Genomic DNA, 144,179 nt, shown 5'->3' with positions numbered 1-144,179 from the left:
GCCATAGTATTTTTAAAAATGGCTGTACTATTCTATTTTTCCACTAGCAATATTTGAGCCTTCCAATTTTATGCATCTTGGCCAATACTTGTTAAAGTCTGTCTGCTCCTTATAAAAACCTTCAGCAAGGAAGGAACAGAAGTGTTCTTCTTCAAACTTATCAGCATCTATGAAAAGTCTGCCAGTGACATCACACTTAAACATGAAAAATTGAATTATTTCATCCTAGTATCAGAAACATGACAAGTATATCCTCTTCCATTACTTCTACTCATCATTTTACTAGAAATACTATCTAGTAGTGCAATCGATGAAGAAAAAGGAGTCAAGGCATACAAACTCTAAAGGAAGAAGTGAAAGTCTTTGATTAGATGACTTCATCGTTTTTACAGAAAATCAAATAAAATCTTTTAAAAAGTTAAAATAACCAAAAAGTGAGTTTGGCAAGTTAGCAGGATAAGTTCAAAATTCAAAAGTCAATTGCATTTCTATAAGCTACCAGTGAAGAATTCAGTACTAGAATTTCAAAAATTGATTTGCAATCACATCAACAATATAAAATACTCAAGGATAAATCTGACAAAAGATGTGCAAGAATTTTAGTCTGAAAACCACAAAACATTGCTGAAAACATTGACATAAATAATGCAAAAGATACACTGTTCTCATAATCAAAAGATTCCGTATTGTTAACATATAATTTTTCCCCAGACTAACATAGATTTAAGGCCATTTCAATAAAAATTACAGGGGATTTTTTTTCGTAGAAATTAAAGAATTGATTTAAAGATTTCAAAATTCATATTAAAACACACAGAATAGAATATAGAACAATCAAAACAACTTTGAAAAAAAGATTGATGTTGAGAAACTGACTATGTGATATTGAAGCCAATTTTAAAGCTGAAATAATCAAAATGTTGTGACATTGGCATATAGGGATCAATAGAATAAAAAAGAGAGACTACAGATAAGTCATCCATATATTTTCTGATGGTTATTTTTGTGTGTCAACTTGACTGGGTGAAGTGATACCAAGATATCTTGTAGAACATTACTTCCGGGTGTGTCTATTTTTGGTGTTTCCAGAAGAGATTAACATTTGAATCAGTGGACAGAATAAGGAAGATCCACCCCTACCATTATAGGATGCCCTGAATAGAAACAAAAGGGGGAGGAAATGTGAATCCACTCTCTCTTCTTTAATTGAGATGTCTACGTTCTCTTGTCCTTGGGCATCTTGTGCTCCTGTTTCTCACATCTTCAAACTTCGATTGAATTACGCAACTGGCTTTCCCAATGCTCCAGCTTGCAAAAGGCATATCGTGGAACTGTTTTCAGAATAGTTCCTTCCAGTGGGTTCTTGGTCTTGCTTACCTCAAGAATGAAGCCATGGACCCTCTCCGTGAGTGTTACAGATCTTTTTCTTTTTGTTTCTTTTCTTTTCTTTTTTTTTTTGAGACGGAGTCTCGCACTGTCACCTAGGCTGGAGTGCAGTCATGTGATCTTGGCTCACTGCAAGCTCCACCTCCCAGGTTCACACCATTTTCCTGCCTCAGCCTCCCAAGTAGCTGGGACTACAGGTGCCAGCCACCACACCCAGCTCATTTTTTGTATTTTTAGTAAAGACGGGGTTTTACCATGTTAGCCAGGATGGTCTTGATCTCCTGACCTAATGATCCACCCACCTCAGCCTCCCAAGGTGCTGGGATTATAAGCGTGAGCCACCGCACCCGGCCAGTGTTACAGTTCTTAAAGATGGCATGTTCGGAGTTTGTTCCTTCAGGTGTTCAGATGTGTCTGGAGTTTCTTCCTTCTGGTGGGTTCCTGGTCTCGCCTGACTTCAGGAGTGAAACCACAGACCTTTGCAGTGAGTGTTATAGTTCATAAAGGTAGTGTAGACCCAAAGAGTGAGCAGCAGAAAGATTTATTGTGAAGAAGGAAAGAACAAAGCCTCCATAATAGGGAAGGGGGCTCCAGCTGGTTGCCTCTGGCTGAATGGCCGATTTTTATTCCCTTATTTGGCCCCACTAACGTCCTGCTGATTGGTCCATTTTACAGAGTGCTGATTGGTGCGTTTTTACAGAGTGCTGATTGCTGCATTTACAAACCTTTAGCTAGACACAGAGTGCTGATTGGTGTGTTTACAATCCTTTAGCTAGACAGAAAAGTTCTCCAAGTCCCCACCTGACCCAGAAGCCCAGCCAGCTTCACCTCTCAGAACTACTAAGCCTCATGCATAATCACATTCACCAATTCCCATGACAAACCTACTATATATTACATATATCCTTTTGACACTGTTTCTCTGGAGAACCCTATCACATAAATGGAGGTGAGGAGGTTGCTTTTGTTGGGGGATAAGGAGACCTTTTTGACTAGCAAAGAACCCCAACAAACAAAAAATCTCATCAGAATTTAGGGGCTCGATGTCCCCAGTTTCATTGTCTTTCCATACACCTCCATCCCAACTTACATGATCTTATTGTTTCCCTTTCAATACCCTGGCTTTAATAGAAAGTGATCCTCTAACCACATTGTTAGAGGATGAGAGTTCAACTTGCATAGTTGTTCAGTCAATCACCATATGAGTTCATGTGCTTGATATTCAGCAATGTTAATACTGGGATTATAAGAGAGGGCTTTTCTTCAGGGCACAACTGAAATCTATGAAAGAAAAATAAACATTGGGGCCCCCAAATCACAAGCGAAAGGGAAAAAGTCAAGTTAGGAACCGCTTGGGGCAAACCTGCCTCTCATTCTATTCAAAGTCACCTCTCTGCTCACTAAGATAAATGCATATCTTATTACCTCCTTTGGAGAGGCTAATCAGAAATTCAAAAGAATGTAACCATTTGTCTTATCTACCTATGACTTGGAAGCCCCTCTCCACTTCTAGTTGTCCTGCCTTTCTGGAATGAACCAATGTTTATTTTACATATGTTGATTGATGTCTCATATTTCCCTAATATGTATAAAACCAAACTGTGCTCTGACCACCTTGGACACATGTCAGGACCTCCCGAGGCTGTGTCATGGGCACACATCCTCAACCTTGGCAAAATAAACATTTCTAAATTAACTGAGACCTGTCTCAGACATCCAGAATTCACATTTTGGTAACCATGGAGAGATTCTGAATAGAGGTGCTCCTGAACTTTGACAAATCTTCTATTGGTGCTTGGTACCAGCATAAGCTAACTTTATGGCCAAAAATAATAGAACAATTTGCTAAGGTCTGGGAACACACACTCCAGAGAATCCCTGAACTCCCAAAATTTCCTCAAGATCTAAAATTTATTTTGCTGTACAACTCCCCCCCTTTTTTTTTTTGGAGTGTTACTTGCTTCCCAAAAGGAAGGCAAGATTTCCTGCTTCCATGATGATGGAAGGCAAGGTAACTTCTTTATGGAACTTGAGCTCACTCCCAGCAAGGAAGACGAGTTTAAGTTTTCTCCTGCTTCTAGGATGGTAGAGAGCAGTCTTCAGTCTGAGACCCACCCCTAGGTAAGTAGCTGAGTTAGGGTTTTGTCTAGGCTAAAGTTTAACAACCAGCTGGTCCTAATTTATTCTTATCGTTAAAGCACTCAGTGATCATATTGTTGGAGTTTTATTTGTTGTTGCTGTTTCTGGCCTTTCTCCCACTAGATTTGACCAACATTACCTGACTTGATTAAATCTGTGTGACAATTCCAAATTTTGGGTAAGAAAGCCTCTCTAATTTGGTTAAAATTCCTCACAGCGGGAAAAGAGGAAAAACAACAAAAACAAAAAGGATGTGCTTGGTGTCTATACTTGCTTTCAGTCTTAAAAATCAAATGTTCTTTCATTTACTTTTCTTACACCCAATCACTTCTACCCCCTTGACCATCTGCAGCACCAAAAAATCTAGAAAAGGTTTCTACCGACTTGAACCCCTTTAAAGAATTCAGAACAAAGGCACCACTCACCCTTTTAGGGGTGCTGTGTTTTCTTTGTGGAATTTCAAGAGTCATGGGCAAATTCTTCATAGGTCTAAAGGTCTGTTTTCCTGTTTTGCATGACCTGGCTTCTTTGACTTTGGGGTACTAGAGATGACCTTGTACTGTGAGAGGACCTCTCTTTTGGAGAGGCTAATCAGAAAATCAGAAGAATGCAATCATTTGTCTCTTATCTATCTGTGACCTCGAAGCCTTCTTCCTGTTTCAAGTTGTCCTCCCTTTCTGGATCGAACCAATGTTCTTCTTACATCTATTGATTAATGTCTCATATTTCCCTAAAATGTATAAAGTCAAACTGGGCTCTGACCACCTTGGGCACATGTTGTCAGGACTCCTGAGGCTGTGTCATGGGCACGCATCCTCAACCTTGGCAAAATAAACATTCTAAATTAACTGAGACCTGTTGCAGATATTCAGGGTTCACAAAACTCTTACATGATTTATGTAGTACCTATTGAAAATTGACATCCCTTACCTCATTCTTTTCTCTCACCACTTGATCCTGTGCCATTAGGAACAATCAACCAATGTCATTATACTTCTTAGTTTTCCCAAAATGTATGAAAGTGCCATAAGTAGAGTTACTTAACATCTTGCCTCTTGAAAGAGATTGGTTAGGAGTACAGTGCAAATATTTTGTGTATCTCCATAAACAATTTATGCCAAGGGTTATCAGTGTTCTCTTTCCTAGTGGAATAGAATCTTGTAATGTCTTCAAATTTAATCAGATTAGAAAGCCAGTTGCAGAAACCCCAAAGTCAATTCTAAAAACTTACCTTTAAACTTATATTCCAGCTGGGCACAGGGGCTCACATCTGTAGTCCTGGCACTTTGGGAGGCTGAGTCAAGTGATACCTTGAGGAATTGAAGGCTAGCTTGGACAACATAGAGAAACCAAGTCTCTACAAAAAATACAGAAATTAGTCAGGCATGGTGGTGTGTGTCTATAGTCCCAGCTACTGGGGTGGTGTTGGGGGACGCTGAGGTGGGAAAATTATATGATCCTGGGAGGTCAATGCTGCAGTGAGCTGTGTTCATGCCACTGCACTTCAGTCGGGGCAACAGAGGAAGACCCTGTCTCATAAAACAAACAAATACATTTAAAAAAAATAAAGTTCTCTTCCTCTGGAACTACTTGGGATAGCAAAAATTTGTAGTCAGAATTCTCCAGAGAAGCAGATTCAGTAGAATATATATGGATATATAAATGAAGGTACAGAAGCAACTGAAAGGAGAAAGAATAGTCTTTTCAACATATACCACTAGAAAAATTAGACAGCCATATGCAAATAAAAAAGAAAGAAGACAAATTATCTCTATCAATTTCTTGCAATATATACAAATACTAATTCAAGTGAAGTAGACACCTCAGTGTAAAACCTTAAACTATAAAACTTCTAGAAGAAAGGAGAAAATTTTTTTACATTGGGGTAAACAATGATTTCTTAAGTAAAGTTCCAAAAAGCACAATCTATAAAAACAGAATTGATAAACTGGAGTTCACCAAAGTTAAGAACTTCTGTTCTCTGAAAGACATTTTCAAGGCAGTGTAAAGACAAACCACTGACTGAGAAAAAAATTTAGAAATTACATATCTGATGACATGGTTCGACTGTGTCCTCACCAAAATCTCATCTTGAATTATAGCTCCCATAATTCCCATGTGTTGTGGGAGGGATCCGGTGGGAGATAAAGAATCATGGGGGCGGTTTCCCACATACTGTTCTCATGGTAGTGAATAAGTTTTATAAGGGGAATGGTTTTATAAAGGGAAACCTCTTCCACTTGGCTCTCATTTTCTCTCTTTTCTGCTGCCATGTAAGATGTGCCTTTCGACTTCCACTATATTGTGAGGCCCCCCCGGCCACTTGGAACTGTGAGTCCATTAAACCTCTATTTCTGTATAAATTACCCAGTCTCAGGTATGTCCTCATCAGCAGCATGAAAATGGACTAATACATCTGATATGCACTTTTACCCAGGATACGCAAAGTATTATAAATCAATAATAAGAAATAATCAACTAACTTTAGAATGTCAGTGAAAGTGGAACAGAAAAAAAATGAACATTGTTACTAAAGAAGAAACATGGATGACAAATAGGCACATGAAATATGTTAGATCACATGTAGCACTGAAACTTTTAACAATTTGAAAGGCAAGAAAGTATATTCTTTTATAATTGAATACTCAGCAATGTTTTTAAGTAATTTTTGAAAAACTTTTATATTAATATATTCTCTATAATATTACATTATTCTTGATTATTATTTTATTCTTTGTATCCATTTTGGTAAATTGTATTTCCTTAAAAACTGAGAATATGTGCTGTTTTTCAAGTTTATGACTATAAAATTGTATAAATTATTCTTTTTAGTTTAAAAATATCTAATATTCGTTATTTATTGCAAGTCTTTTTATTTTATGCATGTGCCTTACAATCAATATATCCAAATAAGGCCAGATGTGGTGACTCACACCTGTAATCCCAGCTCTTTAGGAGACTGAGGTCAGAGGATTACTTGAGCCCAGGAGTTCAGGACCAGCCTGGACAACATGGCAAGACTGTGTCTCTATTTGAAAATATAGATATAGATATATAATAGTTTTACTTGATATGCTTTTAGTAATTTCTTAAAATAGCATTCTAAAATATATATCAAAATGATTGTTTATTTTATGGTAAATTCAATCATATTGTATTTTAATATGTGATCTATGTTGAAATAAAGACACATTTTTCTCAAAGAACATATCCCAATATTTTCTCATCTACAAATGAAGAAAAACAGAACTCACTTTTTAAAAAATGAAACATTATTAGTGTAGTATCTTCTTATAAACAGAGGTAACACTAATGACAATGATGTCAAAAAATCTCAGATTTTCTATTTGTACTCTTAGTCAAGAAACTTCATTTCTTTTTGGCAAACAGATTTTAATGTATGTAACTAAAGAAAATTTTAGGTTGTGATTGTCACAGTCATCAGTATATTGCAACACTCATCAAGATCTTATGTTAACATACTCCAGAATTTTTTTTTTGACTCAATATTCTGTATGAACAAAACACTCTCTTTCAAGTGAGTCATAACAGTTTTGGAAGGAAATCATCAATAAAATCAGAGCCTTACGAGCTACTTTTGAATAGTATGCCATTTCAGAGTTAATGAAATTCACTTACTATGCAGACAAAGGATAACAATTAGAATGCTAGGAAAAATGCCTCCTGTGAATTGCAATCAAGAAATCATCGTTTTCTACTTTCTTTTTTTTTTTATTGGTCTGCAAACTAAAAGAATCTTCTCATTAACAAGTGTTATCCATATATTACACTCATTGAAAGTTTATAGCATTTATAATTTCTAAAATGTATCTTGAATGATATTTTTTGTTTCCTCTTGGTTTAGCAACTGAATTCATTAATCATGAGGAAAAAATAGTGTGCTTGTATATTTTTTTCCTTAACAACTACCCATTGTATGTTTTAATCTCTATTTAAAAATACACTAATTGATAGAGAAAAGTGTCTTTGAGTCAACATGAATGTCGATCACAATAGTATCTGAAATTGCATAGGTTTGCCTTCTGTACCTATTTTATTAGAAAACTAGTTAACTTTTGCAACAATCTCGATGATTTTTATAAAAGGATCCCAACTCAAATGGAATAATACATTAAACTAGACTTCAAGAACTATAGTTTACTTACAAGATAATATTTACTAGAGAAAGATTGTAAAAAATTTTATCAAAGAGCATTTATTAGATTATTTAACTCTTTATATTGCTCAAATGTTTTGCCCAGTAGATCCAGGTGTCACAAACTTCCGGGAACTTAACTGTTGCCTATTTTCAATATGTAATATGAATAATGTACAAAACTTCCAACCGTTTGGTGAAGAAGTAGAGCTGGGCATTTTTAATTATTTTAAATTATCACATGCCATATTTCAGTATGTATAAAAATCACCAACTCTTTATTATTCTGTTTAAAGTTTACGTTAAATGCAGCAACTCTAAATATGGAAACTTTTTTGAGTGATTTTGGAGTACAAATCTACTGGTTGGGTGCAGCAGCTCATGCCTGTAATCTCAGCAGTTTGGGTGGCCAAAGTGTGTGGACAGCTTGATTTCAGGAGTTCATGACCAGCAGCCTGGAAAAAAAGTGAGACCCTGTCTCCACAAAAAAAAAAAAAAAAAAAAATTAGCTAGTGTGGCAGTGGCACTGCCTGTAGTCCCTGCTACTTGGGAGGTTGAGGTGGGAGGATTCTGTGAGCCCAAAAGCCTGAGGTTGCAGTGAGCCAACACTGGGCCACAGCACTCCAAGCTGGGCGACAGAACCAGACATTATCTCAAAATAAATAAATAAATAATAAGAAAAAAAGGAATTGGCTCTACTGACATTATCCCATTTTAAAATCAAGACATGTATCACAACTTAACACTATTATCAACTAATATTGAAAGGCTTTAAATAACATGTTTTTGAAGGGTGAATGAGTTTTGGTGAAAGAGCCTGAGTAATTTAATTGGAATCAACTGGTTCCATTAGTTAGAAAAAAATATAATTTATTATGACAACTTAATTTAAAATTACCTAGCTAAGCGTAATGTGAGATTCTCCACGGAAGACACATTTCAGTATTTAGTATAGCCATATAAAAATTATTTAGGCTAAAACTTGATAGCTACCTTTGAGGAATTTGTCAATTTACCATTCTGCAATTTAATAAGGTTATGTATTAATGAATATTAGCAATGTCAGGGTAAGAATCAACCTTATATAACTGACTTATAAAACTAATGTATATTTACCTTGTCGGTCTTTTTTCTAATTTCTCTCCCATTGCTAAAGACTGAATTGCTAAGCAATGTTGTAATGAAAATGAAAGCCTCAGAATTGAGATGAAAATATTTTTAGGTCCTTTTAAAACAGGTGATATTTCAGAGCTATCATATCTAGGAAGAAAAATATAACAATCTATAATGTAAAATTAGCCTAATCCCATGTGAACATTAACATTATTTTCTCATTTCTTTGACTAGGTCATTATTTTAAGGTTAATAATTTTTAAATTCCCAAGAATACCATAGAAATTGATTTTTTTCCCTTAAGACCCTCATTTGAAAGAAAACTATTTAAGTATGATACTTGTACTCCTGTCATATCCAATTTACTTTTAAAGTGAATTGGTTATTCAGTGTTTGTAATAGGTTCTATTTAATACAGTAATTCTATTATAAAAGTAAACTTCAGTAATGCCTTGTCTTCTCAATGCTTTGTAGTCATTTTGGAAGTTTTTCTCTCTAGTATGTAAATTTTTTTTAATAGAACAGTCCCTATTAGTTCTGTTTACCAATAACTAGCTTCAATTGAATTATTTGATTCTAAAATATCTTATGAAAATAAAATCCAGCTAAATGGGAAATGAAGAAAATTACATTATGTACAAAATCAATTGTATGGAGATATAATAGTAATTGGACCTGCATTTGTTACAACCCTCAGGTCAGAACAGAACAGCATCTGAGAATCACTCAACATAACACAGCTTTCAACATAATCGCAATCATTTTTATTTCAAGCTTTATTTAGACACACACAGAGTGCTTGAAGCCTCTTAAAACAGATAACATAATTTATTATGTGTGATTTCAGCAGGAAATCATTTTATAAAACAATGATAATATAATCTTTTCCTTAAAATTATCTTATTATATTTGTATTTATCCCATTAGATTTTAGCAGACTTATGCAGAAAAAAAAAATGTACAACCTAAACTTTATTGTATGTTTTACTGTGATATGCAAATTTATTTGTAAAAATTTAGGTATAGCTAGCAGTCTCTTTAACCTCTTCACTTAATTCCTTCATAATTCTACAAAATTTTACTTGATATATTTCAGATGTTTAATGAGAAGGCTCAGCAACACCATTTCACTTTACCAGCTGATATGGTTTGGGCGTGTCCCCACCCAAATCCCATCCTGAATGGTAGTTCCCATAATCCCCAAAAGTCATGGATGGGACCACGTGGGAGGTAATTGAATCATGCAGCAGTTACCTCCATGCTGTTCTCATGATAATGACTGAGTTCTCACGAGATCTTACGGTTTTATGAGGGTCTTTTCTCCCTCTTTTACTCAGCACTTCTCCTTGCTGCTGCAAAGAAGGATGTGTTTGCTTTCCCTTCCGCCATGATGAATGTTTCCTGAGGCCTCCCCAGGCATACTGGATTGTGAGTCAATTAAACCTCTTTCCTTTATAAATTCCACAGTCTCAGGTATGTCTTTATTAGCAAAGTGAGAAAGGACTAATACACCATCCTGTATGGCATTTGGCTTATAACTTAATGCTTCATTGTTGAATGACTGAATATCAGGCTGCAATTTTAACCATATTTTCCTAGTATTTTGTCTCCCTATGTATCTACCTTTTTTTTTAAATAAATGTTCAAATTAATACATGGATTTTATTTATATTATTAACTTAAAAATGCACAAGTATATTAAAAGAAACAGACAACTAAAAATTAAAAATATTAAAGAATGATCATTGTTAATATAAGGTATCCTACTACTGAGTATTGAAGAATTATAATTTTTAACATAAGGTATCCTACTATTGAATATGTGTAGAAACAAATATTGGCAGTAAATTCCACCTGACAGACTTAATTTTCTAGAATATTACATGTGATTATATCAACATTTCATGGAAGATCACTAAATAGCATAGTAAACTAAACTTGGAACTAAAGAATGTAAAACTGTGCTTTCTTGAATACACAAGCAAGACTTCAACAAGTAAGTAAGAGTGATTTAACCTATTTGTTTTAGACAGAATGTTTATGTCCTCCCCTCAATCTATTAAACTCCAAACCCCCAAAATGATGGTGATTGGAAATGGGGCCTTTGAGAGCTAATTAAGTTTAGATGAGGTAATGATGATGGGGCCCCCATGATGGGATTAGTTTCTTTATAAGAAAAGGAGTAGTGACCAGAGCTCTCCTTCTATGCCATATGAGGACACAGCATGAAGTCGGCCACATACATGCCAGAAAGGCCTCACTTGAACCCAACCATGCTGGCATCCTGACCTCAGACTTCCAGCCTCCAGAACTGTGGATATAAAATCTGTTTTTAAGTCAACCCCTCTATGGTATTTTGTTATAGCAGTCCAAGCTTGCCTCAGACAATCTCTAAGTTTATTTTTCTTTAAAGTGAATATGATGTCTATAATTCATACTTGACTTTCAGGGATTATGTTGAAATATCAAATTATCTCATTGTGGTTATGATTTGCATTTCTCTAATGATTAATGATGTTGAGCTTTTTTTTTTCCTTATGTCTGTTGGAAATTTGCATGTCTTCTTTTGAGAATGTCTATTTAGATATTTTGCCCATTTTAAAATCAGATTGTTTTGTTGCTATTGAGCTGTTTGAGTTTCTTATATATTCTGGAAATCAACCCATTGTCAGATGCTGAGTTTGCAACTACTTTCTCACATTCTTAAGTTGTGTCTTCATTTTATTGACTGTTTTCTTTGACATTTGGAAGCTTTTTAGCTTGATGTAATCCCATTTGTCTATTTTTGATTTTGTAGCCTGTGCTGTTAAGGCCTTATTTCAATAATCCTTACTTCATTTCAATTAGAATGGCTAATATTAAGAAAAAACAAAAGATTAAAAATGCTGATAAGAATCCAGAAAAATAGAGACCACTTATACATCATTGTTAGAAATGTACATTAGTACAGTCATTATGGAAAACAGTGTGAAATTTCTTCAAAACACTAAAAATAAAACTACCATATGATTCAGCAATCCCATTACTGGGTGTATAACCAAATAACTGAAATCAGTATGTTGAAGATACATCCGTACATCCATGCATATTGAAGTACAATTCAAAATAGCCATGATGTTAAATCAACTTACATGCCAATGTTATGATATATGAATAAGGAAAACGTGTCTTTTCAAGTAAGTATTTCAGCTATTTAATTATCTTACCTCTAGCAACTTTGCCTTCATCACTTCATTACTTCAACCAGATAAAACTACTTATTATTTATTTAAAAAATATGTTCTCTCAAAGAAATTGTACTGTCAGATTTTCCATATACATATGTGTAATTTGGGTCCCTTGAAGGTGGACTGGATGAGTGCTGATTCATCTACTCTTCATCTTTGCTTGGTTTACCAAAAGGGAAGTGTGAGTGATCATTAAAAGGTAAACATGTTTTTTGAAGGAGTTAAAGTTAACTACTCTCAAAATTGGAGCAAATAACTATAGAGAAAAAGTGAGACCAACTAAATTTGATTAATGCAGAAAGAGCCAGGAAAGGAATAAAATAAGAAAATAGTAGAAAAATATAGTAAAATAAAAATAAATAGAAGGCCACAGAGGTGTTTTAGATGTCCTCAATTTACTCCTTCAGATTTACTCTCTAACTGTCTCATCTTTCACCTTTTTTTTCTGGGCATGGAGAATATTGTCTGTATTCCCAGGGTATCTTTGGTAAACTAATGGAAACCATACCAGTTCATTAGAGACAGGTTAATTTTATTGATTGCAGAACGTTAGATGCAATAATTGTCCTCACTGAAATATGAGGATTTTCATTTCAATTTGCTATTCACAAGACCTTTTTCTAGCACCAACCTCTACTGATTTACTAAATGTCTTACACAATATCACAATATTCCATTATTTCTTTGAACACCATAATTTACTGTGTAAACAGTAAGAAATTGGCTAAAACCTAAGGATTTCATATCTTTCTAGACCATCTATTATAAAAAGAAATTTATCTTAAAGTAGGTCACATGCACTGTTGAAGGCTAATGTATGATGAAATTAGACAACATCTTGCAAATTTGAGGTGTTAATCTGTCCAGTTTTTTTGTTTTCTGTACCATAACCAAGAATATATAATTTTCTTCCATAGACATAATAGGTAGCTAATATATAAAATTTTTGTTCAATATTCAGTTAGGCTTCATTTACTTGGTGACAATCAATACTTTATATAAGTGACCAAAGGAATGAGAGAAAAACATTTATTAAAAGGCTCTGATATGGTTTGGCTGTGTCCTCACCCAAATCTCATCTCGAACTGTAGTTCTCATAATCTCCATGTGTCATGGGAGTGACCTGGTGAGAAATGATTGAATCATGGGGTCAGTTTCCCCCGTGTTGTTCTGGTGATACTGAGTGAATTCTCGTGAGATCTGAAGGTTTGATTAGCTTCTGGCATTTCCCCTGCTGGCACTCATTCTCTCTCCTGCTGCCCTGTGCAGAGGTGTCTTCTACCATGATTGTAAGTTTCCTGACATCTCCTCAGCTATGTGGAACTGTGAGTCAATTAAAATGCTTTTCTTTATAAATCACCCCGTCTTGGATATCTCTTCACAGCAGCATGAGAAACAGGCTCTTTTTTTGGGTGACATACAATTGAAAATTGAATATAATTCAGAAAATATTATTTATTATTATGTTTTGAGCAGATTTTTTTTTTTAATTTTCTTTCTTAGTAAAGCCCCACTCTTAAGAGACCTTGTTAAATTCCTCTCATGATTTGATTCCCTATGTTTTTAAAAAGAAAAAAAGACATAAATGGTAGTTACATGGACCTTGCTTCTCATACAGTAGAATCTCCTCTATCTGAAATCATCAAAATTATCACAGTGACAGAATCTAATTCTATTTCTTTCTTATTATAAACATTAGGTGTAGGCTTCTCTATTGTCTCAGAGCAATACACAGAACTGACTTCATCTTCTATATCCAAAACCATTACAAAAAAAGGATCAATTAGATATATTTTTTCTTATATGAGGCATAATAATATGCATGCATTAAAGGAACAAATGCTCTCATTAAATTACGCAGACTAAACCGTAACACTTGCCTCTATTCTTTTCCCTTGTTATAACTTAACCAAATTATAACATGGTAATGAAACAACATAAATCTTGAGGTATTTTGTTCAAAAGCATTATAAGTAAATAGACCTGATAAGTCTGATAATTTTTAAACAGGATTGTTCTTGAGTCACTTGTAGCAACTAATCTGAAAGTGAATGGGTAGAATTTGAGATTCGATTTTCCATAATAACTGAATGGCTTGTGGAAGGGTATGTTCTCTTCCTGTTGATTCTGGGTTCTGCTGAATTGAAGGTTTAGAGGCCACCACTGGATCACAAGCTGGGGTTTATCTGGGGTTCCTTGTGTAACTGAACAAACTAACAAAAATAATTCACTGTGTTACTGGGGTAATTGATCTTGACTGTTGAGGGAAAATAAGGTGACTGCTGGACAAAGGTGCAGTGGAAACCAGGAGTAGGTATAGAACCCCAGGGATTCTCTGTGTTGCCTCTAGTACTTGTCCATATGGTTTAAAATAATAAAATCCTTGTAAACCTCCATGTAGGCCTCAGAAAACCAAAGCAAAAACAAAACTCTCTGTTCCTTAATTATAAGATTTAAGTCACACTATTAGGCAACTCACTGATGGCAAAGAATGTGTAGAATGGGTGGTAGAGAAAGAAAAGTCATAAATGTCAATAAAATCCTTATGATTAGTTACAGAAATAAAAAATTGAGGTCTTCAACCATATTTTATTTTTTGTGCCATAAAAATTTACCTATTTTAAATAGCTTCTTTCTATTGATAATTTTATCCCCTTGCTATTATGTATAAAATGTGATAGTGGTAATCAAAATTATAGTATTTGTCAAGATTTAGAAAGGATGATTGTAGACAAAATAGCAGACTAGAGCCGAAATGGTCATTAGAGAGCCAGATATCTGAAACATGAAACTGAAATTATGACCTAGCTGATGATGGAGATGGTATTAAAGAATTTTGGAGATTTTAAAAAATAATTTGGGGCTTTTATGGGATATTCTACTTGGGAGGGAACATTGAAGAATTTGTCCACATTGGTTAGAACGTGGTGTGTGTGTGTGTGGGGGGGAGGTGAGTGTGTACATATTAAGAGGAATTGACATAGACTATAGAAAATTTGTGTAGTATTTTTAAAAATATTTTCAGGACATACAAATTTCAATCTGAGAAACTACCTTTTCCCAAAGTTTGAAGTACTAGTAAGATTATAATAAAGATGCTCTGCTTTACTCTCTCCAAGTGAGATATTCATGACTGAAGCTAAACTAATGATCTCATCTTTCTTAAGATCTCAAATGACATGATAGAATAAAGAAGTCCTTGTGGACTACATTGCCCCAAGTTGCCTTAATTCCTAAAATGTTTCTTGTTTGGCTTCTAAGGACTGATTTCTGTCCTCTCTAGTATTATCAAATACTGTTTACTTTCAACATATTTATTTTTTACTTAACTTGGTCAAATGTAGATTATAAATTTTGCAACCAAGTAAACCAAATTGATAATCATGGTGCAGAGGCCTTAAATCATTTCTATTTTACTCTATAGTTGGTATTAGGTTGGTGCAAAATTGTGGTTTTTGCCATTAAAAGTAATGGTGTAAGGCCAGGCATGGTGGCTCATGCCTGATAACCCTAGCACTTTGGGAGACCGAGGCAGGCAGATCACTTGATGTCAGAAGTTTGAGACCAGCCTGGCCAATATGGTGAAATCCCATCTCTACAAAAATACAAAAATCAGCCAGGCATGATAACGGGTGCCTGTAATCCCAGCTACTTGGGAGGCGGAGGAATGAGAATCGCTTGAACCCAAGAGGCAGAGGTTGCAGTGAGCTGAGATTGCACCACTGCACTCCAATCTGGGCAATAGAGTGAGACTCCATCTCAAAAAAAAAAAAAAGATGGTGTAAATCACAAGTACTTTAGCACCAATCTAATATTTTTCTTAGTAAGAATGTTAAGCTATATTCGACATCTTTTTTTAATCTTTGAAAAAACTTTACAGTCTTTCTCTTACATAGTAATTTATTTAATTTTATTAATATTCTGAAAAGATGTGCTTGGTATAATTGTTTTAGTGTGTTGTATATTAATGATAATATTTTAGTAGATATGCATTCATAATAGAATTCTGTACTGTTTTTAGTATGCTTGTTAATTTTTTAAGGTTTCAATAAATGTATTTCTAAATTTTATAGAACTATGTATCCCTATATTATCTTAAATGAATTAAATGACATTAGATTTAACTATTCCTAAAAATTTGATCAAATTTACCTTGTTACATAAAAGTCTGGGGCTTATTTTGGTGATACTTATTTTATTCACTTACTAACTTCTCAGATATTTATTCAATTTATGACTTCTTTCTGACTTCATTTCTTGTAATTGGTGTTTTTCTAATTGAACTTTAAATGGAACTTTAGAATCTCTACATTAGAGTTAGCAAATTGTCATCCTAAGCCTCATGTAGATTTTTTATTGTTTCAAAACCTCACCCCTTTTGACATGAAAACCAAAACAACAGCACTGACAAAATTTTAACATGTTATATTTTCATAAAGGTTTTGTTTGTTTGTTTGAGAAGGTCTCACTCTGTCACCCCAGCTGGAGTGCAGTGTCAGGATCAAAGCTCACTGCAGCTTGTAATTCCTGGGCTCAAGGGATTCTCCCGCCTCAACCTCCCAACATGCTGAAAGTACAAGCATGAACCACATTCCCAGAGTATTTAAATAGAGTTATCAAACGTTTGTTAAAAATTCGTATTGCAAATTTTAGTGTATCTCAACAGGACCTGAAATCAATCATACACTTGTCAGTATTTATTGACTGCCCCTGAGCTTCAGCCCTGTTATCATTGGTAAAATACAACAGTGCATAAGTAAGACAGAATTTTCTAATATCTTTCTTTCTTTCTTTTTTGAGACAGAGTTTCACTCTTGTTACCCAGGCTGGAGTGCAATGGTGCGATCTTGGCTCATTGAAACCTTTGCCTACTGGGTTCAAGCAATTCTCCTGCCTCAGCCTCCCGAATAGCTGGGATAGGCACCCACCACCATGCCTGGCTAATTTTTTGTATTTTTAGTAGAGATAGGGTTTCACCATGTTGGCCAAGCTGGTCTCAAACTCTTGACCCCAAGTGATCCGCCTGCCTTAGCCTCCCAAAGTGCTGGGATTGCAGGCACTGTGCCTGTCCAGAATTTTCTAATTTCAAAAGATTATATTTGTTAAAGAAAAATAAAAACAGAGGCTACAGTTAAGATAAACCCCAATACCAGCTACATATTGCCACGTACTCAAAACATGTCATCCTGATTTCCTTGAAATGCTGTCTCTAATCATAATAAGACACAAAATATGAGTGTTACATTTCTGCCAGCATGATTTAGTCAAATTAAACCAATCAACTATAGACAAATCAGCTTAAACAGCTCTGCTTGCCTTCAAAAGAATGTTAATATATAACAGCCAATCATGAAAAAGGTCAAAATATTTCCTTCTTTATGCTTTACTAACTGTGCTGTTACTGCTGTGAGTGGATCTTCTTACCATCTTCAGTTTGAGGTCTCCCAGTTAACAAAGCGGTCTTTCTTTGGACAATAAACTTTTAAATTGTTCCTGACTTGATCTTAATTTCATTTTTGACATCTGCATGGATATGGGCAACATATAAGTGAATAAGCAACATATGTAGTATAAAATGAAAACTATGAGATGAAGCAGAGAAATAAATAGAGAGTGTTATGTGATGGCATTGATTAGTATAATCGGAGACGGCCTCATTGAGATGATAACAGTTGAGCAAAACTGGAAAAAGGCAAGTAAACCATGCATCTAGTTTTCTGGGGGAATAAGGTTTCCAGCAGAAGGAACTATATTTGCAGGAGACAGTTGCAGTGTTTGTGAAGTGTAACTAGGCTGATATGCTTGAAGGTAAGGGAGTAAGGAAATGATTAGATGAAGAGTAGAGCAAAGATGAGAGCAAAGAAGGGTGCTCACAGGAGTTGGGGGCTGGGCCATCTTAGATCTTCAGGTTTTATGCTGAGCAATGTGAGAGACCATTTGAGCATGTTGAGCAGAGGGTAACATCTCCTGATATATATTTTAAAGTTATCACCGGAATGCTATGTAAAGATATTTTTAAGCTTATTTCTATTCAATTCAATATTTTATTTCTATTTAATTCAAAGTTAATTGAAAATGTCAAATATATTCTTTAGAACACAAGGTTAAAGGGACAAGTTTGAGGGTGAAGAAGGCAGGTGTGTTAATACATTTGTAAAAATTATGTTTAAATAGTTAGATTTTGCCCTTACCAAGTGTCTATTTCAGTGAGGACAAACCTCTGCCCTTTCCTTAATGGAAGACGTTCAATACAATCAACCTGCCACCAGGCCATATTGAAGGCTCAGTGTTGGTCTCTGCTGCTGACAAATTGGGCACTCACCAGTGACTGTAACCAGGTCAGCCTTGGTGAGTGGAAGTTCATGTTGCTGAGCCAATGTATAATCTCCATCCCTGCCACCATGGCCACTTTGTTCATGGGCACACTGGGCGATGACAGGGGTGGCTGAGGAAAGAGGCTGAGTGCTGTCCACAGAACGGGTCATCCTATCCACTTGGTTATTAAAATCTTCCTCTCCTGAGGTCACCCGTTGGTGAGCACTCATATGGGATACAAATATCTTCATGGTTTTTGACCACTCAGAGAGGTCCATCCACATAACTCTTCCCCAAATTTCTTTGTCACCAATTTTCCAATTTTCTTCTAAGCTAATAAGTTAACCTAGACATAGGCAAAAGAAACCTGTTCAGAGAAGAGAGAGGACACCAATTACTCAGCAAAAGAAGTGTGATAAGTTTCATGTTCATTACAAGTCCTATTTTACCCATTTTAGTTTGGTCGGTGTATTAGGATTCCCTAGGGAGAACTAACAGGATATAAATAAGCATATAAAGTGGAGTTTATTAAGTATTATTTATTAAGTATTATTAAGTTTATTAAGTATTATTAAGTATTAACTTACACGATCACAAGTTTCCACAATAGGCTGTCTGCAAGCTTGAGGAGAAAGGAGAGCCAGTCCAATTCTCAAAACTGAAGAACTTGAAGTCCTATGTTCGAGGGCAGGAAGCATCCAACACAGGAGAAAGATGTGGGCTGGGAGGCTAGACCAGTCTCTCCTTTTCACGTTTTTCTGTCTGCTTTAGATTCACTGGCAGCTGATTAGATTGTGCCCACCAGATTAAGGATGGGTCTACCTTGCCCAGCCCACTGATTCAAATGTTAATCTCTTTTGACAACATCTTCACAGACATACCCAGGATCAATACTTTGCATTCTTCAATCCAATCAAGTTGATACTCAGTATTAACCATCACAAGTCCACCCCTTGTCAACTTGAACCCATACACATCTTCTGAGATCATACATAATCTTCAAATAAAGACAATAATAAGGTCATAATTAGACCTAACATAATACAACTATCCTTCATACAACCAGAAGTGCACCAATCCCCAACTCAAATACTATTACATAAAGTTAACAATACCTAAATGTTGATGTAAAGTAAATAAATCTTATGTCACATGATAAAAGACAAATGAAATAAAATGAGGATATGTTTTGAGTACAAGTGTGTACATGCAGAAACATGTTTCTAAAAAAAGGAGGAGAAAATACTCATGACAGTTACAGTCCTTGTTTCTGCAGCTGGTCACATGGTCATAGCTGGTATTGATGATTACCATTTTCTACTACACATTCTGCATTCCCTTCGCCTTCAGTAAGCACCTCGGCAGGTCATGTTGCTTTTTTTTTTTTTTTCTTTTTCCTGTTGGAGTGATCAAAACCTTCATGCCTGAGGGGTGTGTAACTTTTGTAGTCCCACCTGGATTGGGCTGTTGTAGTTTCCCACTGACCTTAATCACAGGGCATGGTAATACTAAGAGACATGCTAATGGGTCTCCTGTATTCTATGAATACTCTTCCTTACCTCCGTTATGGAGTAGTAGACTGATTTCATCTTGATAGTTCAGGTCAATCACCCCAACCAACACTAACTCCCTTCTTAGCCTTTTGACTTAAAGGTAGGAGGAGCTCAAAGTGTCTGGGTGGTAATCTTAATTTCCAGTTTAATGGAATTGTTGTTGTACCTCCTGGTGGCAATGTTCTTCCCTCTGGAATTAAGACCTCTAGGCCAGCAGAATGTAATGTGGTGGGAACAGACAGCAAAACTATTGCTAGTGAATTACTAGAGGTGATGGTGAGTGGTGCCACTTCCACTTCCACTTCCACCACTTGATTCCTGGATGCATGAATCATGGCTATGGGGGAAACAGTACCATATGTTAGATGCTGATTCAGAGCATACATGGCCTTCTGGGTGAATTTTGCCCAAGCCCTGAAAAGTATTGTCATCTAATTGACATTGTAATTGTGACTTCAAAAGACCATTCCACCGTTCTATCAATCTAGCTACTTCAAGATGATGGGGAACATGGTAAGATCAGTGAATTTCATGACCATGAGCCCACTGCCACACTTCTTTAGCCATAAAGTGAGTGCCTTAGTCAGAGGCAATGCTGTATGGAATATCATGATGGTGGATACAGTAGTTCATGAATCCACAGATGGTACTCTTGACAGAAGCGTTGCATGCAGGATAGGCAAACCCATATCCAGAGTAAGTGACTATTCCAGTAAGGTCAAATCTCTGCCCTTTCAATGATAGAAGAGGTCCAGTATAATCAACAAGGTAGCTGGCTGATCACCCTGAGGAATGGTGCCATATTGAGGGCTCAGTGTTGGTCTCTGCTGCTGGCAAATTGGGCACTCACCAGTGGCTATAACCAGGTCAGGCTTGGTGAGTGGAAGGCCATGTTGCTGAGCCCATGTGTAATCTCCATTTCTGCCACTGTGGCCACTTTGTTGATGGGCACATTGGTCAATGACAGGGGTGGCTGGAGAAAAAGACTGAGTGGTGTCCACAGAACAGGTCATTCTATCCACTTGATTATTAAAATCCTCCAATCCTGAGGTCACCTGTTGGTGAGCACTCACATGGGATACAAATATCTTCACGGTTTTTGACCAGAGAGGTTCATCTACATACCTCCTCCCCAAATTTCTTTGTCACCAATTTTCCAATCACGCTTCTTCCAAGTCCCTGACCATCCAAATGAACCATCAGTTTCAGCTCTTGAATCAGTATATAATCGCACATCTGGCCATTTCTCCTTTCACGCACTTTGCATGAAAAGAGAACCTTTCTGCAAAGTGCATGAAAGGAGAACCATCTATGAACCAAGCCCTAGTCTTCTCTTCCTCTATCAACTGGTCATAGGGAACTCCCAATGAGGCCATTGGTGCAGGCTGGAGAAGAGAAGGGCAGAGTGGCAGTAGTGAAGACCATGGGTATTTGAGGAACTTCCTCAAGTAACTTACTTGTGCCTTCCAGAACTTCTGAAGCCTGATCACACACATACGACTTCCATTTGATAATGGAATGCTGCTGTGCACGAACCACTTTATGGCTAGATGGGTCAGAAAGCACCCAGTTCATGATAGGTAGTTCAGGTCACATAGTGATTTGATGATCCATAGTTAAACATTCAGTTTCGACCAAAGCCCCGTAACAGACCAAGAGCTGTCTTTCAAAATAAAAGTATTTATCTGCAGAAGATGGCAGGGTCTTGCTCCAAAATCCTAGAGGCGTTCACTGTGATTCACCTATGGGGGCCTGCCCAAGGCTCCAAACAGCATCCCTATCTGCCACTGACACCTCAAGCACCATTGGATCTGCTGGGTCTTATGGCCCAACTGGCAGAGCAGCTTGCATAGCAGCCTGAACCTGTTTCAGAGCCTTCTCCTGTTCTGGACCCCATTCAAAAACGGCAGACTTTTGGGTCACTCAAATGGGCTGGAGTAACACACCCAAGTGAGGAATGTGTTGCCTCCAAAATCCAAATAGGCCCACTAGGTGTTGTGCCTCTTTCTTGGTTGTAGGAGTGGCCAAATGCAACAACTTCTCTTTCACCTTAGAAGGAATATCTTGACAAGCCCCACACCACTGGACTCCTAGAAATCTTACTGAGGTAACACTTCCCTGAATTTTAGTTGGATTTATTTTCCATCCTCTGGCACCAAATGTCTCACCAATAAGTCCACTGTGTTTGCTACTTCTTGCTCACTGGATCGAATCAGCATGTGGTCATCAATGTAATGGACCAGTGTGATATCTTGTGGAAGCAAAAAGCAATTGAGGTCTCTCCCAATAAGATTATGACACAAAGCTAGAGAGTTGATATACCCCAAGGTAGGATAGTAAAGGTATACTGCTGGTCCTTCCCGGTGAAAGCAAATTGCTTCTGGTGGGCCTTATGGACAGGAATGGAGAAAAAAGCATTTGACAAGTCAATGGCTACACACCACGTACCAAAAGATCTGTTAATTAGCTCAAGCAATGAAACCACATCTGCTCCAGCAGCTACAATTGGAATCATCACTTGGTTAAGCTTACAATAATCCACTGTCATTCTCCAAGATCCATCTGTCTTCTGCACAGGCCAAATGGGAGAGCTGAACAGGGATGTGGTGGGAATCACCACCCCTGTGTCTTTCAAGTCCTTGACAGTGGTACTAATCTCCGCAATTTCTCCAGAGATGTAATACTGTTTTTAGTTTACTATTTTTCTATGTAGAGGCAGCTCTAATGGCTTCCATTTGGCCTTTTCCACCATAATACCCATCACCCAACCAGTCAGGGAACCAATGTGGTGATTCTGCCAGCTGCTAAGTATGTCTATGCTAATTATGCATTCTGACACTGGGGAAATGACCACAGGATAAGTCCAGGGACCCACTGAACCCACTTTAAGTTTGATCTGAGCTAAAACTCTATTAATTACTTGACCTCCATAAGCCCCTACTTAAACTGGAGGACCACAAAGGTGTTTTGGGTAACCTGGAATGAATGTCAGCTAAGAGCCGGTGTCCAGTAGTCCATGAAATGTCAGATCATTTTCCTTTCCTCGGTGCACAGTAACCCTGGTAAAAGGCCAGAGGTCTCTTTGGGGAATGATTAGCGGAAGTTTCACTGCATAAATTGTCAGTAATTTAGTGAAGTCCTTTCTCAAGAGGGTCTGGTCTCCTCTTTATTCAAGGGGTTCTGGATCTATAAACTGCCTCAAGTCTGGAAATTGATTGAGGGACTGTGATTCTCTGTTTTTATAATTCAAATTAGCCTTTTGTCTATTCAACCTAGAAATTTTCTCCTTATATAAATTAAGTAGGAATGCAGTAGGCTTCTTATCAATTTTACTTCTAGGAACACTGTGATTAATTAGCCAATGCCAGAGCTCTGCATAAGTCAGACTATTCTGATTGCTGCTTTGTCTCTGCTGCCCATTATGGTAGCTATGTCCACCTTGTCTTTGATGGTTGAGTGTCACCACTTGGCCCCTGCCACCTCAGGATCCAATCATTCCCATTGTATTTTAATTTTGTAGTTGAGTGACTGCAGTTCCCACTGTTAGATCTGACATACAGAGAAGAGAAATTACAGGGCTATTCAGAGATGCAGGTGCCACTATCACAAATCTGTTTTGTAAGGCATTGATCAAGGGGAATATCTTCTGGATCCTTCCAGCTGGGATGAGTAGATCTAAAGTGACTTATCCACTCCATCATCCCAATCTCCCTAAGCCTTTGGATCCCTTCCTCTACATTAAACCAAGGGAAAGCAGGCATTCTTAGCTCACTCACAGTGGGCCATCTTCTAATCCATATTTCAGCTAATCAAGCAAATAAACTATTAGAACCTTTTTTAACTCCTTGATCTGCAATATTAAATGAAGAGTCCCTACTTAGTGGGCCCAAATCAATAAATTCAGCCTCATCCAACTCTATGTTCCTTTCACCATTATCCCATACCCTTAATATCCATTCCCATGGCTCTTCTCTAGATTTCTATTTATATAAGTTAGAGAACTGGGTCACACTCTCAACCTCACCTCTAAGGGGCCTACTGGGACTTTAGTATAGTTATAAGTCTAGAACCTAACAGAGGTGTTGGGGGTGGCTCTGGAGATTTAACATTATTTTGCCTGGCAGTTGCCTCAGGGTTAGGGGGGCATCACTGTTGCCTCAAACCGTGCCATGTTTATCTTCTTAGACAAAGGTGGAAAAGGCTGATGGAAGCATGGGTCAGGGAGGGGATGTTGCCACTACTGGGGATCGGAAAGCTGTTCCTTCTGGCAAAAAAAGTTCATCAGAGTTTATAAACTCAGTGTCCGCAGCTTCATCAGGGTCCTTCCACACATCCCCATTCCAAGTTTCAGGGTCCCATTCTCTTCCAATCAATGCCCTCACTTTAACAGTAGACACCTGGCAAGGCCGTGCATGCACCATTCATCAAGGTCAGCCACTCACATGGTAAGAGCTTGTGTCTGATTTTCTACAATTTCAGTTCTTTCTCTACAGGAGATAAGACTCACTCAGGGCAATCTTAGCAGATTTGAGGCTCAGTATCTGCTTCTGAAGCCTGGAGACAGAACCCTGAATTCATCATTTTCTTTAATCATTTTGAGGGAGGAAGATTGCTTGGACTCAGGAGGTTGAAGCCACAGTGAGCGGAGATTGAGCCACTGCACTCCAGCCTGGGTGACAGAGTAAGGCTTTGCCTCAAGAAATGAACAAAGTGAGACTCTGTCTCAAAAAAAAAAAAAAAAGTCTCCAAAGAATGCCCACTTTTTTTTTTTTTAATTATCACCATAAGAACACTTAACATGAGATATAACCTCTTAAAATTTTGAATGTACAGTACAGTATTTTAAACTATGGGTACAATATGGTCAGTAGATCTCTATAAGATTCATCTTGCATTACTGAAACTTTGTTCCCATTGAACAGTAACTCCGCATCTCTCCTCTCCCTAGTCTTTGGCAACAACCATTCTACTCTGAGTTTGACTATTGCACCAACCTGATATTTTAGATATCTCACGTAAGTGGAATCACTAGTATTTATGTGTCTTTCTGGGATTGGCTTATTTCAATGAACATGGTGTCCTCCAGGCTCACCCATGTTTTTGTATGTGGCAGATTTATTTTAAAGGCTGAATAATATTCCACTGTATATTTATTCCACATTTTATTTTATAACTCCTATCCCCAGTTTTGCTTACTATGGTTTCAGTTAAAAGTCAACCATAGTACAAAGATATTAAATTTAAACATTACAGAAAAAAATTCATGTTTTAAATTGTGCACCATTCTGAGTAGCATAATGAAATCTCAGCCGTAGGACTTAGTTCTGCTCAGGATGTGAAGTGTTCCTTTGTCTGGTATATCCCTGTTGTCTACATTACCTACCCATTAGTAACTTAATAGCTGTCTCAGTTATCACATCAACTGTCTCAGTATTTCAATGCTTGTGTTTGAGTAACACTTATTTTACTTAACAATGGCCCCAAGACACGAGTAGTGCCTTTAGCATATTTTTATAAATGTTCTATTTTGTTAGTTATTGCTGTTAATATCTTACTGTGCCTAATTGATACACTGCACTTTATCATTGGTATATATAAGAAAAAAAAAACATAGTACTTATGGGCTTTGCCACTGTCTGCAGCTTTAGGCATCCACTGAGGGTCTTGAAACATATTCCCTGTGGTTAAAGAGGGGATACTATGCTTTTAAGGCATGACTGCCTTGGTAAATTTGAAACCCAAATTCCATCTCCCATAGGCAGTGAGACTGCCAGTCTCTGGTCTTTTTTCCTTTCTACTTGGCTTCTGAGCTTTATGCCTCCTCAATTACCAATTTCCCAAAAGAAAAAAAGTAAAAAACAGCTTTTGGGTTTCTTTATTTCATTAATCTTTTTGAGGTGTTGTTATTTTTTAATTGATATATAATAGTTCTACATTTCAGGAGGTGCATGTGATATTTTGATATATGTATATAATGTGCAATGATCAAATCAAGATAATTAGGATATCCATTTTCTCAAATATTTATCTTTTCTTTGTGTTGGGAGCATTGCAATTCTTCTTTTCACTCTATTTTGAAATATATAAGAAATTATTGTTAGCTACAGTCTTCCTACCGCATTATCAAATACTAGAACTTATTTCTTTTTTCTAACAATTTTTGTACCTGTTAGCCAACCTGTCTTCATTCCCTCTTTCTGTTTACCCTTCCCAGCCTCTGGTAACCAACATTCTACACTCTAACCTCACAAAATACATGTTTTTATCTCCCACATGTGAGGGAAAACATGTACTGTTTTTCTTTTCATGCCTGGGTTATTTCACTTAATCACATCCAATTTCACCCATGTTGCTGAAAATGACAGGATTTCATTCTTTTTGTGGCTACATGATATTCCATTGTATATTTGTATCACATTTTCTTTATCCATTAACCCACCAATAGACATACATTAGTTACGTATCTTGGCTATTGTGAATAGTGCTGCAATAAACATAGGATTACAGATATCTCTTTGATATACTGATTTCCTTTTCTTTTTTTTTGGATATATACCAGCAGTTGAATTGTTGGATCATATTGCAGTTCTATTTTTAGTTTTCCTGAGGAATCTTTATACTGAGTTGTATAGTGCCTTACTACTTTACATTTCTACCAACAATGTTTGAATATTTTCTTTTCTCTGCATCCTTGCATTTGTTATGTTTTTGTATATTTGATAATAGCCATTTTAACTGTGGTGGTGATATCTCATTGTAGGTTTAATTTGCTTTTGCCTGATAATTAGTGATGTTGTGCTTTTAAAAATATAGCTGTTGACCATTTGTAAGTCTTCTTCTGGCATATGTCAATTTAGATATTTTGCCCATTTTTTAATTGGATTATTTGTGTGTGTGTGTGTTTGCTACTGAGATATTTAAGTTTCTTATATATTCTTATCATTAATGCCTTATCAGATAGACATTTTGCAAATATTTTCTCCCATTCTGTATGTTCTCTCTTTCTCCCATTCTGTAGGTTGTCTATTTGTTATTTTTAAAAAATTTTTTGCTGTGCGGAAGCTTTTGGGCTTGATGTAATCACATTTGTCTATTTTTGCTTTTGTTGTCTGTGCATGTAAAAAAGAGCTAATACCAGTTATACTCCAATTATTTTCATAATTTGAAAAGAAGGAAGCTCTAAAAGTTATTTTACTCCATAGTAAAACAAAACTACATGTCAATATTACTGATGAAGTTTAATGCAAAAATCTTCAACAAATACTAGCAAACCAAATACAAGACCATATTAAAACCACTGTTCACTGTGATCAAGTGGAATTCATCTCAGAGATGCAAGAATGGTGAAATATACACAAATCAATAAACCTGATACATCATACATCACCTCAAATGAATGAAGAGCAAAAACCATATGATTATTTCAATCGATGCTAAAAAAGCATTTGACAAAATTCACCATTTACTCATGATAAAATCTCTCACTGAACTGGCTATCAAAGGAACATGCTACAACATGATAAAGACCATATATGTCAAACAGCTAATATCATACTGAACAGGGAATAAGTGAAAGCCATTCCACTAAGATCTAGAACAAGACAAGGATGCCATTTTCACCACTCTTACTGTACATAGTTCTTTAGGTCCTAGCCAGAGCAATTAGGTAGGAGAAGGAAATAAACAGCATTCAAATTGGAAGATAAAGTCAAATTATCCTTATTTGCAGACAACATAATCTTATATTGAAAAAACCTAGAGACCCCACCACAAAACTGTTAGAACTGATAAACAGATTCAGCAAAGTTGCAAGTCATAAAATCAACATACAAAAATTAAGTGATATTTCTATATGCTAACAGCATTCAATCTAAAAAAAAATGAAGATAGCATTTCCATTCACAATAGCTAGAAAAAGGAAATAGCTAAATATAATTTTAAAGTAAGAAGTAAAATTCATGTTCAAGGAAAACTATAAAACATTGATAAAAGAAATTAAAGAGAACACAAAATGGATAGGTATCTCATGTTCATGCATTGAAATATTAATATCTTAATGTCCATATTACCCAAATCAATATCCAGATTCAATGTAATCCCAATCAAAATATCAAATGATACTGATAAAACAATTCTAAAGCTTGTATAACACTATTAAAAAACCTAAATACCTAAAGTCATCCTAAGCAAAAAACAACAATAAAACACTGCTTCAGGCATCTTATTACCTGATTCAAATTATGCAACAAAGCTATTCTAATCAAAATTACATAGTATTGGCACAAAAACAGGCACAGATTTTAGAACAGGCAGGTAGCCAGACATAAGCAGGAGGGGGGACCCCTAAGAAAAGGGAGGTCTGGAAAATCTCACACAAAGGGGCCACCCAAACAGGCATGCTAGATATAAGCAGAGAGTTGATGAGATATCTAGGTAGAAAGGACATCCATTAAGATGCCCAGTAATCATTCACTCTACAGTTTACCTGTGAAAACATAGCTAGGTAAATACTGATAAGAGGGAAAACAAGAAAGTGTTCAAAAAAAGAAAAAGAAAGAAAGAGAAAAGAAAGAAAGAAAGAGAGAGAGAAAGAAAGAAAGGAAGGAAGGAAGGAAGGAAGGAAGGAAGGAAGGAAGGAAGGAAGGAAGGAAGGAAGAAGGAAAGAAAGAAGGAAGGAAAGAAAGAAAGAGAAAAAAATCTGGCACTAAAGTACAAATTAGGATAGAGAAAAAAGTTCCAAAGAGATAAATAGGCATAGTAAGTACATATTTAACTGCTATATGACCTTCCTTGTTGGCAGTAATGAGCAATGAAGCCACTATGTAGGATTTTTATCCAACACTGTGCCCACACATGTTCACCAACAAAATAGTAACAGAGGGTCCCAGAAGTGTGGGGGAGGACACTAGACAGGTGAAGGAAAACTAAACAAAGGAAAAAGCTAAACAGAGATATGAGACAGAGATGGAAATTTGAAGAAGTCCAACATGATAAAAACTCCCAGCGCCAGACCCTCAGTATGGTTTTCTGGCTGGATCAGCCCACTCCTCCCTTGAGGTGCACCTATTTTTCCTACAATAAGCTCTTTACACTATATTCCTTTTCAATAAAATTATTTGCTGTCTCTATACTGTCTCCTTGGTTGAAATCTTTCATCCAAAGTTAGATAAGAACTGGGACATCTGCTTTCCCTGGTAACACATAGACCAATGGAATAGGATAGAGAAATAAGGGGAGCCAAGGTCACCTGCTGGCCATCAAGCAGACCATCCAGAGGCAAAACTCCTTATCTGGACTTCAGAAGTGATCTGACTTCCCTGTTATCTAAAGCTGGCATCTGGTACTAAGCTTCTTTCCCCAAAATGTATAAGTAACCAGAATTTCTGCACATCTCCAGAATGCATACTTGTCAAAACTCATTGTGCAACCCTTGCTGTCACCAAGGCACCAAAATGTCTACTAATGTAATCATTTATCATTACCTATGTGACTTATATGGTCCAAGTTACCCTTAAGCTCCCACTTTCAGACCCATAAATACACCTAAGAAAAATCCACTGTAGTGTGCCCAGTCCCCTCTTGCTGAAGCACACTGCTGCATTCTGCTGCAGTGTTCTTTCTATCTAATAAAACTTTCTTTCTCAAACCTCACTGTTGTTGGAAAATTATTTTACCACCTGCAAGCCAACCACTCCCCACCATCATGGCTATGACGTCTTTCCCAGCAAAAACTAAGGAATAAATGTATGCATTTACAGCCAACTTACTTTTGACAAAGTACTGAGAACATACATTGGGAAAAGACAGTATCTTTAATAAATGGTGCTGAGAAAACTGGATATCTATACACAGAAGAATAAAACTAGCTATTTATTTTTTACCATAGGCAAAAAATCAAGTCAAAAGGGATTAAAACTTAACGTAAAACCTCACACTGATAGCAGCAGGAGACAGACAAATTCCTGGGCCGACAGGGATGGGTCCTTAGCAAAACCCAACCTTCAAGCCAAGCACAATACAAAGCCTGAAAACTGAGCTACCAGTTCCAGATAGAGTCCACAACCAGAGTGAGGACTTCCCCCATCTTACCCACTCTCTCTCTCTCTCAATTAGTTCCTTCTGAATGATGCCTTTTAACCAATCAAATGGTGCTTTTCCCAAGGCCATCAATGGACCACTCAGCACACATTCTCCCATTCTAAACCCATAAAAACCCCACACTCAGCCTCAGAGATGACAACCCACTTTTGGGTCCCCTCTCTGTGCTGAGAGTTTTCTTTCTGCCACTCAATAATATTCTACTCTGCCTTACTCACTCTTCAGAGTCTGTGTACCTTAGTCCTTTTGGTTGTGGAACAAGAACCCAGAATTCACCAAACTGGGAGCAAAAGAGTTGTAACACTTCTGCTCACTAAGCTGCAGGTGGTGGGAGTAAAAGAGCTCTAACCCTTCCTCCCACTGGACAAACAACAGGAGTGAAGAAGTCACTGGGTGTCACGCCCTTCTACTTGCTGAGCTATGGGGTGAAGAAGTGAAGCAACTGGGTGCCACTCTCTCCTGCTTTCTGAACTATGGGAGTGAAAAAGCTGCAACAACACTATGTAGCTACTGGAAGAAAATGTTGGAAAAACACTCCAGGAAGTTGGTCTGGGCAAAGATTTTTTTGGGGTAAGACTTTAAAAGCACAGGCAACAAAAGCAAAAATAGGCAAATATGTTGACCTTTTCTCCAGGATCCTTTTATTTTTTTCTAAGGTAAATTGCCTTTGGTTTCTTTTAACCTAATTGGGCATACAACTTCACTCAGGTTTCATCTCAGATGCTACTTGTTAAGGAATAACTTATCAAGTTATAAAGCAATAATATTTATTTCCTACTGCTACATATCATTTTTAATTTAATTCGTAGAATTTATCATGAACTGAAGTCATTTTTAAATTTTATTTATTTTCTTACATGTTTGTTTTTTTCTCCCATGAAAAAATAAACTCCTTGAAAGCAGAACTTTTGGCTTTCTTGATCTCCATCATATTCTCATTGCATGAATACAGCTGGCATTGAATAAGTTGTTTTGTATGTTTTTAAAAATGCATTTTAAAAGGCTACGCTTAATATTCAATTAAGAATTTCAAAAACTAATATGCATGGTCTCTAGAACATTGATATTAATTCTAATGCTTAGTCTAGAATTGAGACTATGGATTAAGTAATGTACATTCATGTTGGTGATTAATGGATAATGTACTTGAAAGACAAAATTATTTTTTAACTAACCTTCAAGTAAATAAATATCTATAAAATCTATTCACTTATTTAAAATTTGTTTCAATTCAACATGCAAGTCAGTAGGAAAAATTTATCCAACTAAACTTAGTTTTATGGGAAAAAAATATATAAAAACAAACAAAAAACTCATCATTTTAATTTAAATGGTCCCCAACATTCTTATATCATTAAATAAATCATTCTTTAATGTATTTTGTTTATTATCTTAAGAAAGGTATGTTTTCAAACCCCTGAAATTAATTTTGAATTACTTAGCTTTTAAAAAAATCTTTATACTTTCCATGAAGTGTGGACATCATAAAAATCTGTTTATAAACTTAAGTAGAATTTTTAAAAAACTTCACTATCATAATCCTTCTCTGTGAATATTTTTTTTAAATGTGTTAATCACCTCTACAACTACTAAGAAAAAAAGGCTTTGTTTAGACACCAAAATATCAAAGTGTGTAGATTTAAACAAAAACCAAACCTTTGACAGAAGACAATAAAATAACTAAAAACGTGCCTCTTGCTTTTGGAATATTTTTTATGCATCAGTAAAAATCTTTTCAGCCAAGTAATAGAATAAAACATAATTAGAAAATGGCAATCAAAAATGGCAGTCAATTACTCTGGGAAGTATTTCTGTTTATCACCATTAAAATGTTGCTAAGCCTAAAGACAAATAGTATGTGAGTGTGCATTTGTCAGATAAGAATTCTGAATAATTAGTGCTCTTAAGATTAGCATAAATAGCCTAAGGAAATGTTAGTACATAAAATAAGTCAAGAGAAAAGGATAAAAGGAAAAAGAAAGTAAAATAATGCCATTAGGCTATTATATATTAGCTAAGAATAATTTTCTATTTTTTCATTTATTTAAAAACGCAAACATATATTTTTTTTTCTTCCACTCTGGCACAACCTGTCCTGATTTTACTCACATAATAAGTTAACACATTTTAATGGGGTTACATTCATTTATATCATATTTTCTGAACCATTTTGGATTACTTTTCAAACAAAAGTAACCAAACCTTTTTAAATATTTTTAATTATCTACATAGAGCTGCTAATACCATTAGCAGAGTAGATTTAAATGAAATCAGAAAGCAGTAACTTACTGGCCAATCTGACATGGAAGTGAGAGGTAGTGCCCGCTGGGCTTCCTGGGTCAAGTAGGGGCTCAGAAAGCTGTGAAACTCACTCATTTCCTGCATCAGGACTTCCTTCAGTCCTGGATGAATAGTATTGAAGATATATGCTTAAAATATTCCTAATACCAGGATTTGTGCATGTGTTTTCTTCCCCAAGAAATCTATAAACAGCAAAAATTTTGCTATAAGTTTCCCTGTATCCTCTCTCCCTCTCTTCCTTACCTCTCCCCCAAAACTAAAGTAAAAGAAATGTTAACTGCCATTTTTCTGTGACCAGTGGACCTTATCTATACTCCCAATTCCAATTCCTTGTAAACATACTTTGTAAAGTCCTGTGAGATCCTATCTCCTTTGCCATGCCACTGTAAGGTCATAAAGTACAGAAAATCTAAGTTGCAATTCCGGTTTTCCTCAAAATCTAAGATACGACACAAAATAATTTACTGCCTTTGTTTCTTGCTCTGGTAACATCTTCCTGCCTCATGTATTTCCCGCCTTAAAGAGTTTAAAAGGCAATCACCCCCAATCATCAGTGGCTACCCGTTTGGGACCCCTTCCATGCTGTGGAAGCTTTGTGCTTCAGCTCTGCTCAATAAAGCCTACAGCTTTTTCTCTCTCTTGGTCCATGTCTCTATCACTCGCCATGGTCAGCTGCCGCACCAATTCTTTGGCATGGCTAGGCAAGAACCTTAGGTATTACAGAAGCACAACTATGAATCTTTTCTATTTGCTCTGATTTTTTTTTTCTTTGCACCTCTTTCTTTTTTAAAGAAATATTTTCTACTGTTTATTTTTCAATTCAGAGTACTTTGTCATTTTTCTGATCAATACCTACCTCCTTCACCCACTGGCATAGGGATGTCTCCTTCGTTTTTCCTCTTTTGACGTTTTCTATTTTCTTAATTTAAACTTTTATTCTGCCCCAGCCTTTGAAATTTTACTACTTTTTAATAAATGTTATTTAGTCATAGTTTTGAAAATCATCTTACTTATTTTTTCCCATCCAAGTGCTACAGAGCTTTAACCCTATGCACTCAGGATTCCTAGCTGCAATTAGCAAACTATCCTTTGCCTAACTTTAGCCGAAAATACATTTAAAACATGATTGTAGTTAACTAAATTTTCAGGATAAATTACTGCAAGCTGACAAGCTAAAAATACTGTCTGCCCAAACCAAGAAAGGAATTTCTCCAGCCAAAATGCCTTTGTTACCACCACTCAGAGCTAATGCTGCAGCATGAAGAGTCCACAAGCTCTGGTGACTCTTGGGACCCTACCAAATTGTGCCCCTAAAGAGAAATAGTACTTCAAGAAAGGATTCTCTGAACAGCTGCTTTTTAGTGTTGTTTCCTCATGATTTAAGTATCATTTGGTTGAGGTTGATTGAAGTTCGCTTTGCCTTAGCGCTGAGGTAATATGAGATCTGTGTTTTAATGTGGAGAAATGGAACCTATAATAAAGAAAATTTACATCTGCACGAAGTATTTTTAAATTATTGGGCAACGAAAAGTGCGTCTGATAGTCACTAAACGTCCATCCAGAAAAGTTTTGTTTGTTTTTTACACAGCTTGTCAATTCTATTCCTATAGAGGCTGTTTTAGCAGAATAATATAAAATGTGTTTTTGACGTTGTTATAGTGGCTATCTCTCTTATTACCTACTTATATTAAAAAGCAAAAGTAGACTTCAACTTGTGTCAAATAAAAACAAATGAAAACTAGATAAGGAGAAATTTTAATTACAAAGACAACTGCAAAAGGGAGAATGTTCTAATCTCAGAAATCTCCAAGAATCTCATAATTAAACAGAAAAAGCTTTCCTTTTATAGGGTAGGGAGGAGTAAGTAAATGTTTAGCAGCTTTTCCTTTAAGGGAAAGTTGGACAAGCAAGAGGAAATGACTAGTGAAGTCCAACAGAAAAAGTGGCTCACTGTGGTCATCCAATTTTCAGGGTAACCCGATAAGTGGCATGTTCCCCATTTAAGGGCTTGCTCAGGCTTGGAGTCAGCAGACTGTTAGGAAGGAAAGAAGCCTGGATGGCCTTTGGTAGATACAGAGGAAAGGATAAAAAATATGTAATTGTGAACATATGGTCAGTGTTCCTCTAGCTCAAGATAAATGAAGTCTGTTCTTTAGGATGGAATAAAAGTCAGCTTTTGGAAGGTCATAAAGATCAGGCATTTAGTGAGAAATAAAATAAAATAAAATAAAAATAATTAAAGATTGATGGAGGAAGTGAAACCAGGATTTGAGATTTAGAGGGCCAGTTGAAAAACATCTTTATATGGTGGGATAAGGGCAGCAGTAGCAATTTGATGCATTTGCCAGGTTTCAGTTGAATTGTTTTGGTTATGGCTTATACACCAGAGAGGTTTCAAGGAATATATGACTGCCACTTGCTTCTAACCACTACAAAAGTAGTTCTTTAGGAAGCAAGAATCTTTTCCAGTGCCAGACATGACATTGTACAGAACCTATCAATAGAGTTTCTATAGTTCTCCGGTGATGATTGGTGGTTTTGGTAAGACTGTTCATGCTCCTGGTTATTTTCTGTAGCAGAGATGACACATGCAGAAGTTTCAGCAAAATTCCTGAATGGACCACATAGCAACAGCTGCTGGCATGATGATGTTCTTATGTGACAGGTTGTAGCAGTAGTGCTCACTTTTTTTGGCTTATTCCACCCAATATACTTTTAGTCTCTTGTTCTCAGGGCTCCTGAGAACTGGGCAAGAAAGAAAGATAACTGCATCCTGCTGGGGCTGAGATTATGAGACTAAACTTTTGACTATTACATATTTCCATAGACATTTTCAGTAGTCTACACCCAGAAAAATTTAAATCAGAGCTAAATGAGTATTTAAGGTTAAAACAAAGGAAGTCCGGTTAAACACTTGTTAAGCTATAATAAGAGTAGCGAGGCAATAGAACTCAGCCCATAGCAGGGAGAGCTGCCACAAGTTGAATATGTTTTATTGGAAGCTATTAGGGCTTCATGGAAATGACTGTCCCACAAATGTTTGTGTTTGAGTATATATAAGCCCTTTTTTTTTTTTTTTTTTTGAGACGGAGTCTCGCTCTGTCGCCCAGGCTGGAGTGCAGTGGCCGGATCTCAGCTCACGGCAAGCTCTGCCTCCCGCATTTACGTCATTCTCCTGCCTCAGCCTCCCGAGTAGCTGGGACTACAGGCGCCCGCCACCTTGCCTGGCTAGTTTTTTTTGTATTTTTTAGTAGAGATGGGGTTTCACCATGTTAGCCAGGATGGTCTCGATCTCCTGACCTCGTGATCCACCCGTCTCAGCCTCCCAAAGTGCTGGGATTACAGGCTTGAAGCCCTTTTTGAAAAGTATAGCAATTGAGAAGGATTCTTTTAGAGTTTACAAAGAAAAGTCAAAAAGTCGCCAAAAGGAAATTCTTATCTCTGACACAGTTATATAGAAATTTGGGGAAACTAGAGGCTTCCAAAAGAAAGAGAAAACAGAAAAAATCAAAAGATGTGTCATGATATTGTGCTATCTGTTGGGTGAAGAAACTACATAGAATCTGGATTTCTTATAAGTATGAAGTAATTAGTAAAGAGGAAACAACTTGAGTTAGGAAGGAATATAATAAAAAGCCCAGTTCATCTTTCAGTTTTTGGTCTGGCATGTAAGGAGATCGGAAATTATTCTGTCAACACAGCATGAAAAAGCTCAACACACCTAAAATGGACACTGCTTTCGGATGCATCAGAAAATTGAGGTCACAGACCAAACTGCTGCCTGCCACAAGTTGGAAACACAGACAGATGCAGAGAATCACAACTTACTAGAGCAGAATCCATAAACAGAAATCTTACTGAAAATGGATACCAACCTACCCTGTAATTAGCTAATTTCAGGAGGCTGAGTTTTGACAATTTGACAATTAACAATTCATGGGTTTGTCCTTTTTGATTAGGATTACTTTGGCTATTCAGGTGCTTTTTTGGTTCCATATGAATTTTTAATTTTCTATTTCTGTGAAAAAAGACATTGGTAGTTTGATAGGAATAGTATTGAAGCTATATATTGCTTTGGGCAGTATGGCCATTTTAATGACATTGATCCTTTCTATCCATGAGCATGGAATGTTTTTTCCATTTGATTTTGTCATCCATGATTTCTTTCAGCAGTGTTTTTTACCTTTCCTTACAGACATGTTTTACCTTCTTGGTTAAATGTATTCCTAGATTTTTTGTATGTGTGTGTGTACCTCTGGTAAATGGGATTATGTTCTTGATTTTGATCTCAGCTTAAACATTATTGGTATATAGAAATGCTTCTGATTTTTGCACATTGACTTTGTATCCTGAAACATTATTGAAGTCATTTGTCACTTCTAGGAACCTTTTCACAGAGTCTTTAGGGTATCTCAGTAATAAAATCAGTGAAGAGACTTTTTCTTTTCCAATTTGGATGCCTTTTATTACTTTCTCTTGCCTAATTGCTCCAGTTAGGACTTCCAATACTATGTTGAATAGGAGTGGTGAGAGTGGACATTCTAATGAACAAAGCTGGAGTCATCACATTACCCGACATCAAGTTATACTACAAGGTTAGAGTAATCAAAACAGCATGGTACTTGTACAAAAAACAGACACATAGACAAACTGAACAGAATAGAGAACCCAGAAATAAAGCCACATGCCTACCACCATCTGGTCTTTGACAAAATCAACAAAAACAAGCAAGGGGGAAATGACCCCCTATTTTATAAGTGGTTGTGAGATAACTGGCTAGCCACCTAGTTTCCTTCTTCTGCACCTGCAGAAGAAGGAAACTAGACTCCTACTTTTCACCATACTCAAAAATTAACCAAGATAGGTTAAAGACTTAAATGTAAGATCTAAAACTATAAAAATCCGAGAAGAAAACCCAGGAAACAACATTCTGAGTATGGGTCTTGTGAAAGAATTTATGACTAAGTCCTCAAAGGCAATTGCAACAAAAGCAAAAATTGACAAGTGGGATCTAATTAAATTAAAGAGCATCTGCACAGCAAAAGAAACTATGAACAGAGTAAACAGACAGCTTACAGAATGGAATAGATTATTCACAAACTATGAATCCAACAAAGGCCTAATATCCAGAGACTATAAGGAGCTTAATTCTACAAGCAAGAAACAAATAACCCCATTAAAAAGTGTGAGCAACGTACACGAACAGATACTTTTCAAAAGAAAACATACACATGACCAACAAATGTATTAAAAAATGTTCAACATCACTGAACGTTAGAGAAATGTGAATCAAAACTACAATGAGATATCATCTCACACCAGTCAGAACGGCTATTACTAAAAAATAGAAAAATAAAATATGTTGGCAAGATTGTAGAGAGAAGGGAATGCTTATACACTATTTGTGAGAATATAAATTACTTAAACCACTATTTAAAGCAGTTGGAGAATCTCAAAGAACTTAAAATAGAACTACCATTTGATCCATTAAATCAATTGCTGAATATAGACCCAAAGGAATATAATTTGTTCTAACAAAAAGAGACATACACTTATATGTTCATTGCAGCACTATTCACAATAGCAAAGGCAAGGAATCAACCTAGATGCTCATCATTGGTGAGTTGTATAAAGAAAATTGGTTCATATACACCAGGAGACACTACACAGTCATAAAAGAATAAAATCCTGTCCTTTGAAGCAACATCAATGCAGCTGGAGGCCTTTATCCTGAGCAAGCCACCACAGAAACAGAAAACCAAATATTGCATATTGTTACTTCTAACTGTGAGCTAAGTTTTAAGTACACTAAAAATGGAAACAACAGACACTGGGGACTACTAGGGGGCAAGAGAGAGAGAGGAGGTGAAGGTTGAAAAACTACCTATTGAGAAGGCAAGCCATGAGGGACTGTGCTATCCGGCCCAGATATTATGCTTTTCCCATGGTTTTTGCAATCCACAGACCACGAGATTCCCTCGTGTACTGATACGATCAGGGCCCTGGGTATCAAGCACAAAACTGGGCAGCTCTTTGGGCAGACACTGAGCTAGCTGCAGGAGTTTTTGTTTTTGTTTTTGTTTTATATATATGTGTGTGTGTGTGTGTGTGTGTGTGTGTGTATGTGTGTGTGTGTATTTACCCCAGTGGCACATGGAACCCCAGTGAAACAGAATCGTTCATTCCGCCAGAAAGGGGGCTGAAGCTAGGGAATCAAGTGGTATCACTCAGCAGGTCCCACTACAATGGAGCCCAGCAAGCAAAGAATCACTGGCTTGAAATTCTCGCTGCCAGCACAACAGCCTGAAGTCAACCTGGGCTGATTGAGCTTGGTGTGGGGAGGGACATCTGCTATTACTGAGGCTTGAATAGGAGGCTTTTCCCTGACAGTGCGAAGGAGGCCGGGAAGCTTGGACTGGGCAGTACTCACCACAGTGCGGCAAAGTGGCTGTGGCCAGACTGCCTCTCTAAATTCCTCCTCGCTGTGAAGGGCATCTCTGAAAGAAAGCCAGCAGCTGCAGTCAAGGGTTTATAGATAAAAACCCCCATCTCCCTAGATCAGGGCACCTGGGGGAAAGGGTGGCTGTGGACACAGTTCAGTGGACTTAAATGTTCCTGCCTGCTGACTCTGAAGAGAGCAGCAGATCCTGACAAGGAAGATTCTCCCAGAACAGCACTCAAGCTCTGTTAAGGGGCAGACTGCCAACCGAATCTAGCAGCACATCAAAAGAGTATCCTCCATGATCAAGTCAGCTTCATCCCTAGGATGCAAGGCTGGCTCAACATAGGCAAATCAATAAACGTAATCCATCCTATAAACAGAACCAAAGATGAAAACCACATGATTATCTCAATAGATGCAGAAAAGGCCTTCGAGAAAATTCAACACCCCTTCATGCTAAAATCTCTCACTAATTGAGGTATTGATGGAACATATCTGAAAATAATAAGAGCTATTTATGACAAACCCATAGCCAATAGCATACTGAATGGGCAAAAGCTAGAAGTATTCCCTTTGAAAACCAGGACAAGACAAGGATGCCTTCTGTCACCACTCTTATTCAAATAGTATTGGAAGTTCTAACCAGGGCAATCAGGCAAGAGAAATAAATAAAGCATATTCAAATAGAAAGAGAGGAAGTCAAATTGTCCCTGTTTGCAGATGGCCTTATTGTATATTTAGAAAACCCCATCATCTAAGCCCAAAAATCTCTTAAGCTGATAAGCAACTTTCACAAATTCTCAGGATACAAAATCAATGTGCAAAAATGACAAGCATTCATATACACCAAAAACAGAGAAGCAGAGAGCCAAATCGTGAGTGAACTCACATTCACAAATGCTACAAAGAGAAAAAAATACCTAGGAATACAACCTACAAGGGACATGAAGGACCTCTTCAAAGATAACTACAAACCACTGCTCAAGGAAATAAGAGAGACACAAACAAGTTAAAAAAAAATTCCATGCTCATGGATAGGAAGAATTAATATCATGAAAATGGCCATACTGTCCAAATGAATTTATAGATTCAATTTTATTACCATCACACTACCACTGACTTTCTTCACAGAACTAGAAAGTCAAATTTAGCTACTTTAAATTTCATATGCAACCAAAAAAGAACCCATATAGCAAAGACAATCCTAAGCAAAAAGAGCAAAGCTGGAGGCATCACACTACCTGGCTTCAACCTATACTACAAGGTTATGGTAACCAAAACAGCATGGTACTGATACCAAAACAGATATATAGACCAATGGAGCAAAACAGAGGGCTCAGAAATAACACTATACATCTACAACCATCTAATCTTCAAGAAACCTGACAAAAACAAGTAATGGGGAAAGGATTCCCTATCTAATAAATGGTTCTGGGAAAACCGGCTAGCCATATGCAGAAAACAGAAACTGGACTCCTTCCTTACACCTTATACAGGAATTAATACTCAAGATGGATTAAAGACTTAAATATAAAATTATAAAAAACCCTCGAAGAAAACCTAGGCAATACCATTCAGGACACAGGCATGGGCAAAGACTTCATGATTAAGACACCAAAATCATTGGCAACGAAAGGCAAAATTGACAAATGGGATCTAATTAAACTAAACACCTCCTGAGCAATATAAAGTATCATCAGAGTGAACAGGCAACCTACAGAATGGTAGAAAATTTTTGCAATCTATCCATCTGGCAAAGGGCTAATATCCAGAATCTACAAGGAACTAAAACAAATTTATAAGAACAAAACAAACAACTGCATCAAAAAGTGGGCAAAGGATATGAACAGACATTTCTCAAAAGAAGACATTCATGTGGCCAACAAACATATGCAAAAAGGCTCATCATCACTGATCATTAGAGAAAAGAAAATCAAAACCACAATGAGTTACCATCTCATGCTAGTTTGAATGGCAGTTATTAAAAAGTTGGGAAACAACAGATGCTGAAGAGGCTATGGAGAAGTTGGAACACTTTTATACTATTGGTGGGAGTGTAAACTAGTTCAACCATTGTGGAAGACAGTGTGGAAATTCCTCAAGGATCTAGAACCATAAATACCATTTGACCCAGAAATCCTACTATTAGGTATATACCCAAAGGATTATAAATCATTCTACAATAAAGACATATGCACACATATGTTTATTGCAGCACTATTTACAATAGCAAAGACTTGGAACCAACTCAAATGCCCATCAATGACAGACCAGCTAAAGAAAATGTAGCACATATACACCACAGAATACTATGCAGCCATAAAAAAGAATGAGTTCATGTCCTTTGCTGGGACATCAATGAAGCTGGAAACCATTATTCTCAGCAAACTCATACAGGAACAGAAAACCTAACATCGCATGTTCTCATGCATACCACATGTTCTCATGCATAAGTGGGAGTTGAACAATGAGAACACATGGACACAGGGAGGGAATATCACACACTGGGGCCTGCTGGGAGGTGGGGGTCTAGGGGAGGGACAGCATTAAGAGAAATACCTAATGCATGTGGGGCTTAAAACCTAGATGATGGGTTGATAGGTGCAGCAAACGACCATGGCACATGTACACCTATGTACCTGCATGTTCTGCTCATGTATCACAGAACTTAAAGAAAATTTAAGAAAAATAAGTAAATAAATAAATAATGAAAACTACCTGTTGGGTACTACCTGAGTTACAGGATCATTCATACCCCAAACCTCAGTTTCATGCAATATGCCCATGTAACAAACTTGCATAGATACCCTCTGAGTGAAAATAAAAAAGGAAATAAAAGAAATAAAATGAAATAAAAAAGGAAAACTCCTGGGATAACAGACGTAAGGGACATTCAAATTATGATAGGTTTTACCTGTAAGAACTTTATCAGTTTCTCACAATGAAGACTGGAGAAAATCCCCTTGTGCTTGTAGTAGGAAGAGGGTAAAATACCCATTTTAAAGTATTCCTAGAACATTCTGTTCTACTTGTATCCCTCAAGAAAATCTATTTCATCAGATTCTAACCTACTAGAATTTTACCAGAGTCCAACCTGTCCTGGGCTCTCCAACACATCCCGCACTAGCCTTTTATATAGGAGAAGGGGAGTACTCAACTGGAGTCTACTCTAGCCTTCTTGCCTCAATTAATGGTGTAGAAGGACTTTAAGAAGTACTTATGACATTCACAGTCCAAGGGCAGTAGCTCCCTAAGACCTAATCTTAAGATTATGGAACACCTGGCCAGGCACGGTGGCTCACATCTGTAATCCCACCCAGCACTTTGGGAGGCCGAGGCGGACGGATCACGAGGTCAAGAGATCTAGACCATCCTGGCTAACACGGTGAGACCCTGTCTCTACTAAAAATACAAAAAAAAAAAAAAAAAAAATTAGCCGGGTGTGGTGATGCTCACCTGTAATCCCAGCTACTCAGAGGCTGAGGCAGAAAGGCCTGAACTCGGGAGGCGGAGCTTGCAGCAAGCCGAGAACGCGCCACTGCACTCCAGCCTGGGCGACAGAGTGAGACTCTGTCTCAAAAAAATAAAAAGATTATGGAACACCTCGCTTTCTTTCCAACTTACCACCATATTAATTCACCTATTATATAAATAATAACAGGGAAATATGACAGAAAAACCTGCAAATCTCAGACTTTACTTAATAAGTTTACAGTACACCAGAGACAACAAGGGGAACAAAACCAAGGTCACTAGAGAAGATGTTAGCCTCTGAAACCTACAGCTACAGGAAATGGCAAGCACAGCCTAACCTCCACCCAGATAAACACCAATCTTCACTTTACCTCAGCTCCTTGTAACCGGTAAAACATGTCCAGCTTTCAACCAAAAATTACAAGTCACACTAAAAGACAAAAACACAAAATTTGAACACCTAGTGATCAAGCCTCAGAACAAGACTTAGATGTGGCAGAGATTTTGGAATTATCAGCCTAGAGCTTTAAACAACTATAAGCTAAAAGCTCTAATGAAAAAAGTGGTCAACATGTAAGAATAAATGGGCAACGGTAGCAAGAAAACAGAAAATCTAAGAAAGAAACAAAAAAAGTTCGAAATGTAAAATCCTGTAACAAAAAGTGAAGGATTTACTTAATGGTCTCATCAACTGACTGAACACAGCTGCTTAGGAAAGAATCAGTGAGCTTGACTAAATGTCAATAAGAACTTTAAAAATGGAAATGCAAATAAAAAAGAATAGAAAAAACGAGAAGCTGCAACAAGGGAAGTTATGAGTAGCAAAAATTACGCAGGAGGAAATAGAGAAAAAGAATGCAGCAAAGCAGAATAATAAGTATGATTAGGATAGGAAGTAGGTTGGGAATCCTGGAGAGATTTATTGCAACATTTTGGGTAGAAGCTGACTGCTTCATGTCATTTACTAAGACTAAATTTCTTGGTAAACCTGTTTACCTGATAGTGCAATCTGCTTCTGGGAACTCTCGACAGAGGTTCAGTTGAAGGTGTCTAATTTGGGGTAGCCATTTATTTAGAGTCGCTTTTGGACCTTTTCAATTTAATTCAGGGTTTGGTTCTTAGAGTCTGGCAGCAGTAATAGTGGTAAGGCAGATGAGGTAAGGGCCTTTTTAGAGAGTTTTAACATTAGTTTCCCAGTGATGTCACTTCCAGATAACCCAAGTCTCTAACACTGTGTGATTAAACAGTCTTGATCTGTTGATGATAAGTGCAGGTATAATTAATAAGTCTTGCAATATTTTAAGATGTCTGAATGGATAGGTTAGAATCTTTGAGAGCACAAACAAAATAGGGAATTTTCCTGGGATGGCCAGTTATCTTTTCATATGGGAACAGTTGGTGTTACTCCACACAGGACTGGAGGGCAAACAGGGCTGGGGGTTTATCAAGATCAAAAGGACCTTAATGCTTCCCAAAGCTTGGTTCAATATTAGAGAGGCTTCTCTCTGCCTCTAGGTCTCTGACCTCCTTCTCTTACTGAATTAAGACAGCCTTACCACAATGGTCTTTCCTCCTGCTGCTCCTGTGAGATACAAAGACATTTTCTAGCTCACTTCCCAAGAATGCCTATCTTAAAGACTTGGGAGCCATGCTTTTGAAATATAATAATCAAGAAAGATAGAGCCTCTATCACCAGGGCTCTGTAGTAGAAGTCTAACTTAATAGATTCCTAGCTTCAAAAACTACCACCACCTCCTCCCTCTCTCTCCCCTTCTAGTAGTCCTCAGAGACTGTTGTCACCCTCTGTATGTCCACGTGTACTCAACGTTTAGCTCACACTTAGAAGTGAGAATATGCAATATTTGCTTTTTTTGTTCCTACATTAGCTTGCTTAGGATAAAGGCTTCCAGCTGTACCCATGCTGCTTCAAAAGACAGGATTTTGCTCTTTTTTATGGCTGTGTAGTATTCCATGGTATATACATGGAATGACATGTAGATACCAGGAAGTTTACTTTTCTTCTGGATAAGGCCAATTAGCATTTTGGGAAGACAAAATGTCCAAGTTGCCAGGAGGTTTGAACACTTGGCTACAGAGGATTATGTGTTGTTGCAAAACAATACTTTGTTTTTATTTATTCAACGTGACAATTAAAAAGAATTAAAGTAAATATAAGAGGTAATATGATTGTAAAAATCCTTAGTGCTTTTAAAAATGAGAAGACTTGGTTCTCTTAAATAATCAAAGATATGATAAAGTTAACATAAAGTACACAAAATTATTCTAATGGCAGAAAAACTTTTACTTTAAAGCAGATCACTCAGAAGATAAAGAAAAATCATTCATAATCTCTTACCAAAAGCAGACCAATAATCTAAGAAACTTATCATTTTAACAGAGAGAAACCAACCATATTCTATTTGTTATCAATATGCTGTTAATACTAAGATTTTTTAAAAAAAACTTTTAAAATCTTAAGGCCAGGCGCGGTGGCTCACGCCTGTAATCCCAGCACTTTGGGAGGCCGAGGCGTGTGGATCACGAGGTCAGGAGATCGAGACCATCCTGGCTAACACGGTGAAACCCCGTCTCTACTAAAAATGCAAAAAATTAGCCGGGCGAGGTGGCGGGCGCCTGTAGTTCCAGCTACTTGGGAGGCTGAGGCAGGAGAATGGGGTGAACCCTGGAGGCGGAGCTTGCAGTGAGCCGAGATCGCACCACTGCACTCCAGTGTGGGCCACAGAGCGAGACTCCGTCTCAAAAAAAAGTAAAATAAAATAAAAAATCTTAAAAAGTCTGAATCTTACCCCCAACTCACCTGTTTTTACCCCCAACTCACCTGTTTTGACCACAAGAAATAAAATTCCATTAACCTTCTACAGGTTTTCGTATCCATTCAAATGTTATACTTCATTTTTCCCCGTTTTCTTTCTGAATCAAGCAGTTCTTTAGTTTAGGAAAGAATTACTATTTTTTACTTAATAAAAACATACTTGGCATACTTTGCATCCAAAGATTCTTTCCTTTGACGTTATACAAATTCTATGAAAGGCATCTGGTTGGGCTATGTATTGTTACCTTTAATTGCACTAACATGAAATGGCAGATGTATTAAATATCTTGAAATAATTATATATCATCTGTTAGCACCTAGTGGAGTTGGGAGAGAAATTTTGCAACAGACTATTTTGGCCATTTAACTTTATTTGAAATTTCATGTGTGAATTTGTCATTTTTTTGTTATACCAGACTGGTAAATAAAGCTGATATTTTCTTTTTTAATAATTACTTAAGAAAAAAACTATTCCCATGTTAATTTTGTATCAGTGACTTACTATCTTAATAAGACAAAACTGTTTAAAATTAAGTATTTTTCAATGACGTTTTCATTTAAAAATTCAAACATTAATTATGACAGTATTTTATTTACCATATTTTTTACTTGGAGTCTATTGCCATAATTTGTGGCAGGACAGAAGCTTTCAGGCATTGCTTAATTATTGACACAGAACCCCTCATAGAAATTCATAAGAAATTTTATCAATTTTTGTTGTTCGCATATTTAATAAGATATTCAAATATAAGTAATTTCTGAAAAAATAAAATTAGTGTTACATAAAGATTGAATTTAAAGGAAAATATATTTTATCATGAATTGCAAACATAATTAGATAATAGAAATATAAAAGTTAGCATATGGCCTATTAAATATATTAAAAGATTCTTTCTGTGATCGTTTTGATTATATATTCTAACATAGGAAATATCCCAAAACATATTTAAGATTTAAACCAATATCCTCTTAAAATAAAATAGTTTTCACTCTTTCTAGCCATAGTTGCTCATCTGGGAAAAGGCATAAAAACTCATTAATCTTTTATGACATTCATTCCACTCTGAGCACTTCTATAAAAATTTAACTTTTATCTTTATGGGATTCTAATGTTTCAAGAAGATTTTCCTAAGTATCACAAAAAGTTTTTTTTGCTTTGTTTGACTTTTATAAGTTTTAAGACTACATGAACTATGTTAAAATGAAAGACATGGGGTATGCTTTCTAGCCAGCATAATTCTAGTTAAATAAAAATGAGTACTATTCATATATATATATGCATATATACACACATTCCATTTTGATATAGCAATCTGGAAGATATTGCTCTCATGTTCGACTTTATTATTATAACACACACCACCCTATTAAATTTTAAACTTTCATTCTCTTTGAGTTCACTAAACCACATGCATATTCTGATAACCTCAGATTCATTTGTTTATCTCTGTGAGTCAAGTGGTGTTTTGCTTGTTTTTTGGCTCACATCCTTATCCCAGGCTAAATTCATTTGAGAGCCACAGATGAATGATTAAAAAATAAACACTGAGCACATTTAGCAACTTACTTCAGTATTAAAAATTATAGATAGGTAAAAAAGAAATTTGAAAGTGTAATTAGAGTTGTTGTAAATGATGTAACAACATAATTTTTGTTTGTTTTAAACTCTGCTTTACCTTCACAAAAGTTATTATAGTAAAATTATAACTGAAGCATTATCTTTCTATGTTTTATCTGTAATTCCTCTGGTAAAGAATACCTTTCGTTCATTATCTGGGGCTATTTTGTCACCATCTTGTAGAATTCTTAGAAACACAAGATAAAGACGAAATACCTCCCCACCACTTCCCAGTATTAAGGAGTTGGTGTAAAATCTACTTCCAATATTGGAAGGTGAGATTTTCAATTTTTCTTTCTTCTTTTGTAGTATCATTGCAGATTCATGGATTTTTGTACTTTGATTTATTTCAAATGCTTGCTTTTTTTCAATATAAAATTTCCCCTAATTTGACCTTTGAGAGACATTTAAGCTTGCTTCTTTTACTATCTTGACAAGTGCACATTAGTTTTCGTTACTGGCACAAGATACACATGTATTCTTCTACATATTTTCTGCCTCAAATATAGATTCAGTAATCTCTCCAAGGAGCTTGGAACACATTAAATTTACATCACATTGGGCATGTAGTTAAAATTCTATATTATAAAACTACTTAAAATTATTCTTTCTTAATTATAGCTATATAGCCAGTTTAATGTAGAGTTAGTGTCATTTATTTCAGTTCACTTTAAATTTTAATTATTACTTGTTTAGTTAATTTTATATTTGAATATAAAAACAACTTACAGGGTTTAGATGAAAATTCATGTAAATGCTTATACTACAAGCAGATTTTTTTTGTAAGTCTTGTCTCCTACTTCATTTCTAAAACATACTCCCCAAAATATCTGATTTTAATGGCTTCTCCTTTACTCTTCAAGTGATTTTTTTAGATGAATGTTTAGATAGATACATGATAGATAGATAGATAGATAGATAGATAGATAGATAGATAGAAACTGACACTTATTTTAACTTGGTGTGTGCATATATATAGTTGAATTGTATTCACCAAAAATATATGTCTTAAGTCCTAACATCTGGTATCTGTGAATGTGACCTTATGTAGACATAAGATCTTTAATTTAAAGATCTCAAGATAAGAGCATAGCGCATTTTGGATAGGCCTTGATTCCTATGACTGTTGTCATTTTATGAGACAGGAGAGGGAGATTTGAGACACAGGAACACAGAGAAGAAGGCTTTCTGAAGACACATGTGAAGAGAGAGACAGACACTGGAGTTATACTGCCACAAGCCAAGAAATGCCACAGGCTTCCAGAAGTGAAAGAAACAAGAAATTATTCTTACTTAGGGCTTTTGAAGGGAGACTAGCCCAGCCAACAAATGAATTTTAAACATCTGGCCTCCAGAATATGAAAACAAATAAATTTCTGTTTTAAGCCACTTTTTTACAGACATGTTACAGCAGCCCTAAGAAACTAAATACACACACACACACACACAAACACACACACACACTTTCTTAAAGCAAAGCTATAGAAAATATTTTCTATTTTACTGTACTAACAGTAAACTATTGATTTCATTTTATTTTCAAAATATAGAGTTATCTTTAATTCTGTATCTTTTAAATAGCTGCAGAGTAATGCACTTTGATGATATGCCATATTTTAATATTGGTGTTTTGTTTTTCTATAGGCTGACAACAATGGCACATTGTCAAACATATAGAAATCTGTAGATATTATAAGTGAAATATTACCTAAATGTAGTAATAATTTGGATTTATATAATTATGCATGAGATTAAATATGATAATAGCTACTTCCATTTATCTCTGAACTAATATGTTCATATATTTTGTTCAATTTTTATTGAGTTATTGGTCTTTTATGCTTTGATTCCTACAGGTATTATTTTTAGTGATATTAGTCAAAAACATTTACTAATGTTTCCTTTGCATTTTGAGTCTGATTGGAGTGCTATGTTGCCATATTAGTACTTTTAGCCTTTATGTGGAAAAGTTATCAATACTTTATTGATGTTGAAATTCATTTAAAAATAATCTCTTTCTTTACTTTGTAATTTTTTTCCTTTGTAAGTTCTTTTAAAATTTTTAACTAATATTCAGTTGAAGATTACTTAGTGGAATTTTTTTTAAAGACAGTATCCTGTTTTTCAATATTATTTTAAAATTCCACTTTGTTGCCTGATACTTGTAGATGCTTTTTATTAATATATAGAAAGTTTCTCTATATACTGGACTATTTTTTGATCCATTAGTGTGTATGTACACAAATGGACACAATGTGCTCATATATGTGTGTCCATGTAGGCACACACATACATATTCATAAGCTAATGCCTCACTGTTTCACATAATGATCTACTTTGGTGGATTTTCTGCTGTCAAATTTACACTAGGAACAATCTCTTATAATTTTGCTAATATGTTTATTAGAATCTTTTTGATGTTCCTCTTTTTAGTTTAGAGTTGTTAAATGAGAGCAACTCTGAGTGAACTTTGGAAGGCCAAAGTTAAATGTGCTTATTCTTGAACAGATGTGGTGGCCAGATATAGCAGCTTCACAGACCTCTCTGTGTTGGTAACAATAAGATATGGCAGTTTCCAGAGTATCTTTGACGTTCTCTGTGTGGTGACAGTTGCCACATGTGGATTCTAGTATTCACCCTTTGACCTCTGGCTTCTCTATCGGCTCCAGCGATTTAAGCTGAATTTGTCAGATCTTCTTTCCTCCGTATTCATTTATTCGGTTACGGTGACATTTCAATCAGTTTTACTTTATGCATTAGATACCTTTATTTCTATTATACATGTGGTGTATTGTAATATAGTGTAATTCAAATACTTTCTAGTATACTTTAGTATCTCATGAGGCTGACCCCCACTCTATTGTTAATTTTGTTTTTTGTTTTGGCTACTCATAGCTATCATTTGTATATAAATTATTTAGCTAACTTGGATAGTTTTAGAAAGAAATAATTTGAGATTTTGTTCAGATTTAATTTAATGTATAAATTGATCTTAGAAAAAGAGACATATCTATGTTGTTGCATCTGGTATGAATTTCCCATCATTCAAATGTACTTTGGTGTGTCTCATAAGTGTTTTAAAGTTTTAGGTGTGTAGACTTTGCACTTTCTACTTCATTTTATTGCTAAGACTTTCACATTTTGTTATGTGCCTTATTTTACATCTTACAACATCATGTATATACATGCATATAATTCATTTCTGTATGTAGATTTTATATCCTATTATCTTAATGAACCTTCTTATGGTATGTAATATTTTGCTTACTGATTTTGCCTCTTTTTCCTGAATGTTCTGTTTTGTCATATGTGAATAGAGATAGTTCTGCCTCCTTTTCTAAGACTTATAACTCTAATAGCTGATCTTATATAAATGCATTGACTACTGCTTCAATATAGTACTTAATATAAAGAATCACAATTTATGTGCTTTCTTTTCTTAAATATAGCAGAGAAAAATATATGACTCCATTGTTGAGATTTTGTTTTGCGGAATGTTAGAAAAATAATAATTTAATTCTAATTAACTGAGACATTTACTTAGAAAATGATTGGGATCTTTTAAAATGCTTTTTTCAGGGTTTGTTAGTAGGTATATCCATTTCTCCTTGGCTCTATTAATATAGTAAATATGATTTCCAATACTGAACCATGCTTACATTATTGGAATTGGTCTCACTTGAGCAGCGGATATAGTCTACCAGTTATGAAGATACATATTTCAGCTACCATAGATATGAATTGAACTACACATATGTGAGCCAAGTGTTTATTTAATTTTTTCTTATTGATTTGATTTTGAATTTTAAAATTATTTTTCCTAAAATATTTACTTTTTTTTTTTTTTTGAGACGGAGTCTCACTCTGTCGCGGGGGCTGGAGTGCAGTGGCCGGATCTCAGCTCACTACAAGCTCCGCCTCCCGGGTTCACGCCATTCTCCTGCCTCAGCCTCCCGAGTAGCTGGGACTACAGGCGCCCGCCACCTTGCCCGGCTAGTTTTTTTGTATTTTTTAGTAGAGACGGGGTTTCACAGTGTTAGCCAGGATGGTCTCGATCTCTTGACCTCGTGATCCACCCGTCTCGGCCTCCCAAAGTGCTGGGATTACAGGCTGGAGCCACCGCGCCCGGCCAAAATATTTACTTTTACTTGTCATTGTCTTCTTAATGTTCATGTATGTCCACTACTTGTCATTTGTGGCTAGAGTTAGACACAGGGCTCCACTTCCATAGGCCTGAACAATGTGTGGTCCATGTAGATACCTGAAAAACGATAATTATCTCAATAATAGGTCATTATATTCAACTACTTGATATCCTTTTTACTCACAGTGATAAACAGCAGGTGATAGCAACGTTTATTTTCAAAGCAGACCTCTATTCTATTGTTATGGTCAGCTGGCGAGCTCAGCTCATTACAACTTATCTCACACAATTTAATTTCTCCAAGCATGGATCTATTCCGTTCTTCATGAGTGGAACCAATTCTAGAGGATGATGGTGTAGGCAAGGGAAAAGTCCCTTTCCTCCAACCTCCTAGGTTCTTTGGCTGATCTACAAATTAAATTGACTTAAGACATATTAACAAGAGAAAACCCACAATTTAATTACCTAAGTACCCCTGACAGTCCCACAGAATATGAAACTCAAAGAACAACCAGATGATTGAAGCTTATGTACAAGTTATAGGGTCAAGAAGGAGAGGAAATGTACAAGGAATAACATTTATCTTGTTATACAGATAAAAAGTCTATCAGGTAATAAAAGTTGTCTGGAACAGCCTTTTTTCTCATACAGATATAGTTACTTACATAGATTTTCTTTACACAAGTTAATTCTCTTTATGAAAGGACAGTTTTCAGAGCTACTCCTGTGTCTGTAGTTTCTCAATATAACATGCTGTAAATAAGCTTCAAATGTATATTTTGGGGTGCCATGTCTGGTCTCCCGCAGTCGTCCTTTGGTGTGAGCTCAATAATGGCAGTTTGCATCCAAGTTTCCTATACACTCTTCCTAACAATAATACAGAGAGATATGGAGAAAAATAAAAACATACATAGATGTCAGAAAAAACAAAGAGTCACAATGTATTTCATTCCACGTATTATTTATTTCATCTCGGCAAAAGGTGATGGATGAACAGAGAAAGAAGAGGATCCATAGCATTGAGAAGAAGCTGTAAGACTTCACCTACAGTCCATTCTTACAAAGATAAGACTCCAGCCACAGTGGAAACAGCTCAACGTATAAACAAGGCTTGAAGGATCAGATCAATAAGAAAGTGAAAGGAAAGGGGATTTGGAAAACATGCAAGGAAACAATTTGAAACTAAGTACTATGGCAAAAAGAAGGTTGCTGGAGGCCAGGAGTTTGTGATCAGCCTGAGCAAAATAGTAAGATCTTGTCTTTATAAAAAATAAAAATTAAAAAACTGTAGTTTATTTTTCTTTAAACATTTGAAGACACTTTTGGAGACAGTCTAAGAGGAAAGGCTAAGTAGTGTGGAGTTGGTCATTTCCTTGTGAATGGGATTATAATTCAACTCAAAATCTGAGCATAAATTTTGATTTGGTTTGTAGTTTGGGATAAAGATTATTTATTCAGAATAGTTTATATAAAAATTCCTTTAGAGTGGCATAGATTTAGAAATGTAGGTTAGTGTATATAAATAAATTTTACAGGCAAGTAATTTGAAAGCTACCTGGTATTATTACCAAGATTACCTGAACTAAATCAAGTCAAGATCATTTTGGACAATTGTTAAAAAAAAGAAAAAACAAAAAGAAAAGCAATAGTTATTTTTAAATCAGCTATTTTTTTTCAATGTCAAGAGCCATAAGCAGATGTATTAATTAATCCCTGAGTATTTCTTATCTTGCTTTCCTCTTCAGGGAAATCTTGAATTAATTTAGTACCCTGTGAATTCAGCTTACATTCTCATTTTCCTAAAGGTGAAGAAATTCTTAATTTGAAATGATCCAATTTATCAGTCTTTCCTTCGTATTAGTGACTTGACATCCCATTTATGAAAACTTTTTCTACTTTACAGTCATGCAGATAATCTCTATAATCATCTATATCTTTTTATATTTTTATTTAATATTGTGTAAGATGGGATGTTTCACATTTTATTCCAAGTAAGAAAGCATTTTTTTTGAAAAAAAATTAAAAATTTTCCTCATTGTTTAGTGTTTACATCATTTTTACAAATATAGAAGCAGCATATGTACAAGTCTATTATTCACTATTCTGTTACAATAGTGTATTTCTTCATTTCTGATCAATAATATAATGCCTTAATTAATGTGACTGCTATCCAGTAGAGAAAGCCCTCTGTCAGTTATGTGAATATATGCAAATAAAATTCTGCAATATGTTAAAAGTAATTTTGGTTTTGAATTAATTTAGTAGTATGTAAAACAATATTAAAATGCAACTTTAATCCTCATTTCTTAAAGGTGAAAAAATTCAGAACCATATTTTGTGTATTTGACAGAATCAAGATGGTCTAAAAAATTGAAAATCAGCCAATCATTCAGTGCCTCTATAGTTGCAGTTGTCTTCAGATGGATTAAAAAATGTTATATTAAGATTCTAACATTATATATTCGCTCCCATATTTTGATGCAGAGATTTGTTTCTGCCTAGTTCTTTTCCTTTCAGGATCCTAACAGTTAACCAGTTATTTGATCACTTCCTAAGAGTCAATATGTATTCTCAGCTTGATCCTCCATACAAAAAATCTGATGAAAGTGTGAAGCACTTGAAGTTTTATCATCTACTGGAATAATTTTTGCTTTCCACTGTCCTTCAAGTCCATCCTGAATGTCACTGTACTGAAAGCACTATCCTTTTTTTTTTACTTTCACACACAACTCATATTATTCACAGAAAAGGGGAAATATTCATACAATTTTATTAATATTAGCACTAAAAGTATTTATAGAATTTAAAATCTATTCATAATGAAAATATCTTCTCTTCGTATAAGGAGTAAGGAAAGGATCCAGTTTCAGCTTTCTACTTATGGCTAGCCGATTTTCCCAGCACCATTTATTAAATAGGGAATCCTTTCCCCATTTCTTGTTTCTCTCAGGTTTGTCAAAGATCAGATGGCTGTAGATGTGTGGTATTATTTCCGAGGACTCTGTTCTGTTCCATTGGTCTATATCTCTGTTTTGCTACCAGTACCATGCTGTTTTGGTTACTGTAGCCTTGTAGTATAGTTTGAAGTCAGGTAGCGTGATGCTTCCAGCTTTGTCCTTTTGACTTAGGATTGTCTTGGCAATGCGGGCTCTTTTTTGGCTCCACATGAACTTTAAAGCAGTTTTTTCCAATTCTGTGAAGAAACTCATTGGTATGGATTAGAGACTTAAATGTTAGACCTAATACCATAAAAACCCTAGGAGAAAGCCTAGATAATACCATTCAGGACATAGGCATGGGCAAGGACTTCATGTCTAAAACACCAAAAGCAATGGCAGCAAAAGCCAAAATTGACAAATGGGATCTAATTAAACTAAGGAGCTTCTGCACAGCAAAAGAAACTACCATGAGAGTGAACAGGCAACCTACAGAATGGGAGAAAATTTTTGCAATCTACTCATCCGACAAAGGGCTAATATCCAGAATCTACAAAGAACTCAAACAAATATACAAGAAAAAAACAAACAACCCCATCAAAAACTGCGCAAAGGATATGAACAGACATTTCTCAAAAGAAGACATTCATACAGCCAACAGACACATGAAAAAATGCTCATCATCACTCACCATCAGAGAAATGCAAATCAAAACCACAATGAGATACCATCTCACACCAGTTAGAATGACAATCATTAAAAAGTCAGGAAACAACAGGTGTTGGAGAGGATGTGGAGAAATAGGAACACTTTTACACTGTTGGTGGGATTGTAAACTAGTTCAACCATTATAGAAAACAGTATGACAATTCCTGAAGGATCTAGAACTAGATGTACCATATGACCCAGCCATCCCACTATTGGGTATATACCCAAAGGATTATAAATCATGCTGCTATAAAGACACATGCACACGTATGTTTATTGTGGCACTATTCACAATAGCAAAGACTTGGAATCAACCCAAATGTCCATCTGTGACAGACTGGATTAAGAACATGTGGCACATATACACCATGGAATACTATGCAGCCATAAAGAAGGATGAGTTTGCGTCCTTTGTAGGGACATGGATGCAGCTGGAAACCATCATTCTTAGCAAACTATCACAAGAACAGAAAACCAAACACCGCATGTTCTCACTCATAGGTGGGAACTGAACAATGAGACCACTTGAACTTGGGAAGGGGAACATCACACACCGGGGCCTATCATGGGGAGGGGGGAGGGGGGAGGGATTGCATTGGGAGTTATACCTGATATAAATGATGAATTGATGGGTGCTGACAAGTTGATGGGTGCAGCACACCAACATGGCACAAGTATACATATGTAACAAACCTGCACGTTATGCACATGTACCCTAGAACTTAAAGTATAATAAATAAAAATAAATAAATAAATAAATAAAAAGAAAATATCTTCTCAAATCTTATAAACAATCTCTACAGGAATTCTCCAGCACACATGACACAAAATGAAGTGTTAAAATTTTTTCTGAGATAATAAATTTGACCAAAATTAAAAAAACCTTTTGTTAAACATTTTGCTAAACTTATTCAAAATGCTTTGGCCCAAAATTGTTTGGATTTTAGTTTTTTGTTTTTGTTTTAATGCAGTGGCACAATTATAGCTCACTATAGCCTCAAATTCCTGTGCTCAAGTGATCCTCCCACATCAGCCTCTCAAGTAGCTATAACTAGAGGCATGCCACTGTGCCTGTTTAATTTTTTTTCTTTTTTACAGAGATAGGATTGCACTATGTCACTATGTTTCCCAGGCTGGTCCCAACCCCCTGGCCTCAAGCACTCCTCCTGTCTCAGCCTCCCAATGCACTAAGATTACAGGTGTGACCCACTGGCCTATTTTCATTCCCAGCCTCACCTTGCTCACCCCTTTGCCTCTTTTCCCCATGATTAACTCACAAATATACTTCTTGCATTTGAATCTTTTAGGGAGAGGCTGATCAGATAATGAAGACTGAGCAGGAGAGGAAAGCTGAGAAAGAGGTAGAGGGTTGCCAGATTCAGAAAACTGGTAACTGCAGGGGATCACAGGATTGGTATGTCATTAGGACGGCATGTACCAAGGCCCATTCACCACAAACAGTGACGAGAACATAATTTCCTGTTGGGACCAGTTCCCAGAATGTTGTACCAACACGATCCCATACTTCCACATTTAAGGTTCCTTTTTCAGGAAACCAAGGACAATGTTCTTCCACTGCCCTGAATGGAGTGGCCGTATTTTCCATGGACACTCGAACTCCCTCCTGTTTTAACAGGAGTTTAATATAGCAGAGATAATCATAATGTTTAGGCTCTGCATGACCTATAGTTAACCTGGACAATTCACAGACAACTCACCAGTTGTCAGGGAGCCAAACAAGCGTTTCTGTGAACAGGACCGATGAACGTTTCTCTGCAGTTACCAAAAGGAATTGGGTTCCCACATGCACTTAGGGAAAAAAAAGCCACATTGGGTGCCAGATATTGGGGGAACCAGCCCCCAATATTTCAAAGTAGGTTCTTTTCTATTTTCCCTAAGTGTCGACCAGTCTGAGAAATAAAGAGAAAGAGTCCAAAGAGAGACATTTTACAGCTGGGCCTCCAGGGGTGACATCACATATCAGTAGTACTGTGATGGCCACCTGAGCCACAAAACCAGCACAATTTTATTAAGGACTTCAAAAGGAGAGGGGGTGTACAAACACAGAGTAGGTCTCTAAGATCACATGCTTCTGAGGCCAGTAAAGGTCACAAGGCAAAGGGCAAAGCAAAGATCACAAGGCAAAGGGCGAAATCAAAAACTCCTGATAAGGGTCTATGTTCAGCTGTGCATGTATTGTCTTAATAAACATCTTAGACACAGAAAACAGGGTTCAAGAGCAGAGAACTGGTCTGACCTCAAATTCATCAGGGTTGGTTTTTCTTCCCCACCCTAATAAGCCTGAGGGTACTGAAGGAGACTAGGGTGTATTTCAGTCCTTATCTCAAACGCATAAGACAAACACTCCCAGAGCGGTTGTTTATAGACCTCCCCTGAGGAAAGCATTCCTTTCTCAGGGACTTAATTATTAATATTCCTTACTAGGAGAAGAATTCAGTGATATCTTCCCTACTTGCACGTACATTTATAAGCTTTCTGCAAGAAGAAAAATATGGCTCTATTCTGTCCGACCCCCCACAGTCAGTCAGACCTATGGTTGTCTTCCCTTGTTTCCTGAAAATCACTATTATTCTGTTCTTTTCCAAGGTGCACTGATTTCATATTGTTCAAACACACATGTTTTACAATCAGTATGTGCAATAGTGATCCTGAGGTGACCTACATTCTCAGTTTATGAAGATAACAAGATTAAAGTAAAACAGGCATAAGAAATTATAAGATTATTATTTGGGAACTGATAAATGTCCATGAAATCTTCAAATTTATGTTCAGAGATTGCAGTAAAGACAGGCATAAGAAATTATAAAAGTATTAACTTTTGGAACTGATAAGTGTCCATGAAATCTTCACAATTTATGTTCCTCTGCCGCGGCTCCAAACGGTCCCTCCATTCAGGGTTCCTGACTTCCTGCAACATTATAGCTTTGAATTCTTGTGCTCAAGTGATCCTCCCACATCAGCCTCTCAAGAGGAATGCCACTGTGCCTGTTTAATTTTTTTTTCTTTTTTACACAGATGGGATTAAACTATGTTTCACAGGCTGGTCCCAAACTCCTGGCCTCAAGCACTCCTCCTGCCTCAGCCTCCCAACGCACTAAGATTACAGGTGTGAGCACCACGCCTGGCCTATTTTCATTCCCAGCCTCACCTTGCTCACTCGTTTGCCTCTTTTCCCCATGATCAACTTACAAATATACTTTTTGCATTTGAATCTTTTATTGACAAAACTTAACAGGCTTATTCTAAACTGTAAATGGCAATTTCAGAGGCCACATATAAACAAGACTCTCTGGAAGTATAATAACAAGGTATTTGGAAACATATGTTTGATTTTATTATACCCTGTTGGATCATTGTCTTTGAAAAAATATTTGGGAAGTTTTTAGGTTTGGGACAAAAGTATATTTCTTAGAGGGCATTTGTGTTTCAATTTGCCAGAAATCTGGTGTACTGCTAATCTGGATGAGCTCAAAAAAGATTTCCTGAATCACACAGATTGTATGGATCCAGGCTCCAAATCCGTGTGAGACAAATGCCTTAATCTCAGAGGCAGCTATTTCTTTTTATCTCCAGTTTCCCCTTAGTGAAAATTAATCTTTCTCTGCTCTTCTCTTTGGAAGGGTGTGGGGTGGACTTTTTCAGGTTCAGTTTTAGCCTGAGTTAACATTGTGGTGGTCTTCCTGATAGATTTTTATGCTATAAAAGATTCTCAAAGTTGACATAACAGATATTCCCCATCCCAGGTGATCAACAAAACTAAAGCCTGACGTTTATAATACTGACAAATTTCATAGCTGCATAAAAAGCTGATTTAGTGTTCCTGTACATCACTGATTTCTGTTTCTATTTCTCTTTAATTGTACCCTGATTTGTATCTTCAACCTTATATAGATGTGCTTTAAATTTTTAAAAATATTTTACAGCATTTAGAACTATTTGCCAAATTTTTCTGAATAATTTAGCCACTAACAGAAATAAAATGGTGTACAATTTCTTTATTCTTTAAGATTTTTTCATCATCCTTTCATTCTCTCCTCTCTGATGCAGAAGGCTGCACCTTACAAATTACATTTTCCAGATGTCTTTTCCCAGAGGCTTCCTCTTGCATTTGTATAATAGTAGAGACTAGCAGTATAGAGTAGGAGAAAGGAGAAGCGAAAGTATTTATCTTCCTCTTCTCTATTTTGAGTAGCATTTTAAACAAGTTATTACATTTCCTCCATGATTCCAGCCTCTGCTGGACACCCTAGTTCTCTATCTCTGAACATATTACAAAACTTTTTCCGATCCTTTTGTTCTAGGAGTACCAGTGGCTTTTTGATCTTGCAGATCTCAGAGTTAACTCACCATCCTGTTTTCCTTTAGCTTTCCAACACCTCTGTCATTAGTTTTCCATATTAAATTTCTCTATTTTACTACCATGCATGCTAGCTTCCAAGACTGTCTTACTCACCTGGACTTTATGCATTTCCAAAATTTCCAGGTGGTAGGTTTTTCTAATCATGTTGCAATAAGCTCTGAAAGTCATTCAGGTTTCAGAGTTACCAAAATCTTCCCAATATAATTCTTCAAACTTTCACTTAACAAAGCAACAAGAAGAGACTAAAATAAATCAGTGAAAGAAAGAAAGAAAGAAAGAAAGAAAGAAAAGAAAGAGAGAGAGAAAGAAAGAAAGAAAAAGAAAGAAAGAAAGAAAGAAAGAAATGCGACCAGTGAATGGGCTTAAGATAGTTGCACATCTAAGTAGCAGTGTCCATTTCTGTTGCTTTGCAGCAAACTCTCGAAACTATATCAAAGCAGGAATTGTTAGCTCTTGTGTCAGTGTTTGAGTTATTTTCTGGCTTATAACTGAAACTTTTAATAAAGCGTTCTACAGAAAATATGAATCTCCACATTTTTGAAGCCCAGAATCCCAGTGTTCACTGAAAATTAAAATATTACTGTCATTTATCAAATAATGATTCCTTGACTTCTACTAAATTGTATTGTTTACTTTATGAATCTGATCTAGATGTGATGTTATTTTCATTTTATTACTTTATATATCCTCTTGTTTTTAGCTTTGTTTATAATTTTCAAGGATACATTTGAGCAAATCAACATTGATAGTTTTAGGGAAAAATAATTGTTAAATCAAGTGTAGCCTAAAGCTGCCTCCTTACATATTTTAAGGTTGGCCCAAAGGTTTCTCTTTACGTAGTGAACTATAACCTAAATAGAAGTGTACACAGATTGCAATCCACTCTTTTGCCAAACACCAAGGTTTAGCCAATCAAAGGTGGCCAATAGTTCAAGCCACCTTCAAAAAATGCAAATGTCAAGCTGTAACCAATCTGGCTGTTTCTGTATCTCGCTTCCATTTTCTGTGTGTCACTTTCCTTTTTCTGTAACAAATCTTCTTCCACCACATAGCTCCGCTGGAGTCTCTGAGCCTATGCTGGCTCAGGATGCTGACCGATTCACGAATCCTTCTTGGCTCAGTTAAACTCTTTGGAAATTAATTTGACTATCAGTTTTCCTTTTAACATGATAATGTAAACTATGAAACAAGTTGATTATGAAAGAAGGCCTGGTATAAAAGAAGGATAAACCCTTAATGAAAAAGAATCTGTTATGTATTGTTGATTTAATATTGTTAAAATTTTCAGAAGTATTTTATAATGATCAGTAAGCCATTTTGATTTGTGGTTTCACAGTTTATGGTTACAGTGACCTTGTTAATGTATTATTTTCTCAGGTAACTTATTTCTTAAAATTTTTTTTAACTTTTGTAAGAATGTAATAATAGCACATGCAGAAGTGCACTGACACCCAAAATAAACTTCAAGACTTGAACAATTAATCTAATAATTTAGGCTTCATTGTCTTATTTATAAGAAAGTGTGATAATCTGGAAGATACAAATGGGATACCAAAAACTTGTGTTACTGATAAAAATATAATATATATTATTATAAAATAAAAGTATATAAATATATTTATATAATGTAAATAATATATATTATTCTCTTTAAAATCAATATATAACCACGATTTTTTACTGGACCAAACTGTTGGATAAATGAATTATCAAACAGTATCTATCTTCCTCATTCACTTTCATTCAGTAGTGTGAAGGTCCTGGGGATTTTAAAGAGTGTGAAGGCCTCTAAAAATGTTAATCTCTTCTTTGGTTTTAGGGGGAGCCCACTTATGATCTAGTTCACTGATCACTTTAAGAAGAGTAGGTTTAACCTTTCCATGACACACTTGAGGGAAGAAAGTTTTGTTTGTAGAATTAGAAGGCATTTACGTGTTTTCTGTTAATAAAAGCAGTTTCTACCATGGAATGAGTATAGCCAAACTTTCTTCTCTAATTTCAATATGTTTTTTGTTTTTGTTTTTGTTTTATATTTTTAAAAATATACCAGCATTATTTAAAAAATGTTTCTTTTTATCCTTAAAATTTGGGGGCACATTTTTATGTACTCTTTGTAATTATAATATAGATTAGACATCTTACTCTTTTTTCTGTTTAAAGAATTTTGATGACTTATGAAACTTTTTTTTTTTTTTTTTTGAGATGGAGTCTGGCTCTGTTGCCCAGGCTGGAGTGCACTGGCCGGATCTCAGCTCACTGCAAGCTCCACCTCCCAGGTTTACGCCATTCTCCTGCCTCAGCCTCCGAAGTAGCTGGGACTACAGGTGCCCACCGCCTCGTCCAGCTAGTTTTTTGTGTTTTTTAGTAGAGACGGGGTTTCGCTGTGTTAGCCAGGATGGTCTCGATCTCCTGACCTCGTGATCCGCCCGTCTTGTCCTCCCAAAGTGCTGGGATTAAAGGCTTGAGCCACCGCACCCGGCTGACTTATGAAACTTTTGAGTTAACTCTTGCTTTTATCTTATATTTATCGTAGTTTCATTTTTAATTTCACTGATTTAAGATCTCATCTATATTATTACATACTTTAGGTTTATTCAGTCTTTCTAATTTTTAAGCTAAAGGTTTATTTTAGGTAAGAATAGGAAAATTAATATTTAGAATATGGGAGGTTTATTTTCTTATGTATGTAGTATTCTAAATTTAATTTTAATTTTACCAAAATCTTATACAACATAGAGGTAAGATAAACTCAACTCTAGCTTCCTCATAGCTATCTTGTCTCAGCTATAGTATGGGCAAAGAAACACTTGTGAAAGTTACACCCCACCAACATGGCACATGTATACATATGTAACAAACCTGCACATTGTGCACATGTACCCTAGAACTTAAAGTATAATAAAAAATTAAAAATTAAAAATTAAAAAAAAAGAAAGTTACACCCCAGGCACATGAGACCACTAAAAGCCTGAGATTTAATCATAAGAAAATAGAACGCTGCTCACTCCCACACCTATCCTATCAATAGGGCTCTAGTACTGTAACAGAGGACTGCAGCTGAAAGTGTTGCAAGGGGCAATGTTTACTTAAAAAAGTATTACTAAACAAATAGGAACACAAAAGTCAATAAAAACGAGAATATCAGAGCTGAAACCTCTGTACCTATAGCCACGGAAAAATTAAACACAGCCTAACTCCTAGTAGATTAACATAAAATCTGACATTAAAAATGCATTACTTCAGTTTCTATTATATAACAGTGTCTGGTGGTCAACAGAAAATTGTAAGTTTTGGAAAAAGCAATGAAAACATAGTTCAAAGATACAAAACAAACATCAGAAACAGACTGAGATGTGATACAGATTTTGGAATTATTAGACAAAGAATTTAAAGTCATAGAACGAATCAGTTAAAGACCCTAATGGAAAAAAGTAGATAACATAATAAGAACAGATGGTTAATGAAAAAGAGACATTGAAACTCAAAGAAGCAAAATAAATTGGTAGAAATTTTTCAAACAACTGCAACAAAAGTTTTTTAAAAGTCTTTGATGAACTCTTCAGTAAGCTAGATATGGCCAAAGAAAGTATAATAAATTAAAAATATGCCAATAGAATCTTCTCAAACTAAAATCAAAATAGAAAAAAGAATTTAAAACACACAACAGAATCCTGAAGAAATTTGGGTCAGTTTCCAAAGATGAAACACACAATTAATCACAATTAATTGAAATACCAGAAGGAGGAGAGAGAAAGAGAGAGAGAGACAGAGAGAGAGAAAGAGAGAGAGAGATAGAGAGAGAACAAGAGGCAGAAAAATTATTTGAAGTAAATATGGCCTAATATTTGTCATTATTAGTGACAGACCAACAACTATAGATCCAGGAAATTTAGTGGACACCAAGCATGATATGTACCAAAACATCTAAAATAATCCAGAAAGGAAAACAGAAGTATAAAAGAAAAGTAATGATCATTGCATCTGATTTCTCATCAGAAACCATGTAAGCAAGAAGAAAGTGGAATCACATAATTGTGTTAAAGAAACAGAAAAAACCCCACCAATATAAATTTCTACAACTCATTACATTATTTATCAATAGTGAAAGAAAATTAAAGACTTCCTCAGACAAACAAAAACCAAAGGAATTTTTATTGTGTCCTGACATGACAGAGGGAGAGTTCTGGAGTCTCTTCCTTTTCTTTCTTTCTTTTTTTTTGTATTAACGTTTATTTTAAGTTCAAGGGTATAAGTGCAGGTTTGTTACATAAATAAAACTTGTGTCATGGGAGTTGTTTGTACAGATTATTTTATCCCCCAGGCTTTAAGTCTAGTGCCCATTAGTTATTTTTTCCTGATCCTCTCCCTCCTCCCACCCTCTGCCTCCCAAAAGGCCCGAGTGTGTGTTGTTCCCCTCTATGTGTTTATGTGTTCTCATCATTTAGCTCCCACTTATAAGTGAGAACATGCAGTATTTGGTTCTCTGTTACTGTGTTAGTTTGCTAAGGATAACAGCCTCAAGCTCCATCCATGTCCCTGCAAAAGACATGGTCTTGTTTTTATATGACTGCATAGTATTCCATGATATGTATTTATGTACCACATTTTCTTTATCCAGTCCATCATTGATAGACATTAAGGTTGATTCCATGTATTTGCTCTTGTAAATAATGCTGCAATGAACATAAATGTGCATTTGTCTTTATAATAGAATGATTTATATTCCTAAGGGTATATACTCAGTAATGGGATTGTTGGGTCAAATGGTATCTGTCTTTTGAGGAATCACCCTACACCGTCTTCCACAATGGCTGAACTGATTTACACTCCAAACAACAGTGTATAACCATTTCTTTTTCTCCACAACCTCACCAGTGTTTGATTTTTTAATAGGGCCATCTAATTGGTGTTAGATGGTATCTCACTGTGGTTTTGATTTGCATTACGCTAATGAAAAGCGAAGTTGAGTTTTTTTTCCATATGATTGTTGGCCATATGTATGTCTTCTTTGAAAGATGTATGTTCATGTCCACTTCTTATAAAGATATCACCAGCTTTATCATATTAGAAGCCTTTCTTTATGACTTCATTTAACCTTTAATAACTCCTTACAGATGTGATCTCTAAATAGAGACACATTTGGGGTCAACACTTAAAATATGAATTTTAGGTATCACAACAATCAGTTCATAACAAACGTGAATTCAATAATGTAAAAAGTAGTATTATATGTCATGTTCGGTTGTGATATTTTTCAGATATTCAAGGTTGCTTCACCATTTGAAAAGCAATTGTTCTACTCTATCATATCAATAGGACATAGAAAAATAATTATAAGAATATATCAAGTGATACAAAAACATTGACAAAAATCAAATATTCAAGATAAAAATATAACTTCAAGAGGGAATAATAGCAATGAAAATTAAAGCAGAAATCAATTAAATGGAAACATAAAATCAACAGAGATAATCAATTAAACTAAAGTTGGTTCTTTGAAAGATTAACAAAATTGATAAGCCTCTAGCCAGGTTAACCAAGAAAAAAAGGAAAGACACAAGTTAATAAAAGAATAGTAAAGGAATATTATGAGCAACTCTATGTCCCTAACTTGGATAAAATGGACACATTTCTTAAAAGACACAATATTTCAAAACACACACAAGAAGAAATAAACAACCTGAATAGGCCTATACCTAATAAAGAAATTGAGTCAAAAATTGGCTATTGGCAAATGCGCTCCTATGTATTTACACAATTGCTTTGAAAGCATACATCCACAGAAAAACTTACACCTGATAGTTTATATCAGCTTTATTCCTAAACCACTAAAATTGGAAGCAATTGAGTGTCCTCTAGTAGGTGAATAGATAAACAAAGTGCAGTACATCGATGCAATCGGTATTATTTAGTGATAAAGCAGAAATGAGATGTTCAGTGATGAACATGTAGAAATCCTTATAATTTTGCAAGCCAAAATCAAGATGTCTGTAGTCCTGTGCTCTCACCAGATTCTCTAGAGAGACAATTCATTCCTTTCCTCTTCCTCCTACTGAGGGCTGTCCACATTTCTTAGTATGTGGCCACATCACTCCAATTCAAGGTCAACATCTTCAAATTTCTGTACCCGCCATGTTCACATCACCTCTTCGGTGTGTTATCACATCGCACTCTGCCTACCTCCAATAAGGATACATGTGATTGCATTTAACAACCCCATGGTAACTGTGAATAACTGTGAATATATACATATAATGCATATATATGTATATACATCATATATATCATATATATGATTTAGTCCTATATGGGTGATATATATACACATATATATGTATATATGTCTATATTTATCATATCATCTTGATTTTGACTTGCAATTTATCAATTTAACATGAGTTTATCAGTTTATCAGATTGTTCTTAGAGAATCTAATTCTATTACAAATACAGGAATAAACCTTACTGAAAAGGGTGGTAGGAAAATGTGCTGACCTAATTTCCTTTGGAAATGAGTAGGATTTGTAAAATTAAATAATATAGGAACTAACACATAATCTTTATCATACAAATGTACTATCTTAATGTAAGATGCTTGTAACAGTGGAAACTGGGTGCAGGTTATATGGAAACTCTGTAATATATCTTTAATTTTTATGTAAATCTCAAACTGTTTTAAACCTAATGTTTTTAAAAAGCTGTCAACTGCAATCAGTTAACTGCAGAATACACCATGTTTTAAAATGTACCTGACATATGTGTAACAAAAATTTAGCATATTCTTGCCCATAAAACAACTTTCAACACATTTCAAATAACTCAACTCATATTTGCCCCTGAAACATTATTTTGGAACTATATGAAATAAAGAAAATTAGAAAGTCTCCAAAGGTTTCAAAATTAAGAAATGAATGCAAAAAACTCATTGACCAAAAATGACATCACAACAGAGGTAACAAAATATCTTGAGTTAAAGATTAATAATAATTCAACATATAAAATATGGAATCAGCTAACATATTGTTTAAAAGGAAATTTATAGCTTTCAGAAGAAAGTAAAATCAATTACCTTAGTTTTTAAATCAAGAAGCCAAAAAGAAAAGCAAATGTAACCTAAAATATTTTTTGTGGAGAAAAATATTGTCATATATGCAAAAAGGAAAAATATAGAAAAATCTACATATTTACATACTATTAGAATATTTGAATGCATAATCCAAAATCTCACGACCAGATAAAATAAGACCCAGAGGGCTTCATTGGTATGTTATTTCCAACTCTTGAAGAAAATAAAATTCCTATATTATGAGCATGTCTTTCAAAAAATAGAAAATAGATGCTCTCAACTCTTTTAATAACACTACAATATTCGTATCAAAACCTATCTTGATGGTACTAGAGAGGCTAATTTTTTTCTAGGGCAAAATGCAAAGAATCCTAAATAAAATTTTGAGAAACCGTGGGATTATTTTATGAATTTAAGGTTGATATAACATTGAAAAAAGAATGCATTTAATTATGATACAAAATAAAGGAGAGAAAACTTTTAATAATATGCAACACCTGTCCCTAAAAAGAATTCTCTGCCATCTGATGCATTCAACTTCAGGCAATAATCCTATGTGTTTATTAAAGGATTTGTGTGGCAAGCAAATAGCCTCACAGTCTCTCATCATTTTTTTTTTGTTGTTGTTATTAACCAATTTTTATACTCTTGAATAAAAGTTTCTTTAGCTGCTTTTCAATCCTGGGGCTATTATTTCCAGAATTTCCAAAAGGCCATGCTTTTGTTTGCGTGTTTGTTTGTTTATTGTTTTTGTCAGTATCCCTGGGATCACTAGGAGTGGTTACCAGTATCACTGGCAGTGGGTCAGTGGAGCTCTTCCCCCTAAGGTCAGAATTCAATCTTTTAGTAATTCTTGCATGGGCTTCTAAGATGCCGCTTTGGGATCATAGAAGGAGGGGATTTTACAATTATAACTACAAATGTGATTAATAAAGTTAAAATATACGAAATCATAAACATCATGAAAAAAATAAATGTTAATCTTACTGATAACCAGGAAGAGATAGGAAGAGAAAGTCATATAGAGAAAGTCATCACAGTGGCATGGAGCTGTACATTCGACTTCATAAAAACTAAACAATGACTGGGCACAGTGACTCATGCCTGTAATCCCGACACTTTGGAAGGCTGAGGTGGGCAGATCACCTAAGGTCAGGAGTTCGAGACCAGCCTGGCCAACATGGTGAAACCTCATCTCTACTAAAGATACAAAAATTAGTCAGGCATAGTGATGGTTGCCTGTAATCTTAGCTGCTCGGGAGACTGCAGAAGGAGAATTGCTTGAATTTGGGAGGCGGAGCTTGCAGTGAGCCGAGACCGCATCACTGCTCTCCAGCCTGGGCAACAGAGTGAGACTCTGTCTCAAAACAAACAAACAAACAAAAACTGAACAATGATCTTCTCCGAAAATAATGAAATTAAAAGACCATTGGGTAAATATATCAGGACAAATATGTCAGACCAAGCACTGACTGCCTTAGGAGGGTAAATGGTGCTAAATTTTTTGAAAGACTATCTTTAATTTGCCACTTAAAAGGTGTATAAACTGCTTGATCAGAATATTTAAATAAGAAACACAAACACAAAAGACTAAAAATTATATGAAGACATTCTTAACTTTCATGTAATTTATGGCTACACAGGGAAGGTGACGTCTCTAGTCCTTTACATATATTGTGTCTGACATAGGCTATATTAACATTTATCCCATGTTTTGCATTTATCACAGTTATTTATGTTGGGACCAACCAGAGACCAATGCCTTTCTGAGGAATAACTGAATGAGACCTCTTCAATGACAAGGCAAATGGCCATGTAGGGATACAAATAAAAAGTATGGCGAAAGAAAAGAAAGAGTATGATGACAAGAAATATAACAGTAAGGACTGCTCTCTTTGTGGATACAGGCATGTTTTCACAAGTTTCATAAAGTGCAAACAAAGCAGCCCAAATGCAGCTGAAAGTTATGGCAGACCCTAGGGATTCCAAAGCCGATCACAATTTTAATCCTGACGTGATAGGAGTTACAATTAATCACCTAGTGAGCAGCAGGAAAAGGTAGAAATTCATATTTTAAAACCTACTTTATTGCTATCTGTAATGAGGGAAAGATCACAATTGTGTGACGAGAAGAAGGAGGTCTTGTGAGTTTTTGCTTAAGAGCTTGAATTACATCCAAATGCCAATTAATTCTGTTGAAAAATTTAATTGTATGAAAACTTTGAGAATGGTGTTACGTGCAAGACAATTTTTTATAATATGTTAAAAAATTAAATGTCTTAGTCATTATTGAAATTACAGTTGGCTCCTTGAGTGCCCATTGTGTGTCAAGCTTTGCATATGCAAATATTACAGAAAATATTATTTGGTCTACACAATTTTTCTATGAATCAAGTAATTTTATTATTGACATATAACAAAAGAGGTAATGAGAGATTAAATAATTTGTATAATATTCCACAGATACTTGTTAATAAATAAATCAAGTATAGTGATACATTTTTTGATTTTGCATTCTTAAACAATGAAGGAATACATTTGTTTTTCAAAAAAAATTAAGATGATATAATTGCTTTATCACATGATATATGTGACATTTCAAATTAGTTTGGGATAAAGATAGAACATACACCCGAGGAAAATAGCTGGACTTTTAGGGGACAAAAGAAACGATAAAAACCTAGAACCTTTTTTCCAACTTATATCAAAATAAAATCCTGATGAATCTAGGTTAAGGTAGCCACTAAGAGTCTTAAAACTTTTTTAAAAGCATTTGATCGCCCCACTGCAGTCCAGCCTGGGTGACAGGGCAAGTCTCTGTCTCAAAAAAAGGCATAAATAGTTTCACTTATATTCTTGATGTGGGTCAAATATTTCTAATTATAGCACAATATTCAAATACCATTAAAGTGGGATATTTAACAAAATTAAAATATCTATATATCTAATAAATATAAAGGAAACTCAAATAAAAACAAAAAAGTATATGCCTATAGAAGAATAACAAATGAAGGGATCACAGTGCAAAAATACTGTGTATAGTATATGAACGAATAACTATAAAAAGGCACATATATGGTAATTAAATACATGAAGATTGCTTCAACATTACTCATACATAAAAATACTACAATAAAAATAAATTTTAAAAAATGTTTATTTTTATATGAGTTAGGTGATAAACAAGATTTGAAAATATTCAATGACATGTGTAAAGGTACCCTTACATGTGATAGCACTGTATGAATAAGTAGTTGTAATCTATTTGGTATGAACTTAATAATAACTTCCAAAGTAAAAATAACAAATCTTTGTTATTTTGTTATTTTATGAACAACTTTATATAGTCTTTATATTGATTGGAAGTGTACTAAAAATCTGTAAAAATTTATTGCAGCATTTTTTGCATGTTAAAAATAACAAACAGCCTGAGTAATTTTTAAGAAGAAATGAAATTAATACAGTATGTTTCATAAATAAAACTGTATTGAAAAACACAGGTAGATCTGCCTGTAGGATGTGAAAAATTTGTGGTTTCAAATACTAAGCTACAAGAAACGTGGAGTAAAGAGGGTAGAACCCTAACAGTTGGTATTTTCTAGAAGATTACAGAAGAAACGTAAATACACACACACACACACACATACACACACACACACAATCTTTCTCTCTCTGTTTCTTTCTTTGTCATAGTCTTGAGATGTCAGACAAGAGTGGCAAGAAAGAGACAATTGCATTTATTTTTAAACCTTGGTCATATTTACATTTTAGTCATTATATACCCCTGTTAAATACTTAGATATAGAAAAATGTATTACCACCAAACGGTATGTAAACAGCTTTCTTATAGAAGTTCTAAAGATATTTTTTAAGTCTTTTTATCTATCTCATCTACCATCTACCTCACCTATTTCTTTTACTTTCCTACCTATCTGTTTGAATGAAGAAATGACAATTTTAAAAATAAGTTACAAATTATAAACTAAAAATTTACATCTTATGATTTATTAAAAAAATTATTTGGGCCTGGCGTGGTGGCTCACGCCAGTAATCCCAACATTTAGGGAGGCCGAGGCGGGAGGATCATGAGATCAGGAGATTGAGACCATCCTGGCTAACACAGTGAAACCCCGTCTCTACTAAAAATACAAAAAAAAAATTAGCCGAGTCTGGTGGCAAGTACCTGTAGTCCCAGCTACTCAGGAGGTTGAGGCAGGAGAATCACTTGAACCTGGGAGGCAGAGGTTGCAGTGAGCTGAGATCGCACCACTGCACTCCAGCCTGGGTGACAGGGTGAGACTTTGTCTCAAAAAAAAAAAAGAAAAAAAAATTTACTTGTTTTCTATTTTTATAATGTAGCTATTTTAAATAATTTTTCAAAACATTTAAATATATATTACATGTTGAAGTAAAATTTTTTTGTAATCACCAATTTCATTAATTTTAATAGGTTTCATTAACGCCCAAATTTAAGTTGATAAATAAACTATCAAATTCACAGCAATCTCCAGGCTAACATGTTGAATTTATTAAAATTTAATGAATACTAGAACTGAACATCTAAATCAGCATTATGTCTGTGTACAATATAACAAAAACATTGAGAACCATTGCTTTCTTCACCTGGTTTCAGTATACTTAAAAAAATCGCTGCTTAACTACTCTTTGTTTTGTTATCACTGTACAAAACAGTGTTTGTTTTGTACAGTAGTGTTGCTTAACTACTCTTTGTTTTGTTATCACTGTACAAGTAGTTGTTTGTATCTTTTCATAATGAGAATGGCAAAATAAATTTACAAAGTGTTATTTCACATTAAATAATGTGTTTAAATCTGTTAATTAAAAAGTTAATTAAATCCCTGAGTACCGCATTCGCTATATGCAAGGCCATTCATAAAGCTTTTTCTCTGTCATATGTTAAAAAAAAGGTTTGATTTCCCAGTAAGATTTGCATTTTTAAGTATTTGATATGATAAATATCAGAAAGAATTGGAAGTTGCTTTAAAAATATCTGGTAATGGTAACATTGCTAAGTTTCTATAAATTTAACTTAAAATTCATAGAAAAAATAAAAACCACATTTTTGGTTGTATAACTTTTATTTTTGTAATGCATTACTTAAATTTGTAAAAACTTGAACAAAATTATTTGAAATTGAATTTAATATTTCATATTAAATATTATTAATATAAAATAATGCCTATACTTTGATAAAGAAGGCTTGTAAAGTATAATAAACACTTCATTTATACATATTATATTTACAGACAGAGTTTTATATCATGCTAGATGATATGATTTATTGCAAATTTGTAATACTCTCTTGTAACTCTGGGACTGAAATTGTTAAATAAATGTTTAAATAAAAACATGCTCATTATCGCTGTTCACTGTCATTTAACCATCTCTTACTGTGTTTGAAACCAGTGATAGCACACATTCGTAGCATAGATCCACTAGTTCTTTTTGTCACCAGGGAAGATTTAGCAATATTAATGCACTTTAACAGTATAATTTTTTTCTATCAGCCTTTGGATGATGCTAAAGAAATATAGAATTGATAAGGGCATGATGTAAGAGTTGAATAAGCATCTTCCTGCATACTTGCTTCTTGGATTCTAGAGGAATCAGCTTTTATAATTATTCAAGTTATCTAATTTTTAAATTTTTCTCTTTCACATTTGTTTAAAGACTGCTAAGTTTTTGACACACACAACCATTACCAGTCAATAGACACTAAGAATCTTTGCTCCTAAAATTGCTTACTATGTGTGGCAATTGCCTCCCAACTTACTACAGGTGACCGTTTTACCACATTGCCAGTGCATAAAATTAGAAATTTGCTTCTAGCTGAAGGATTTCATTGTTTTCTTCTACCATCCTCTGATGGTGGGGCCACTACATCACATTTTAAGTATTTCTTACAAAAACATATCATTAAAGATACCACATAATGCTTTTTTTAAAATAATAATAATAATGTTGCCCAGACCAGTCTCAAACTAAAACTCCTAGAATCATGTGATTCTCCTGCCTCACTACAACACATTTTAAGTATATCTTACAAAAACATATCATTGAAGATACCATATAGTGCTTTAAAATAATAATAATAATAATGTTGCCTGAACCAGTCTTGAACTCGAACTCCTTGAATCAGGTGATTCTCCTGCCTTGCCCAGCTTACATTATGCATTTTTAAGAACGAAATAGAGAATTTGGGGGCATGCTTTCAGTAAATTACCACAGCTACCATTTGTTTTTTGTGTCTCTCTCACGTGCCACACATTTCAGCAGACTCTTTATGACCAACTAATTTCAAGGTGATGTGGAAGTGTAGAAGAACAAATGTACGTTCTATGAACAGTGTATATCTCTTAAGTCTTGAACCTTCGTTTAAAATACACATGAAGGGAATAAAAGTAGTAAATACAAGGAAGCCATGAGAGATAATTTATTTGGAGATAATTGCTGGAGTGCTATAAAGTAGTGAAGTTTGACTAGCACTGCACCTGTGTGTCAAGAACTATGATTTTAAGCAAGAAATCCACAGTGCATGATAGGTGTCCCTTGTTTTGGAGGAACAGAGCAATGGAATTTGATGCCAGAAAAAGTGAATGTTGAGAAGATTTTGTGACTGATAGGACTTTGTGAAATTGAGACAAATAAGCCTTCATGAAGAGTAAAATATGCCTTCATTAAAGGAGGGGGTAAAGGATACAGAAGAATTTCAAATGCACGACAGGTATCCGCTTTGTACTCAGTTTAAGTTATATTTTTCTAAGAAAATGTCCATTTATCCAAATTTTAGAATTTGTTTATGTTTCTTTGTAATGTCTCTTATAGATCACTTTACTCAGCATTCATTCTCCTTTTCATTCCTAGCGTTTGATAATTATCTATAAGAAAAAAATCCAAATGGCAATTAAAACATATGCATTGTGTGATTATATCATTAAGATGACTTGGGACATAGTTATATATATATATAATATTTTTCAAAATGTCAATTGTATGTCCCAAGATTTAATGAACTGAATTAATTCAATGTATCTGTTTCTCCCAATTCTATCTGCATAGTAATATTTTAGTAAATGCTGAATTATTAAATGCAGTTCTTATGGCTCATGAGGATCCACTTCATTTTCAGATTAATTAAAACATAATTTTAAATCAATTTTAATGTATATACTTGTGTATAATACTGGAAAAATAATTGGACTAGAGCTATTTCATTGCAGATTTTAATTGCTTTAAAAATCTATTTTTTGATTAATTTTTATTGAGACTGTTCAATAATGTGCATATAGCATTACTTTTGTTCGGTGCATTGTTATTTAGCTTGACTATCAATTGTTAGTTTCACATAACTACATTTCAACCTTAATCATTTATTTTAATAAATTACAAGTTTTCAGGTCTTCAAATTTCTGAATGTATCTTCTTGTTGGGCCATTTAATGGTAGAAAAGTGTTTTCACTCATCACATGTCATTTTACTTATAACCAGGTTCTTAAGACTGTGGCAGCACACCAGGCAGCATTAACAAAGCATGTCTTAGAGCATTGTATTTGTTTTCACAGACTGAAATCAATTCACCTTGAAAGTACTGCTCATATAGGATGAATAACTCTGAAGATAAGAAGATCTATCCTACTAGCAATGAAAAAATAGCCTTAGAGAGTTATAAATTTAAAAGAAAATATGTTTGTTGGAATTCTGTGCCTCTATACATCTTAAACTGGTTTGGCTATTTGTATGTTACATAGAGAGTAAGACTTTTTTAGTGCCAGTGAGACAATCTGGCACTGCCAGAGAGTAGTGCATGAGAAGAGAAGATAAATCTCCCAGGTCCACCAGTATACATACACTGAAGGAAATAACATAGGAAATTGTATACATAGGGATTACAATGCAAAGAAAAGAGTTTTACACTAGAAAAAAAAATAATGTGCACCTAAGATTTGATAAAAATAATCCTTTCTAGAAGGGAATAAGTGTTCATGAGGTTTTCAGAGCAGTTAAAAATACTTTTTATTCCTTTTAATAGTCTGAATAAAACCATTAAGAATATAACAACATATTTAATAAGCACAGTCTTACAGGTTTTAGCTGGAATGTTACTGTTTAGACATGTATACATTGATCTTTCCTCTAAACTATTGTAATAATTTTCTTGATTCCATTACTAACATTGAAGATTTCCTAAAGGCAATACAATATTTTCTATAGATGATTTTAAAATACATTGAATGAACTTAATATTCAAAGTGGAATTCTAACCTCAGCTTCATTATTAATGAAATAAGCTTAATAATAACACCTTAGGAGTATATTGTATTAGTCTGTTTTTCACACTGCTGTAAAGAACTGCTCAAGACTAGGTAATTTATAAAGAAAATAGGTTTAATTGACTTACAGTGTCTCATGGCTGGAGAGTCCTCAGGAAACTTACAATCATGGCAGAAGGCACCTCTTCACAGGGCAGCAGGAGAGAGAATGAGTGCCAACAGGGGAAAATGCAGACATTTGTAAAACCATCAGATCTCATAAGAACTCACTCACTATCATATGAACAGCATGGGGGAAACTGGTCCCAGGATCCAGTCACCTCCCACCAGTTCCCTCTCTTGACACGTAGAGGTTATGGGGATTACAGTTCAGGATGAGATTTGGGTGGAGACAAAGATCCAAATTGTATCATACATCAAATTCGAGATGAGAATTAAATTTCACAAAAAATGACACTTCATTATGTTCCCAGGAACTAGCCATAGAGCCATCTCAGCTACTACGTTTCTAACCAAGTCAAATGCAGTTCCCATTTCCCACTCCCTCACGCAGAGGGAGCACCACAGCTGTGTAAGCCAAATTCCTACTTTCAGAAGTGAGGTGAAAATTATAATATATGCTAATTTACATGAACATGAAAACATCTTGAAGAATTTGTCATAGTATATCTTCTAAAATCATAATAAATGATTCAAAACACATTCTTAAGTATATGTTTTAAATACTTCTGATAGATACTGTTGAGCTACTGTCTTAATTTATACAATCTTAGCGATACACTAGAATACATAACCTTATAATTATTTTTCACATTATTTTATTATGAATATTCTCAAAAGCCAAAGTGGAAATATTTTACAGTGAACATTTAGTAACAACCCAAAACCTATTACTATTGTATTACTGTACTCATTTTACCACATATGTATCTATTTTTTTCTTTCACATATCCATCAATGTAACCTAGTTTTTTGCATTTAAAAGTAAATTACATATATATTTTCACTAAATACTTCATTCTGCATATAACTCACTACAACTCAAGTTTTTGTTTCCATTCCATTATCTGCATGCAATTAAATGTGCTGTACTTTGACTAATGCATACACTTGTGTGCCAAGAAGAGTCCAGGGTCTGAGATTTTATCCTAATTGCAAAAGCACAGGGTTATTGGATGCTGGTAGTAAATGTGAAAGTTATTGTTCAGAGAAAAAGAATCACTCATCACTCACAGCAATAGCAATAGCCAGAGTAACATCGTGCTGATTCCTTAAGCCAAAATTTTCAAATGGAGTAAGCCAAAATTTCCAAATGGAAGGAGGTTAACTGATGCTTAGCACAAACAGTGGGTTGCATTACAGGAGAGAATCTCTGCTATGGACAGTATGTTTCTGTCCCCTCAAAATTTATATATTAAAAATCTAACCCCCAATATGATTGTAGTAAGAGATGAGGCCTTTGGGATGTAATTTGGTCACAAAAGTAGAGCTCTCATGAGTGGGAGTAGTGCCTTTATTAAATAAAGACTAAAGAGAACTTACTTTCTCTCTCTTTGCTCTCCATCACGTGAGGGTATAACAAAAAGACAGTTATCTGCAAACCAGAAAGTGGGCCCTCACTGGACACTGGATCTACTGGCACCTTAATCTTATACTTCCAAGTCTCTGGAGCCTGGAGCAATAAATATTTGTAGTTTAAGCCACACAGTATATGTCATATTTGTTATAGCAGCCCAAATTTACTATGACAAACCCTTGAACTTAGGAAACCTCAAAAGTTTAAAGGATTTACTAGTAAATTGTTCCCAACCTTTGCCACAGATGGACATATTATCTTTATTATGCTAGAGAGCAAACAAATCAGCTCTCTTCCCTAGAGAGAGGTAGTATCTTTATTGTTCAGAGCTGTTTTCTATACAAATATTATTTAAAAGAAGGTATGGAATAAAAACATCCATGCCTTTGCTTAGAAAACATGCATAAATAGACCTGAGAATAGTTTCTTGTTATACTTAACCCTTGTTTCTGTATGGAGTTGACTTCTAATAATTTTTTCTATTTATATATCACTCATTAACCGTTATGATTAATCTGAGCAACATATTATTAGTTAAAAACCTTTTTGTTTGTGTTTTGCACCATTTAATAACATCTACTATCAACAGGTTTAAATTAACAGAATGGGCCTAAATTCCAGTTAGCCATGCCTCTTGAAGTCCAAGAGGAGAGGACAAAAATTCCATAAACAATCAAAATAAGACTTAGAAGGCTAAGTGGTTTCTCCTTAAGTTTCTGTATGTAATTTTCCACTTCGCCCAATTCAATAATCCAGGTACAGCATTATATGATAGCAATTACACAGACTTCAACTTGGCCCCCAGAATAAGTGTAGGGCACTTCCATTATAAATAACTACTATGGTCTGTGAGTTAAGGTTGATCTTAGTGCTTTCCAGGCTGAGGTGGTTTTCTTTAAACACATTCATATCAATTATGGTGACCCCTTAAGTATAAGTAACTCTGTTTGGGAGAGAAATACAAGTAAAATTGTAAATTCCAAGAAAGAGGTACAATTCTAAGGACGTGTGATATGGTTTAGTGTCCCCACCCAAATCACATGTCAAGTTGTAATCCTCAGTGTCGGAGGAAGAGCCTAGAGGGATGTGATTGGCTCACGGGGCAAGATTTCCCCCTTGCTGTTCTCATGATAGTGAATGAGTTATCATGAGATCTGGTTGTTTAAAATGTGTAGCACTTCCCCCTCCACTCTCTCTCTCTCCTGATCCACCATGTAAAGATATGTCTGCTTCTCCTTCACATTGCACCATGCTTGTAAGTTTCCTGAGGCCTCCCCACCTATGCCTCCTCCACAGCCTGCAGAACTGTACATCAGTTAAACCTCTTTTCTTTATAAATCACCCACTTTCAGGTAGTTCTTTACAGCAGTGCAAGAACGAACTAATATAGAAATTTGGTACTTGCAGTTGGGCATTTCTATAAAGATAACAAAATGTGGAAGTAGCTTTGGAACTGGGTAACAGGCAGAGGTTGGAACAGTTTGGAAGGATAAGAAGAGGACAGGAACATGTGAGAAAACTTAGAGATTCCTAGAAACATGTTAAGCTGTTGTGACCAGAATGCTGATAGTGATATGGACAAGGAAGTCCAGGCTGAGGTGGTCTGGTCTGAGATGGAGATGAGAAACCTATTGGGAACTGGAATAAGGGTCACTTTTTCTATGCTTTAGCAAAGAGACTGGCATCACTGCGCCCCTGCCCTCGAGATCTGTGGAACTTTGTACTTGATAGAGGTGATTTAGGGTATCTGGTTAAATAAATTTCTAAGCAGCAAAGTGATCAAGAAGTGGTCTGGCTGCTTCTAACAACATATGCTTAAATTTGTGAGCAAAGAGATGATCTGAAACTGAAAGTTATATTTAAAAGGGAAGCAGAGAGTGAAAATTTTGAAAATTTGCAAACTGGCCATGTGGTAGTAAAGAAATATCCCTGTTTAGGGGAGGAATTCAAGCCAGCTGCATAAATATGAAAAAATAAATAGGAGTTCAATGTCAACAGCCAAGACAATATAAACAATGCCTAGAAGGCACTTTAGAGACCATCCCGGGAGCCCCTCCCATTACAGGCCCTGAGGAGTAGGAAGGAAAAATGGTTTCCTGGGCCTGACCCAGGGTCATGCTGCCCTGTCCAACCTCAGGACACTGGTCTCTACATCTGAACTGCTGCAGCTCCACCTATGACTAAAAGAGCTGCAGACACATCTCAGGCTGTTGCTCCAGAAGGTGCAAGCCACAAGCCTTGGAAGCTTCCATATGGTGTTAAGCCTGAAGGTGTGCAAAGAATAAGAATTGAGGATTGAGATCCTCCTTCTATATTTCAGAAGATGTATGGAAACACCTAGATGTCCAGGAAGAAGTCTGCTGCAGGGGTGGAGCCCTCATGGAGACACTCAACTAGGGTAGTGTAGAGGGGAAATATGGGGCTGGAATCCCCCGACAGAGTCTCCACTGGGGCACTGCCTAGTGCAGCTGTGAGAAGAGGGCCACAGTCCTTCAGACCCCAGAATGGTAGCTCCATCAACAGCTTGCATTATGCACCTGAAAAAGTCACAGGCACTCAATGACAGCCTGTGAAAGCAGCTGAAGGGGCTGTGCCATGCAGAGCCACAAGAGCAGAGCCACCCAAGGCCTTTGCACCCCACACCTTGCATTAGCGTGGCCTGGATGTAAGACAGGGATTCAAAGGATATTATTTTGGAGGTGTAAGATATAATGACTGCCCTGCCAGGTTTTGGACTTGCACGAGGCCTATAGCCTCTTTGTTCTGGCCATTTTCTCCCTTTTGGAATGAGAAAATTTACTCAATGCCTGTACCACCATTCCACATTTGGAAGTAACTAGTTTTTTTATTTTCAGTGCTCATAGGTTGAAGAAACATGCCTTGTCTCAGATGAGACTTTGGACTTGCACTTATGAATTAATACTGGAATAAGTTAAAACTTCGAGGGACTGTTAGGAAGGCATGATTGTGTTTTGAAATGTGAGAAGGACATGACATTTGGGAGGGGTGAGAGGTGGAATAATATGGTTTGGCTCTGTGTCCCCACTAAAATCTGATTTTGACTTGTAATCCTCAATGTTGGAGGAGGAGCCTAGGGGGAGGTAATTGTATCATGGGGGCAAATGGCAAGTGTCCCCCTTGCTGTTTTCATGATAGTGAGTGAAATCTTACAACATCTGATTGTTTAAAAGTGTGTAGCACTACCCCATTTACTCCCTGTCTATTGCTCTGCCATGTGAAAATGTGCCTTCTTCCCCTTCACCTTCCACCATGATTACACGTTTCCTGAGGCTTTCCCAGCCATGCTTCCTGTACAGCTTATGAAACTGTGCATCAATTAAACCTCTTTTCTTCATAAATTACCCAGTCTCAGGTAATTCTTTATAGCAATGTGAGAACAGACTAATACAATGTGCCTAATGTCTTTGGAAAGAAACTGTCTGCAATTTTTGGACTCTGAAGTAGGACCTACAGCCAGTAATACCAGCTGATTTGTTGGCCTTATGGTTCATAGCCTAGTTCAAATAATTAACTGTAGTTCTTCCTTCCTGGAGTTGTTGCTTGAGGGCAGTCAATCCAGTGTGTCCTGGTTGTAAACCACATTATGTTCCTCTGCCTCAAGTAGAGATTGAAAATAAGATTGGGAAAGGCATTGAGAGGTGTTGACTCGTGTGCATGGGAGGTGCAGTTGCTGGAACCATTCTCTGTTGCTTCGGATAGCTTCTTGGTAATGTTCATGAAAATACACAAATAGTAATTGAGTTTCTCTATAATTTGAAGTGTCCCAGCACACTCAACTTTCTGTTCAAAGTGGCTGAGTTTGGAATATAGAGAGAACCAAGTTTTAGAGAATTTATACCTTACAAATAATCTGCTTTTTTAAAGTAATTTTTCTGTTTTTAATCTTATTCATTTGTGAATAATAAAAACTTTCCATACAAGCGAGCTGTCAAATATGAAATTTACACATATTTTTTTCAAGTGTGTGCATCTTAGTCTTTTGTTTTTTTAAAGAATGTGTTTCAGAAAATTTTTTAACTTTTTGAAGTAAATTTTACCAAGTCTTTCTTTAATGATTCATTGATTTTTGAGTATTATTTAACGTATATTTACATAATTATGTGATAAATATTTTTCCATATAGTTTCTTCTGAAAGTTTGAAGTTTTAGCTTTTATGTTTATTTCTATGATATATTTCGAGTTAATTTTTTTCTGTCATGTGTAAGGTAAGATATAAGATTCTTTTATCCCATATGATGTACAAATATTTCATTATCATTTATTGAAAAAATTGTCATTTCTCAATTGAATTACATTGACCACCCTGTGGAAAATTGACCAGATGACGGTGCATTTATTTCTGGGCGATTTTATCCTTTTTAGAGTGAACTTCTCCTCTCTTTGTTCACTTCATTAAATAGTACACATTAAGAGTTCTACATCCCTGTAGTCCCCCTTTTCATAATTTCAATAAATGGAACCTTATAATTTATTAACTTTCAAACTGGCTTATTGACTTGAATAAAGTAATTATATTTATCCATGCTGTATGAATTAGTTGCTTGTTCTTTTCATATCAGCAAATATTAGTCCATTGCATGGGTGTAAAACAGTTTGTTTAATTCATTCACTTGTTTAAAAACATCTTGGTCGCTTTCAGGTTTTGACACCTATGAATTAAGCTGCTATAAATATTTAAAAGCAAGTTTTTAATAAGGACATATGTTTTCAGTTCACTTGAACAAATGCCAGGAAGTGGAATTGCTAGATCTGTGTTTCACTTCATGAGAAATTGCCAAATTTTCCTCCAAAGGGCCTTTATCATTTTTCAATTCCAAAGCAAGAAATGAGACTCCGTGTTACTCTGAATTTTCACCAAAGGGTATTTTTTTTTTTTTTATGAATTCTTACTCTGTCACCCAGACTGGCGTGCAGTGGCATGATCTCGGCTCACTGCAACCTCCGCCGCCTGGGTTCAAGTGATTCTCTTGCCTCAGCCTCCTGAGTAGCTGGAATTACAGGCTCCTGCCACTATGTCCACCTAATTTTTGTATTCTCAGTAGAGACGGGGTTTCACTATAATGACCAGGTTGGTCTCAAACTCCTGACCTCAGGTGATTCACCCGCCTCGGGCTTCCAAAGTGCTGGGATTACAGGTATGAGCCACTGTGCCCGGCCCTGGATTTAGACTTCTGATAGGTGTATAGGGGTGTTGCACTATGATTTCACAATAATGATGATGAATATTGAGGATATTTTAATGTGTGTATTTGTAATTTGTAAACTCTTTGTTACAGTGGCAGTTCCTTTAGTATGTCCTCATCGGGTTGTTGGTTCTTATTATTGAATGTAAAGTGTTATTTTAGTATTCTGTATACAAGTTATTAATCAGATATACAAGTTGCAAATATTTTGTTCTAGTCTGTGACTTGTCTTTTCACTTTCCTAACAATATTATTCACAAAATAAAGTTTTTAATTTAATCAAGTTTAATTTATAATATTTTCTTTTCTCAACATATGCTTATGGTTTTAGGTCTAAATATTTAGTGGTAAACTAAGATTCACATTATTTTATACTATACTTTATTCTATAAATTTTTTAATCTTGAATTTTATATTTGAATTACATTTTAATACAAATCATGTTACACAATTATACTTCTTATATACGGTATGTGGTATATAAAGGTTCAGTTATTTTTCCACATGTGGATATCCTATTTTAAAAAAAGATTAACCTTTTTCCATTGAATTGCCTTCGCATCTTTGTCAAAAGTAATTTATTTACTAATGGGTTCTGTATTTTGTTTCATTGATTTAAATGGTATGCTTAGCTTGTTCATGTTTATAATGATCATAAATATGAGTAGATTATAATCTTCCATATCACTGTTTTCTATTCCTATTTGTTTTGTTTGATCACATTTGTCTTTTCTGCCTTCTCTTATTTTAATTGATTTTGTTTAAGATAATACTGCTCTCATCTATTTAATTATGATAGGTACATTTTTAAAAGTTTTTAAAACTTGATGTTACAATAGTGTTTATAAAGCCATCAAAGTTAATATTTGTTTGTTTCATGTGTATTGTAAGGTCCTTATGACAGATTAGTCCCTATTCTTTCTTCTAATCTCTAATGTTATATTTATTTTTACATACACTATAAATACCCAAAACATGGTTATTACTATTGCTTCCAACATCATTTTCTTTTAAAGAATGTAAAGTAAGAGTATTCCCTTAATTTAGTCAATATCTGATTTTGTCCATTTCTTTCCTTTCCAGATTCTGACCTGTAAAATGTTTATTCTGCCTTGAGAAGGTTTTAGTATTTGCAGAGCATATATCCTAACAATTTCATCAATTTTTTGCATGGGAAAGTCTTCATTTTTCTTTTACTTATGAAGGATATTTTCACTGAATATGGAGTTTGAAGTTGGCATAGTTTAGTTTCTTCTTTTAGTACTTTAAAGATATCGCTTCACTGTGTTCTTGCTTATGTTGTTTTTTTGATGAGAATATGGCTGTAATTCTAATCCTTGTTCCTTTTCTCCTATAGGTAACAAGTTTTTTTGTTTGGCTTTGTTGTATTGTATTTTTTCTATATGGACTTTAAGATTTTCTTTCAGCCTGTGATCTCAGTAGTTTAGATAGGATATGCCTAGGGGTGTGTTTGTGTGTGTGTGTGTGTGTGTGCATGCATGTGTATGTTGGAGGGGATAGCCTTTATCCTACATTGTGTTTTCTGAGCTTTTTGGATTTAGTGGTTTGTTCTCCACCATGCCTATATTTGAAGTTATCTCTATTATTTCCTCACATATGTCTCTTGCACATTATCCTTGTATTCCCTTTGTAAAATTTCAGTTACATATATGCTGTAATTTTTTATATTTTCACACATATTTTGGATGTTCTGTTTTGTTTTGTTTTGTTTTGTTTTTTGAGACGGAGTCTCGCTGTGTTGCCCAGGCTGGAGTGCAGTGGCCGGATCTCAGCTCACTGCAAGCTCCACCTCCCGGGTTTACGCCATTCTCCTGCCTCAGCCTCCCGAGTAGCTGGGACTACAGGCGCCCACCACCTCGCCCGGCTAGTTTTTTGTATTTTTTTTTTTTTAGTAGAAACGGGGTTTCACCATGTTAGCCAGGATGGTCTCGATCTGCTGACCTCGTGATCCACCCGTCTTGGCCTCCCAGAGTGCTGGGATTACAGGCTTAGCCACCGCGCCCAGCCAGCCACCGCGCCCGGCCTATATTTTAACATAGTTTATTTTTCATTCTTTTTTTCTTTGTCTTTTAGATTGGGTAAATTCTATTGATTTGTCAACAAGTTCACACACTTTTCCCTGACTGTGGCAAGTCTACTAATGAACCCATAGACACATTTTTCATTTACATTACTTTGATTTTTATTTTAAAATTCCAGTAAATTGTTTCTTAAAGTTTCCATCTCTGTTGATAGGGGGAATAACATGAGATGTTTCATTCTTGGATTTTAGTGTAAGAACTTTTGTTATTTTGTTACTTTTGATATGTTTAAATTTTATTGTCGCTATGGTTACTAGAGTTAAGTTTATTGCTAGGGTGAGCACCAAAGGATACACATTTATTTAGTGAAGCACTGTTTTAGTCTCACTTTGGGGTCTATGTCTTTCCTTACTGTTCCTTCCCAATGAGAATCAGTCCCTTGCAGCACTCTTTGCTGTATTCTCCGCTACTTCTACTTAAAGCTTTTTAGTATCATTAAAAGGAGTTGGTAAGGAGTTTGGTTCTCTGATGTTATTAGCTTTGTACTGTGGCCTGTATTGCAATCTGAGTTTCAACAGTGTGCCTTTCAAAAAAATTTCTTCTCCTATTTCAGTGTTGCATCACCTTTCCCCTCCTCCTGATTTTCTCCTTGCTGCTGGGGTTTATTCACCAGAGTCCTCAGTCTCAGGTTTTTGCATCCTTCTTCCTGGCACAGTAAGGCTTTGTTACTTAGAACAGGGATCCTCAACCCAGGACCCAGGCCACAGACTGGTACTAGTCCATAGCCTGTTAGGGACTAGGCCATATAACAGGGGGTGAGCAGTGGGCGAGCAAGCAAAACTTCATCTGTATTATAGCTGCTCCCCATCGCTGGCATTACCACCTGAGCTCCACCTTTCACATCAGCAGCGTGCTTATGGACTGTAGTTTGCATTGATGGGTTGTTTTCTTTTAATGATTTTGAAATTATACTTTATTTCCAGGATCTATTAATTTAATATACTTTAGCTTATTTTTATAGTTAACAATACCATAACTGAACCAATTATTTTGTCTTAATGTACTTTTAAAAGGGGATTTAGTTTTTGGATAATCATTCACCCACCCTGATACTTTATCTTGTATACAAAACAATTAATAGTATATTTATATCTTTAATACTACTTTAAAGAAGAGGACTTTGTCTTCTAGATATTTTTGGGAAGCTTCATTTATTCTATTTATCTCATCTGAAATTTGTGGTTCTAATATCTAAGAGGACATCCTTATATTTAACTTCAGATTTATTCACTGTTTAATTGTTTCAACTATGTTGGTATTTCACTCAATAACTATGTATATTTTCACTATATATTATTGTCAAATTTATGCAATTATATTTGTACATGTTTATATTTATAATTTGAGACTCTATGTTAGCATATGTTTTGATTGTGTTTAACATGAATAAAAATGTGACTCAATATAAACTTTTTATCTTAATATAAACAGCTTTTTAATCTGGAAGCTATAAATTATGTTGTGGTGCTTTCACTTTTTAGTGAGTTTAATGACAAAAATGATTTTTGTATTTTCACAAAGCATTTGGTTTTTGGCATCAATTTAGTGTGATTTCTAACTCATAATTTAAAAAGTCTCATTTACAATATGTTTATACTAATTTTCTTTGATATTTGTGTCTTGATTATTTTGAGATTTTCTTTCATTTTATCACTGAATTTTGACCAAATTCTACCCATTCTCCATTCTACCTTAATTTAATTCATAATTAATTGAAATAAATATTACTTTTTATTTATAATGTTATATATTTTTTTAAATTGATCTCTCAATTCATCAAGTATCTCCTAATTTTCACTTATCTGAAAGTAGCAGTGTGGCTAAATTTCCAGCCACTAAATAATAATCATTTACCATAATACAGTTTGCAATAAAATTTTTCTCATATTCATATAAACCATAAACTGCCATGTCCTCAAAGTCTTAGATGCTACTGACAGTCTGTTCAGGTGAATGTAGGCTTTCACTAATGATTCCCTGAATGTTCTTCCAGCTCGTACTCACCCCTTCATTCTAAAGCCATGCCCACATTTTAGACTATCTATTTAATAGTAAAAAAAATGTATATTTGTTATCTACTGATGTATTACAAATACCTAAAAACAACCCTAGGACTTTAAGAATAAATATTTATTACCTCACAACTTTTGTTGCTCAGGAATGCAGAACTCATTTAATTACACATCTCTTACTCAAGGACTACCAAAAAGTAAAAGTTATGTTACCAGTTGGGGCTGCAATTTTATCTGAAGGCTTGATTGTAGAAGGATAAATATCCAAGTTTTTTCACATAGTTGTTGGTGAACATTTGTTCTTTGCCAAGTGCTCCTCTTCTTAGTGCAACCTAACAACATAGTGGCTGGTATCATACATACAAGGTGAGTGATACAAGACATACTGGGAGAGCAAGCACAATCAAGACAGAATGCAGCCTTTTGTAATCTACTCTTGGTAGTAACATTCCAATAATCCTGTCATGTTCTATTCATTAGAAGAAAGTCAAGAAATTTAGCTTGTACTCAAAAGGACAAGATTACACAAAGTTGTGAATACCAGTAGCCAGAAATTATTGGAGGAGCATTTTAGAAGCTACCTGCCACAGACGGAAATTTCTAATGGTATAGACACTTTCTCTACACCCTGCAACACTCACTGAAACAGCATTCTTCCAGCTGTTATTTATGTAAAACAAGTTTATTCTTTTTCAGTTATAAACGTATGAATATGCTACTAATTGTATCTCAATCCCAAGTTATAGAAATTTATCTTAGCTTTTTCAATATGTGAAGTTTAAAATTGCAGAATTGTTTAGTTTACCATTTTCATTGCTATTTTATGGAGAAGGAAGTAGGTAAATTATCAACAGTTTCCTATTGTTTTGGAGTATTTAAACTAAACAATTTCTACCATTATGGGTTCAGTCACGTGATTATACTATTTAGTTCTATAGTTAAACATATTTTCATGAAGTTGTGAGGAAATTTATCTAATTCATCATAATATTCAAAAATCTATTGTTGATTTCTTAACAGCTTCACTTGGTGTGATGTCATCTTTTAATTTAATGAACAGTCTGACATTTTTTGCTATCAGACTTCTTGGGAAATACATAAATAACATCTCTTGGTTCAACTATTTTGATACCTTTTAAATATATTGCCTGAGCTTGACAGGGTCATTGATTATTGCTATTTGGGTGTGATTCTCCTGTACACATTCTACAATTTATCAAGAATGTTGATGAGAATACCATGTGAGATGATGCCAAAAGGTCTTAGTCAAATACAGATTTATTAGAGATTTTTTCTTTCTCATTATCTGAGAAGTCTGTCATCCTGTCATCCTGCATGAGCAATGCTTTCAAGTTGAATGAATTTGAGATAGAAAGAACAAGTATGCTGCCACTTACCATTCTTTATAAAAGCTTGACTAATACTTAACGCTGAATGTAGTGGAAGAATTGCTGACATGAACTATTTTCATCTTGTGAAGCCTAATTCTTATTCTACTTTTTTTATTTGTCTTTAGTGCAGATTGAGAATAAAATCTTCACTGAAGGGGTATAAAATTTACGGTTCCCTAAGCAAAAGCTGGTGGCTATAAATTTTTTTCTCATTACTCTTTCTGTTCCAATATCCTGGTCACTTACATCTGTGAATGCATTATACCTTCAGTATGGCACATATTGGTTTTCTTGTTTGACAGCTGTAGCTGACAGATGAGGACATTCTAGAGATCATTTAAGGGCTGATGCCCTTAGGTGAGGCTGAGAGGTAAGTATGTAGAAGTTGTTTCGTATTTCTATTGGAGATCATGAAAACAATCACTAACGTAGATTTGTAATATTCAACTTTCCACCATTGTAATGGACAACCTAATTATTAATATAAACTGATCTTCTGCAGAACACCAAACACACATTTAAAAAGACAGAGTTCTAATTTTTTATTCTTTCATACTTACCCAAGTTAAATAATTGTATGGCTTGCCAAATCAGACAGACACTATTCATTGTCAAAAATCTGACTGGAAATTATGTTTGAAAGCAGTATTGGCAATACATAGTAATACATAGTCTGAGGATGTTTCCAGAACAAATTTAAATAAATTCCTTTACCTAAAAACCATAGTTTAGATAACATTCGATTTTAAAAAATATATGTGTATTTGTTTTCTCAGAATAACATGAGCCTTTTGATTAATGGCTTACTTTGTTAGCTTTTCATATAGCTTTATCATATCTCAATAATCTTTTTCTTCAAAGCCTTTCATACTTTTTCAGGAGAAGTCTACTATTTTGTATTTCTTCCTTGGCATAGAATATTTACATCTATTTTGAACACCTTTTATTTATATAACAATTTTCAATTTTTTATTTTAGATATTCCAATATTAATTATGCTTAACTAAATATGTATCTTTGTATGTAGATGTATAACGTGCTATGTATGACCTTCTATTAATTTGCACTTTCACTGAGAAAAGAATTATTCAGGCTCCAAACTTATAAGAGAAACACAGAAAGCTTTTGGCCATAAATTATAAATTATAAAGTTTAACTTTTATGTAATCATATTAGATTCATGACTATGGGTTTCATACTTTATTTGCCCAATTTCTTGCCTAAAAATGTGTAAGTAGAAGAGTTAATATGTTGAAACATATTAATAGTAGTATAAAAGATAATGTTAAGAAATTTTTATAAACAAAAATGAAAGAATATATAACACAACTAAAAATAAGTGTCCATGCCAAAAAGTACTATTTAGATTACAAGTAAATTATTCTACTAATTTTCATAGAAGTAAGGAGATATAGTATTTTATTACAAATACTTTTCTGTTTAGCATCAGCTATAAGTTATAGAACATACTACTATTAATAGATTAAAGTTTCTATTTAATAGAAATTGAAACAAAAAGAATAAACCTGTGTCAAAATCTGGACATATAGAACTACATTTATGATTAAGTATATTTACATATAAATATGAAAATAAATGGGAAAATTATACCATATACACAAGCTTGGAAAACACATGTGTACTCCTATTAACTAAATTTTCTATAACAAACATTTATAAAAATTATTCAGAAAAAGGCACACTCATAGATAAATGGGTAGTATGCAAATACAAATGATCAACACATATGTAAAAATTGTTTTTATTAGTTATCAAAGCAATGCATAAAATATCACTTCATGGCATTTGCTTGGCAAAAATTAAAAATTATTTATCTACTAGCTTACCCATCCTTCAGGCAGTTTCTGATGCTAATGAATATGGGGAGATAAAGAAGGAAATAAATTATCATAGACTCCTACTGGAAATAAGAATAGTAACAATCTTTTTGGAAAGCCATCTGGCAATGACTATTAAAACATATGATTCAACAATACTGTCTTGAATTTTATTTCACAGCTATAAGAAACACTTGTATGTAGGATATTTAGTATTTAGTATAAATTATTATTATTTCTATTTAGCATAATCTCATTAGGTGTTACTTATTTAACTACATATAGTACATGCATTTCTATTTTTTTTAGTTTTATAAGAATACTTATCATAAGATCTACTCTGTTAATACATTTTGAGTGAGTACATATTATTATTAACTATAAGCACAATATTGTGCAGCAGATCACTAGAATTTATTCATCTTGTATAACTGAAACTTTATACCTGTTCATTAGCAACTTTTTATTTTCCTATTAAACCAGTCCTTGGCAACCAATATTCCACTCTCTGAATATGTGAAATTTACTAGATTATATATTTCATATAAGTGAAATCATGTAGTATTTGCCTTTCTGTGACTGGCTTATTTTATAAGCATAACATTCTAAAGGTTCATCCATACTGTCACACACTGCAAAATTTCTTTTCTAAGGGTGCATACTATTTAATTGTATGTATATTCCACATTTTGTTTATTTATTCATCTATCTGTAAAAGTGCATTTAATTGGTTCCATTTTTTTAGCTATTGTAAATAGGGCTGCAGTAAACATGAGAGTGCTAATGTCTCTTTGAGATTGTGATTTCAATTATTCTTTATAAATATCCATAAGTGGGATTGCCAGATGATATGGTACTTCTGTTTTTAGTTTTGTTTGAGGAACCTCCAGACTGATTTTCATAGCAGTTGCACCATTTTGCATTTCCACCTACAATGCACAAGGCTTCTAACATTGCCACATTCTTGCCAACACTTGTTGTGTTTTGTTGTATTCATAATAATCATTCTAAAAGGTATCAAAACATTGTGGTTTTGATTTACATCTTCCTTCAAATGACATTATTATGTATAGAAAACACTAAAGACTCAATTTAAAAAACTGTTAGAATTGACAAACTCAGTAAAGTTGCAAGATACAAAATTAACATAAAAATGAGTTGTATTTCCATACACTAAGAACACACTATCTGAAAATAAAGTTAGGTAAACAGTTTTATTTATAATAGTACCAAAAAGTATAGAAATGAAGGAATAACCTTATCTAAGGAAGTGAAATTCTTGTTTAATGAAAATAATAATGCATTGATAAAAGTAACAAAGTCAGAAAAACACAAGTGGAAAGACATCTTAGGTTTATCAGTAGAAAGACAATATCTTAAAGTGTCTACACTGTACACAGCAAACTATAGATTCAATGCAATCTCCATCAAAATTCTAACAGTTTTTTTTTTCAGATCCAAAAAGAATTTTAAAAGCCATATGAAACAAGAAAGGATTATAAATATCCAAATCAATACTGAGAAACAGGAACAAAGCTGAAGTCTTTACACTTCCTGATTTAAAATACATTACAAAGTTACAAAAATAAAAACAGCATAGCACTGACATAAAAACTGACACATAGACCAACTGAATGGAAGAAAGAGCCCAGAAATAAGTTTACATATATATATATATATATATATATATATATATATATATGTAAAAGTATTGGCCAAAAAGTATTTCCCCATGCAAAAAAAAAAAAAAAAAAAAAAAAAGAGATTGAATGCCTACCTTATACCACACTCAAAAATAAACTCAAAATAGATTAAAGACTTAAATGTAAGACATGAAAATGTAATACTCCTAGAATAAAACGTGTAGGAAAAGCATGATGTCGATATTGGCAATGTTTTCATAGATATGACACCAAAAGCACAGGGAACAAATGACAAAAATAGAGAAATGGGACTATATCAAGCTAAAAAGCTTCCACACACAGCAAAAGAAAGTATCAGCAGAGTGAAGGGACAGCTTACAAAAAGAAAGAAAATATTAGCAAATCTATAAGTGACAAACAAGCAATATTCAAAATATATATCAAACAATTAAATAGCAAGAAAACTAATATCCCTATAAGACCTGAATAGAAATTTCTCCAAAGAAGAAATACAAATAGTCAATAGATATATAAAAAGATTTTCAACATGCTTAATCATTAGCATATTTACTTTTGAAGAAGACAATATGTTCTGGAATTCTTCATATCTTTTTGAAGATAAATTAAAATTAAAACTAAAATTTGTCAAGTCAAAATATTATAAGAAAAAAATGCAAAAATCCTGTGTAACCACATCCATGGTAAATCACCCTTAACCTAGACTCAATAAGAATATCTTGTGAATGAAAAAATAAGAAAGTGCTTGGGAAAATTAAGTATCTAAAACATGTTTTTCTTTAAAAAAATCTAAACACCAAGTGCAAAAAATTAGCAAGAAGTTACTCCGTCATGTACATCTTCTAAATAAATCTAAAAATATTCACAAAAAAATTGTCAAAGAAAATGCTACAAACTCCCAATTTTTCCGTAGTTTTAATTTTTTAAAATAATTTGTCCAACTAATGAATACTAGAAATAAAAGACTTTGTAGAAAAATATATTTTTCAAAAATATTTTCTTTGATATAATCTATTGTGTATAAACTAAGATATCAACAAATGGCTAACTCTGAATAAAGTTTTTCAGATATTCAGATACTCATCAATTTTTACTTTTCATGTCACAGTACCAAAAAGATATATTAACATATGTCTTTTTACTTATTAAGTTATTTCAGTATCTCACACAGAATAGTGAATCTAACTATATATATAGAATGGAAAATCAGTTAACAACAACGTCATTACCACTGACAATTACAAAAACTGAAAAGTAAAATTTCTCAAGTCAAAATATTATAAAAATTAATTTAGGGTATGTTTGACTTAGGAATAGCAAATATATGATCCTTTGCTCCATTACTTTATTTTTTCAGAAAATAGTTATGGAACAATAAGATTAGCAGAAAACATTATAAAATGAATTGAAGAAGGCAAAAATTAATGAAAAAAAATCCCATGTTTAGATGGTTTAACGTACACAAATCAATAAATGCGATATACCACACAAACAGAGTTAAAAACAAAATCACATGATCATCTCAATAGATACAGAAAAGGCATTTGACGAAGTCTAACATCTCTTTTTGATTAAAACCCTGAGCAAAATCAGCATAGAAGGGACATACTTTAAGGTAATAAAAGCTATCTACGACAAACACACATCCAACATTATACTGAATGGAGAAAAGCTTAAAGCATCACCCCTCAGAACTGGAACAAGACAAGGATGCCTACTTTCACCACTTCTATTCAACATAGTACTGGAAATCCTAGTCAGAGCAATCAGACAAGAGAAGGAAATAAAAGGCATCGAAATCAGTAAAGAGGAATCAAACTGTTGCTGTTTTCCAATGATATGATCATATACCTAGAAAACCCTAAAGACTAATCCAAAAGGCTCCTGGATCTGATAAATGAATTCAGTAAAGTTTCAGGATACAATATCAATGTACACAAATCAGTAACACTGCTATACCCTAATAGCAACCAAGCTAAGAATCATATCAAGAACTCAACCCCTTTACAGTAGATGTAAAAATAATAACAATATAACAACAATATCTAGGAATATTTCCAACTTCAAACTCTACTATAAGCCTATAGTCACCAAAACAACATAGTATTGGTATAAAGATAGACGTATAGACCAATGGAACAGAATAGAGAACACAGAAGTAAAGCTGAATACTTACAGCCTATTAAACAAATGGTGCTGGGATAATTGGCAAGCCACATGTAGAAAAATGAAAGTGGATTTTCATCTCTCACACAAAAATCAATACAAGATAGATCAAGAACTTAAATCTAAGACCTGAACCATAAAATTTCTAGAAGATAACATTGAATAAACCCTTCTAGACATTGTCTTAGGGAAAGACTTCATGACTGAGAACCCAAAAGCAAATGCAACAAAAACAAAAATGAGTAGATAGGACTTAAACTAGAAAGCTTCTCCACAGCAAAAGAAATAATCAGCAGAGTGGGAGAAAATCTTTGCAAACTATGAATCTGACAAAGGACTAATAGCCAGAATCTACAAGGAACTCAAACAAATCGGCAAGAAAAAAAAAAAAAATCCCATCAAAAAATGAGCTAAGGACATGAATAGCTAGTTCTCAAAAGAAGATAAACAAATGACCAACAAACAAATGAAAAAAGTGCTCAACATCACTATCAGGGAAATGCAAATAAAAACCACAATGTAATACCTTACTTCTGCAAGAATGGCCATAGTTAAAAAATAAAAAATAATAGATATTGGTTTGGTGGTGGTGTAAAGGGAACACTTTTATATTGTTGGTGGGAAGGTAAAGTAGTACAACTACCTTGAGAAACAGAATGGAGATTCCTTAAAAAACTAAAAGTAAAGATACCATTTGATCCAACAATCCCATTACCAGATATCTAACCGTAGAAAAAGAAGTTATACGAAAAAGACTCTTGCACACACATGTTTATAGCAGCACAATTTGCAACTGCAAAAATATAAAACCAGCCCAAATGCTTATCAATCAATGAGTGAATAAAGAAACTGTGGTACGTATATTCTATGGAATACTTCTCATCCATAAAAAGGAATGAAATAATGACATTCAAAGTAATCTGGATGGAGTTGGAGATCATTACTCTTTTTTTTTTTTTTTTTTTTTGAGGCAGGGTCTCACTTTGTCATCCAGGTTGCAGTGCAGTGGTGTGATCTCAGGCTCACTGCAAACTCAGCCTCCTGGGCTCAGCAATCCTCCTCCTCAGTCCTTCAAGTAGCTGGAACTACAGATGGGAGCCACCATGGCCAGCTAATTTTTGTATTTTCGGTAGAGACAGGGTTTCATCTTGTTGCCCAGCCTGGTCTCAAACCCCTCAGCTGAAGTTATCCACCTGTCTCTGCCTCCCAAAGTGCTGAAATTACAGGTGTGAGCCACTGCACCTGGCCTTGAGACCATTATTCAAAGTGAGCTAACCCAGGAATGGAAAACCAAACATTGCATGTTCTCACTAGTAAGTGGAGGCTGAGCTATAAGGAGACAAAGGCATAAGAATGATACAATGGATGTTGAGGCCTCAGGGGGAAGAGTGGGAGGTGAGTGAGGAATGAAAAACTACATAACATGTACAGTGTACACTGCTCGGGTGATGAGTGCACTAAAAATCTCAGAAATCACCGCTAAAGAGCTTATCCATATAACCAAACACTACCTGTTCCCCTAAAACCTATTGAAATAAACAAATGGAAATATACCCTATGTTCATGGATTTAAAAAATTATATTGTTAAAATGTTCATCATGTCTAGAGTGACCTACAGATTCAATGTAATTCCTATTAAAATTCCAATGACATTTCCCACAGAAAGAAAAACTATCATAACATTCATTTTGAACTACAAAAGATTCCCAGTAACCAAAGCAATTTTAAGTAAAAAGAACAGAGCTGAAGGGAACACACTACCCAACTTCAAAATATACTATAAAGCTATAGTAACCAAAACAGCATAGTGGCATACAGACTAATGGAACAGAATAGAGAGCCCAGAAATAAACTCATGCACTTACAGTCAATTAATTTTTGACAAAACTGCCAAGACACACAGTGAAGGAAAGAGCAGTCTCTTAAGTAAATGGCATTGGGAAAATTGGATATTTACATGCAGAAGAATGAAATAGCACCCTTATCTCTCTTCACATATAAAAATCAACTCAAAATGAGCTAAAGACATAAACATAAGACCTGAAACTACAAAACTACCAGTAGAAAGCATAGCAGAAAAAGCTATATGATATTAGTCTGGTTAATGATTTTTTGAATATGATCTTTCAAAGACAAACAACAAAAGTTAAAATGGCAACTCAGATTACATAAAATGTAAAAGTTTCTTCACAGAAAAAGAAATAATCAACAGAATGAAGATAACACCTATGAAAAGGGAAAGGGATAAAAGGAGATAAAAAGGAACATAAGTGTATTACCATTAAAATGTACACTTAAAATGGTAAAGATGGCAAATTATATATGTATATTTACCTCAATAAAATTAAATTAAAGTTCAAAATTAAAAAATTAAAAATCCAAATATATTAGAAATTAAACAACTCAATTGCAAGAAAACAAATGACCAAATTAAAAAATAGGCAAAAACAAATCTGGATGGACATTTCTCAAAAGAAGACATACAAATGGGCAACAGGAATATGATAAAATGCTTAAAAGCACTCATCATCAGGCAAACACAAATAAAAACCAGAGACGTATCACCTTACTCTTATTAGAATGGCTATTATCAAAAAGACAAAAGGTAATCCCAGCACTTTGGGAGGCCGAAGTGAGCGGATCACAAGGTCAGGAGATCGAGACCATCCTGGCTAACATAGCAAAACCCCAACTCTACTAAAAATACAAAAGAAAAAGAAAAAGAAAAAAAATTAGCCTGGTGTGGCAGCGGGCGCCTGTAGTCCCAGTTACTTGGGAGGCTGAGGCAGAAGAATGGTGTGAACCCAGGAGCGGAGTTTGCAGTGAGCTGAGATTGCACCACTGCACTCCAGACAGGACAACAGAGCAAGACTCCATCTCAAAAAAAAAAAAAAGAGACGAAAGGTGCATGGCATGGTGGTTCACGCCTGTAAAACCAGCAATATGGGAGGCAGAGGTAGGAGAATCAATTGAGACCAGGAGTTCAAAACATCAGCTTAAGAAACAAATGAGACCTCTATCTCTACAAAATATAAAAATTAAAAAAAAAAAACAACCAAGCATGTGGCGCATCCTAAGTATTCAAGAGGCTAAAGTGGGAGGATCGCTTGAGCTCAGAAGGATGATGCTGCTGTGAGCCAAGATTGCACCACTGTACTCCAGCGTGGGTGATGGAGCTAGCGAGACACTGTCTCAATGAAATAAAATAAAATAAGAAAGTAAAATAAAGAATATGGACAAAAGGGAGCTCTTACATACTGTTGATGGAAATGTAAATTAGTGAAACCATTAAAGGAAATAATATTGAGGTTCTTTAAATATTGAAAATAGAACTACCATATGATCCAGCGATCTTACTACTGGGTATACAGTTGACCATTGAATAACATGGATTTCATCTCATGGATCCACTTATAAGCTGATTTCCTTCTGCCCTGTCAACTCTGACACCCTGAAACCAACCCCTTCTCCTTCTCTTCCTCAGCTTATTCAACGTGAAGATGATGAAAAATTTTATAATGATGGCTTCCACTTAATAAAGAGTAAATATATTTTATCTGTCTTACAATTTTCTTAATAACATTTTCTTATATGTAGATTATTATAAAATATAGTGTATGATATATATGAAATACAAAATATCTGTTATTCAACTGTTTATCTTATTGGTAATAATTTTATCAGCAGTTGGATATTAGTAGTTAAGTTTTGGGGGAGTCAACATTTATATATGGATTTTCAACTCTGCAGGGGATTGGTACCCCAGCCCCCACATTATTCAAGGGTCAACTGTATATCCAAAATAAACAAAATAGGCATGTCAAAAAAAAAAAAAAAACACTTGCACTCCTGTACATTGCAGCATTATTCACAGCACCCAAGATATAGAAACAACCTAACTATCCATCAATGCATCAATGGATAAAGAAAATTTCTCATATGTACATAATGGAATACTATTCAGCCTGAAAAACAAAGGAAATTATGTTATTTGTGACAACATGGATGAACCTGGAGGGCATTATGTTAAGTAAAATAAGCCAGGCACATGAAGATAACTACCACATAATCCCATGCATATGTATAACCTAAAAATGTTGAGCTCATAGAATCAGAGAGTAGATTGGTTCTTAACAGGGACTGGGGTGGTTGGGTAGGGGACTAGGGAGATGTTGGTAAAAGGCTACAAATATTTAGTTATATAGGATAAATAAGTTCAAGAGATCTATTATACAACGTAATGACTATAGCTAAAAATAATGTGTTGTATGCTGGAATATTGCTAAGAGATTGGATTTTTAGTGTTCTCACTAAAAAAGATGATAAATATATAAGGTAACATACATATCAACCAGCTAAATTTAGTCATTCAAAACATCATGTTACTTATCACATATATATATACAATTTTTATTTTTCAATTAAATTAACTGAATTACTAGTTTTAAGAATAAAGAAATTAAGTTCTGTCTGTTCATATCCTTTGCCAATTTTTTACTGAGTTTATTTGTTCATTGCTTATTGATTTAAGTTCTTTATAGATTAAATAACTTTGGTTATTAGACCTTTGTGGTATGCACAGTTTACAAATACTTTCTCCCATTCTGTAGGTTGACTGTTTACTCAATTGATAGTTTCTTTTGCTCTGCAGAATAAGTTATTTAATTAGGTTTCACTTATCTATTTTAGTTTTTGTTGCAGTCAAGAAAGACATGCATACAGCCAAGAAGCATATGAAAAATGCTCAGCATCACTAATCGTTAGAGAAATGCAAATCAAAACCACAGTGAGATACCATTTCACACAAGTAGGAATGGCTATTATAAAAAGCCAAAAAATAATAGATGTTGGCAAGGCTGCACAGAAAAGGAAAGATACACAGCTGATGAGAATGTAAATTAGTTAAGCCATTCTGGAAAGCAGTTTGGAGATTTCTTAAGTAACTTAAAATAGATCTACCATTCAACCCAGCAATCCCATTATTGGATATGTACCCAAAGGAATATACATTGTTCTACCAAAAAGAAATCTCACTTATATGTTAATTTCAGCACTATTCACAGTGGCAAAGACATAAAATAAACTTAGATGCCCATCAACAGTGAACAGGATAAAGAAAATGTTGTATATGTACACCATGGAATACTATGCAACCATTAAAAAGAAAAATCCACGTCTTTTGCAGAAGCATAGATACAAGTGGAGGCCATTATTCTAAGTGAATTAATACAGGAATAGAAAACCAGACACCACATGTTTTCACATATAAGTGTGAGCTAAATATTGAGTACATATGGAAACAAAGAGGGAAACAATAGACAATGGGGCCTGCTTGAGGGTAGAGGGTAGGAGTAGGGAAACAGTAGAAAAACTAACCATTGAGTATGCTTCTCACTCCCCGAGTGACAATATTATTTGTGCACTGAATCCCAGTGACATGCAATTTACTCATGAAACGAACCTGCACATGTACCCCAATGAACCTAAAATAAAAGTGGAAAAAGAAAGAAAAAGAAATTGATATTTAAAAAATTAATATTTAGCTAAAATTAAGACAGATGATACGAATAAATTTTGTAACTGCATTATTTTACAAGATTTTCAAACAATATAGGAGAGCAACCACAACACATCCTTAAGTCTTCTTGAACAAAATACAATTTAATACTGAACTACTTAATTAACAATAGTATTATGATAGGGCTTATTAATAATGGTGGCTTCAACAAAAGTAATTTGTTAATTGCAGAAAAGCAATCAAACACATTATCTTGAAAATGTAATCATTTCCAAATGATATCGGCTATGAGGTCCTTCTGTCACTGAACTCTAGATGGAATGCTGAAATTAACATGCAGCATCAGTGATGATATTCCATATACTTAATGCTACAAACAGAAAGAGTCACAAACAATGATTGGGTACATGCCATAGTGCTACATCAAATCAGTTACTGGGTTCTGAGGAAACACAGGTAAGAACTCAAAGTCAGGAGAAAGTTAAAGATTGTTTCACATCAAGGCAAGAACTATTATTATTATTTTAGGAATAAAAGTAGTCAACAAAGTCCCAGCTTAGATATTAATGTTGAAAAACTGAGACAACAAAAAAATTTAGAATTTTTTAATCATAAAATCCAATTATATTCAAGAAAGACATGCATATGGCCAACAATAATTTTTAGATTTTAGGATCAAAGGCAAGTTTTCACTCAAGTGAAAGTCTGAGGAATTAAGTATATCTTAAAATAATATTAGAAACATGTAAGCGTATATATATATAATTAATTTTTTTTTTGTGCCATGTTGGTGTGCTGCACCCATCAACTCATCAGCACCCATCAATTCATCATTTATATCATGTATAACTCTCCAATGCAATCCCTCCCCCTCCCCCTCCCCCCTCCCCATAATAGGCCCCAGTGTGTGATGTTCCCCTTCCCGAGTCCAAGTGATCTCATTGTTCAGTTCCCACCTATGAGTGAGAATATATAATTAATTCTTAAGGCTTTTAAAGAATATGTGAATTGAATGAGCTCCATTTTTAAACTGCAGCAATAAAATTATATTACATTTTCAACAAATTTTTAGTTTCAAAAATTGTATGAAATATGTTTTCAACTTCTAGTGCTATCAATACCAGCAATAGTACCCCATACTGGCAAAATTACTCAAACATATCTTGCCAGTCAACCTATATCAGCTGAGATTTTTCATCTACCATGTACTGAAATTTTAACAGTAAAAAAATCAGTACCGGAGCTGACAGTGTTTAGATATTGATATTTCAGTGATGTTATGCCCAAAATTTCACCATTTCAGTAATAAAATGAGTATAATAGTTAATACTTTGATAAAATTCAGATTTAATCATCTCTTTTAGCAGTTTGTCACACAATCATGGTATCTGATTTATGCCTCATCCACTGATGAAATTAACAGTCAGCCATTTAGTGATTTACCAATAATAGGTCTATTTGGGATAAACTTAATTCCCCATGATGTACTTTTAAGAAACTGAATCAATATGCAGAGAAATGTATAAAATACAACCTGCTTTTAAATCGAGTAATGAACAATAATCTCAAATGTGTATACGTGTGTGTGTGTGTGTGTATACATATACATACAGAAATGTGCACGCACATATACTTACAGAAGCCAAATATCACTTAAGGAGAGAATCTACTGAGAGGAGTCCAGTTGTCTGACAAAATGTATCTGCTTCACATGCAGCATCCACTGCAATGTTAATGCTTAGGCCACAGCTTCTACAAGCTGCCTCTAGTCAATGGCCATCTGTAGTGAGGGTACTATCAGATGGGAGTCATCTAACTGGCTGTATTTCCCCTTGGCATCCAATAGATTTGACTAGGATTTCTCAGGGCAGCATTGCTGTCAGATATTTTTCTATTCAATTCTCAGTTATTTTTCTTTTCAGGGATACCAGGGCAATGTTATGGTTTGAAAGCTTTTTCTGCTTACTAGTAGCACTGTCTTCCCTCTTTATGATTTGTGAAATGTTCCCTACTCCAAATTAATCTGTTGCACTTTCCTCTCCATCTTGGAGTCTTCTCTGGGAGGAAATAAACTGACATAATTGGTATCATGAGTGTTCTGAGAAAGTAGGAAATGAGGCAGAATTTGGTATTGTAGCACTCCATAACTCGCTGGCAGGGAGAATTATATCTTGATGGGTATGTGGGGCACATACCTTCCTAGAACAAAGAGTGACTAAATATCTGATGATTGCACCATTTGTGACCTGGGAAAATGTCCCAGTACAGCAGAATGTCCTTGTGTGTAAAATTATGTATATGAAAGATATGAAAGTAATGATGCATCAGAGGACAGTGAAGGTGCCTGGTTACTATTTGGCTAAAATTGGCTGAATAGACACTCCAGAGAGAAGTATTGAAAATCAACAAGATTAACTATCAGTTGAAGGCTGAGTGTGGGAGCCACTAGGTTTCTTTCCTAGCTTACAGAAAGGCCGTATCTCTTGCAGAGGAATGGGCTGAAGTGAGGTTCAGGTGACTATGCTTAAGGAGTTGTGGAACTCCAGAGGTGTTTAAAATTTAGTCAAGAAAAGGATCTATAGTAAAATCAGTAACATGTTGGAGACAATATTGTACATCAAAATAAAACATAATGAAATCTGGGTGGAGGCACATGAATATTATAGCTTTATAGAGTGTTTTTGTTTTTTTTGTTTGTTTGTTTGTTTTTTTCTAACACTCAGAACTGAAGAGGTGGCCAAGCTCTTTGTAGGAAAAGCTAACATTTCTTCCGTGGACCCACTTCCTTAATATATGACTGTGTTAGACCTTAAGATTGTCTCCTCTCCTGACTGCATGGGTGATAACTAAAGTTACATCCAGCCTAAGTCAGTTTAAAGATTGCTGGTTTTGATTGAGAAGCCATGTATTAGGCCATTGTCACATTGCTATAAAGAAATACCTGGGAATAGGTAACTTATAAATAAAAGACATTTAGCTGGGTCAGTTCCACAGGCAGTACAAGAAGCATGATGCTGGCATCTGCTTGGCTTCCGCGGGGGCCTCAGAAAACTTACAATCATGGCAAAATTTGAAGGGAGAGGACACACTTCCTATGGCCAGAGCAGGAGCAAGAGAGAGTTGAGGGGGAGGTTCCACACACTTTTAAACAACCAGATCTTGCAAGAACTCACTCACTAATATGAGAACAGCATGAAGGGGATAGTCTAAACCATTTCATGAGGAGATCACTCCCACAATACAATTACCTCCCATCAGACCCCACCACCAATATGGGGCATTGTAATTTGACATGAGTTTTGGGTGGAGAAACAGATCCAAATCATATCAAACCAAGAGATTATACCTCAAAGGAACTGCAAGAATTACCTGTCAAATATCTGCGGGAGCCATGGAAGCAAAACTGGGATTGGATTTTGTGATTCTTGGGTGCAAAAGTCTGGAAAATAATCCTGAATAGGCAAGAATTCTTGACTTGGGGATATTGTCTTGAGACATAGGATTTAATGCCTAGAGGAGAATCCAGGAGATGGGAAAAACTTGCTGCTTGGAAGGCTCTTATGATTCTGGTGGAAGCCAGAGCTTATTGGGAGCGGAATGTAAATGTCCACATTGCCCTGGATGATGGTAGAGAAGGTAATCACATAGCATACTACCTAGAAAGAGTTAATCTGATAGAGCATTGAAAGAGGGTTTTTGGAAGCCAAAACCGAAATGCCATTTCAAAATAAATATTTTGTAAAAAAGTGGCTGATATCAACTCCAGAAGGCAGAATATACACTAAATTAGAGACAGCGATCCGTTTTCTCTATATCTTTGCCAAAACCTGGTGTTGTCAGTTTTTTTGGTTTGTTTGTTTGTTTTCTTCTTTTTGGCCATGCTGATAGCTGTATGTGACATCTCATGATTTTAATTTGAACTTCTGTGGTGGCTAATGTGGACCATCTTTTCATATGCTTATTTACCATATATACTGTAATTGTTAAAATGTTTACCTGTGTCTTTCACCTATTTGTAACTTGGTTGGTGGTTCTTTACTGCTGAGTTTTTAGAGTTATTTATATATTCAAGGTACTAATCCTTTATCACAAATGTTGTTACCATAAATGTTCTCAAAATCTGTGACATGTCCTTTTGTCCTCTTAGTAGATTATTTTGTAAGAAAAATATTTAAATTTTTATAATGTCAAATTTATCAAATTTTTCTTTACTGATTGTACTTTTGATTTCATGTCTAAGAATTTTGTCTGTACTTAGCTTCTATGATTTCCTTCTTTGTTATGACAGTTTTTAGTTTTACATTTTGCATTTAAGTCCATCATCTTTTGAGCTAATTCTTTTGTACAAGGTGAAGATAGGTCAAGGTTTATTTTTGCCTTTGAATATCAAATTGCTCAATCACCATTTTTGAAAGGCTGTCTTCTTCCTATTAACTTGCTTTTGTACCTTTGTGAAAAATCAGTATACCTTAGGGGCCTCTTTCTATGTTCTCTATTCTGCTGCATTAAATTATGTGTCTATCCCCTTGCTAATACCAGAGGATTTTGCTCATTTTAGATATATAATTTTTGAAATTCAGCAGACCAATAACTCATTTATTGCTTTCTCAAAATTATTTAAGTGTTACTCTTCCTTTGCCTTTTCATATACATTTTAGAATAGTGTTCTTTATATCTACCAAAATCTTGTTGGAAATTTGATAGAAATTATATTGAAATATATCAATTAAAGGACAATTAACGTGCTTACTCTCTTGAATTTTCCAATAAATGAACACCATATCTTCCCTAATTAAATTAGAACTTATTTGATTTCTTTCATCAGTGTCTTCAATATAGATGTCCTATATATGTTTTATCACATTCACACCAAAAATTTTCATTTTTGAGCAATTGTAAATAGTGTTATAATTTTCGTGTCAATGAATTCATTGCAAATATATAGATATATAACTGTTTTTTGTAGGTTTTTACAAATATTCCTTGGGATTTCCTACATAATCATGCCATTTACAAAGAGTAATAATTTTATTTTTTTCTTTCCTATGTTTGTGCCTTTATGTCATTTTTTTCTCTCTTACTGCACTGGTTAGATATTCTAGCATTATACTGAGTAACTGATGAGAGTGAACATCCTCACATTGTTCCTCATCTTAAGAGGAAGAAATTCAGTCTTTCTTCATTAAGTATAATGTTAGATGCAGGGTTTTTTGTAGATGATATCTATCAAGCTGAGGAAATTTCCTTTTATTTAATTTTCTCTGAGAAGTATTAAGAATGGGTGTTGGATTTTGTCACATGCTTCCTCTGCATCAACTCATATGATAATGCAAAATTTCTGTTTTCACCTGCTATTATGGTGGAGGACATTGATTGGTTTTCAGATATAAACAACCTTGCATCCCTGAAATAAATCACGATTGTGTATTGTGTGTAAATATTTTTACATATTGCCAAATTCTATGCCAGATAGTTGTTAAACTTTTTTTGTATATTCGTAAGGGACACTGGCCTGTTGTTTCCTTCCTGTTTTTCTTCCCTTTTCCCCCTTTTCACTTCCTTCCTTCCTTCCTTCCTTCCTCCCTCCCTCCCTCCCTCGCTTCCTTCCTTCCTTCCTTCCTTCTTTCCTTCCTTCCTTCTTTCCATGGCCTATGTCTTGTTTTGGAATTAGGGTAATTTTCTGAAATAGATTTGTAACACTGATGTTTACTTCCTCTTTAAATATTTGCTAGAATTCTCCAGTGAAACTCTCTGGGCCTGAAGCTTTCTTTTTTTATTCTTTGGACATTTACATATTTAAATTTGATATCTTTGAATGATTATTGTGCTAAGAAATGTATTTGGCCAGCCGTGGTGGCTCACGCCTGCAAGCCCAGCACTTTGGGAGGATGAGGCAGGTGGATCACTTGAGTCCAGGAGTTCGAGACCAGCCTGGCTAATATGGCGAAACCCTGTTGCTACGAAAAATACAACAGTTTGCTGGGTATGGTAGCATACCCATTTAGTCACAGCTACTCGGGAGGACGAGGTGTGAGAATCTCTTGAATCCAGGAGGCTGAGATTGCAGTAAGCCAAGATTGTGCCACTGCACCCCAGCCTGCGTGCAGGACTCTGTCTCAAAAAAATAAAAATGTATTTCATAATGTGGAAGTTTTGACAGTATTAAATTTTTAAAAATCAGTCCATTTTATCTCAGTCATCCAATCCATATGTTTAAAGTTGTATTATAGTATTCCATTCTTCTTTTTTAGTTTTTACATGTTATTTAAATTTTAATTGGCATACAATAGTTATACATATAGTGTACATGCGATATTTTATTACCTGTCTACAATGTATAATAACCAAATGACAGTAACTTCAAATATTTATCTTTTCTTTGTGTGGGAACATTATAATTCTTCTCTTTAGCTATTTTAAAATAGCTTATTTTTTTAATAGTCTATGCTTATTATAACAATACATTTTTGTGAACTATAATTTCCCTACAGTATGACTGAATATTAGAATGCATTCGTTCTAACTGCATTTTGTAGCCCTCAAAAAATTTCTCTTTCTACACCCTGGACCCTTCTCTTCCTTGCCCCTGGTAGTCATCATACTATTCGCTGTCTCCATGTGACAGAGAATAGAATGGCTCCACTTTAGTTCCCACATATTAGTAAAAACATGCAAAATTTCTCTTTCTATGACTGGCTTATTTCATTTAATAATCTCTTGTTTCATTCGTATTTCTGCAAATGACAAAATTTTTGTCAAAAAACCCAGAGAACAGAACAGCATGTTTTACAAGTGCAGAGGAAAATACCTTGCAAATATTGAGCAATAATACCTTTCAGGAATAAAAGGGAAATTAAGATTTCTTAGGTGGAAGAAAACTAAGAAAATACACTATTAGAAGACCTATCCTAGAAGAATGACTGGAAGAAACTCACTAAATATAAATGACACAATGACAAGAGAAGTCTTGGAACACCAGGATGAAAGAAAGCAAAGTAAGCAGAAAAGAAAAAGGGGATGGAAGGGAATATTCAATAAGCTTTCTCCTTTTCTGACATTCTCTAAAGTCTTTTTAAAGAGTTGCACTAGTTACTTGAACTAATGAAGCAATCACACCAGCCAACTGTGATGGTATGTATTTATAACATAATACCTTGAGCAATTGCTAAAATAATTTTACAAAAACATCATAAAATGAAATTATAAGAAACATTTAAGCAAGTCATAAAAGAGAAAGAGAAGACAGAAAATTTTTTTAGCAGACAGAAAAAATAGAACATAAAACTTAAGTGGAAGACATAGAATGAATATATCAATCATTTCATTATTTCTTATGGCTGAATAATATTCCATTGCATATTTATACACATTTTCTTTATCATTCATTCATTGTTGGACGCACATTGATACCATATACTGGCTATTGTGAATAATGCTCAGTAAACACAGGAGTGCAGATATCTATTTGGTACATTGTTTTTCTTTTTAGTTGATATATACCCAGCAGTGTGATTGCTGCATCATATAGTAGCTCATTTTTTTTCCAGGATCCTCCATAGTGGTTGCCCTCATTTGCATTCCCATCAACAGTGTACAAGTGTTTCCCTTTCTCCCTGTCTGACAGCATTTGTTATTTTCATCTTTTTGATCATAGCCATTTGTTGCGGGAAGTCAGGAGTGTACAAGTGTTTCCCTTTCTCCCGATCTTTGACAATATTTGTTATTTTCATCTTTTTGATCATAGCCATTCTAGCTGAAGTGAGATATCTAATGTGGTTTTGATTTGCACTTCCCTGATGATTAAAGATGTTGAGCATGCTTTTATATACCTGTTGGTCATTTGGATGTCTTCTTTTGAGAAATGCCTGTTATATATTTTCCACATTATTATTGAATTATTATTATATTATTGTTATTATTTGCCATTGAGATGTTTGAGTTTCTTACATATGTTGATTTTTCTCTTATTGCGTGAATAATTTGCAAATATTTCCTCCCATTCTGTAGGTTTTCTCTTCATTTTGTTAGTTGTTTCTTTTGAGGTGCAAATGTTTGTTAGTTTGATGTAATCCAATTTGTCTACTTTTACTTTTGTTGCCTGTGCTTTTGAGGTCTTCAAATTTATATTATGTAGCTCTTTGTGTGTTTATGCATACCTATCTAAAATTGTTTTGATTATTGGTAAGTTGTCTCTTCTACACATGTGAATCTATCTGCTCATCCATATTTTTCTTTGCCCTGAAGTATACTCTATTAGATATTAATAAACCCACTCCTACTTTCTATAATAAATGCTTACATGACAGGCATATATATTTTTCTCTTTATTTTCAACTTGCCTATATTATTATATTGAAATGATTATTCTTGTTGTTATTGTTGGTAGCATAGTGTTGTATCTTGCTTTTACATTCACTCCACCAGTCTGTCTTTTAGTTAGTATATTTAGACCATTTATAGAAAATATAATGATTGATATATTCATTCTATGTCTTCCACTTAAGTTTTGTGTTCTATTTGTTCTGTCTGCTAAAAAAGTTTCTGTCTTCTCTTTCTCTTTTATGACTTGCTTAAATGTTTCTTATAATTTCACTTTATGATGTTTTTGTAAAATCATTTTAGCAATTGCTCAAGGTATTATGTTATAAATACATACCATCACAGTTGGCTGGTGTGATTGCTTCATTAGTTCAAGTAACTAGTGCAACTCTTTAAAAAGACTTTAGAGAACGTCAGGAAAGAAGAAAGCTTATTGTATATTCCCTTCCATCCCTTTTTTCTTTTTTGTTTACTTTGCTTTCTTTCATCCTGGTGTTCCAAGACTTCTTTTGTCATTGTGCATTTATATTTAGTGAGTTTCTTCCAGTCATTCTTCTAGGATAGGTCTTCTAATAGTGTATTTTCTTAGTTTTCTTCCACCTAAGAAATCTTAATTTCCCTTTTATTCCTGAAAGGTATTATTGCTCAATATTTGCAAGGTATTTTCCTCTGCACTTGTAAAACATGCTGTTTTGTTCTCTGTGTTTTTGACAAAAATTTTGTTGTCATTCACATTGCTTTCCCCTCTAGTAAGGTATCACATATTATTGGATGCTTTAAAATATTTTTTGTCTTTAATAATCAGGAGATTATTGTTGCATTTAGTGATGATTTATTTAGATTTACCTTGTTTGACATTCATCTGCCTTCATTAATCTGTAAGTTTATACCTTTTGATAAATGTAAAAATTTTCAAAACATTTCCTTACAAATATTTTGGCCCCACATTCTGAAATGTGGACAAAATAACTAAGATTAGCTATATTTACAGGATGATTATAATGAGTTCATATGATTTTCTTTTTTTTTTCTATTTATTTACTTATTCATTTTAAATTCAGAGAGTATATGTGCAAATGTGTTACTTGGATATATTTCAAAATGCTGAGGTTTGGACTTCCACTGGCCCCATCATCCAAATAATGAACATAGTAACTCATGGGTAGTTTTTCAATCCTTTGCCCCTGTCCCTGCTTCTCCCCTTTTGGAGGCCTCAGTGTTTATTGTTTCTATCTTTATGTCTGCTTTTACCCATTGCTTAGCTCCCACTTAGAAGAAAGAACATGCTGTATTTGATTGTCTGATTCTGCCCTAATTCACTTAGGATAATGGTCTCCAGCTGCATCCATGTTGCTGCAAAGGACATGATTTTATTCTCTTTTAGAGCTGTGTAGTATTCCATGGTGTATATGGGCAGCATTTTCTTTATTCAATCGACTGTTGAGGAGCACTTTGGTTGATTCCATGACTTGACTTTGCTCTTGTGAATACTGCCATGATAAACATACCAGTGCTGGTGGGTTTGGTATGGCAATTTCTTTTCCCCTGGACTTACACCCCATCATGTGATTGCTGAGTAAAATGATAGTTGTATTTTAGTTCTTCGAGATATCTTCAGCTGGGCACCGTGGCTCATGCCTGTAATTTCAGCACTTTGGGAGGCCAAGGTGGGTGGATCATCTGAGGTCAGGAGTTTGAGACCAACCTGGGCAACATGGTGAAACCCTGTCTCTACTGAAAATCCAGAAAATTAGACTGGTGTGGTGGCAGGCACCTATAATCCTAGCTACTTGGGAGACTGAGGCAGAAGAATCACTTGAATCTGGGAGGTAAAGGTTGCAGTGAGCCAAGATGACATCACTGTACTCTAGTCTGGGCAACAGAGTGAGACTCTGTCAAAACAAAAACAAAAAACAAAAATCTTCAAACTGCTTCATATAGTGACTGAACTAATTTACATTCCCACTAACAATGTATAAGTGTTTCCTTTTCTCTGTAACCTCACCAGCATCTGTTGGTTTTTGACTTTTAATAATGGCCATTCTGGCTGGTGTGAGATGGTATCTCATTGTGGCTTTTGTTTACATTTCTCTGATGATTAGTAATGTTGAGCATTTTTTAGTATTTTTGTTGGCCACTTGTATGCCTTCTTTTAAAAAGTATCTGTTTGTGTACTTTGCCCACTTTTTAATGGGGTTGTTTTTTGCTTTTGAGTTGTTAAATTTCTTATAGATTCTGGATATTACATCTTTGTTGGATGCAGTTTCAGAACAATTTCTTCCGTTCTGTAGGTTGTCTGTTTAATAGTTTCTTTTGCTGTGTAGAAACTCTTTTGATTAATTAGGTCCCACTTGTCAATTTTTGTTTTTATTCCCTTTGCTTTTTTTAATTGTTTTGTTTCATTAGTCATAAATTCTTTGCCTAGGCCAGCGTCCAGAAGAGGTTGCCTAGGTTTTCTTCTTGGATTTTTATAGTTTGAGGTCTTTAATTCAACTTGGATTTTTGCATATGGTTATAGGTAAGCTCTAGAGTTATTCTTCTATACATGGCTAGTCCGTTTTCCCAGCACCATTTATTGAATAAGGTGTCTTTTCCCCATTCTTTATTTTTATTGACTTTTAAAAAGATCAATTGGTTGTTCTTTTTGCCTCATTTATCCAAGTTGTGAATATAATGAAGCTGGTATACTGAAATGCCAACCAGCGACAGAGGAAAAATGGCCCCACAAATGTCAGTTTTCGCTAGCCAGAGAATCTGGAAAGAGTAGAATAGAAAAATGGAATAAAAAGTTTAGAAAAAAACCACCGTACTTCAACCAAATATCAAAAACAAACAAACAAATAAAACCCTGTGAGTTTACCCTTACCCACATTAACAATAGCTGAGTATGGAATTTAGACTTTGATTAGCACTATACTGTAACAGCGTTAAGAGGCACAGAAGTAGTTTCCTCCCACACTGGGGTGAATTAGAAGAAGACTGAGTAGGAATCTCAGACTTTCATCCCCATTGGACACTAAGTATATACTTAAACATCCAATAAACTGTTCTCCTTAACTGTTTGTCCTGCTTTTCAATTGTTTTTCATAAATATTATCTAACTTCTACTTCAACTATTTTGCTAATTATTTTAATGTCTATCAAATTAGCTGTTCACAAAATTCACAAAAGAGGTAAATATAAAATATATAACTTCTATATTATAAGTAAATTTAATGATAGCTATATGTCTGAGAAAATAGTTTTATAATAATTCAAAACTACACTTCAATTCCTCTTTCCCCAAAATATTATGACAAATATATTTTTAGTTTCATGAAAAGCTTTCTTATTGCCCATTAAAATTTATTAAACATATTGCTTTGTATTAATTGTTCATTGATGATAAGTACTACTTGCTTTCCTAGACTGAAGCCCTCTAAGGTAATTTTTTAAACCTAACTAAAATATACATGTTAATATTTATTTTTAACACTATTTTTCTCTTGGTATGCATTTGCACAAAGGAACATGCTATTTTTGTTAAATATTTGGATAATTGAAAAGTTCTGTTGAATGCTGTTAAATATTTGAAAACTTGTTTCAGAAAAGGGGTTTTAGAGTTATTTTTGAGGACTGGTTTTAAATACTTAAAGAACATTTTTAATCATAATAATGTGAAAAGAGGAGTGGAAGGGGAGATGTCCAAAAAAGATGCAGAACAAGCAGAAGCAAAGCAAGGAAAAAAGAAAGAAAAACAAAGACGTTGTCTTGAATTGCATCAAGTAAAGCACCCAAGGCAACAAATATTTTGTAAAATATAAAGATAATATGCCTGCTGAAATCACACTGACATCTTACAATTATTAAAATGTGATAAAGCTGGAACACCTAACTATTTAGAAAAAAGGTCTTAAATATTTTCATTAGATATAGAAAATTATATTTTAATTCTTTCAATAATCAAACTAACTAAACTTCCCCATGACTTGGACAATCAAAAATATATTTTTCTTGTTCATATCAATCTGCTCAAAATGAGAATAAGGGAGCAAAATGTTAAAATAATGCGTAAACTCACAAGAATAAAGAGAACAATGGGGAACATGACAGCAAAAGAGATTCATTATAAAATTGTAGATGATGGATACTTTTAGGACAAGTAAAAGATGACTAACAAAACTAACTTCTTAATTATTCTAAGTGTCTGTTGGGAGTGGAGCCAACATAAAGCAAATCAACTCATGCCACAGAATATTAGAAAGTATCAGAAATCTGAGGCAACAAATGAGTTGCAGAGAGGGGGCAAATATTAAAGGACAATTGATTGTGGGAATTTCGATGCAGAAAAGTTAATATTTCATTTTAAGAAGTCAATAGATATTGAAATTAAAACAATAATAATGTAAACTTAAGCTATATAACTGAAAGTAAATGCAAGAACAAAGAGATGAAATTTGAATTTGGGGAAATAAATTCCACCTTATCAAATATTTGTAAAGCTATTCTGCTTTAACAAATATGTATAGACATTTCCTTAGTTAAAAACAATCAAATAAAAAACTCACAAGTATAATCAGAATACAGTACCACAAACTACTAATAATGAATGTCCCCCAAATTTTTGAAATATAAGTAGATGGTACATAGAAATTTATACTGTAAAATACTAAATTATACACAGAAAACCATAGGCATTTTATTACATCAATATAAATATGGACTATTATACATATAATAATACTAAATTCCAAAAATTACATTAATAAATACTAGCATTAGCTTAGAATTCTTCATATTTATTCACTGGTAATTTATAAATAAATAAGCAAAACAAATGTGCATTCCATGAGGAATACATGATTCAAAATAGACAAACATACAAACATGATAAAAAATAAAATACGATGTTGAACTTCACTAATAAAGTAAAAGATGTTATTCCAATTTTACTTATAAATTTTATGTTTTAAAAAGATTTACTGTATTTTGACTAACTTTTAGGAATTAGAAAAAGGCAGTAACTGCTTATACCTCTAGATGAAAAATGGGCAATAGACATCAACATGGAAATCTTCAATACCAAAATTACACTTTATAAATAATTTAATTAGGAAGAAGTGTGTGAATTATGGTGTTTTAATATTATTCATAATACTTAATCTAATGACTTAAGTATATATCGGTAAAATTTTTGTTAATTATATTACGATATTTAAGGTATAATGAGGACTAAAGTCACTAATGACAAAATTCCACACGGCAACAAAATAACTAGAAACAATAATTAAACAACATCAAATTTGTCTCTCATATAGATCTCTAGATCTGCATGATCTGCATTGAGATGATACTCTATGGTATCAAAGATCCATACTCCATTTATCCTATCGATTCTCTGTGCAAAATGTTCCTTTCTCAATGTTGTTTCATAGCCCAAGACAAATTTCCCAGGTCCAGATAAAATATCTGCACTTAGCCATCAAGAATAAGACAGAAAAGATAAAAGTATTCTCCCTTTGCTCTACTTCTTTTTTTCTATTTTTTTTATTTTTTATTTTGGAACAATCTTACATCTATAGAAAATTCTAAAGACAGCATAGAGTTTCCATACAACCCTTGCTCAGTTTCCTAGATTATCGAAAACTGTACTATAGCATATTATATTGATTTGTTACAAATAATGAGCCAGTATTAATCCATTCTAATTTACTATAAAACATGATGTATTCAGATTTATTTGACTTTACCTTAATTTCTTTTTATCTATCCAAGAATTCCATCTAGGATACCATATTACATTTAAAAATATGTCACCTTAGACTTACCTTGGTCATAAAAGGTGCTAAGGTTTTCCTTTTTTGATTATGTTGACAAGTTTGAAAACTATTAGTCAGATATTTAGCAGAATGTCCCTCAACTGTGATTTGTCTCATTTTTTTTTCTCGTGATTACACTGGACTTATGGGTTAAAGAAAAAGTAATAGAGATAAAATATGATTTTGAATATATTATATCAAGGGTACACACAATTGGCATGACGTATTACTGTCGATGTTAAGCTTAATCACCTGGCCAACCAGAATTTTTCAGGTTTTTCCACTACATTATTATTTTCTTACTTTATAGCTTGCATTCTTTAGAAGGAAGTTACTATGTGTGGTGCACTGTATTTGTCAGGGGTTCTCCATAGAAACAGAGTCAATGTGATATCTATCTATCTCTATCTTTTTTCCTATCTAATATATTTCTATCTTTATATAGTGAGAAAGGATGACGAAGCAATGATTAAAGAATTGTGGGGCCTGACAAAAGCAAAACCTGTAGGTCAAGTGGGCGGGGTAAATCCGGGTGAAAGTTGACGTTAGAGCATTGAGTTGCAAATCTGAAACCAAGCTGGAAACTCGGTCAGTTTCTAAGTTTCAGACTTGAGATTGAATTCTTTCTTCCTTAGAAAACTTGTCTTAAAATCTTACATTGATTAGGTAAACTCCACCTGTATTATGGAGGGTACGCCACTTTTCTCAGTTTCCACAGATTTAATCATCAATTATATTTTTTGATTTTCAAAAATATTTTTAATGTTTGTGGGTACATAGTAGGTGTATATATTTATGGGGTACTTGAGCTGTTTTAATACAGGCATGCAATGTGTAAAATCACATCATAGCAAATAGGGTATCCTTCCCCTCAAGCATTTACTTTTGTGTTACAAACAATCCAATTACACTCTTTTAGTTATTTTTAAATGTGCAATTAAATTATCAATGACTATAGTCACCCTGTTGTGCTATCAAATGTTAGACCTTATTCATTCTTTCTATTTCTTTTGTACCCATTAATCATCCTCACCTCTCCTCCACATCCCTACTATACTTCCCAGTCTCTGGTAATGATCCTTCTACTCTCTCTGTCTGTAAATTCAATTGTTTTGATTTTTAGATCCTACAAATAAGTGAGAACATGCAATGTTTGTCTTCCTATGCCTGACTTATTTCACTTAACATAATGACCTCCAGTTTCATTCATGTTGTTGTAAACGAAAGGAGCTCATTGGAGCTGAATAGTGTTCCAATGTGATTAAGTACCACATTTTCTTTATCCACCATTTCATCTGATTATGGACACTTAGGTTGTTTCCAAATCTTAGCTATTGTGAACAGTGCTGCAACAAACACAGGAGTGCAGATATCTCATCAATATAATAATTTCTTTTCTTTTGGGTATATAACCAGCAGTGAAATTGCTAGATCGTATGATAGATCTAGTTGTAGTTTTTGAGAAACCTCCAGAGTGTTCTCCATAGTGCTTATACTAATTTACATTCCCACTAACAGCACACAGGGGTTCCCTTTTCTTCCTATCCTCACCAGCATTTGTTGTTGCCTATATTTTGAATAGAAGCCATTTTAACTGGGGTGAGATGATATCTCATTGTAGTTTTGATTTGCATTTCTCTGATGATCAGTGATGTTGAGCACTTTTTCATATGCCTACCTGTCATTTGTATGTCTACTTTTGAGATGTGTCTATTAAAATATTTTGTCCAGTTTTTAATCGGATTATTAGATATTTTTCTATAGAATTGTTTGAACTCCATATATATTCCGGTTATTAATTCCTTTTCAGATGGATCGTTTGCAAATATTTTCTCACACATTATGGGTTGCCTCTTAACTTTGTTGATTGTATGCTGTGCAGAAGCTTTTTAACTTGTTATGATTCCATTTGCCTGTTTTTGTTTTGGTTGCCTCTGCTTTGGGGTTATATTACTCAAGAAATTTTTGCCCAGAACAATGTCCTGAAGAGTTTCCCCAACATTTTCTTGTAGTAGTTTTGTAGTTTGAGGTCTTAGATTTAAGTCTTTAATCCAATTTGATATAATTTTCATACATGGTAAGAGAGAAGAGTCTAGTTTAATTCTTCTGCATATGGATATCCAGTTTTCCCAGCATCATTAATTGAAGAGAGTGTCATTTCCCCGATGTATGTTCTTGGCACCTTTGTTGAAAATGAGTTCACTGTAAATATGTGGATTTGTTACTGTTTTCCCTATTCTGTTCCATTGGTCTGTCTGTTTTTATGCCAGTATGATGCTATTTGGTTTCTAGAGCTGCATAGTATAACTTGAAGTCAAGTAATGTGATCCTTCCAATTTCATTCTTTTTGCTGAGAATAATTTTGGCTACTCTGGGCATTTTGTTGTTCCATACCAATTTTAGAAATTTTTTTTAAAGATGGTTATTGGTATTTTGATAGGGATTGCATTGAATCTGGTGCTTACAGACTAGGAAGAATTGCTTAGGCATCAGGAAACAGGGAATATACGAGGTATTAAACAAAAGCCTATGTGTCTAACATAGACTGATGACAGATAAGAATGCATAATTTTGCAAGTGTCAGATTTTGCTGAGGATTTTGTTTTTCGTTTTAAGAAATGACCAACATGATTAAATTTGTTCATCACAATAAGTTCACTATCTTCAATCTTAACATTTACTTCATTATATAATGTATGGATGCAGAAATATTAATTAGGAAATTATTGCAGTTGCACAGGTATAACTCCATGGTAGCTTGAACTAAGATATTGTAAAAGTTAAAATCAGTGTGACTGATCTATATATTGTCTACATGGGGGAATGAGAGTTTTTCCCACATAGGACCGGAGAAATTTGGTGACATCTTGGAGTTTATTGTTAAGAAGAAATACTGAAGAATTTGTCTAATGCAATGGTAGGTGATGAGTTATTCTATGGACCCGAAAGTTGGGGGTAGAGGTAAACCATGAAGGTACAGTGTGAGAAACTCCAAGAAAAAAGGAGTTCAAGTAGGAACGTACAGCCAATTATGACATGTTTCTCAGTGGGGATATGGAATGATTACCAACAAGAGATTTACAAACACTGTGCACTCTTCATCATGTCAAAAGGAGTCTTGGAGTTGTGAATATTGAACAGCAAGTAATCAGTAATTATGCTTTAAGATGCTATCTTGTTTCGATATAAATATTAAAGATATGTGTGTGTGTGTGTGTGTGTGTGTGTGTGTGTGTGTGGAAAGGGGTATGATATAATTTTGTAGTGTTGAGAAATCTTCCAGATATTGAAACGGGAATTCCTTGAGCAGCATAACAACAACTTGAATATTTTTGAAAATGTAATACAGAGAAGAAACTTGAAGACTAGGCATAATGGTTGAGATTATAAAGCTTCAGGCCAAAACTTTTCCATATAGTACTTACCGCTAATAGAAGTATTGTATTAATGGTGAGGCTCAAGGATTTGTTTAGCACTCCTAGTGTATTTCTTATAAAACAGTCTGGCTCTTTTCTTACCCCACAGTGCAAACTTTCCTCTATAGTCTAACATTAGACATATTAGGTAGTGTGCTCAATACCTGGGTGAAGAGTTCATTCACACCCCAAACCTCGACATCACACAAATGTACCTAGGTAACAAAGCTACGTATATACACTTTGAATCTAAAATAAAAGTTGTATACATAAATAAATTTTTAAAAAGAAAGATTAAACATATGAATAAGAACACAAAATAAGAACACGAAGAAAAGAGAGCAATTACTGGAAACACACTTTCATACACTGATCTAATTAAAATACAGGCAGGAATTTTATTGTATTGTCGTCTTTATCTTGGTCTCTGCTGTTTGTTATCAGGGAAAGCTCTAGATGTCCCCCAAGGATGGCAAAAAACATATTTAAGTATATTGAGTTATTTTAATGCTAAAGATAACTTATTTCACCAAATAATATTTTCTGTTAGTCTAAGAGTTGGCAAAAAAAAAATGATCTTAAGAAAAATGCAATTATTGTGTAGGAGCAGAATAAATTTTCTGCCTGAATCAGAACACAATATGAACTAAAATAATTTAGTTATTCAGGTTCTTTGCTTGCTATGTAATACTGCATTTTTACCTTACAGTAAAATTTCAGGAGTTGTTTATTAACTTTTGGTTGCTGCTATTGTTATTTTGAAAAAGTATTTTTTGAAAATATAAATATTCATTGGTATCTTACAAGGCATTTATTGTTCATAAAATCTTGTTAATATATTAATAGACTTATTTCCTATGGCCATAAAATTTCATCACTCTACTTTGCCATGCCTAATCACAATTTAGGAGTCTTTTAAATGTAATCCAAAAGCATTGGGTTTCACACACTTGGCATATTGATATGACTCTGGACAAATCAAGCTTGAAATATGTTAGTGTAAATTACATTCCCCACAGTGGTGTCTTATTTGTTATGTCTCCATTATTTCTCAAGGCTCCACAGTGCATAAAATACTATTATGATATATTGAGCAATGAAAGTCAAGATTAGTCAACATTTATGCAACACTCAAATGAAAACTGAAAGAGAAAAATAAATGAATCTCACCAGTAATCAAATAGGATTTTATATATGCTTTACAATTTTTGATAAACATGGTTGTTAGTGTATAACGTTTCTGTATGCAAATTAGCAAAAGTTATACCTTCAGGTTTTTGAAATAGGAAAAAAGCCAGAATATTTGAGAAGATTAGATATAAGGAACTTAACTGACAAGTGAGCTCAGGTTAAAGAGCCTTCGCAGCGATCTGATAGCTAAACTTCTCAAAATAATCTCATATTATAGAGTTTGTAAAACTGTGAATTATTAAATGTGACAAAACTGTATTATAGATTTATCTCTCCAATGTTTTATGTTTATCATCCAGTGTTAAATCACTAAGCACAAAAATTGCAAGTGAATACTCAATGTTTAAAACGTTCATTGCAATTTAGAATTATTATGAAATGTCTACTACTTAACACACTTCAACTGAATTAATAATCATTTTCAACCTGTGCTATAAAAAGCTTAATTTCTTGTCAAAAAATAGAATGCATTTCAATGAAAGAAGAAAAATTAGTTGAATTTCAAATTTTTAGTTATTTTCTCATGCCAGAATACAAGCTGTGTGCTTCATTATCTCTTTAAAACCTATTGTTAGTCTGTGGTGTTTCAAATTCTGTATCAAATCAATGAAATAATAAATCAGAGATAGTTTTACATTTTATAAAAATATATTTTTATATGTTATAGGGAATAGGTTTAACTGAATTACTTTAAAAAGCAAAATAAATGAATTTTACAAAAAATTGTTCTAATATAATAAATACATATTTGAATATATGTAACTAACTTTTAAGAAAACTTTGACACAAAATTTCTCTTTCAGCATATAAAGAAACACAAACTAGCATAAACTATTTGGCTGATAACTAAATATCTGTTTAACTTCTTACATTATACTAATTTAAATTTTAAAAGGAAAGTTGTTTGGGTTGGAAAATGAGTGTATTTATAAATATCATCTGCATTTTTTTAAGTCTGGCTTGTTAAAATTATCAACTGACAGGTCTATATTAAAAGCTAAAATTACACCTTCTCTAATAATATATTTTATATGTATGGAATGAACCATTCATAAACCAAGAACATTTTTAGAAAAGTGATCAAAACTGTTATCGAATATTAAGTGGCTACCATAAATAGTTGTTTTTCCACTTCATACTTTTTAAAGGGTCAAACTGATAAGTATATTTTTAAAAAGTTATATTTCAGATGAATATAAATAGCATTTCTAAATTCAAATATCTATTTGACAATAATATAGTCAACATTTAGGAGGTGATAATTTAATTTCTGTACCTTAATGACTAGATTCTCTGAGAGGATTTGTGTATACTTTCAAAGATTCATTATTATATTTTCTTGTTTCCTCCAAAACCTGAAATTCTCTTTGCTTTAACCAGTTGGTAAATTTGTGTGATGACTGCAGAGCCAGACAATACGATTTCACCACTGACACTTTGATTAACCACTGCTTACGTTATTTTTACCATCTAAAAAATAAGTATATCACTTCTTCCATGGGGTTGCTTTGAGTAGGATACTGAAATACAAATAGATGTACAATTCATATCTAATGCATTACAGATTGCATTGAGTTTGTTAATAATTTAGGGTTAAGGGATTTTCCCACTACTCATTAAATTCATCACTAAAATACCTGACTGAAGTTCTTCAAGCTTGTTATTGTAATGGTGGGGCAGCAATAGAGATGTTTTGTTATAATGCTTCACTTCAAAGAATGTCCAATAACATGCAAAATTGGGAACAAAATATCATGTGAGTTTTACAGGGGAGTCTAAAATAAAGTAATAGGGGCCTCGCGGGGTGGCTCACATCTGTAATTCCAGCACTTTGGGAGTCCGAGGTGGGCAGATCACTTGAGGCCAGGAGTTTGAGACCAGCCTAGCCAACATGGTGAAACCCCCGTCTCTACTAAAAAATACAGAAACTAGCCAGGCTTGGTGGCATGCACCTGTAAACCTAGCTACTCGGGAGGCTGAGGCAGGAGAATTACTTGAACCCTGAATGTAGTGACTTATTTCTAATGAATCAAAAAAGTAAAGAGAATTACAGTAATGTTATGTAGTTCAGAATCACAGCAAAAATCACTTTGACCAAGTAATCATAGTTAACATTATTTATACAGAGTAAGGTTATTGTCATGTAACCTTGGCAGTACACAATGAGAATGACATGCCAGCTCTTTGGTATTCTTCTCAATAATTCATAATACCAATCTAATAATGAGAAAACATGACACAAATGCAAATCAAGGGACATTCTACAAAATAACTGACCTTGTTAGATCTTCAAATGGTCAAGGCCATGAAATACATAAAAATCTGAGAAACTGTCATAGATTGAAGTAGGATAAGGGGACATCACTAAATACAACATGGTAACTGGGATTTGATCCTGAAACAGGAAGAAAACAGTAATGAAAAAACTTACAGAATATTAATAAAATATCTAGTATGTTACTAATTTTTTTTAGTATTTTACTAACTTTTTTTACTAATGTTAATTTATTAGTACATAAAAGTTCCATGATTATGCAGGGCACTAGGTTTAGAAAAAACATTAAGAATAACATGGAAGTGCTCTCTACTATCCATATAACACTTCTGTCGATCACAATTGTTTTAATAAAATGTTAGAAAAAACAAGCAATCAACAAATAATGAGGCAGTAGCCGAGTACTCATTGGAAAACTCAGAAAATTAGTTTTACTTCTGGCTGTACCTCAGAAGTGATGCATATACCATTTATCATCCCTGAGACTTGGTTTACTCACCTATAAAATTAGCAATTTGACTACATAATTTCTTTTTCTTTCTTCTTCTTCTTCTTTTTTTTTTTTTTTTTTTTTTTTCTTGAGACGGAGTCTCACTCTCTCTCCAGGCTGGAGTGCAGTGGCATGCCATCTCGGCTCACTGCAATCTCCGGTTCCGAGTTCAAGCCATCCCCCTGCCTCAGCCTCCTGAGTAGCTGGAACTACAGGCATGAGTCACCACACCTGGCTAATTTTTTTGTGTTTTAGTAGAGATGGAATTTCATCATGTTGGCCAGGAAGGTCTCGATCTCCTGACCTTGTGATCCGCCTGCCTAGGCCTCCCAAAGTGCTGGGTTTAAGTCGTGAGCTACCATGCCCGGCCTTGACTATATAATTTCTAAAGTTCCTCCAAGTAATCCTTTTGTAATTTGTCCCCCTCCTTTTTTTTTTTTTTTTTGCTTAAAAAAAATGGTACAAATGGAAGAGAACATTTTTTGACTATTTTCCATCTTATATCAGAAACACAATACTGTTTTATTAGAAAGTATAAGGATTTAAAATATATGTTGCTAAAGAGAAGTATTTTTTCTACCATATTTGTCAAATATTATAGAAAAGGAAAGATAAGAAAAAAAGGTAGATACACATATAATGGCCCAACATGAAGGCATATATAGCAAGTAATAGGAAAAAAGGGGGAATATGAAATGTCTATAGTTGTTCAGATAAACATTGTGAATAATGAAAATGACATGAATATTTTAAGAAAGCAAGAGAGAAAAAATAAATAATAAAGGCCAAACATTAGGCTGTGAAAGATAAAAGGAGAACTGTGATGAGTGAGAAAAAAATTGCAGATTTGCCTAAATGGTAGAGGAATATAAAGAGGAGATTAAAAATTGGGAGAAAATAAATTTTAGAAGAGAAGGAAAGAAAATAGGAGTAAAGGAGAGAGAGAAAGAGAAACAGACTGGTGAGAAAAAACAGAAATAACTGAAGGAAGAAAGAGGTGAGAAGAAAAGGAAGAGGACAGGATGAGGAGAAGAGAAGAGATAAAAAGAAAAGAAATAAATTGAATTATGGATATAATATATTAATATGGAAACAGTGTTTTTAATCAAGACATGATATGTAAGAATCCAGCTATATATTAAAAGATTTGATTAATAAGATAATGGAATTGTGTAATTGAAAATATGTACTTATGTATTTTAATAAGGTGAAAAAGGATGCATATAAATTGGTCTAGGATTAAAAACCAAAATTTGTGTGAACCATTTTTTTCTTTTGAGCAAAAGCAAACATAGACAATATTACTATGTTAGGGAGACAGGCAGTATTATCTGATAACAAATTCTAGCAGTTTTTGGATGTCTCGTAATGAGCTAGAAGAGGGGACATTTGTTCCCCTCTTCCACAGAAATGGCTAGAAAGGCTGAACAAATGGCTAATATTCCCTGAAAATCCTATAATCAATTCATTGACAGACTATGACTTTAAAAAAATTAATTGCAAAGCTATTCTTAACGCTCTTGTCATAAAAAGCAAATTGTGTGTGTGTGTGTGGATATGGATGTTTGCTCCACTGAAATTATGACCCAGAGAGATTCAGCTGCACATTAAGAAAGCATGCTTCTCCATAGAATATCAAGAAAATGTTAGATATCTGCAGCTACTGTATCCTACATGTTCAAGCCACCTGTGATTCCTGCTAGCATTGGTCAAGGATTTGCATGATGTAATAGATAAGACCCAAGGTGGCCATTCAGCTGCTATGCATTTTGTCATTGAAGTTAAAAGCTCAGTTTGGGTGTTGAAAAAATTTCTTGTGATAAACTAAAAAAATTTTAATAATAATGTTAGTAATAATATTTGCATTAAGATATGATGATGTGGGTGTGATAGACCTCTGCTTTTTAATTGAAGCTTTCTCCATGGTCTTACTTAGTAGTGTGATTTTCATAGGCAGTGTCAAGTGAAGAATGATGGTGCTCATAAATTTGGAAAGGAGAGCTTTATTTCTCATATAGGTTGCAGCCTGCAAGGTGGCCATTCTGACAGGCTGGGAAGCATAGCCTCAAGATGGAAGCCAAAAACAGATACTTCAAGGGAGAGGAAACGGGAACAAGAATTATGCTGAGTGGAGTGATCAAACATCCATATTTAATAAACGATAGGAGGAGTCATGAACATTTATGGAGAAAAAATCATGCAAATGTGCAGCTGAGCTCTATGCCCCTCCATGCTTCCCATGTACAAAAAAATGTGGTGTTAATATGATCTGAGGATGGAACTTTGGATTCTCTGACATGAAAAGCTAAAGCAGAGGAAATGAAAACTCATACTTCATATTCTCTGCAGACTGTCCAGAAGCACTCTGTGGTCAGCGATATCTTATCAGGCAAAAAAGGAGGAGCAGAGTCAGGTGGTTGTTTAATACCAGTGACAGAGTCTTTTGAAAGGGCTGGTTTCTGTCCAACGCTTAGAGAAGAAAGGCTAATGATGGTTACTGAGAGAGTAGATGTAATAAGACATGTCTGATCTCTCATTCCATCATGGCTGAGAAATTTATTTTCAAGGTTTCTCTGGGATTCCTTTGGCTAAGAGCATTTCTGTCCAGTCGTGTGGGGGGCTTAGGATTTTTTTTTTTTTTTTTCTCAGAGGTGAACAGAGTTCTCATGATTGTTAAACTGAAAGACAATCAGAAAAAATATATCTCTCTTTTCATCTACCTTCCAAGATTCGACCTATCTAACACTTCCATTTCCAAGATTTAGTATGATTTTTTGATAACATAAATTGCATGAAAACATAGCTAGAGGCTTCTATTTTTTCTACTTTTTGTGGGAAAACGATTTGATGCTTCTCTTATTGCTACCCACTTGATTTACACACTAGTTTGTCACAGACTGCACTGTTGTCTGCAGGGTACAAGAAATTGCAGGCTTATCGTTAGTTGGGAAAGGTGAGAAACTGTAGGTTAGGTGTCCATAAAATATATGTGGGAAATTTGGCTAAGAGAATTGTGCCACGAAGTTTAGAGAGATATGTGAATGTTTTTGCTACAATCACATTTTATCATTTATTACATGTTTTGAAACTGTGCACTTTACCACACACACACACACACACACACAGAGAGAGAGAGAGAAAGAGAGAGAGAGACAGGGAGATATTTTCCTTTGTGTGCTCTTGGCTTACTAAAAACCTCAATGTTTCACTGCAGCTGTAACTGCAGGACCAGCCCAAACTGGCTCTACTCTGTTATTAACAAAATATCATGCTACCTCTTATGTATAACTGCCCAAACTGCAAGTACTATAGGCTCTGCATGCAGAATAGGAAGAGCTTTGACCTCTAACAACACCCAGAAGCAACAATGTTCTCTCCATGGAAGTAAAAAGACCAGGACATGACTAGAACCTGACCACTGGGTTCTTTCAGAAGTGAGAGGTGTGTTGGTCAGGAAGATCCAGGACTGAAATCCATCTCAACATACCTTACCATAAATAGCCAAATGTTATGCCCTGTAATAAGTCCCTGCCCAGGTAAATTCCCAAATCCTTTCATTTGACCTCCAACTTCTTAAAACTTGCCCCAGACCCCAAATTGGAGAGATACGTTTGAGCCTGACTCCTATCTCCTTGCAGGCTAGCCTTGTAGTAAGATCTTTATTTGAAGCTGTAGTATTAAGTTCTATGTGCCTTGAGCAGCAATCTAATTTGCTCAATAACACAGCTACAAACAACAACAACAAAAAAGAAATCTAGTGATGTTAGACTACATTAGTTGAATTAGAATTTCAAGAACATAAAAGATAGTCTCACAATTCTTTGTTTCGTTAAAACTATACATCCATTCTCTTCAGTTTCCAATGTAGTGCCGGGGTTTCAATACACGAAAATAAAGGCCTCAGAGGCAGCCTCAGAAGTAAGATTTTTTTACTGACCTTCTCCTGCCTTCCCTGCTTTCAGACCCATTCTCCCCCAAGACTAGCCATAAGAAACGAGAATCTCTTTCTCAAGGCAGGTCATAGAAATCAAAACCCTTTTTCCCCAAAGCCAACCATAAAACCTAAGAATATTACTCTAACTTCCCCTCTTCCTTTCTGTATGAAAACTGGCCATAAATAAATTATCTGACCTAACTTGTTTGACTATAGGTCAGAAGACCCCTCTTCCAGAGAGGTCTCTGCCCCACACTCAGAAAAATGGAATGCATACTCAGAGAGGCCAAGAAGAATCTAGGCACACAGGCCTTGCTGAGTTTTCCTAGTCTGTCTTTTTAACATTAGATCTTACCTTTTTTGTCCAATCATACTTCTACGTGGCCATCTATACTTTGTTGACCCTAACCATACAAATGGACAATTTCCCCTTATTTTTGAGTCTTCATTCTGAAGGCTCTCATGTATACACATTAAGTATGTCTGTATGCCTTTTATTCTTAAACTGCCTTTTGTGAATTGATTTTTCAGTGAACTTTTAGAAAGTTAAGAGAAACTTTCCCATTTGTCCCCTACCATAGCAATCTTAACAAATGCAGTCATATAACAAGATATATCTGAAAGATTTCAACAAGAATTTTGATATAGCCACAATGGACATGTTACAAACTATGAAAGATAATTGCGTATTCCTCATTGGATAAAATAAATTTAGAATTTAGAAATTTAGAATATGGGAATCATGCTGTTTTTAACATATGCACTATGTATGCTTATATATATATAAAGATATATACAAGGAAATGTGCAAACAATATTTATAATTTCTTAGATGTTGGTCTGGCAGGATTCCTTCTTTGAACAGGTCAAGTTTGATTTTATGCTGAGTCTTTATCTCGGTTTTCACCTCCTAGATTCAGAAATGGAGGCTCTGAAGAAAATCAGTCTCCCTACTAAGCACATCCCAAAGTGAAGTCTGTCAAACACAGATGCATGATGATTTCACTCTAATCTCCAGTATCACGTTTCATTGTTATTCTAAGCCTCTTCAGAAATGAAACCATAATGACTATAATTTTACTTGAATGGAACTTGATTTAAATAAGAGCTGCATCACTACTTTCCCACTCTTTCTTGAATATGTAAAGATCGTTTTGCTTCAGACCTTTATATTGTCTATTTCTCTGCCTGGAATGCTTGGCCTTTTCAAACTTAATTGTTTGGCTTTTTCATGGTCACCCCTCTGACCTATACCACTGCCCCTGAAATTGAATTATAGTACTTTGTTATATTTTATCACGTACAGCCATTTGAGGTTTTTGTTGATTTGTTTATTATGCATCTTCAAGATTGAATGTAAATTTTATGAGAATAAGGGACTGGTATTGCTTATTCACTGCTTTAAAGGCCAGTATAATGCTCTCTAGAGGAGAAGTGCTCAAAACTATTGGGCGAATGAAGAAATTTAATGCATATTGTGATCATTACGTAATCAGTAAAATCTACCTCACAAAACTAGAGAGTAATTTTTATCACTGATATTCTCATGTATTAGGAGTTTACTTCACAGTAAGTTTTTGACTTCTTGAAGCTTCTGCTGACTTGGACTAGAAATCTTGATTGTCAGTAAATATTTAAGTGCGTAAATGCGTAAAGAAATATATAAATATCCCAGACTTAGCAACATATCTTTACTTATAACAGTTTAACCTGTGTACAAGAAAAAAAATACTGTATTTTAATATTCTAACTAGGACTTATTCAACCAAAAGTCTACTAAGGAAAACATGTTTCAATGAATGAATGACATTGTTATCATATAGTCTTTCAAACAGTGAGAAAAATCTAAGCTATTTATGATAAATCAACATTAAATTATCTTCCCCAAGTCACTTTAGCTAATATTTCTGTATATCTCAGAAAGAAACTATTCAAAATGTTTTTATAAAGTTGTCTCTTCTTCTGAAAATAAATGTAAATTTTAAAAAATAAACCCATTTCAAATTCAATCAACAAATTAACTAATTCTTTTTTATTAATGTGTTCAGAACTTGTTGAGATGAAAACATTACACAAATTGGATATCAGTTCTTTTCCTAAAATTGTTCAATATTTTTATCATGCTTGAGAAAAAACTCAAACATATTTGCAGTGTATAGAAGACTGTCAATGTCAGCTTTGTCTGCCTTTCAGCAGCATCATCTGGCACCCTCCCCTCCCACCAAACCTCATGCTCACTCTGTTCTAGTGATACTCATGCTGAAGTATGTCAAGTTACATGAACCTTGCATAATCATTTTCACCACTACTTGAATCTTACTATAGCTATAATCACTTTTATTTCTCAGATCTCTATCCTTCAGGCCTTAGATCAAATTAGTCCTCATCTACGAAGGACTCCCTGATCTCCTCATGCTTCTGCTTATGGAATAGAACTTTGGGAAAGCTTATGTGAAATTAATTGTTTACAGGTCAATGTCTCTCAACTTCGTGAGCCTTGAAAGAATAAGAAATTTCTTCTATTCTTCATTAAATGCCAAGGAGTAATGTGTTGTGAAGTGAAAAGCCTTAAAAGATGCATTTTAGTAGATGGCTTGGGGCTAGGTCTACAAGGATACAGGTAGGCTTTCTCTCTCTTAAGTATTTACAATCTTATATAAGAGGAAAGTGGGTACAATACAAACACAAGGATACACACACACACACACACATATGTATATATATTGCGTTAGTGGAAAGTTTAGTGGCACAGAAATCAGAAGAGTATTTATCATAGAGAGAGTAGAAGTTCAACTGTGAAATATCAAAAAACTACCTATTGGTTACTATGATCACTACCGGCTAATGAAATAATTTGTGCACCAAACCCTAGCAATATGTAATTTATCCTTGTAACACACATGCACATGTGCCCCCTGAACCTTAAATAAAAGTTGAAAGGAAAAACCAAAACCAGAAATAAAATAAAATAATCTGTAAGATACTAAAACAAGAAAAAAACTAGTTATGAATTAAACAAAGAAGAAGGAGGGCATATCTGAGGCCAATTTTGGGGAAAGCTTGGAGAAACAAACTTTTACATGTAGAGTTGGGGAAAGATTACTATTTTACTAGGGAGTAGTGAGGGATCAACTAAATAATAATTAGAATTAGATCAGACTGAAGGGTTTTATATAACAAATAACTTTTTAATAAAAAATGATTGCTTATTAATATAAGAATGATATGGGATACTTTGAGAATCCTACTTTGAAGTTTACATATCAATTTTTATTACATAAAACTCTTTCTCCATAGATATATTCCTCCTTACAAAAAAATTGGGCATATCAAATAAATTATAGTTTATTGACAGGAATATTAAGAGCATCCAATTCATAGATGAAAGGTCTGGGAATTTATGTCAAGTCTATCTGCACCCAAAGTTATTTTAAATAAAATTTCTCTCACAGACAAAATCAATAAGACTTCTGTTATCTATAATCTGTAAATTAAATATGGAGAACATATTTTTGCTTTGAAATATGTTAACTAAAAATATATACAGCTTTTAAAACCCATAGTTTGCTTTTAAAATCCTGCATTCACTTGTTTCTAAACTAGACAAATACAGTTTTATATAACCACGATGAGATGTTTTACCAAATAATCACTTTAAGTATCCACTATATAGACATAAAATATATTTTTCTATCTTCATATGAGGCGATTTTAAAAATATTATTTTATAAATACATATAAGTGGATTGTTCTATATATTGAGCTAATTTGCATATTCTTGGCAATATACTTTTAAAAATTCAATGAACATTTATTAAGTGTTACAGTATTCAAAACATGGTCTGGAATCTAGGCTTGCTTTGTTTCATCTTTTAAAAAGTTGTATTGTTAATTATTATAAAGATGTAATCATTATACATCTATATGGGTACATATGATATTTTAATAAAAGCATACAATGTGTAGGAATCAACAAGTAATTGAGATATCTATTACATCAAGAATTTTTATTTCTTTCTGTTAGAAATATTCTACTCTCTGTCTTCTTGAGTTCCTTTTTTCAGCTCCCACATATGCAATGTTTGTCTTTCTGTGCCTGATTTATTTCACTTAACATAATGACCTCCAGTTGCACCCATGTTGCTGCAAATGACAGGATCTGTCTTTATTATGGCTGAATAGTACTCCACTTTATATATGTACCACATTTTCTGTATTCATTCATTGACAGACATTTAGGTTGCTTTCATATCTTGGTTATTGTGAATAGTGCTGCAATAAACATAGATGTGCAGATATCTCTTCAGTATACTGATTTCCTTTTGTCTGGGTATGTACCCATCAGTGGGACTGCTTGATCATATGGTAGTTGTATTTTTAGTTTATTGAGGAACTTCTCTACTCTTCTCCATAGTGGTTGTACTAATTTACATTCCCACCAAGAGGGAGAGTTCTCTTTTCTCTACATCCTCGTCAACATTGATCACTGCTTTTCTTTTTCATAAAATTCTTTTTACTGTGGTGAGATGATGTCTCACTGTAGCTTTGATTTGGATTTCTGTGATGATTAATGATATTGCACATTTTTATTTGCCTATTGGCCATAGGAAATAGGCAACAAAATGAAGAGACAATCCATAGAATGGGATAAAATATTTGTAAACTACACATCTGACAAGGTACAAATAACCAGATTCTGTAAAGAGTTATATAAATGCCGAAGAGTAATAATAATGCATTGTGAAGTAAAAGATCTTAAAAGACACATTTCAGTAGATGACTTGGGACTAGGTCTACAAGGATATAGGTAGGCTTTCTCTCTATATATATAAAATAATAATATTAATATTAATATAATATTATTAATAATAATAAATAACAATTAATAATATCATATATATGATATAATAGATTATATTATATATTATATATTATATATCATACATGTCATATATAATATATATACAAAGATCTATATTATATCATATGTATATTATTATATATATCCTTGTGTTTTATTGTACCCCCTTTATTTATATATATTATATATGTATAAATTTTCTTATTATTCTGGAGACTAGAATTTCAATATCAAGATAGCAGTAGGTTTTGCTTTTTGTAAAGCCTCTGTCTTTGGCTTGCAGATAGCTAGCCTCACTGTGTCCTCACGAGGTTTTTTCTCTGTACATTCACTTGTCTTCTTATGAGGACACTAGTCATTGGATTACAACACACCCATATGGCCTCATTTTACTTTAATTACCTTTTTAAAGCCCCCATCTCTATATATAGTTACATGCTGAGTTATTACTTTAAGATATACATTTTGAGAGAAAAAATTCAGCCCAAAACATTCTATCTTCTGGTCCCACATAATTTATGTTCTTCATATGAAAGGACATATGAAAATATTTTATGAAAAAATATAACCACCCTATTCCAACAACCACACAAGTCTTAACCCATTTCAGCATCCACTCTAAGTCCAAAATATCAACTAAATATCACCGAAGATATGGGTGATATTCAAGGTCTGATTCATTTTAAAACAAAATTACTCTCTAGCTATGAACCTGCAAAACCAGACAACATACAATGCTTCTGAAGTACAACAGTGGGGTAGGCAATGGATAAATATTACCATTCCAAAAGCGAAAAAAAGAAAAGAAGAGTGAAATCATGGATCCCTAGCATATCTGAAACCTAGCAGAGCAATTCTTATTTGATTTTAATGCTTAAAACATCCTCTTTAGCTCAATGCTCTGTTCTCTTTGTCCACAAAAACTATGACTTCTGTTCCCATAGGGGTGGTGGCCCTTGGTGCTAGGCAGTGCCTTCAGTGCTTTGCATATAAATCTCCTCAGCTAAATGTCCAAGTTAATCACTTAAAGTTCTGTCATCCACTAAACACTGGAAAATACTTCAGTCAAGTTATGTACCACTTTATGATAAGGATCATGATTCCTCCAGTGTACAATAAGTTATACATTCCTCATTAACAATGGAGGACTCACCATGAGCACTTCTGACATCCATATTTCTACCAAAAGTCTCTTCAAGGAAACCAAGACTTTTTCTAACATGAAGCTCAAACCTTCCTGCCTCTATCTGTGAATATATTTCAAAGTCACTTCCACATTTGAGGCGTTAGTTACAGCAGTACTGTATTTCCTGGTACTAACATGTGTATTAGTATTGGTTCTCCAAATAGACAACCAAAAGGATATATATATCCTTGTGGAGGCTTAGCAAGCCCAAACTCTGCGCAATAAGCAGTGGACTCTATATACAGAAAATAGTTGCAGTTTGAGTCCAAAAGTAACAGGCTGGCAGAAGTCCCTCGTCTTCTGTAAGGTCAGTCTTTTTCTATAAAGGCCTTTGGTTGGATGAGGACCACGCACATAATGGAGGATAACCTGCTTTACTCAAAATCTACTGATTTAAATGTTTATCTCATCTAAAAAATCCCTTCGCAGAGACATCTGGAATAATGCTTAGAAAAATATCTGACTATCCTGGGCTAGCCAAGTTGACATATAAAGTTGACCATGGAATATCTGTGTTTGTTCTCTCTGTTTCTCCTATTAAGCATACTCCTATCACTCAAAGTAATGCTAACTAGCATAAAAACTATACTCATAACAACAAAGTACATGATCATTTGGAAATCAAACATGTTTTCAAATAAAAAGAGCTATTAAAAATTATGATTTTTTGGAGAAGAAAAAATTATTGAGATAAATTTAGAACTTCAATATTAGAAAAGACCCAATCTAATAAATTGATTTGTTAATTACTGTAATTATGTTTAAAAGATACTACGTGAAATTTATAATCTTGGCAAAGACACATGTAAAATATGTTTTTTCTAACAGAGACTCTATACCAAAGAGATAGACAGGAATTAATTGATTTAGATATTGTAAAATAATAATAAAGAGTATGCTTTTACTGAATTAGTTGAATAAACCAGATGTCTCTGCTACATTTTTAATTTTATTTTTATTTTCATTTATGTGTATCAACTACCTGATTACTGTAATTTATTTTTATTATGCTATCATTTTAAAACTCATGTTAGCTTTTAAAATAATTTTCATTGACTTTTATTATTTATTCTATGGTTAAAAATAGTTTTGTTATTTAGTGTTGATAAGATGATGACAGTAGTCAGTGGTGTTTAATGGACTTTTCTAACTTGTCCCTCGTTACTCTTGCAGTGTTTTCTGACACCTGATAAATGGAAAACAACTTCAAAAGCACTTAGCTATGTAAATAACTGTGCTAAAAGCATTATTAAAAAAATTGAAATCCAGAGCTGCATTTAGTCACAACTATAGAATGCAAAAATTATCAATCCTATCACCAGCACTTAGCCACTTGTAAATGATGACTTACCAAAAACTTATTTGATTCTGAAAAACAAGTTGCAGGCAAAAACAAGTTTTGCGTGTATGTGTGCGTCAAAAGTAGTTGAGAAACAAGTGACTCAAGGAAAACATACTTTTTGTGAAGCTTAGAATTTACATTTTTTTTCTTTCTTATTTTGAGACCGAGTCTCGCTCTGTCGCCCAGGCTGGAGTGCAGTGGTGCTATCTCGGCTCACTGCAAGCTCCGCCTCCCGGGTTCACGCCATTCTCCTGCCTCAGCCTCCTGAGTAGCTAGGACTACAGGCGCCCGCCACCACGCCCGGCTAATTTTTTTGTATTTTTAGTAGAGATGGGGTTTCACCATGTTAGCCAGGATAGTCTCAATCTCCTGACATTGTGATCCGCCCGCCTCGGCCTCCCAAAGTACTGGGATTACAGGCGTGAGCCACCACGACCCGCCAGAATTTACATTTTTGTAAGATGTAGTAAATCATTCTATGTTTTCCAAATGTTTCTGTTTATTTTGCCTGTGAATTACATTTAATTTTTCAAACTATTATTTGAACGTCATGTGTGTCATTTTTCATGCTATTTTCAGCAATAGATATGCCTACTCCTTATTAGATTCCCTGTGCTTGTTGAAAGTTTAGGTGGGAGAAGATATTTTAATAAGCCAAAATCAATAGGACAATTCCTGATACTATTGGTCTTGCAAGAGATGCAACTTGATTGTTCATCTTTTATAAACACTTAACAAGCAGCATTGAGAGATGCCCTTTGAGGTAAAGATAAGCACACCTTTCCTATTATTTCCTTTTGAGTTCTATTTTGTGTAAAGTACATAAAAGTACACAAATGCTGGGAATTTTCTCTACGGATTATTTTTTATCATAAGGAAATGTATTCGGGGGACTGCTATTGGAGATTGCTGGTGGTAAGAGTCATGGGATTAATTTTTAGTTTCTATTCAATAAGAAGAAACAGGATATTTAGTGTTGAAAATAATATCTATCCATGGAGATCTCCTTAACTGAAGTGTCCCATTCCTTTCACATGCAAATCCACAACAAACAATAGTTCATACCAATCTGCTTTCATTGGTCATAGCATAACTTTGGGTTGCAAGATTTTTAGTTTGAGTCAGAGGTATGCCTTTAACTAGTGGATGAACTTGTAAAAGTTAACTTAATTTCTCTGTTATCTTGTTCCTTGGCCAAAATAATATTCACATACATGGATTCAGATTTTATAATGATAAAATTTTGTTTAAATATTTAGGAAAAGTTAAGAATTAATATAATGTCAGGTACAATGAAAGCACTTAATAAGCATTTATTACATTACTTTCAAAAAGTGATCCAAATAATTTAATGCACTAAATTTTCATCAAATCACTATAGAATGCCGAGTATCTACTCATTGCATATTACACTTCTTTGTATGATGTTTAGGAACTAAACAATTTTTCTTCTTTGTTAGTTGTTCATTTACGTACGTATCATGGCAGCTCTATCATGCTACTGCTTTTACCATTTTATCATAGTCTACATCCCTTTTATAAATTAAGCAATTTATTTAGCAATAGAGTTAGATTTTGTTTTTGTATAGTGAAATGGTCTTTGGGATTTTCTGTAAGAAAACAATTTTCTTGGCCTTGTATACTTCTGGGAAATGTCTGAGTATCAATTATGTAAATGTGCTTAGAATATTTTCCAGGATATATTATAGATACTTCTAAAATAATATAATGACAGGAGAAATATAGACAGTGAAATTATTTCAAAACTGTTTAATCAATTATATCAATAATGATTACTATGTTTATGGGTGAAATGTTACTATAGGATTTGATTATCATTAGAATTATACTGTAAGCATTCTTTTTTATCTATACTTGCTCTCTCAGCATTATGTTTTAGAGATTCATTCATGTGGTTGTCACTGGCAATAACTTGTTCAATTCCTTTGATCAATAGTATTCCATTGTATGAATATACCACATCCTATTGTTGATGAAAATTTGTGTTGTTTTCAATTGAGGTTACAAAAGTGCTGCCAGAAAATGTTTTGTTAATGTTGTAGCTGACACCGTTGATGCCCACTCCATATTATTTGGCCTGCCTCTGATTTCACTGCAAGTTGTAAAATATCAGCTATGTTTACAGTTTTTAAATCTCATCCATCTGCGTATTTTGACTTATTTTTCCGGAGTCTTTTTCTAGAATTGCATAGGCTTTTCCAATGCAAGTAGGGCAGCTTGGTATACCAAGAATTTAACACCCAAGGAAACCAGGTACAGTGATGGATGGAGGTTGGTGGATACATATTCAGCTTTCCTATCTAATGGGAAGTAATTCTGATGTATTTCAACATAATACTCAGGAAATCCCCAAAAGGATGAGTCCCACATGCCCCAACAATATCTTATTCATTAGCACATTTATTGGCTTTAGCATTACTACATTTCTGGTCTGACTTTCCACAGACATTTACTTGTCCTTTTGGAGACGACCATCATTCACATAAACTTGTCTGTACATTAGTCCTAGTCTCAATGTCTTCTTTTAGAAAAACTCAATCTAAGATAATTGGTATTAAAAGTAACCCTAGAATTTACCACCTCGGAAGTAGATATTGTATTTTGAAGTCAGTTGACATGAATGAGTCCTTATTGGTAGTAAGTGGGTGGATTAGTTTGTTAGGAGTCTCCAGCAAATAGGTGTAGTTAGTTAGGAGTCTTCAGCAAATAGGAGATGTATTACAACAGACAGATGTAGCCTTTTATCCCTTGCTAGCGCACAACAGGCTCCTGCTCCCTAAAAATTTTGTCATGCACTCTCAGCAAAGACAAATACCTCCAGAGATGATATTCTTATTTAGATTCAAGTTACTATCCTGCTTTACTCTTTGGCAGATAACTAGGTTCTTAGCATAGTCTAAGCATAGTCTAAGCAGAGAAGTGCAGTCCTAACCATGAGGGAAATAATTTACTTATAAAAAGAACTGCAGGATCTGGCTACTATCCACCTGTAGGAGTCCATAGAAATTGTATGAAAATGGTCTTGAGAATGTTGCACAGAGATGCCATGTGGTTTTAGAGAGATGCTACTGATATGGGAGCATTCAGCCTTGACTCAAAATCTAATATCCGATACATTTGAATCTTTGAGAAAACAATATCCTACAGTGAATGTTGTAAAGAGATTGGGGCTGTTTTTGCAGAATGTTGTGGGAGGGAGGGTCAGAAAGCTAAATGGTGTTAGTATTTCTTTATAAATTAAAAAAAAAAGATACCAGTGGCTGACTCTGTTCTCCAGCAAGCCTGAGAATACACATTCTTTTCTAAAACAGTGAGGAATGCAACAAACAAAAAAGCACCAGAGTAGTTGAGAAGTCAAGTGGTGACTCTCTTCTATATAAAGGCACTATAGTGGAAGATGTTGCCATGGAACTAATGTGCTCACTAATAGCAATAGGTGTGACAAGATTTTGTAATAGCAGAATTCACGCATGGATTTTATTGTCAGTGGCAAGATGGATATAATTACTAAAATGAGGTACAAGGCAAGAATGACAAAGAGAAAATGCAATCTACAGAAATTTTTGGTAATAGATAATACAGCATGGTATTAATAGATGGAATGACAATGAAGATGCCATTTGTCTTAAATAATTTAAAAGAATCAAGAGCCAGCAAACATAAAACTACTAATAATTGCTATGATAGAAGATGGAGCATCAACAAGTTTACAGAGCTGTGTTCATTTCACAACTAAATCATACAAAGGGAGGTTAGACCTCTTTTGGGAAGAATCACATATTACCTGCTACAAGTATATGGAATATATATTCTTAATCCTTCTACAAAGGAATCAGTAACTATTTACTGGAGTGACCATAAATTAGAAAAAGAGGAAACACAGACCCACAAGGCCTGTTGAATATAATGTCAAATTTACAATGGATACCAAGAGATATGGAATGACATAATGCACTCCTCCTTATGCGTTAGATACAGTCCTCTCTGGAGGCCATTTCTCTATGTGTGCCAGGGATCTGTGAAACTACTCTGTGATTGTTTTCCTATCCCTGAATGCATAGGTGCAGTGGGTATACATACTAGTTGCCAAAACTCATATCAGATTTCTTAATTCAGAGATTAATAGCCATTATGGAAGGAAAACCAAGTAGAGTGCATAAAACTGCCCACAGCCCCTAGACAAGAAAGTAACTCAGAAGCAAGGTGGCATCCACTTATGCCATCCGACTACATATGACTAGAGGTAGTTGAAGGGGAAAATACTGTCAGTTCTATGGCAGTCTTCTGAATGAACTTGATAGTCCTACCCTCAGGATGGGGAACACTATATGAAAACTAATGACAAATGGAAAGATGGATAAATGGTTTATCATAAAAAGGGAACAAATAAATAGATCATTCAAAAATGAAACAGTATTACCTTAGTGCGTTGTGAAAAGTTCTGAACTAGATGTTACCTCTGAGCGGCGTTTACAGATGCTCATAAAGGCAAAGCTATTTCGTTCTATTGATTGAAGGTAAAGATCCAGGATGGTCCCAATGAATTTAATTATTCAATCTGGAGTCATCTATGTAATGTGTCTTAATGACACTGACAGCACTTTGTAGTGAACACTTGGAATAATTCTGAAGTTGATTTGTATTTCGATTTCCATTACACAGTTTATAGCTATTAGAAAAGACTCATGTGGAAGATAATGAGTGGGAATTGTTATATGTGCCCCCAAAATTACTTTGAGTAATAGAAACTCAAGATTACGGTATAACTGTTAACTTCAGTGATGATCTGTGGATAAAGATGTCTAGATATGGTGTACATATCTAGATATCTATCCAGATGGAATATCTGTTGAATTCTTGGCTTCTCATAGTATTATATGACTTAATGCCTATAGTCCAATGTGTGTGCGTGTTGTGGAGAGGTACAGATAGAGGGAAAAAATCAACATGAAGAATAACTAGCATACGGAAGTCAGTATCAGGGTCAGGGCCAATTTCTAGGCTCATATACATTCTTCTAATAGTCTTAATATCCAGAAACGGTGCCTATGGGAATCTTTTTGGCATGTGTAAAACGCGTATGTCTAAAGTATATTAGAATGCATAGACAAAAGTATATTTGGACTTGACTTCTGCCTATCTGACATTATCCTAAGAAATGATTAAATTTACCAACCTAATATGAAAAAAGGAATACAGGTATGTCCAAAAAAGAATTTGAATCTGGAATAAACTGAATAGTTTTTCTCCTTGATTTACAGCCCAATCTGTGACAGCACTTGGTAAATGAGCAGAGCTGTTTTTGTTAAGATCAATAAATAATATTGTTAATTATAACTGATTTAATTTTTAATGATACATATATAACCAAAATGTAACTGCAATTTAGTGTAATCGAGTGTAATTGGTAAGATTAATTTGACTAGTCTCAACAAAACATTTGATATTGCTAATAAAAATTTTAAAAAATAATTAAAACATTTATAAGATATTTATCCAATAAAAACTAATTTAACAGAGGAGAAAATACAGATATTTAACAATAAATTAATTGTTTTATTTGTCAGTCTGCTGATTTGAACTTCAACAAAGTTTAAATCTCAATAGTGAAAGAAGTAAAGAGTTAAACATGATTATTAACAATTTTTTGCTGGAATGTTTAGTAAACCGAAATTTGTTAAAGCAGTATCTCATTTGTCCATACAGATCATTAGTATTTCGACAGTTATTCTTTTTTTTTTCTTTTTCTGTTCTATAAATGCTACAAAAGATTGTCCATAGATGATTTATAATTAAAAATCCTGGGCCAAGAGTCAAAGGGAAGATTATGAAAAATATAATGGATTTATAGCTTAGAATCTATGCTTGGAAAAATTGTTAATGATATCAAGCCTGGACATCTTTAAATGTGTAAGAAGTAACCAAATTTATGACTCACTCCAACAACAACAAAAAAGCTTTGCAGATAAATTTTCCAAAATGAAAAAAATGTAAGATAACCACATTATAATATAATTTATACTGATTTTAACTAAATAAAAATAAATAATATTTAATTCCAGCTCCCACAAGCCACATTTCAAATGTTCAATAGCCATATTGTATTAGTCAGGGTTCTCTAGAGGGACAGAACTAATGGAATAGATACATATATAAAGGGGAGTTTATTAAGTATTAAGTCACACAATCATAAGGTCTCATGATACGCCGTCTGCAGGCAGAGGAGCTAGGAGGGTCAGTCCGAGTTCCAAAACTGAAGAACTTGAAGTCTGATGTTCAAGGGTGGGAAGCATCCAACACAGGAGAAAGATGTAGGCCAGGAGGCTAGGCCAGTCTCTCTTTTCACTTTTTTCTGCCTGCTTCATATTCTATCCATGCTGGCAGCTGATTAGATGGTGCCCATCCAGAATAAGGGGGGATCTGCCTTTCCCAGCCCACTGACTCAAATGTTAATCTCCTTTGACAACACCCTCACAGACACACCCAGGATCAATACTTTGTATCCTTCAGTCCAATCAAGTTGATACTCAATACTTAGTGGCTCTCTCTGGAAGACAGGGTTAATTTACAAAAAACTGAACAAAACTCAATAATATTTATCTCGGGGGATTCCTGGATGTCTATTTGCTGATTCTTGGCCAACATAAAATCCGTGGGATTTGTTATGTGCAGTTAAAGACAACTTTCCCTGGCTACCTCCAGATAGTGTTTTTTTTTTTTTTCTTTTGTTTTGTTTTTTTCCTACAAGTTTTTAACTGGCTTAACCTGACTTTTAACTGATAAACCTAACTGTTTATCAACCTGACTTAAGGGCCAAAAGAGTATACAAATCTTGGAAACATCTGCTTTGAGTTCAGGGAAATCCAGGATTTTTCACACAGAACCACACACCTTGGTGGTTCAATTCAGTGACAAGAGCACAAGCTAGGTACAAATAAAAACCCTGGTGAGCGGTCACATAAGATGTCTTTCAGAACTGCAATGCTTGCTTGGATTCCGTTTCTCTTGCTGTATGCGCCATATGCTTTTTTGTTTGTTTATAAACAGAAATCTCTTGTTTTGTAGAATCTTTTCCAATGCACAACTTGAAAAATCTTTGCATTGCTATGTTAGCCAGTGTGACTACAGAATATTTCTATCATCATAGAAAGTTCTACTAAACAGCTTTGACCTATATTAATTTTTCAATTAATTAAGTGGAATGAAGTCAAAACATGGAAATACAATTACTGTTATCATGACACATACCATAAACTCAGCTCTCATCTTGAGGCAGTGCAAAGATTAAACTATTATAATCAGAAAGTCTTTGGTGTGGGAAAAAATGGAATATGAGTACTTAATCGAGTTTTAAAGTTACAGGCTCCTAGTGACAATTAAAAGCAAATCAACTTCTAGTAGGTTGTATTACTAAATTTAATTTTTCTAACAACATCTTTTTTACTGTATCCAGGTTTAACTGCTCTCAGTAGAATCCTTTATACCACTGCCGCCAGGTCACTTCAGCCAAACCAGCCTATAAAAGCTAACTCCGTCTGACCTCAAGATGCATGAACAAGCCCAGCAGATGAGCAGAAAAGATCTGTAAGATCTTGTCTCACAGCTGAACAGGTCTGAGAATAATGGATCAAAGTTGTAATCCACTATGCTTTTCATCACCTCTAGTGCAGCAAGAGCTGGCTAGTGGAAACATTTAGTTGGGAAATGAGGATTTTTGTTTTTTGGTAGTCATTTTGTATTTAAACACCTCTGGTGGTTAAATCTCAAAAACAGGTAAATAGGTGCCTACAATTCTGAAAGAATCTCTTTGTTGCTGACCAGTGGGAACCATGGTTTTATACGAGAGAATTGGGTAAGACTTAAGGAAGAGTTCTAACAAATACCAGTATAATGTAGATGATTAGAGAGAGACAAAAGAATCCATGTGGAAAGAAGAAACAGAGAGATGAAATTAAAACATCACAAGTTATCAAATGAACAAAATTTTTTTTAAAAGACCTAAAAATTTGCTGATGATTTCATGGAGAACTTATCAGTTTCTAGTTTGGAAATGTTAATTTCTATAAATTGCATCTTTAATGCAATCTCTCCAGTTTCATATATATCTATTTCTTTAAAAATGTTAATACTTGTGAAAAGAAGTGTTCATAAGATATAATAAGCAATAAATATAGAGTTATTTAGAGTTATTACATGAATAAATAAATAAATATGTAAATAAGTGAATGAAGTCTGTAACTTTAAGAAATTCACTGGATGTGAGAAATATAGTATGCTTTGAAAAGTTAATATTAGAAAGTTTTAAAAGCTTTTGTTATAATGTTATTGTTCTCAGATTGCAGTTAAATAACATTTAATTGTGCTAACTAGATCTGAAAATAACTTTTGAAGATGAAATTAGTATAAAATTTGGAAGAAAATAAATGTCACTTATGAAGAAATAGCTACAGTAGGCAATATTTTAATAAAACACATAAACATGCGTTGTTAATATTGTGTATAACTTGGATGATTCCATCACAATTTTATTTTAATTTGTCATTTCGATTCTCTTACATAAATACAAAGTATTAATCAGAATCTCTGTACCAGATTACACATTGCTGAGGACTTACATTGCATTTTCCTTAAAAGGATTAAAAAGAAAATTACCTATATATGCATTGATCATTGCAATAGTGAAATAACACTCAAATTGTATTTATAGTTTAGAGGAATAGATTAGAGATAAATAGGGGACGCTATTTATTTGCTCATTTGATGCTTCATGGAATTCTGTTAGTACAATTTTTCCCGGGTGTTTTTATGTATATTTAATCAGATGAGGCTAGAGATGGTTTACTTTTATTATATAGGAGTATTCTCAGTGTATTATTACCCCAATTGAGTATCTCAACAAATATTAGACTTCAGAGAAAAAATAGGCATATGAGTTAATTTATTGGGAGAGTCTACATAGTTCACTTCTATTATTAATAATAGAAATACACAAGAAAAAAATTTTTCCCAAGGAAACATATTTTATGATCCCATATATGCCAAACATTGATAGTAAGAACTTTATATGTATTATATCATTTTTTCTTAAAAACTCTACGAAGTACTCGTATTCCAATTTTACCTATACCATAGACTTTCTAATTATAATAGTTTAATCTTTGCCCTGTATCATGATGAGAGGTGAAAGAGTTTATGGTTTATATATCATGATAACTGTAATTGTAATTCCATGTTTTGCATTTTAGCACTTATTTTTTGGTAGTGATTAAAATAAATCAATACAACTAAGAAGAGTATATAAAGAGAAAAACAAAAAAATGAGTCAAGTTAAGTGAACTCCATAATGCCCTGAAAATCTTTTTTCTCATCTAAAGCCATCTTATTATCCTTCTTTGCTTCTATGGTTTACATGTTAATATTTAAAAAACAACAAATAAAACATACAGTTGAAAAAACACAGTGAATGTGGCAGTTTGTCCAATTATATATAATCACATTTAATGTGTTAATTTCAAGATAGAATATAATTTTTAAAGTATACATGAGATAAAATCAAGAGAAGACTTGGAGAAACCCATTATAGAATCAGTTTTCAAGAAAGGCTGTGTCACTGTCATGGACTTTTTTTTTCTTTTTCTTAACAGCAGTTTTATTCAGATATAAGTCACATGATAAACAATAAACATATCCAAAGAGTAAAATTATGTTTTTAGTATATCTGTTGTTTAAGCATCAACACATCCAATCTTAAAATATCTTCATCACTACCAAAAGAATATTTACCCATTAGCAGTCATTTTTTCAACTCCATTCTCCAAGCCCTAGCCATAATCAACCACTAATCTACTTTATGTCTGTATAGATTTTCATATTCTGGACATTTTATATGAATGAAATGATACCATATGTGATCTTTTGTCACTACATTCTTTCATTTTCAACAATGGTTTTAAGGTTCATCCATGTTGTAAGATGTATAGCCACTTTATCTCTTGGTTTTTGAAAACAAATATCCTATTGTATGGATATACCACATTTTGCTTATTCATTCATCAATTGATGTACATTTGGGTTGTTCTTATATTTTGTTTATAAGAAGTAATGCTTCTGTGAACAGTTGTGTACAAGTTTTTATTAGGATGTATATATTTTGAATACTCTTGGTATACAACTAGTGGTTAAATTGCCTCATCATATGGTGCTCTATGTTTACCTTTTGGATAGGTGGCCAAACTTTTTCCAAAGCAGGTAAATCCTTTTCTTTTCCCACCAGCAGTGTATGAAGATTCCAATTTCTCCACATTCTCATAAAAACTTGTTATTATCTTTCTTTTTTATATTATCCATCTCACAATATATAGGGATATGAAGGAGTGTCTCATTTTGGATTGATTTGCATTTCTCTGATGGCAAATGATGTTGAGCATCTTGCCATATGCTTACTATGCATTTGTATTATATATTTTTTGGAAAATGGCTATTTATATCTTTTTCCCTTTTCCTATATTGGAATTTAAAAAAATTTTTTTGAATTCAATAGATATTTAGTATTCTGGATACTAGTTCTATATCAATATATAAATGATTCACATACATAAAAAATCCATTCAATGCCTTCTTTCCACTTTCTTGATGGTGTTGTATGAAGTAATTTAATTTTTGAATTTTGATGCTGTCCACTTTATGTAGCTTTTCCTTTGTTGTTTGCTATTTTGTTGTCATATGTGAAAACCATTGCCTTCTTCAAGGCCAAAAATCTGTTTTATTCTAGCAGTTTTTGCGTTTTAGTTCTTACATTTAGGTGTTTGTTTTTCAGTTAATTTTTATAGGTGCTATGAGATCCAGGTCCACCTTCATTCAGTTCCATGAAGGTATCCATAGCATCATTTGTTCATAATACTATTTTTATTTTAATTCAATTGTCTCTGTACCCTTGTTGAAATCAATTGACCATCAATGTAAGGTGTATTTCTTGACTATGAATTATATTCCATTGACCTTTAATCATCATGGCAATACCACACTCTCTTGAACACTAGCTTTGTAATAATTTTTAAATTAAAAAGATGCTTCAAATGTGCTCTTTTCTAAGTCGTTATGATTATTCTAGGTTGCTACATTTTCTATACAAATTTTAGAATCAGCTTATAAATTTCTGCAAAGATTGATGGGATTTCATATGGATTGTGTTGAATCTGTAGATGTATTTGGGAATATTACCATTTAAACCATACTGTCTTCTGCTCTATGAACGTGTTATGACTTTTCAATTATTTGGATCTTTTAGAATTTTTTTTTCCTTTTTGAGATGGAGTTTCGCTCTTGTTGCCCAGGCTGAATTGCAATGACTCAATCTCAACTCATTGCAACCTCTGCCTCCCAGGTTCAAGCAATTCTCCTGCCTCAGGCTCCCAAGTAACTGGGATTACAGGCATGTGCCACCACGTCCGGCTAATTTTGTATTTTTAGTAGACACAGGGGTTTCACTATGTTCTTCTCAAACTCCGGACCTCAAGTGATCCACACGCCTCGGCCTCTCAAAGTGCTGGGATTACAGGTGTGAGTCACCGCACCAGGTCTCAATTTTTTTTTTTTTTGAGTCAGAGTTTCGCTCTTGTTGCCCAGGCTGGAGTGAAGTGGTGCGATCTCGGCTAACTGCAACCTCTGCCTCCGGGGTTCAAGCGATTCTGCTGCCTCAGCCTCCCGAGTAGCTGGGATTACAGGAGCCTGTCACTACGCCTGGTTAATTTTTTTGTATTTTTAGTAGAGACGGGGTTTCTCCATGTTGGGCACGCTGGTCTTGAACTCCTGACCTCAGGTGATTCACCCACCTGGGCCTCCCAAAGTGCTGGGATTACAGGCGTGAGTCATCACGCTCAGCCAAATTTTTTAAATTTTTAAAAAAATATTTTAGGTTCAGGTTTACAGGTGCTGGTTTGTTATATAGATAAACTTGTGTTACAGGGGTTTGATGTACACATTATTTCACCATCTAGATACTAAGTCTGATACCCAATACATTTCTTTCAACAATTTTGGTTTTCTGATTATAGTTTTATACTCATTTGGTAAATATTTATACATATTATGTTATTATTATAACATTAGCCATCATGTTTTACCCTATTAGGAAGGTTTCACCTTTAGAAATTCACTAATTTTATACCATGAGGAAGCTGGATGAGAAATAAAATGACACTATAAAAAAATGATTGTTATTCATGGCTCCAGAAAAACACCATATCTACTTTGTCCTAAAATGGATGTCCCATGCCCTTTCTAGATGGCCCTGGTTGCAAGTAGAAAAAAAGAAGAAACAACAGAATTTGCTATGGCATGCTCCTCTCTACAGTCCAAATATAACTGAACAATGTGGATTATACCTGAAAGCATAACTTCAAAGGAATTGACAGTATGTGAGTTTGCAAAAGTAGGTACATACATAAATATTTTATTCTCTTTTTTTGTTTTCTGGTCTCAGCAATAGAAGAAAACATATTAGAAGTGTGTTCTTAAGTTGAAGCATCTAAATAATGAATGAATTCCAACAAATTCAAAATAAATGTACAAAGAACAGAATAGCAAAGTATGGAATGAAAAATATTAAACCTTATTATATGTAATGATAGAAAGTTTCATATGTCTTTGGTTTGTCTGTGTGAGAATTGAGTTGCTGTGTAGAGTGTTCTGGGTTGTATTAGAAAAGTTTTGAAAAACATCTGCACCTGTAGAGGAACGAAATAAATGTTGTGTATTAATCTACCATGTTCAACACAGGTAAAAAAAGGTTGAACAAGATTCATATTTGATAATTTACCTAAATACTTGTTTTATTCAAGTAAAATTTGCCACATATCTTTCTAAAGCAAACAAAGGGGTTAAAATGTTATTTTTAAGGTGATACACACACACATATATGATTGACAGAGTTTCTGAGAGAGTGCTTGCAAGTGATAAAAAACTGACATAAATACAGTAATAAAAGTATTGATTTAGAGGAACCGAGATGATAGCATTGGAAGCTTTTTAAAAAGTCACAACAATTTACAGGTAAAAACTGTACTTACGGACCATATATGCTCCCTTATGTTTAGGGCTACTCCAGTTTAAAGTAGATTTCCAAAAAGGAATACTGTAGAGAATAGCAAAAGTGCTTATCTGCGTCTTATTCTTAATTGGAGTAATGTATCAAATTTTGATGTGAATTTGGTATTATGTCGATTCTGCCCTATTACTGTGAAGTTGAATTAAAATACAATGTTTGATTATATAATTCAATAATCCGAGTATTTTTTGAAACTGTGTTTTATAGTAAAAACCCCCATAAAACTTACAGTGAACTTTAGACAAAGTATTCTCAGCACAACAATATATTTGTTTCAACCCCAAGAGATTTTCACAAAGGTTATGCAGCAAAATCACCAAGTAAGATAAGGAATGAAAGGCGACTAAGGTACCAAATAGGAGCATTTCATTTTCTATTCTTTATAACAGTTCACCTTGGCTAAATTTTCTGAAATAAGACAGACATGTTATATTGTTATTGTTTTTTTCCCAACAGAGCTCCTTTGTATCATGCTTCTCCTTATTACACAAGGCCATAGAGTGTGCTGTTTACTGGCATAGACACTGAAGCCCGACTTTCTGTTTTCAAAGCCAGCTCAATCTCTCATTACTGTGTAATCTCACTCCTATT

Source organism: Trachypithecus francoisi, unplaced genomic scaffold (genome assembly GCF_009764315.1).
Source record: "Trachypithecus francoisi isolate TF-2019V2 unplaced genomic scaffold, Tfra_2.0 Lachesis_group18, whole genome shotgun sequence".
NCBI classification, from domain to species: Eukaryota; Metazoa; Chordata; class Mammalia; order Primates; family Cercopithecidae; genus Trachypithecus; species Trachypithecus francoisi.
This window is presented reverse-complemented; position numbering follows the sequence as displayed.